The 137,967-nt window shown below is 44.7% G+C and overlaps 1 long non-coding RNA gene across 3 annotated transcripts; it reads right to left on the bottom strand.

Moving 5' to 3' along the window:
* Positions 1–58,536: 58,536 nt before the first annotated feature.
* Positions 58,537–121,397, bottom strand: LOC108405441 (uncharacterized). Of its 3 annotated transcripts, XR_012129287.1 has the most exons (9): positions 120,360–121,397; positions 119,100–119,164; positions 111,430–111,572; positions 106,858–106,952; positions 95,436–95,540; positions 72,194–72,366; positions 65,574–65,715; positions 60,155–60,249; positions 58,537–59,512 (listed from the first exon to the last, which is right to left on the bottom strand). It is a non-coding gene; the product is annotated as an uncharacterized lncRNA (long non-coding RNA). The 3 variants fall into 3 exon arrangements; XR_012129286.1 differs by lacking the exons at positions 58,537–59,512; positions 60,155–60,249; positions 119,100–119,164; positions 120,360–121,397 and adding exons at positions 63,050–63,433; positions 118,676–118,765; XR_001855178.3 differs by lacking the exons at positions 58,537–59,512; positions 60,155–60,249; positions 72,194–72,366; ... (3 more) ...; positions 119,100–119,164; positions 120,360–121,397 and adding exons at positions 63,061–63,433; positions 69,386–69,764.
* Positions 121,398–137,967: the final 16,570 nt, after the last annotated feature.

Raw genomic sequence — 137,967 nt, 5'->3', positions numbered from 1 at the left:
TAGTTAGTTTCCAAGGTCCCTCTGAATTAAACAATCTTTGAGGAAGGGTCAAGCTTTGCTGTAGGACACCCACTCCCAGACAGATCCAAGTCACATGGGGGCTAAAGCAAATAGAATTTTTAGAGCCTTTTATGAGAAAAAAGCATACAAAAGATTACAAGTAAAAAATTAGGTACAAACATTGATATTTGTTTAGGAAGCTGGTTAATACCATAAACATTCAAAATCCTAAAGACAGCTTCATATTTTTAGTAATTAACTGCTTTTTAATGTATACAATTATTTATATACTTATATTTACATATGTATTTATATATTTTTTAACCTAGATTTTTACTAACTACTCTTTAATTGCTTCTTAATATGGCAATAGTTTTATTATAACACATTCAATAGAGATAATGGAAAGATAATTCACTCTTTCCTCTAATATGGTTGACTAGAGTTTGTCTCAAAAATTTATTTTTATTGAAAGTTAAGATGCCTGAACTTATGATTTCTCACTAGATATTCTTTCTTTTCACAGCACTCCTACAGGTCTGCATCTTTAACCAGAGAATCGTGATGAATACTATTTCAGACAAGTCTCATTTTAAAAGAAATAAAAATATGGTGAACTTGTAATTACAAAAAACACCTTATTAAGTATAGTCTTGACAGGAAAGAACTTTGCTTTCACAAGGCATCATTGAAATGGCATCACCCATTTACAACTGTATACACATGATGATTAGACACATTTTTCCACAGGCTGGCCTTGATTTCCATACCTGACAGACCTTGCTTCTTCCCCACCCCGCAAGACCTAGTGTTTATTTTAACTCTTGATGGAACCTTTGATCTGCAGCGCTGTGTAATGACAGCTGGTGAGTTGGCACAGTGGAGGTAGCATTCCTGGAAGTCATCCTTATATCAGAAAGTCTAGAAGTAACTTCATTATACACATGAGGGATAGCAAATCACATAAATATATCCCGCAAAGCCCAAACTAGGGTAATCCCAACTCAAGGTCCTCTCAGCTAAAGTGCACAATTGCTCTGGGACCACTTTAATGCCACTTGACTCCCTGGGGGTTAAGATAGAAGAGAAGTTAGAGTAGAAATAGCAATTGTGGTTAAAATGTCTGATTTTTGCAAATTTTACAAAGACAAATAGCATGAGAATACCTTGGGAGGGCCTGTGCTGATTAGAAGCTAAAATTTCATTATCCTCCCTGTGAATTTACTCCTGCCCTTGAATCCAAGGACTGCCCCTTATGCCTCCTGTGTGAGAGGATCTAGCCAGGTTAGCCAGTGAGTTAAATCTAGGGTAAAGAAGCCTCCTGGATCCCACAGGAATATATTTTCCTCTCTATGGAATAATCTGAATAAACTCCAGACAAGAACTCAGGTAGAGAACAAAACCTTGATAAGTTCAAATACAAAAGATTATGCAGAGTCCTGCCTCAAATATTGTGGCCTTGTATTTCATTCTCAGTGTCCAAAGTACTCCACACATTATTTATAATCCTCCTGACATTCTTGTAAGGCAGCTGGGTGGCAAGAATCATTCTTTATAGTGTTGAAGCCATGGATCAAACAGGGCCAGAGTCTGGCAAATAAAATATAATCAGCAAATTTTAAGAGAAAAAAGAAACCAAACATTTAATTCCTTGCTTAGGCATGTTTTCTTCTTACCCTAAATACCATGCTTTGTATAGTTGGGGTACACAACTTAATAGCAATATTTTCACTAGATTGGTGACAACGACTTTTAGAAAAGGCAAATTTTTAAATCAATTAAATATCATCAGCTACCTTCTTAATATATCTCTTTTTATCTTTTCAAAGGGATTACAGAGTAAAATAGCTTGAAGATGAAAGAGTGTGATTTTCCATTTAAGGAGCAGTCTGCCTTTTCTGTTGACCAAGAGATGGTTGATACACATCTGAAGACAAATAGTTAATAAAGGTGTTTGGATTGTAACATCTGTTGCCATTCTTGGAAGCTGGGACTTAATTGCAGACTAGAGCATCAAATCTTCAGAGAGTTTGTAAGACAGAGATTGATTGGGGTCACCAGGTTAGCCAGAAGTAAAATCCCAATCCTTATCTTTAAAATGCAGTGTCCAATTGATTCTCTCTGGATCATTACACACAGCACATAGAGGCAAAGCCAGGAGAGGAGTGGTCAAACATTTCCCTTTTCAAGATAATTTCAAAATAAACCAGAGTGGAGTTTTGATTTTGGCAAGGAGTCCTGAAGTGAAGTGCCAGCCTAGGCTTAGAGATGGAAGCGGCAACATTATATTACTGGATACACCTCCTCTCTTACATCCAGGGGAGGCGATGGCCCTGAGAGGCCTTCTCCACTCTCCACCTCAGACCAGACCTCAGATGCCAGATCTGTCCAGCCGGGAGCGGCAGGGTGAAGCCTCAGCCTGTAACCCAGAGGGTCCCCACCCCCACCCCGCCATCAGCGATCGGTCAGATCAGAAGAGTGAGATGCTTCTATGATTAAGGTGTGATCAGCACTGATGGCCAGGGGCCATTCTTCAAATGAATCAGAAAAACCGAGTTCTGGTCAGGCTGTACCACTAAGGCACCACATGACCTTGAATAGGTCCCCTTCCTTCCCAGCTGCCCAGGCTCCATCTTTAAAATGATGGAGTGGACTTTCTTCTCAGAATTTGAAGTTGAGGGCCTGTTATCTTTATTGCAGTTGGTATCCATATTCTGGGTTTTAACTGAATACCTTTCCTGGGACTATGGCCCCTGAATTTGGGAAGCTGTCCTCCCAAAGACAGAAGAGATGGACAGAGGAAGCCTAAGCCCTGGTCAGATGTATTGTGGACCAGAGGGCCAAAAGACGTGATTCTCCAGCTCTGAGAATTACACCAATGGTCAGAAATTCTAAAGGAAACCAATAAACATATCTCTGAAGTCTCTTTCATAGATCTCAGAAAATTCTAGAGAGATGGTAGCATCAGCAAAAGATAAAATGCTGCTTCATCCACAAGAGCTTTAGGAAACAGACTTGCAGCTTCCTGGAGACTTTAATTTCACTAGGTGGTCCTTTTTGATGGTCACAACCAAAAAGTCAAATATGGAAGATAACTCCTAACACTCCCAGAGGGTCAGGGAAGGTCATCACATGAAACCATCTGATTCTACTAGTTGGAGGGCCAACAGTATCCAGGGCAGTGTCCTCTCTGAAAGCAACATGTGCAAAAATGCTTGCGTAAGTTCAGTGCCATGTTTTGCGTGCTCAGGAAAGCAGGGAATTCAAGGCGGCTACTGTTTGTGTTCCATTTATGGTGCATAAAAGGTCAGCTCTTACAAGCTGGGATCTCAAAGGCCAAAAAATACCAAAAAGGACTTCCCTGAAGAATCCTGTCAACCTCGAGGTACCATTAATTACCCTTTTTTTAATTAGAATTAAACTAATTTAAATTCATTTCTATTTCACAGTGGTCAAATAAGAAATTTATCTTGTTATAAGGATCACAAAATGCAGCACTTTATATAAAACAGAAAAAACATTTAAGCAGTTCCATACCAAAGTCTACTGACCATATCTGTGATGTAGTTGTACTATAGAGTGTTAGTCCCCTTTTTTTAATTCTTGCTTTATTTTTAATTTGGAAACTATGCACTTGGAATTGTTACATAAATTTTGTCATTTGTCCATGTTTATCTGAGCCTTAAAAAAAAAACTTTGGCAAGAGAAGAAATATGAAATCTATTCATTGTATAGCTATTTGCTCCTTCAAGCTCACTACCCCCCACCCCCACATCACTCCTTTTCAGATTCCTCCATAACTATTTAAATTTCTCTGGCCTTCTCTGATCACCTCGCAAGTCTGTTGCCTTAATTAGCTTCTGCACATTTTCAGAGGTTTAGGAGGGCTAGAGATTGGTGCGTTTCCATTTAAAGGCTAGGATGCTTTCTGCTGCCTGGCCATATAGTAACATATTCTGCTGAATTGCGCTGTAACCCAAGAAAGGGGAGATTCATACCGAGGAGACAGCTTGACTTTAGCTCCCTTTTCCTTTCTTCCCAACCAGGGTGCTTCAGGCTGGCCCAGAATGAAGTTCAGATATTGTGCCAGGCGGCCAGAGAATGGGCTCCTTAGTGCTTTGCACTAATCCTCCTCTTTACTAAATAAGCAAGTCAAGCTTTGGGGGTAGGAGTGGGAGGAAAATTATATAATTTGAGTTAATTGGTTTGGGGCTACCTAAAGCCCCAGCTGTCCTGAAGGGAATTGTTTGGTCTTCAAGACCCAATTAGACACATTCAGCTGATGTAAAATAGATTTTATTCTGTTTTTTTCAAGTCATTGTCAAGAAACTCAGACTATATCCTTTAATCACAGCCTCCCCAGATGCATCCTGAAAACGTGTCTGGAAATAGGTATATCTAAAGGCATGGGAGAATATAAAGACATGCTAATTAACTAGTTTATTCTACAAGTTCAAGAATGCAAACTCTTGTGATAAAACAGGAACTCCTTTCAGTCATCCTTCAGGTAGCATAAAGTGTGTTTTAGCTAATCAAATTGTTTGAACAAATGTCCCAACCACTATCTTTTCTCCTTAAATAGAAATTGGTTGGACAGGTTTGAGAAATTCATGTTTGGCCTCTCTAGATCTGAACCAAACCCCATGAGACTGCCGTCTCAATGATCGATATGTAAGCCATGGCCAGGGGGACAATAACATGCAAGTAGTAGCAGTTGAGTTTCCAGATATTCAGACAGAGCAAGAAGAGTTGCGTGCTTAAAGCGATCTGAGATGGCTTTTTACTTAGGCAGTTTAAGCAAATGCTGAAATCAGCTTTTGTTACTGACAACAAAAATCATTCCTTTTGTAAAGTCCATTCAACCAAGAAAGAAATGAGAAACAAGAATTAAGTGTACAGGTAGTGCCAATGTTTGCAAAATCGCTACTTTATCAAGCAGTTGTTTGGTTCAGTTACATCCTGAAAGAGTGCCATGTGCACAGTGCTGCAAAGGACAAAGAATTAAAACCATCCTCATTCTCAAAGAGCTTCCAGTCATACAGGGGTGGGAGGGGATGAGAGAATTTCTGAGACATTTGGAAAAGGTATGAAAAACAAGGAGGCGCACAGATGCACATGCTAGAGGATAGGAGGAGGAAAAGACCTCACCTCATTTAGAGATAGTATAAACAAAATGGTGTGAAGCTGGGGCTTGAAAGTTCTAGGTGATTCCAGCAGGCAGAGGAATCCCCTACAGCTTTCAAGAGTCCTCATGAACATCATTCTGTCGGGACAGTTGTCTCAAACAGAGGGAACAACATGAAAAAAGGGATGACGACAGAAAGGTTTGAGAGGAAGATCTGGAAACCATTGAGCAATGCAACTGAAATGCAACCAAGTGCCCCTTTGGGGACCGAATAGAGCTTGAGTTTGGAGGGCGAGGTCGGGGGCAGACCCAAGGCCTCGATGACCAATGGGGCAAATATGTGCTGGATTTCAACAGTCGTGGGGAGCCATCTAAGGATTTGAGCTGAGAAATGGTGGGATCAGAACAGTGTTTTTACCTGGGAGGCCTTGAGACCAGGGTCTAAGTGAGGATGAAATCCAAGCCTGAAGAGCAAACCCAGAGTGTGGAGAGCATGAGCCTTGTGTGGGTAAAAATCATCTATCCAGGAGGAAACCAAGGCACGCCGCCTTCTACAGCCAGCCACAGAACTGACTCTGAGACAAACAAGACACTTCCTTGAGAAGTAGCTTTTATCCATTTGAGAGACGGGACTGAGCACCCACTGTGTGCTGGGCACTGTCCTGGTGTTTGGGATACATTGATGAATGAAACACATACAGACCCCTGCCTCAGGAAGGTAATAATTACCTCTCCCATGGCCCTCAGAGCCCCCTTCCTAAACAGCAGAGAAGAGGGGCCAGTTTCCAAACAAGAACTTCCACAAGTACAGTCCTGTCATCTGGGAGTCTGTAGCTGCTAAACTGTTGCCTGAGACCATGACATGTCTCCATGAAAGTAGGGACGCTGCCATGTGCTTTACAGAGCTAAGGCAGCAGAGTCTGTACATGATGGACAACATCAGGTAGACAGGGGTGCCCCCAAAACCAGAAGATGACAGAGGCCAGAAGCAGGAAGAGCAACACTAGGAGCAGGTAAAATCAAGGGCCTGAACTTAGGCAAAGAAATAAGAGGTGAGTCATCAGAAAGCAGCAGAGAAAAGGAAGGACAGTGTTGGAATTTGGCATTGTTTGTACATCAGAAGAGCCCTGGCTATGTGCAGCTCTGCCCAGACCCTGGTGAGGGTGGAAGCGTCAGGCCATCCGTACTGCCGTCACACATAAGGCAATCACCTCACTGCCCTCTCTTGCTGTGAAACTCTGCTCATCAGGCAAGAAGCTGGCTCCAGCTGGCTTCCTTGGGGAGCTTCCCTACAAGGAAATGATGGGCTAGACGTGAGTTTGCAGTCCCCAGAAGAGGTCAGCTCAACCCATAAATGGATGAATTGGAGTTCTCATCCACACATCACTTGCCCACATGGCAGGCTCTGTGACCAGATCCTCTCAGTGGCTCAACAAGGACCGGACCTCAGAAAGGGTGACTTTCCCAAAGCACAGCCAACCCTTATAGGGTCAATATATTCCAGGCACTGTAGCAAGCACTTCATGTGCATTATTTCATCTTCTCCTTCCTTACAACCATCCCATGAGTTAGTTCTCATGATTCTGAGTTATGGCTGATATTAAGCAAACTACTCAAGGTCACACTGCTAGTTAGTAGATCTGGGATTCAAGCCCAGCTTCTCCTAATTTCTGACTGCACTGCACGGGTGCCCAGCAAGCCTCCTCAGGAGTCCTCTCTGCTGCCCCTTCACACTATGACCATGTGGCCCACATCTGGGTGAGCACACTCAAGGTATGCTTCAGCACCACTGTCACTTCACCTTAGCAGAAGCATGTCACTGTGTCCAAAGGTCTCTACATGCATGTATACCATGATCCTTGCTAGACTCCTGAACAGGACAGGGTAGGGCTCATCCTCTCCTTTTGACAGAGGACATGGAGATTCAGGGAGACGCAGCAGCCTGCTGAGGCAGTGTGGCTGGCATGAGAGAGACTTGCCTCCAGAAGTCATGGCTTCTAAATCCCACCTGGGACCTCTCTCCAATTGCTCTTTAGGAACAGGGCCTCTTTCTCCCATTGACACAGCTGGTGCCTAGCAGAACGCCTGGCATGTAATAGTGCTCAGAAAGACTTTGTGGGACCAAAATGAATGACATCAGGCCAGCCATCCCTCACACCTGTGGTCTGAGTCTGACCCTAACTTCAAGGGACAGTCCCTAGTAGTGGGACCGTGGAAGGGGGTGTGGACCATAATAATCATAAAATCTAAAGCTTGTTTAAGACTGCCTTGGCCCAGACTTCTCTCCAGGAGCATTATGTCTATTAGTGCACTTAGACCTTACAGCAACCCTGAGAGCAGTCTCTACCCTTGTTCCCATTTTACAGATATGGGACGGGGAGGACAGGACGCTCGGTCATTTGCCCAAGGCTTCACCACCAGCAGCAGCAGAGCTAGAAGCCGGTCCAGAGCCCTCTCCTCATCACACCATGTGACCACACCACACTGCTCCTCAAACAGTGGTTCCTGCCTGCCCGAAGAAACCAGTTTCTTCTGAGTGTCCCTTTAGAGTCCTTCTGTGGGCCCCAGTCTCCCCATCTGAGAAGTGAGGAGATTGCACTCTATGCTCAATAACAGCCTCTGATTCTCCAATAGATGCAGGCTGACTTTCTGTGGAATATGGCCCACTGAAAACCCCCCGGCCCCCGCTTATATTTTTATTTAGGCCTGTTTAGTATTAAGTTCAGAAACAGTTTCAATATGTAAAAACTAAGAAAACTGAGCAGGAAGCCCACCTGTAACTCCTCTTACTCCGACGAAAAGGTGGAGCATCTTGAAATACAGCTGCTAAGATTAATCCATCATTAGGCCCCTCCAGGAGCCGAGCGGCGCGGCCTCTGTGGGGTCCTAATCGGCCCTTGTGGGAACAGCGGCTTTGAATGCTCCTCATTACCGCCTCACAGGCGCGCTGGCCCCCGCAGTAATTGGGCTCCTGTCAGCCGGGCCTGCGGGGACCACAGCTGGAGCACTCAACCCAGGCTCCCCTTTTCTTTCTTTTCTTCCCCCCTTTTTATTTATCTATTTACTGGGTCAAACAATTGGGAAGACTAAATTCTAACAGCTTTTGTTGTTTCTGCTCCTTCATCCCCTCTAAGTCAAAGAAGTGGAATTGAAAGCGTTGTCCATCTTCCGGAAAGTTAAGCAAGGACAGCAGGTTATAGATGGCAGATAGCACTCATTTGTCAACACTCAATGGAATAAGGACACACTTGGGTGACACGCCAGCACTAAAGCTTCACACCCAGTGGTTTTACCTGGGGGTAAGCACTCAGCAAGGCGGGCCAGTCTCCTAGGGAGACAGCTTGGACTGTCAGGTAGGGCACTGCCTGCCCTCATGTGGGGGGAAGGGGGTTTATTAGCTCACACACCTCGTTTGGTTCTGGCTGAGGAGCAAAAACTGGGGGTGAAACAAAATCCTTGAGACAAAACAAAACTTGGAGCCAAGTCACACATTCATTCATTCAACATTTATTGTGCACTTACTCTGCCCAGTGCTGTTGAAAGTTCTGGAGTGAAAAAATAGAAATATGTGCCCTTATGAAACTTACTTATTACAAGATGGGTTTAACAATAAATAAGCATGTATTATTAGGTAATGATAGGTACTATGAAGGGAAGTAATACGAGGTAAAACAGAGATAGAGAAGAGAGGAAGAAGGGGTGTTTTTTAGATTGGGGGGTCAGGGTGGTGGCAGTTGAATGAAGTATGTGAGTTTTACAAGTATCCCAGATAGACTGCTCCAGGCAGATGCAACAGCAGGTGCAAAGGTCTGAGGCAGGATACGGTTTGGCATGCTTAAGGACTGGCAAGGAGTCTGCCATTGCTGGCTGGAAAGAGTGAGGGAGAATTTGGGAGATGCCCACCCCAAACCTTGCGGTCTGGAGCTGTCGTCAGGAGGAGGCTGGAGCAAAGCATCCAATGTTATCATCCTGAGAGGCTGTCACAGGGAGCTATTGTTGCTAAAATCTTCGAGCTCTTTGAATAAAGTGCATTCTGTTTTATAAAGAAACAAACTACTTTTCATTCAACTGTATATTTACTGACCTGCTCTTTATCAGCTCCCAGCAGATCTTCTGCCCCCAAGCCAAGTCAGTCCTGCTCTCCAGATATCATTCAGTTTGTGTGATATGAGAGAATTATCCTTTCTCCTTGTCAATTGGCAACAAGTAAATGTCTCAGCAGTAGTATGCTGGTAAAGATTTAACAACTGGAACTCTGGAGAAAAATCAGATAAATAAATGATGATCAATAGATGATAGTCATAAGTTTATTATAAATTTTACTGATATAAAGAATTATAGCACACAGTTTAAAAATAACAACACACATAGTACTACTCATTGTAAATTTCATACAGCCAATTGAATCTCAAAAATGCTTTCATTGATTGCTTCTAAAATCTTAAATATGTGGCCAATCTATGGAAGCAGCTGACAAGTGTGAAGTCTTTGACACTGTTGATATTTTCATTTAAATTAATAAGTAAGACAAAAGTAAAAAATAAAGATACATAGGGACTTTACTTTTTCATCAATGATGTGAGAAACTTCTTTGCTGAGTTGAATAATAGTTTTTGCATCCTGGAAGAATATTTCCTCAGCTTTTTGTGCTAGTCGCAATGTAATGGCTATAAACAGAACACTCCTTTAAGTTTAACCTGAGTTTTTAATATCTCTCTATCACTTTCTTCAGTTTCAATATCAACAAGGCAATAAATCACTCCCTACTTCTAGTGTTTGCCCATTTCCATGGAGTATTCCATAAATACTCATGCCACTAATGAGTATTTCAATGGTAATCACTGAATGCAGAATTGGGAAAAGAGGGTCAGTAGCACACCATTCTATAGGATCTTCATCTACCATGCAGATACAATAAATGTTAAGAACCTCAAGAACACGTGTTATGGTAAAATGTAGTAAAATAACTATGAAATGATGAGTTTTGAGTACGTGCTTCTTTTTAAAATGTAATTTGTTTAATCATAAATTCATATAATTTAATTTAAATAATGGGTCTATTTAACAAATGGCTAACAGAATTCCTAAAAGTCAACAATTGACTCTCTGAGCTGGTCAGGAGCTGGCCCCAGCACACCCCGTTCCCTAGTGCTGTCTGAGCTGGCTGGCCGTTTCAAGGTCTTTGCCTCTCTTTCATCCTTCCTACAGGAACTGGTGTGAAATAGACAATCATTTTCTAAAGGTCTTAATACTGGCAGGGGCCCATGGTGATTCATCTAGATACTAGAGCTTCACAGATTGTGCAGTGTGGTGTGGACACACGAATACTAAAGTTCTGACCTATCGCTGCTGGGAGTGTAGATGCAGACTGGAAAGGATTTGAAGGGTCATGGGAGTCCAGTCCCCCATCCAGTGCCTTCTTTCTGTACCCCATCATACAATCTGTCATTAAATCCATTACAAACAATAAAAATAAAATATCACCGTGGTATTTTGAAGAGAATTATAGTAATTAGGGAACTGTGTACTCACCATTCTATTTGACAAGGATCTCAATGCCAGGCCTTCTGTGCTATTGTCTGGGTATTTGTAGAATAATGCATTGAAAACTAAGAAAAAGTAGATCATGGAGTCTATTTCACCCTGAACTTGCAGAAGTATACTAGCTACACCTATAATGAGATCTACACACATTTGTTTATATAATGAGATCTACACACATTTGTTTAAACCTCTGTATTCATCTCCCTTCTCCCAAAACCCATCTGCCATGTCACACCTCTGTGATATTTTGCTGAGGGTCTTTCTTCCTCCTGGATTCCTTTCCCCTATTTGTACCTAAAAAATCAAGGCCCAGGTCTGTCTAGATCCTTTCTGCTCTTCTCAGGAGATACTAGCTGCTCTTTGCTACCATGGCCCTCTATGCCTCCAGCATTCTGTTGCAATAATGCTACTTTCTGCTGTTAATTATTATTTGTGAGCTCTTAGAAGACAGAGATCATACTGTCTTCATCTTTGGCACTCACTCTCAGGGTCCCCCACAGTGAGATAAATGACACAACCAGTCTCCCCAGACTCAGGGAAGGAGTCATAGTGATGTGCTGCTGGGATGCAGCTCTGACACAGAGGACGTGTGAGCCTTGCAGTTGGAGGGCAGCAAGCACCCCAGCTTACCCTGTGTGCCTTCTCGGCAGAGCCTCATTTTAAAAATCATTAAAAGAAAACTGAATCACCTGAAGTTTCTAGAATGTAAGTAATTCATGTTCAGTCCACAACTGTTCAGGGGACAGACTCTACTGCCTGACCCTGCATACCCCTGGCTTCAGGTGCACTCCCAGCACACTGCCTGCCTGCACACTGACATGGCAAGTGTCACTGGGATGTGCACAGGACGAGGAACTGAGGTTTCCTGTTGATGCAAATCAATACTGGCAATAATGATCATCCCAGAGCCTTGGCTAGGTCAGCATGGGGCAACAAGGCAAGTGAGTCCAGGATCCTAAATTTTGCAGGACAGCCTAGCTCTATCGTTTGCCAGCTGTGTGACTTTGGGCAAGTTCCTTAACCCTCCAGCCTCAGCTTCTTCATCATAAAGTGAGAATAGTAGCCACATCAATTTCAGAAGGTTATTGTGAGGATTAAGTGATATATGTAAAGTGCTTAGAACAATGCCTAGAATAAAGTAAATACTCAATAAGTGGTAGCTATTATTTATAGTAATAATAATAACAACTGTAATTAGAAAACAAACATTTCTATGACCTCTTCTGTTGTGGGGAGATGAGGAGGACAGGGGACTGTAGGATGCATAGCCAAGCCATCTAGAAGAGAGAGCACTAGTTGCAAGTGTGGAATATGGTTTCTCAGCCTGACTCTATCATGGTTTAGTTCTATAACTGGGACAATATCACTTCCCTTCTCTGGACTTCAATGTTTTCATCTATAAAATGAGATCATTGTATTATATCAGAGTTTCCTAAACTGGGCTAAGCATCCAAACCCTTTGGGAAGCTTTTATAAATCTAAGTTTCCAGGCTCCACTTCTGGTTTATTGAATCAGGCTCTGATATTGTGGAGCCCAGGAATATTTGTTTTTTAAGCTTTCAAGATGAGTCTGATGCACCAAGTTATTGTTTAGGAGCCACTGGATTCAACTAAAAGCCCTAACCCCAGGGCCTTTGCACCTGCTATTCTGCCTCTGCATGGAAAGCACTCCCCTAAATGTTATCTTGTCTAGTCCTCTCATTTGCATCACTGCATATATGTTACCTCTACCCACCCTGTGCAATACAGTTTCCTTTCAACCATTGCCTGACCTCTGAGTGTGATTTCTTTCACCCCCATAGCACTCTGTGATTGGCTGGTTGTTTCTCACCCCACTGGAACGTAAACTCCATGAGGGCAGGGACTGGGTCTTGCCTACTAGTACATCCTAGCACCTCTAGTAGTGGCTGGTGCATAATTGTAAATCAGGTTTGAATTAACAAATGAATGGCTTATGCATCAACTTGTCCTCTGCCTACAAGTCAGAATAGGGAACTAACAAAGAGAAGCGTGGAGGTGAAGGCAGTTAGCCTGCGTAGAAACCAGAAAATAGTAAAGGCCTAGCACTGAACTCACCCGTGACAGGCCCCCAGAGTTACCAGGACTGGGGGACATGCATCTTGCTACAAACAAGGCGTTTTTCCCAGGGAGAGGTTTTTAAGTCTAGCTGACGTCCTTAGTCTATGTTGTGGAGCTTCATTGCACTCACAGTTTCCAGGTATTTACTTTCGGGGAGGATGATGACAAACTTTTCAGCCATTGCTTTATGGAGGGGTGGGGGAGCAATCTCAGTTGCCATTATAGAACAAGGTACACCAACAGACATGATGTTATTTGGTTTTAAAAAGGTGTTTGAGCTGGGAAATGTTCCCAGAAGTATTTTAGGGGGGTTCATAAATGACTAATAAAAATTATATATGTGAGTTATTATCTAAAAAATACAGTAACATAGGAACTACTTTCGAAGGTAAGACTTTATGGGTTAGCATTACACTTCCAGGTTTCTATAGCTTTAAAAATATATATATGCTGATCTAAATCCATCAGCTTTAAAGGAAAAAGTATCTTTTTCTGCAACACAGTCTTGTTTGCATATTTAGGATGTGTAACCTAGACACATAGTTTGCTGGAGAGGTTTAAATTATTTAATTGCTGGCTCTACCAAAAACATTCAGCGTAAATATCATATTGGCAAACTTCATTTTGGCTGATGTGCCAGACCCAAAAGCTGTCTTTTCCCCTGTAAACAGTATATTCCCAAAGCTTTGGGGAAAATGGGTAAATGGTCAGAGAATCCATAAACCTAAAAAGTACATGTCTCCAATATTAATAAATATTTGCTGAAGAAGTTCCACTAATAAATTAAGTTTGGGTAACATTGACTTAATGAAAATTTTCAGTAATACTTGTCAGAGTCTTTAATATGTTAATGTGTATAAGCGACTCTCCAGGAAGAAACATCAGACACAACATTTCCACCAATGTATCTGATCATAGAGCCTTTAAACATAGATGACGTTTAAATTCTTACGGAACCGGCATTCCTCAGAACACAGTTGGTAGAATTAAAGGCTGGTTAGAATTTTTAGAAATTATGATATATTTGTTTGCTAAGGAAGTTGAAAGACAAGGATAAGAATCACCCAATGATTTTTCTCACTGAGATATGACTTTTGGCCTTTTCTAAGCACCAGAGAAATTAGGGAGATGGTATAGGTATATTCTTGATTTGGAGGATCTTGTGACAAATCCAAGTATGGGTGAAATTCGACTTTTACCCATGATGGAGTAAATTAGTATTGGACATGGCTTTCCACCATAAGTAATGATTAAACAGGACAAAATATATGCAGCAACTCTTCTCACACATTGAGTGACAGACAGAAGGGCTGGGATCCTTGAAAGAAGAGAAGCAAATGATGTGAGCCCTACATGCCACCTGGCTTTCTGCATGGGGACAGTTACCAGATCATAGTGCAAGGAGGGGAAGAATAGCCGAGTATAGCGAGCATGCTTAGCTGAGGAGGCAGAGATTGGACTTTGTGGGTGCTGAAGGAGCTGGAATTTGCAGGGTGGGGTACCAGCAAAGAGGTAGCTGTACAGAAAGGGTGCCAGCAGTTTGTACAGGGGAGTCTCTCTGGCTTTTTGGCTGAGAAAAAGACTGTAAATGCACAGGACAAAACCCCACCATACCTATGAAAGGACATATTTGATGGGGATAAAATCTGAACAGAGAGGCCAGTGGCTCTTAATGTAGAAAGACGTTGGAGTTTCAGCCAAGCAGAGTGAAGAGACATCTTGGTAAAAAGAAGTAAAACAACTTTCTTTACTTGTAGATGATATGCATATATATTTAGAAAATTCTAAGGGATCTACAAAGCCACTAGTAGAACTAATTAAGGAATTTAGCAACATAGCAAGCTACAAGGTCAAATATACAAATATTAATTCTATTTTTTATACACTAACAACAAACAATTAGAAAATAAACTTTTCAAAACACATTTTACAATGGCATCAAAATATATGAAACATTTAGAAACAAGTTTGACTAAAGACGTGCAAAACCCCCATTTTAAAAATTATGCAGTATTGCTGAAAAAAATAAAAGAAAACAAACAGGGAGCTATACACTGTGTTCATTAATTGAAAGGTTCAATACTGGTAAGATTTCAGTTCCCTTTCTCCACTAGTTGATCTACAGATTCAACACAAACCCAATCAAAATCTTTTTTGCAGAAATTGACAAGTTAATTCTAAAATTTATATCAAAATGCAAAGGACTAGAGTGGCCAAAACAATCTTTTAAAAAGCAAGACTAGAGAACCACAGTATCTGATTTTGAAATGTATTAAAAATCTATAATAATCAAGGCAGAATAGTATTGGCACATAAATAAGAAACAGTTACGTATAAACAGCCAACTAATCTATGACAAAGACATCAGAGACATTCGGAAGGGGAAGAGAAGTCTTCGTCAAATGGTGCTGGAACTACTGGATAAGCACTTGGAAAAAAACAAACCTCCACCCTAATCTCAAACCATACACAGAAAATTAATTTGAGATAAATTACAGAGTTAATCACAAAAGCTAAGAGTTAATCACAAAAGCTAAAACTGTACAACTGTTAGGAAAAAATATCATAGAAGAATGTCTTCATAAACTTGGGTTAGGCAAAGATTTCTTAGGTGGACAGGAAAAGCACTAATCATAAAAGAAAAAATTTAAAAACTGTACTTCCTTAAAATAATGAACTTTTGCTCATCTAAAAGATGCCATTAAGAAAATGAAAATGAAAGTCATAGACCAGGAGAAAATATGTTATACGTGTGTATCGGAAGAGACTTTTATCCAGAATGTAGAACGAATAACTACAAATTAGTAAGACAAACCAATAGATAATGGACAAATGGCTTAAACAGAAACTTTACAAAAGAAGACATGCAAATGAAAATAATCACCTAAAAAGGTGTTTGACCTCAAAGTCATCACAGAAATGCAAATAAAACCACCATATGATTTCCCCATCATACCCCTTAGGCTAATGTCAAAAACTGACAACACAAATGTTTGTAAGTAGGTGGAACTACTGAAACTCTCCTCCATTGCTTTTGGAAGCATACCACTTTAGAAAATTGTTTGGCAGTTTCCTGGTTCCTATAAAGTAAAAATACATCTAACCTGTGACTCAGCAACTCCACTCCTAGGTAATTACCTAAAAGAAATAAAATATATGCCCACAAAAAGTCTTATACAACAATGTTCATAGTAATTTTACTCATAGTAGACTCAAACTGGAAACTACCTAAATGTCCATTAACACAAGAATGATTATATATATATATTGAGGTGTAGTCACGCAATAGAATACTGATAAATAAAAGACAGTGAACTTGCACATTCAATCAAAATCATGGATTAATCTAAAAAATACTGTTTTGAGTGAAAGACATCAAACAAAAGGAATTCATACCATATGGTATCATTTATATAGAATTCCAGAACAGGCAAAACTTAACATATAGTAATAAAAATCAAAAGAGTGGTTGCCTGGGGAGGGGGCATGTGTACTGCTGATGGGAACAGAAGATTTTGATGTAAAAGAAACACTGTATCTTTTGATTGTTGCATGGATTAACAGAATGTGATACAGCTAACTGGACCCTTAAGATCTGTGCATTTCACTGCATGTACATTTTATATCAATAAAGTGTTGTAGGGATTGGAGTAAAGGAGAGGAGGGAATGAGATGTTAGAGAAAAACAAAACAAAATTAAATTATCCTATACTTGCAAGCATGGACACCCACACTCACACAATGTAAATATGTGTAAGTATGCTCATTGTGAGCAGGCCAGTGTTGCACAGAGCACCATACACTTTCGGTGCATTTCAATAGATATCTTCAAATCTCATTATGAGAAAGTTCGTTCCTCTATTCATTTTTTTTGCTGTCTTGGGCTCTATTACCAAAATACCCACATATGTTTGAAAAGAGAGGGAACAGAAACAGTAACTCTGAATTTCACACTTACCAAAATCTAAGACAAATTAATCATTGTTGACACTTTAAGATTTCATTTCCTGACACATTCTCATCTGGAAAGGAAACTAGAAAGGAAATGACACAACTCCTCTTTGGCCTCCCAAATCTGGCCACTTGATTTGAATCTAGTGTTTGATTGACAGCAGAAAACAAAAATACAGGAATAAAAAAAAATTGTTATTATTTGTATTCTAAGATATCTCCTGAACTGACCTGATATTACCTCCCCAATATGACCGACCAAGTCGTATTCTCAAAAAGCAGCATCTTGCTTCATTACTAAAGTATACTGGTCACATTAAAATGTAACCACACAGAAATGAATCTCCCTGTTTTCACATTTCTGTCCTTGGTTTCCATGGAAGAGGCCTAATTACCTTTTTAATAGCCCTAATTGATGGGCTTGCCGATCATATCTTTCAGTCCCCACTTGTGTGTGTGCTGCGGGTGGGGGTGGGGGGGCTCTCCTTTGCTCCGGACCTCTCAGCTCCGCTCTTCCTTGTGGAAGGAGAGTTGCGGGCTCAGGAAGGGCCCCTGCCTTGTGTTTCTCTGTTTGCAAGACTACCTGCAGCCCATTGCGGGCTGACCAGGAAGCCCGGCTTTGTCTTGGCCAATTGACACAGCTGCACACTCGGTAAATAGACTCAGATGTTGAGCTTTTGTTTGAAGGATCTTTTCAGATTAACGCAGAGAGAATTCGTTTTTAAAACTTAAGCCGGAGCCAGGATGAGTAGAATGGAGCTGTGAGCCATTGAATTCCCATCCACAAAATGAGACCAACTGTCTTACAAGGGTGTTTATACGTTTCTTTGGTGGGTAACACCGAGGGGAGAGGCTCCCACTCAGACCATTGTGAGGAGAAGATCTGACCCGTGAAACACTGGCTCCAGCTTCATTTTCCAAGGAGAGAGAGCTCCATCCTTGCCACGTAAATGCAATCACTGCGAAATATTTGTGTACAATTGATTTGGGTTTTCTTATTTCCAGATCCCAAGAGGTTCTGATAAATGGCATAAATGAAGATCCATGAGCTATGACATAGACCATTTGAACAGACTGGCAGCAGAGCAGCAGTCTGGACTCGGTGCTGATTAGCCTCTCAGACCCTTCAGTCTTCACCATTTGTACCACCCAGTCTAGCCCTCTCCTGACAGCACATCCGGAACCATTCCCTGTTGGTACACAAGTAGCAGGCCTAGCTCCCAGAGGACAACTGGCCTCTTGAAAGTGGAACCACACCTTAAAATACGCCATTGCACTTAGCACAGGTTGGAATTTGAGTCTCAATTTTGTGTTAGAAACTATAGTACTTTTTGCTTTTCTGAGACAGATAGATTCATGTTACTCAAGCTACAAATTGGAGGTGATTGCTCCTCTTTGCTAATAATTCTATATAGTTCATGATACTGGGGAAAAAAACTTGGGTCTGACTTATACAGAGCTGAATTCAGATCCTGCTTCTGCCTCTTATTAACTGTGAGATCTTAGGCAAGTCACTGCTCTGAGCACAGAACTCTCAGCATAACAATTAAGATATGATTACTTGTCTCATGGTGGTGTCAGGGATTAGAAGAGCTTTCTCATATATACGTGGAAATAAGAAGCACGTTATCTGGAGTACTGTAGATTCCCACACATGTTAGCTCTCCCTCTCCAGCTGTCTGCTTTCCAGTGATTTCTTTTTAAGAAATTAAAAGAGTTACCAAATGGAGAAAGCACCTAGTGTATTATAAAGCATATATGAAGCAACGTTTATTCACTATATTCAACATACAACAAAGACTAAAGAATGGCTATTGGTAGGCACTCACAACCCTAACTTTGTCAGACACCCCTTTCCCTCCACCAGCTCCAGTGTGGGAGTGATGGCCACCCCACCTGCCCATGTGCACACCCATGCTCCCACCACCCTCCTCCCCACATACACACTCACTAAGCAAAAACAGAACTGCCCGCAAAGCAGACGAGGCAAACCAGAGAGCATCTCAGACGGAATAAACATGAGCATTCCAAAAGGGGGGCGATTTCATAAACGAAGTGTAGACAGGGTGGTATGTCCCCTATTTCCCCAAGGGGAATGGCCCTGTCCTTGCTCCAGGCTTTGGGATTTAAAGAAAATCCTTGTTCCTCTTTTGCTTTACGGAGACACTAACTAATCTGGATTCCCTATCACATGTTCTCCACACAGCATTTTGTGCTTAAGAGTCAGATCACCAGGCCATCCCTGCCACCAGCTCGCCATGGGCTCGTGGCCCCTCAAAATTCAACAACTTAGACTCTATGACCTTAAGGGCCCTTCCAGGGCCCAGCATCCAGGACTCTGATTCTCCAGCAGCTTCCTGGAAGGAAGGATGTGAGAGCAGAAATGTGGGTGTTGAACTGGCTCCCACAATAGGAAAAACTCCAACAAGATGAGACTGCACTATGGAGACCTACAGCGACCCCAAGTTTGGTCAGATTTCAGGTTTTGACCAGCAAGCTCCTTCAACTCTAAGAACTTAACACTGGAAAGGAAGTCTGTGCTTATATTATAGTGTCAAGTCTTCTGCTCCCACCCTTCTCCTTCCAGATGTAGAAATTGAGGCCCAAAGTTGAAGAGGCAGAATCAGCACCCAGGCTTTCTGACTCTCTGCCCAACACTGTACCTTAGTGTCACTTTCTTTCTTGTGACTTAGAAGGAGAAAAAGAGAAAACTTCTCAGACTGATAAGTGACTCTACTGTGGGAAGATCACAGGGCAGAGCGGCTGGGCTGGGGATCAGGAGAAAGGCGGCCCATCTGTAGAGCTTTGGGCTAAACACCGAATCTCTCTGAGCCTCAGTTCCCTTCTCTGGAGGGTGGAGATGGCATTCCTCCCCAAGCACCCTTCATCCCATGAAAGGAAGGACAGACACTGCAGAAGACAGGGAGTGATTTGGCAACACCACGTTGCCTGCCTGCCCCCACCTCTTGCTACGGAGCAGAGGAATTATTCTGTCTATGCTCCTTGAATGACCGTATCCACCTACATGGGAACTGAACTGCTCACCGAGGACATGGGGGCACTTCCCAACACGCCCGCGCCGGGAGTCAGCACCAGGAACTCCGAATGCTCAGAAGGAAGGAAGGCGGCAGGGAGTATTGTTTGAAAACTCTTAAACAGAGTGAACTAAAGACAAGCACATGTCAGGGTACTGGAAAGGATAAAGAATTCTGAACATGTGCTGGGAGGTGCAGAGGGAGAGATGACAACGCACCTGTCATCTGCTTAAATAAGATGATTCAGGAACGCTGGGCTGGGTCAGGAGGCCCGGGTGCTGATTCTGCCTCTTCTACTTTCAGCCTCAGTTTCTTCACCTGAAGGAGAAGGGGCAAGAGCAGATGACTCCCAGGGTCCAACTACTGCTGACATGCTGAGAGTGCTGGGGAGCAGCTTAGTGCCCATTCCCCCATCCAGGGCTCTTGAGCCTAATTTCAGAAACTTCCTTTCACTCCTTCTACCTAGAGGTAGGCACAGGTTGCTTTGGCTGGAGCCCATGGATTAAGGACTAGACAAGGCAGCATGTGTGTTTCCCCTGCCCATGGAAAGGTCCCACAGAGGGGTTAGAATCTGAGCTGCGTCTGAAGGGACGTGTGGAAGGGGCACTAGTGGATGAGAATTCTAGACAAAGGCAACAACTCCCACAGTTCATAGTGTTGACATATCAAAGTGCAGCAAATTTTCTGCTGCAACAAGTAGTCCCCCAGTGTACACTGGTTTCAGCTCCACAGATATTTCTTTCATGCTTACATACAGGATGAGTAGGTGGCTACTGTTCATCCACCATTTAAATTTTTGAGCTGACTAAAGCTTTGCCATTTCTAACATTTGGCTTCAAAAGTTGCCCAGAGAGTCATCTCCACTCCAGGCAGCCAGAGAGGGCCGAGAGCATGGAAATGGCCCTTTATTTCCGCCCCCCCCGCCCCACCCCAACTTATGTCTAACTGTAAGGCAAGCTGGAAAATGTTGTTTAGATGTGTTCCCAGGAAACATATGACAATGAACTGTAGGGAATTGCCAAGTCTGGTCCATTCCTTAGGCCCTCCTCTTTCTGGATAGATCTAAAAGAAAAGTAGCCAGAGGCCCAGGCAAGGCAAGAGAGAGAAGAAGGAATTTTCTGGCACCTGGGAGCAACATTCTGGGGGCAGTCAGACACACTGGTCATCTCCAGCCAACTCATGTTCTTGGTAGGCTATTTCCCCTCCAGTGGGATAAAGAGGCCTCCACATCTCTCCCCATTATTTCTGGGAAGGAGAGAGAGTGTGACAAGGTTGACTTTTTGCAGACAAGCCATCAGGCCTCCCAGGGTGCAGCTTGGAAATCCCCTGGCTTTCCCTGGCATTGCTCCTTAGCCCTCGGGCCCTCCTCCTGCCCTGTTTGCAGGCCTGTTTTCTGGGCAGACTCCCGAGGCCAGGTTGTCGCATGGCCTGACACCTCGGCTCAGTGCCCAGCCTGTGGGCCACTTTGGGCTCAAGTTACTGGTGGGAGCTGATTCAGGAGTCTGGCCCAACCCTGTGGCTTTGATGGGATTTCATCATCCCGCCTGTGCTCCCTGGCTGGGTGCCTGGGAGAGCTGCACAGCGTTGCCCCGGGCTATCTGCTTTCACCCGGGAGAGGCCCTCCTCTCTGAAAAGAGCAGAACCTGGAGGTGAGGAAGTGAGGTTTGGGGCTACCCAGTCTCTCCAGCCTGGGAACTAATCCCATGCCAAAGCCATCTGCCTTCATCCAAATTTCCCAAGGGGCAGAGACAAGATAAAGGACAGAGAGAATTAACACTGAACAACTTGTTAATGATTTTATTGCAAGTTAAATAAAATGTCTCAAATAAAACTACGGGAGACCTTCTTTAACCTTACTGGGCTGTAAATATGTATTAACTCAATTACTATCAGCAATTAAGGCCTAGTTTGGGAACAGTAGCCTGAGACAAAAAAGACATTATCATCCTGGGAAATGCATCCAGAAGAAAAGGAATTTATTCCACCTTAGCTAATGAGCAGCTGTATAGGGATGGAAATGAAGGCCTTTGCCTCGGAATTGCTTTTGACAGTTCATACAGGGAGAGGAGAAAAGGTTCGCCTTTATGTAAAGCTCTTGGAAGCACATTAGGGACATTGTTACAATGCAAATGAGGAAGACCATCGTGTTTGGGTGGTTTATGGGTTTAGTAAAAGGAGTAACATTTCAATTAGTGGGGAAGGAATGAGAACCTGCCTCAAAGAGGCTTAATTGGCAACTTGGCTTTCCCAGGGGGCTTTGAAGTCGTATCCGAGATGGAAGGTTTTCAGGGATGGGTGGAGAACAGAGCAACTGCAGCGCCCTGGGCTGTGGGTGTAAGAGGGCAGATGGGGATGCTCAGAGGTAAAGCCCACAGTGCCCTGCAAATCCCAGCCCCGCCCGAGCGCAGCTCCAATCTCCCAGGCTTCTGAAGCATTCCCCCTCTGGGAGCGACAGGAACCTTCCCTTTGCCAAGCAGCCAGCCTCCGTGAAACCCCCCTTGCTTTTAAAGACCACGGCCCTAACCTCACCAGTGTGGAATTTCTTTTTCCTTCTCAAGAGTCCCTTTTGCTTGGTGGGTAAGCCCAGTGCAGCCCAGCAAACTGGGGGATGCAATTCCTGATTGTTGTGGTGCATACGGGAGGGTACAATACTGCCTAAAGTGGGTATGCTCTGTGTGTGTGTGTGTGCGTGTCCAAGGACTAAGGGCCTGAAGATTCGAGTATGACCTGACCATAGGCAAGGAATTGAGCAGGTGACTTTTCAAAGGCAGACCTTCTCAGAATCTGCAAGCTTCCCATGGCTTCCAGGCCTATGTTATGCTAGGGCGCTGTCTCTCTTTGCTATTGCACCCACATGAGGGCTCCATCAGAGTAGCTCACATGCAGGAGTCACTCAAATGTTCATGCCTCTTGACTGATTTGAGGTTTTAGTTCTCATTCTGATCATTCACAAGATGTGGTAAAAAAAAAAATTTTTTTTTTCCTAACATGGAAGAACCCCCTGTAAAGGAAACGCTACCAAAAAAATGCCAAGATGACTGTTTGAAATGAAGTTTGGAAGAAAATTCAACCAACTGTGTGTTTTAGTTAAAAGATAGCAATCTGACCAGGGGTTTTGGAGAGCCATCCAAACCAAGCCTCCTAAGTGGTGGATTGGTTTTTCTGTGTTTAGAAGAAAAAAGCACCATAATGAAGAACTTCCAACTGACCTTACTACTCCATCAGCAATCATGATGTTGACTTTGGGGAGGGCAAGCCAAAGTCCCAGCCATGTAAGCATCTGAGGTTTTGCGTGAGGTCTTACCAAGAAGCCCCGCACTGGGAGGTATACTAACCCTCCCTTTGGAGCCATCCGTCCCAAACCCGTGGGACCCTGAGCCAGGCTTTCTCCCTTCAGCCTCCCTGTTCCTGTGGTGGCCTCTCCTGGAATGCTGGTTCGTATCTCTGGAGCCTGTGGTTTGGGGATTGCTATTAGCCAACTACAACAGGGCCTGTAGTTCGGATCTAAAATGGGAACTGGACCCACCCGCTGAGTAATGCTCATCCCTTGGTAGGTCTTACCACGTGGCCTCCTACCTTACATATGAATCTCTTCCCACCACCTTCTGCCTGGTTGCCCATGTAGAGTAACCACTCCCCTCCCCAACCTCTTCCCTTGCTTCTTCAGAATTGGGAAGGAAAATATGGCATTTGTATGCACCTGGCACATTCCTGCATCCAAGGCAAGCTGGGACCCCAGGCAACTGCTGCGATGTGTCTAATCCCCATGCCACTGGGAAGAACAAGAGCCAGGGACTTAGCACAGCGACATCACCTCCTGATCACTGCCCTGACAGGAGGTCCTGCAACAATAAACTTGTCATTCAGCAACACGAGGCTCTTCAGTCACTAGAAAGCATTATTCACTACATGCTTTGGGACAGTACAGAATCCATTTTAAGTGTTAGAAAGGACTTTGATTATATCCTGGCCAATATATGCATGACAAACTGAGACCCAAGGAGGTGAAGAGATCCACCCAGGTACCTGCAGGGAGCAAAAGGGCAGAGCTGAGACCCAAACCTAGGTGGTAGGATGGAAAGCAGTGCCCCCCTTCTAATAAAATGTGGAATTTCAGCTTCCACTTTGCAGTGGGTTCCTGCTTTGGCTAGCATGGAAATCAGTTTGTAAAACCTTGCAAAGAGAGAGAGAAATATGCTGAGAGGCAATAGGAAGCCAGCAAGCATTTGCCACAACTCTTCCTGTAATGGGTAATCACGATGTTATTATATACTCTTGCTTTATTGAATGAGCATTTTGCATACTTTCTTCTTATTTCTTCAAATCCCTTTATTATAATCAAAGCTGCTTTGGTGGTGCTTTGGTTAATGCACACGAGACAATTCTCGCATGAGACCATTATTTCAAAATATGTTTTTCAGTGTCCAAAATATTTCCACCCCTAACACTACACAATCTGTAAGGTCAGAATGGCAAGATCTATTATCTCCATTGCTATAAAGGGGAAAAGGGAAGTGACTTGCCCAAAGCCACTCCTCACAAATGGCTCATACAAACCAAGAACCCCCGTCTTCCAACACTTGGCAGCATTCTAGCCTCCAGTAGGAAACCACCTGCTCAGACAGTGTCTCATTATTTACTCCTCCCCCGTGGGTGATAAAGAAATCAATGTTCCTTTATGCATTTGGACAGATGACCCCATGTACTTGTCCCACCTCCCCTTCTCTCTTTCACCTGGCATGCAGGTGTTGAAGAGCATTGAACTTTCAGCCTCCTGTTTTAAAGGAACAGGACGTGAAAAAGTACATCAATCAATCCAGGGTGATGGAGAGTAGAAAAAAATCTCTTCATGAATTTCGCTGCTTGGAAATTTCTTCTAGAACATGTGAGGAAAGAAGTGACTAGCTAAAGGTGGAAAAAATGAGCTAATATGGGGGATTTACTCCCCAGACTAGAGTCTTGCCAGTAACATAGATAACAGAAAATATTTCAGAGACGAGCAGCAAATAAACCGCCAGAAGAATAAAGAATTACCTCCTCACAGATGTCTCCCAAAAACAGAACCACAAAAGACATGAAATGCATGCTGCTTTTATCTGACATAGGAGGCACGCATAGCATGAACTAACACTTGAAATCTCCTGATATTAAAAAGATATTTTTAAAGATCCAAATGAGTTCCTCTTGAATAATTCTATCATTGTGTCTACCAAGCTCAAATTGACTTTTCTGTAGAAAAATACATAAACATCTTTGATTGGAAAATTGTGTATGTGTGTATGTGTGTGTGTGTGTGTGTCCATACTGTGCATAAAAACTGGCATCTTAGTTTGAAGTCTCACCAGCCTCTCATTTGGAAAATGGCAATGGCCTTGAAACCTCCCTGCCCTTTGTCTGGTGCCTATCTCCACACTGCCATCTAAAAGGCAGATCTGGGCATGTCCCCCCTTCGACAGCAATCCACTGAGGGGATCCCCATTGCCCAAAAGATAAAGCCTACCTCAGAGACATAAAGTCCTTACCTCCCACTTCAATCTCAGTGATCATTTCCTGCCTCATAGCTTATGCTCCAGCAACATGAGGCTCCTGTCCACACCATGTGGGTTCTGCACCATGACTTTGCTCACATTGAAGCTCTGCCAGGATGCAGCCTGACCCCTGGGAAGCCTACCCTAACACAAAACACACTATACCTTCTTCTGCTTCTCCAACAAAGCCCAGAGCATGTCTGCACCTAGCACTTACAATGGTCTGTTTTTGTGCCTATGTTTGCTACTATCCTTTTTTTTTTTTAACTTTCTGTTGGGAAATTATATACATCAAAAACTGCCCAGATCTTGAGGATCAACTTGCTGAATGTTTACCATTTTTAACCAGCATCCAGAACAAGAAGCGGCCATTATATTTTGGGGGGCAGAGGTTGAAGTTGGTTCATCCATAACCTCAGCCCCAAGTATAGGGACTAGCATGTAGCATGTACCTGACAAATGGTTGTTGAATGAATCAGTGAATGGTTATCTCCCTGCCTCTTTCTCTCCATTTGATCCACATAACTTTTCTACCAATTCCACCTTTACCTGAGTTGCCTAAAGGACAATTCAGGATTCCTTGTCTGGGCTTCAAGAGCCTGAAGTCTGAGGGACGAGGCTGTGAAGAAATGGTGGTGATCAGGAGTACAGAACCAGGAAGAAGCTAAGTCCAAACTTGCATATGCAAATGGGTAAGATCCAAGGCCTGGCCATAAGACACCATGGAAGTCTTTTCATGGACCTGAAGCTATCATCGCAGCTGCCAAAGCAGGTCACAGTACCTAACATCAGTTAAGAACAAAAGAAGAAGTCAGAGAATTGTATATTTCAGCCTTATTGCATTAGATCTAAAGGAGAAGGAACAAGTAGTGTTCATGTCTTCCACCCACAGCTCCTGGTACCAGGCCCCAGCACCACTGTCGGTCAGCAGCTGGCAGCATGACTGAGGAGGGAAGAGTTCATTCTCCCCACGTCCAGGAAAGCAATTGTAGGATGTGTCACCCAGAGCGGGTGCTTCCTGAGCATGAGCATCTCATCTACGTACTTCTCCATGAAGTGCACAACAGGAAATAACAAACCTACCATTTATTTAGTACTTACTATGTGCCAGGCACTGTGCTAAGGAACCACTTACACATATTATCACTTTATTCTTCAAAGTTACTCATCCCAGGTAGGTGATACCACCTCCATTTTACAGATGAGAAAACTGAGCAAATTTAAAGCTGGGGTTCACACCTATGTCTTTCATCCCAAGGCCTATAACGACAATCCCTCTGCTATAGTACCAGAGCTAGCTCTCCTTCTCTTACATCCCCACTGCTAACGAGATCAACAGTGCTGAAGTTGAGAAGCCCTGATCATGAGGACTTCCCCAAATGAACCCATAAACCCAGGAACTCCAGATGGGTGGATCCATCTGCAGTTGGGCCTCCTGAGCGGGGCCAAGAGCAAGTGCCTCTTGATGGCTCACCGCACAATCTCAGTCTCACTGCTGGGAGCCCAAGTTCAACATTACCCAGGACTGCAGCCTGAATTAGTACAGCAGGTTTTCTCCAGTGCAGTCAGGGCTCTTCACTGATGTCCACACAAGGCCTTATTTTAGAAGAAGTATTTTGGGGAGGTTCACAGCACTCAAGGATTGAAGCATGGACAACACCCCTTCCTTCCCAGGGCAAGGAGACAGGTCCTTCTGAAATGACTGAGAACTGTTCTCTAGAGGGGCATTCCTGAGATCAGCTGGGATCTCCTTAGCAAATGGCTCAGCATGAGGGGTGTGGCATCCTGGGACCCACCCGACACCCCGGAAAGCCCCAGGAAGGGACATTCTGGCCCTCTTCAGGCTAATGACCAAGCCAAGGAGCCTGGTGAATGCTCACCAACATCTGGGCCCTCTCCCTGGCTTGAGGACAGACACAAAGCCACCCTGTTCCCCAGCCCAGACCTCTGATGAGCCCCGCCTGCTCCCCCCACAACTCAGACATCCCTGTTTACATTCTACTCACTAGCCAGACCTAATCCCTGGGCTCCGGATCTGTACTTAATCCTGTTTCTGTATATCCTCTAGATCAATACATGTTAATAATAGTCATCACTGTGGCTAAGAACTGTGTTTGAGGAATTCTGAGCCCTTCAGGTTTGGTGCCAACAGGAGAAAATATGGAAAAGGAAACCCAAACATTTACAAACATTCCAGAATGTTTAGTTCACACTGCCCTATGTAAATAAGAGAGAGCCCAGGAGATACTCATTTTCCTGAGACTTACTTATTTTGTCCCAAATAAGGTTGGCTTAAAAAACAAAATCCAGGTCCCCAGTCCCTGCTTCTCTCTCCCTTCTCAGGGCCATAAGATCTTTTCCATGTAGTTTACTTCAACACTATTGTATTTCTTCTGTGCTTTGAAACTGAGCCCCTCTTTGATGGATATTAGCAAAACGTGCTTTCGTGTCTCTCTAATGAACTTTCACTTGGAAAATACCCCAACCAAGGAAGATACTAGAAGTGTAGTGATATTTTGTTTAAAGCAAAGAGAGACCTCTTTTCTGGTTTCCTCCTCTTTGGTCCACCCCAGAGAATAATCAGCCAAGAATCACAGATGGGATCATTTACAGTTTTACTTTCAAGCTCCCCGGCCCCTTCAGATTGTGTTCACTTGGTCAAAGACTGCAGACCAGCAGGGTGGGCCTCCTGACAGCCCATCTTGCTGGCTCTCAGATACTCTGATGGGGACTAAACCCATGCTGATCTGTCAGAAAATGATTGATAGAGAGGCTTCTTTGTGATGCTGGTGGTGAACTTGAGAGGATGGAAGAGTTGAGATGTGGAGGCAACATCTTTTAGGAGGCCCATCAGCCCTTGCCTGGAGGAGCCCAGAACAGCCATCCTGCAGTAATTACTTGCTAAACCAAAGGAAAATCCACCCAAAATGATAGACAGCTTTGTGCCAAAGTGAAAACCCTCTTTAGTGGGGTGTTATTTAATTCTTTTTTTTTAACAACTGTAAAGAGCTTGTGGGGAACAGTTTTCTAAAATCCAGTAGACATGCATTTTCTAAGTAAAACTAAGGAAAGAGGAAATAAGTGAGCAATGAAACTTTAAACCATAAATGTGCCGAGGTTGGGTATTTACTTAAGGAGAGATTAGCTATGATAATTTGTGTTTTAGTAAACAAAATTGTCTAAAGCTGGACAATTTACCAGAGATCAAACACATTCGTCATGAGCACCAACCACTCATTGTGGCCATGTAGAAAAAGGAATGGATTGGACCTCAGGAAACCTGTGTTTTTCTCCTTGTTTAGTCACTTGTTAGTTGTGAAGGTTTGGACAAGTCTTTGCCTTTTGACTTTCTGCTTCTTCATCTATAAAATGGGGACATCCAGGTTCTGTCCTTTATGAGGGTTTGTTCTTGGAATCAAACACGGTCATGGAGGTGACACTGATGTGTGACTGGTTACTACCACCTTTGGTATGTGGACTTTGGAAGCAAGATCCCCTCCTTGGTCAATGGCACTCATAGGTATAACTTCCCAGCTCAGGGGGCAGGATTTCTCACTGGCTGCTTTTGCTCATGATGTTGGCTCTCCCTGGAATGCCCAACTACCTTTTCCCTCTTCTGTTATCTCCCAAATGCACGTCTCTCTCAAGGATCATTAAATAGTTCCTCCATAAGCCTTCTTTGATTCTCCTGCCACGTCCCTACTCAGAGTTCCTACAGCGCTTCATCTCATAACTTTCAGCTGTCTTTGTCTTCATTCAGTCATTTCTGTCCACAGCGTGACCTTTCCTCCCCTTCTGCTCAAATGTGGGGGCCATGTCAGCTGTATTTCAGTACAGAGACAAGCATGATACCTGGCACTCAATGCATATCCTCACTAATTATTTAAGAAATGAGAACTGCTATAGTTGCATTTCTTTATCCATATTTTATTCAAAAGCAACTACATGTAGTTCTTACATGGCACAGTACCGTGTTCACTGAAACTGGCATATATCAGACCCGTGTTCTCACTTTGCAGTTACCACGGCTCTGGGAGCCAAGCCATACCAAATATCAAAGGTGGTAGTAACCAGTCACACTCCGTTCTCATGTGCACAGGTTTTAGTTAACTGGTACTGTGCAAAGAGGATTGCCTGTATACCTAAACAATAAATATGAAACATAAACGTAACCCATCTGATCATGTGGGGGAAAAACATACCAGCAAGTTGCATGCATTGAGGGTAGCCAGTCGCATATATTAAACACAGGACTCAAATAGCATCTCATAAATCAGAGCCCTGGCAGGAAACAGCAAGGTGTGTCCAGCCTCAGGGCACGAGGGGCTTTAGTGATTGCGTGACCATGTCGTTCCCATTTCAGAACAGTTAGAGTGGCTTAGGGAAGGCTATTTATGGAAATCATTTCTGGGGACAAGAGGCAATGTGAAATGCCCAGTTTAAATGCTGAAACATGGTCATTTCTGGAATATTTTAGTAGCTTCTGGGACAGTGAGACAAAATATAATCTGTATGGTCCCAGGAATGCCTTAAAACCCCCTAAAATTGAATAAACTTCGACCTCCTTGGTATCCTGCTGCTTCCCACAGTGAACACTGCTGATTCGCAGAGATACTCACAAAATGATATACTTTAAGCCACTAAAGTACCATGATACTGCGCAGCTGATCTATTTTAAAGCTAAACATGCTAAAGTGATGTACTCTGCAAGAGAAAGGGACACAAAACAGAAATGATGGAAGATGACAATAAACATGAGATTAGGCAACTTTAGAGGGAGTCAGGCTGTCTGATAACGCTGAGGCAGACCCAGAGGGCAGAGCTCGGACCAGGAGGCTGTGCTTCCAGTTCAGCTGCTGAGCTCCAGAGGCTTCCGAGAATGGCTTCGCTCGCCTTTATTCCCAGCACCCTCACCGAACACCAAGGTGAGGGCTACAGTCCAAGTCCACCAAAGACAAGACAGAATGGACTAAATGTCAACCTCTCTGAGACTCACATTGTGGTCAAGTGAGAAGTCACAGCAGGGGGTCAGGCGCTCCAAAGCCACTCCTACCGGGCTGGCAGCCTTGAACAAATGCGCCTGCTTGCCTCATTTCATTTCTTTCCCTGTAAAATGGAACTCATAACCCTTTGCTGTATAAGGCTGCTGTGTGAATTGAATGAAGATGTGTATGATAACACTTGCGTAGAGATACGAACACCACTGTCAGTGGGTACTTGGTATCCAATCCCACACTAGCTTCTGAGTAGAGACAAGCAGTTAGACCATCATGAAAGAAACACAAGACCCTGTAATGAGTTGGATTGTGTCCCCTGGAAAGATATGTCAAAGTCCTAATTGCCGGTACCTGTGAATGTGAATTTATTTGGAAACAGGATCTTTGCAGATGAAAGTAAACTAAGGCTCTCTTCTTATAAGGACATGAGTCATTGGATTAGGATCCCTCCCACCCCCCAATCTAGTACAACCTCGTCTTAACTTAGGGTGGACCCTGATCCAATATGACTGGTGTCCTTGTAGGAAGAGGAAAGCATCATGTGAACACAGAGACACACAGGGAGAATGCCATGTGATGACAGAGACAGAGGCTGGAGGGATGGAGGGGACAGCCAGGGAGGGCCAAGGATTGCCAGCCACCACCAGAAGCCGGCAAGAGACCAGGACAGAGTCTGCTCAGTCTGAAAGGGTGCATGGTCTGCTGATAACCTGATTTCAAACTTTTACCTTTAGAACTGTGGGAGAATAAAGTTTTGCTGTTTAAGCCACCCAATCTGTGGTACTTTGTATGGCAGCTACTGGAAACAAATACAGATATCTATTTTCCTCTACCCTGCTCCATTTATTCTTGTTACATTTACCTTATAAGACCTCTCTAAACTCCAGAATGAAATTCCACCTGTAATCCAGTATATACTTCAATGTTTTATTTCTAAAGAGCTGTGCCATTGTTTTAGCAACTTCTGTAAAGACCTCTTTAGGGAACTGCTTACAGTATGCCTTTGGGACAGGTGTTCCTGGAACTACCATAAGCAAGCCGTCTGGCTAGTCCTCCTGGGAAGCACATATTCTTGGGCCAGCTGGAGAGGAAGCAGCTTTCTGCAGAAGGGCTGGCTGAGACAGATGAAGAACACCATGATACTCTTTTGAAGGGCCTGTTGTGGACTTGTCACTGCCCCTCTCCTTTAGTCTGACAGAGAGTGGGTCCATAGAGCTTTCTTCCAGCTCAGTTCACCAACAGAATCTAAACCTGTCTTGTTTGGAGGCTGCACGGAGAGGTAAACACTTGAATCCGTGGAGTGATCGATCCCTGGACGGGAGTCAAGGACCTTGTGATCTGCTCCCGGTTTTGCCATCTACCAGGTCTCCCAAATATGCATCTATAAAATGGGTATACCACTTCCATCACCCAGCGTGGTGTTCCTGAGCCACATTGACAAGAACATGGACTGGCATGGAAACTTGTGAGGCGCTGTGCAAACGGAAAGTGGTGAAATCATTATCACCTTCGTCCTCCACCAGTTGTCAACACGTGGAGGTGGGGGATGCGGGCGGGGTTGGGGGATCCTCCAAGGAGACCAGGAAAACTGGATCAAAGTGACCAGCTGTTAAAAAGAGGAGTCAGCTGTAGCGCCTGATCCGCTGTATTGGCTGCCCAGGGGGAGAACAGTTGAGATGAGCTCTCCCGGTGGGTAATAAAATGAGTCCACGTAGGGAGGCAACAGGATGTATAAAGCCCAGGAGCCTGATCTGTTTCTGAGATCAAACAGAGCAGCATTGTGCCGGGGTGTGGAGCTGATGTCAGCGTCTAGAGTGCTGGTCGGAATCGCCCTGGTTACGCAGCTGGACCGGAATAAGGCAAGTCTGTATCTGAACTCATTAATTTTTACAACCAACTGAACTGTTCTGCCTTTTTGAGGAGGGAGGGGTTCAGAGAGGGTGCAGGGGGAGAACAAGGGAAAGAAGGGAATGGGAGGGGCTAGTATGTATGGAACAGGGAGCTTCCCACCAGCAGACACTGTCTCATTATTCCCCAGCAGCCCCCTGGACAGTTAGGCAGGGCCGCCGCGGCAGGTCCCGCCAGCAGGGGGGAGAGAAGCCTGCCAGTGAAATGTAAGGATAATCAGAGTGGCACAAGCCGCTCCTAGGAGTTCAAGTTATGTCAATGTTTCCATTATATGCCTCACTTTTCAGGGTTTATAACGGAGCTATAAAAACTCACGCCAGCTGAGAATTTGGCAGGCCAGGTCGAGCAAAGGAGGGACTGTTTTTTAATTCAATTCAGCTGCTGGTAACTCCAGTGGGGGAGCACATTGTACATTTGAATAACTCAAAAGGCCGGTTTAAGGTACTGAGCACTATTTTGCAGTCTGATGTCCTCTCCTCCTACGACTGTCATTCCTTTGTGCAATTGCAAGAGAAACAGCATTATATAAATACACCCCAAACCCTTTCTGAGCTGAGAAGCTACCAGTACTCTCCAAGGGCCAGCTAATTCAGCTTTTCTCCTTCCTTAGAAGTATATGGCTTAACCATCTTTCAGCAAACACCCAAATCATTTCATTCAAAACTCTACAACAAGAAAATGTCAAGCCTCTGCAAGCAAGCTGTTTGGTGCAAGAGCTATTCCAGACACATCCCAGTATTTGGGTAAGCCTTTTCACATTGTTGTAGCACAATTTGACTTGGTTGTTAAGTATTATCTCCATCAAATAAGTGGGTTTGTTGGTCTCTCAGGCACTGAGAGAAGAGAGATTCCTCCATATTTTACCCTGTAGTCTCTGATTCATCCAGAGAACCCAAATCCTTCTGGGTGCTTAGCAGTCCTGTGCATAGAGCTGTCCCACCATGAAGCCTTCTTTGACTCTCCTGTAGAAGTCCTCTCTCTTACCTTTGGTTTCCTATCTGCTCTTTTCCTATAGTAAAATTAAAAAATTAAATGTATAATTTAATTGCTGTGTTATCTTTCAGTCATTTGTGTGTATTTCATACATTTTATCTCTGTAGGATGAACCCCTTCTGACAGTCCTGAGCTTATTAATCTCTGTCTACTCCAAAGTGCCAAACTTAGTTAATATCTGCTCAGTAATGTGGATGGAATTATCACTCATATAATTAATAGACAATCCCCAAGCCAGGTGGCTGACAGCAGATGTACAAGTAAAACTCAGTACAAGTAAAGCTCGGAACAGATAGGTACTTATCAATTCCTTTCTCCTTAGTAGATACGAAGACAGCACATTAAATCGATTCCTTACCTTGTTATTGATAGTAACACTAAGAAAGTTATAAGATGGTCTCTAACCAGAAAATAGTAATAAAATGCAAGCAATAGCATGTAAGTACACATATATGTACATAATTTTGTTAACATATAATAAAAACAAAACCACATATGTCCATGTACACATAATTATATTAACCTGTATGAACAATGAGGTAAGTATATTTTATCAATATGCACTGCTTTTACTCTCTGTTGTAACCCAGATCTCAGCCCCTAATACTATGACAAGTGCTTTTATAAACTATGGATAAGTAACTGTATAAACGGATGGCATCGATATCACTGTAGCACATAGAACATTCAATAAAAATGAATCAACTAAAGGTAATTTCACTGAGATAAATAATACTTCTTCAAACACTTAAGGAAATATTGCTAGTGATAGAAGTTAATTTAGGTTCCATCATAAATACCCAACTCTGATCAAAGAGCTTGTAAGAAATGGTATTTCAGTCTTCCCTAGGGGTTCAGAGGGCTATCAGTGCATTGCCCTAATCAGGCAGTGGGAGATTAGACATATATGTTAGTGTCACTGGAGGACGAATCTCCCCAACATATTTGCACTAAGTGTGACAGCTTGAGGTAGCAGAGCTGGGAGGGCCCATATAGGATGAATGGGTGGGTGAGCTAAGAAGATATATCAGAGTAGGAGGCTGGGATTGGTTTACAAAGAAGTGTAGGTCCAGATGCATTTTCTGGAAGATTTCTAGTTTGCTCCATAATTTTGGTTTGATTAGAACTTCAAGGTCTTCAGAAGCTTAGGAGTATAACTGAAGTGCACGTCCGTAAGTTAGAACACAAAGCTAATTTAAACTGCTTATTTCTGTAAGGAACAAAATCTGAACAAATGCAAAATTGTCCATTACAGAAGACATATATCAAAGTCCAAAGGTTTTATTTATATGTATAACTGTAGGTGGCATTAATTACCTAAATAATTAATAAATGACGGCCAGAAGTCAGATAGCTGACCACAGAGGTACAAGTAAAGCTCGGAATAGATAGGACTTATCACTTCCTTCTTCCTTAATAGAAGGGAAAGCAGAATAACATATACAGGTAGGAAGGAATAATTAGAATGGCTAAGCTATATGTCAGTGGAAAATGCCGAGGACTTATAATCAAGAAACTTGAATTGGAATTTAAGTTCTACCAGTATATGTCATGTGTCACATTCATTTTTCTGAACCTCAGTGTCTTAATCTATAAAATGGGGTAAGTTCTAACTATGCCACGAACATCATAGACCTATAATAGGTTTCATCAGTTAGGAGTGTATTTGGCTGCAAGTAACACAAAAATGGATTACAGTGGTTTCGACAAATGAGAGTGTATCTTTCTCTCATAGAACAAGTTGAGGCAGGCAATGCAGGGCTTACAGCTCAGCAATGCCTTTGGGGACCCAGGTTCTTCCTGTATGTGTGTCTGAACATCCTTGCCATGTAGGTTCTCTGCCTTGTGTTTGTCATCTCTTGGTCACAAGATAGCTGCTGTAGCTTCAGCAACATATACACATTCAAGAAAAAAAAGCAAGGGGCAGAGCCATTCTTCTCATCCGTCTTTGTCAGCGAATTCACCCACACACATCGTTAGACACTACGGGGCACTTGCCCACCTGCAGGTCAGTCAGTGGACAAAAGACTGGAGATTACCATGACTGACATAGTCCCATCATCATTCCTCTTCTGGCACTGAGTTAGAGACAAAGCAAAGAATCTTCCTGTGCTGCCAGAACAACTCACGGCTCTGTCAGCAGGGAAGAGGGATGGCTGTTGGGTAAGCAACCAACAGGGTCTGCCCCATGGTAAAAATGATAAAGTCGAGGTCCTCGGAGTGTCGTCCCCACATCATCAGCATCAGCAGTATCTTGGGACTTGTTAGAAATGCAAAGTCTCAGGTCCCACCCCAGACCTACTGAATTAGAAAGTCTGGGGTGTGCTCAGCAAACTGTGTTTTAACAAGATCTAACAAGATGCTCAGTCAAGTTTGAGAACTGCTGGGATAAAGTTGAGAAAAGACTTATGTTACTGAAATGTGTTATTCATCAGAGCTCTCCTATGGGAAGGGGAGTAGAGAAGAGGAGAGGGAAGCAGAAGCAGCTCACCTTTACTAGTACTACTAAACATGGGCAAAATTCTTGGTGCCTTCTCCTGTCTCTAACTTAATCTGCACAAACCCCATTTTCACACATGAGAAAATGGAGTATCAGCAAGGTTAACTGACTCCAAAGTTATCCACCTGGTGAATAGTGCAGCTCAGAGTCAGAGTTTGGTCTGATTCCAAGCCAATGAACTTTCAACTGTTACACCTAAAACAGAGGAAACCTGGTCAACTTAGAATGACTCCATTTATAAAAATGTGCTTGAAAAGTTACACTTACTGTTCCTTTACTGGGCACTCAGAGCCCTCTGCAGCTCTGCTCTGGTCTGTCTTCCATCCTTACCTTTGCCACAGCTCCCACCCTCCCCCACTGCAGTACACACATCTGGGGTCAGAGCCGTACCTGACCTCTCCCCATTTCTTGGGCATGCCATGCCACTCAAGGCCTCAACTCAGTTCCTACTCCCTGGAATACCCTCCCCTCCCTTTTCTGCCTGTTGAACTTTATTCTTCTGTAAATAATTAAACAACTAAAATTGGCCCTCTCTGAGTGTTCATGGTATAGTGCATGAAACCAATTGAACATTTGATAATTATGTCATAATTGAATGTAAGAATGCCTCATTCAAATTCTTCCTCTACCAAGAAGTACCTACAAATTTTCCCTTCTAACCCAACAGCACTTTTTGTGTGCATTTCTAATTTCTCAGTCTGTCCTGTGATGAGACGATACATATGCCTCTGTCTCCCAGCAAATGTGTGAACACCCAAAGCCAAGGCAAGTCTCTCATCTCTGTACCCTTCATAGCACCCAGCAGAGGGTATCACACTTAGTGTAAGGATATGATTGAACTATATAACATAAGTGCACAACTGCACTTCAGAGAGCTGGATTTTTCAGTTAGCTGATGAATCCTACCATTTTTAATAAGCAAAAGCCTATTTTATACTAATGCTGTTGAGGCAGGAGCAAACCTTTCCTTTGGCTCAATCTAGTAGATTTTACCTTGCCCAGTGTTTAGCTAATCCAATTCTGAGAATACAGTGTCACTGCTGGACATTGAAATGGAGCCACTTTGGGAAGCTGAATGGCAAACTTCCCAGTAGGAGTTATTTATGCACCTGCTGGATGGCCTATAATAAATAATACTGGCCAACTCACTGTGTGATCCCCCTCATACACTTTGTACCCTGACCATTTCACTCCATGCCTGAATTTATTGGATGACTTCCAAGAGTGTTTGAAAATTAAATATATTTTGCAACCTTCAGAAAGTATCAAGGGGCTTTAAAAGTGACACTGAGCCATAGATAATTACATGTCTTTAAAAAAGTCTTTAAGAGAATACCTTTTTGCAATAAATTTTGGGTGTTGGAAGAATGGATAGTGAGGGTTAGAAGGAGGGATCAAAGAGAAAATGTGAAAATGGGTATACTAAAATCTGGCACTTTCTAGGCAGATAATATCACAGGTTCAAAAAAGGCTTAAAAACATAAGTATCAAAGAAGGCAGTGATAATATATGCAATCACTCTGCCATTCTTTGTCTCCTTAGGCATTGTTCAGCACTTTCAGACATTCGTTCTAAATAACTAACCAATAAGGGTTTACTGAATGCCTTCCGTACCATGAGCCCAGCCTTCTAGAGGCAAAAAGAAAGAACACGAAAAGAAATACTGCCATTTCTTACATTTTTTTTAGCTTTTAAGGACTTAAAAGATGCTCTCAAATATTTGATCTCATTCAAACCAAGGCATCACTCTCATGCACAAATGAGTAACCCCAAAACCGGAATCATATGGTTTATAAGTGATCTAGTTGTGGCTCAAGCTTAGGTCTTCCAAGTCCTGTGCTCTTCAACTCTACCCCTCTGTCTACAAAGACAAGGATTGTTTTTAATAAATTTATAGCATGCAATACATACTCTCACAATAAGAGAGACCTTTAAAAATGCCTTTTACAGACTCCTAGGTAAAAAGGCTTTGGAGTTCAGTGTTTAACTTCTGTAGCAGATGTCCTCTAAAATGACCCAGAAAAGCAAGAAAAGAAAAAAAAAGAATGAGCCCTCAGGGGAGGGAGGACAAGTACAGGAAAGTGTGCCTTCCACATGGTAGAAAGCTTGGTGCCTGCCTGTCCAACATGGAGCAGGTGGCACCAGATGAAGGAGAACACTAAAGATCATCTCCAAGTCCACCTCCTGTGAAACAGCTGTGGGCACAGGACGTGAGTGGAGGGACCGTGAGATCCCCACCAAGCACGACTGGCTCCCCCTTTCAATTGTGAAGTTTTGAGGGTCAGAGGCAGCAATGAAAAGGGTGCTGGCTCAGAGGAGGCAAAATTTTACAAGTTAAGGAAACTTAAAAAAGCAATAGCAAATTAAAATTTTCATTAAAAGCAAAAAAGAGTAGAAAGAGCACAGCAGAAAGTCAAAATCAGTAGTACAGAAGAGAAACTTTGAAAGCTGCCGTGGAATGAGGAGGAAAAAGACAAAGTGATTCAAAGAATGAGAGATGAATTGTTAGATTTAAAGAACATGTGATACAGGAAACATAGATAAGGGATATTTCTGGAAAAAGCAAAGGGGAGCAGAATAAATAAAAACAAACAAAATAACCAAAAATACAAAAGAAAAAACTTCCCTGAGCTGATATATCCATAAGGATCAGAGTCAGCTGCCTATGGCAGAAATGCAATACTAAACTTCAAGAAATATGGCAAAAAATAGTTTTTATTCCAAGCAGCTATGTGCCCATATGAAAATCAAGTATTATGTTACCAAGAAGGAAAAGGCAGATTTGGGGGAACCACTATCAGCCTCCACCATAACTGAAAGAAACGTATATGCAGATCAAAAGATTTCCTTGAGTACCTGGTAAACTGCCTTGAAGACTTTAACTACTAGATACATTCAAGTTCAAGAACAACAGAAGAATTTTACAACTATCCAGGCAGAAAAAAATCAGGTTAGCCTCAGATATCCATATAACATTAAAAATCAGGTGACAATAGATAAACATCTGTAGTTTTAAGTGCAAAAGGTTGCCAGTCAATAGGCAATATATTGGGGAAAAGTATATTGATATCTTCAATTTATTTAAAGTGCATTTTTTAAAAGATGGGTTGATGAATACTTGGATAGGAGAATAGATACATGATAATGTAGGCATGGTAAATGGCAATACTGGAAACTGGATGGTGGGTATACAAGCATTCACTATAAAATTCAACATTTCTATAGGTTTGAAAATTGTCATAAAACAAAATGGTTGGGAGAAAAAGTAATACATGAGTCTAAAATCCCAGATTAAATAAATAAAACAGGGAAAAAGGGAAGAAAGAGAAATAAAAGTGTTTTATTTCTTAACCTTAAAGAGGAGACAGTTTATAGGCAGCATTTTTTAAAAATCAATAACTAGGAAAATATAAGTTTCTCAAGGTAATTCAAATAGAATTTTAAAATAGGACCAATAAATTCCATATCACTAGCAGGAAACAAAATTTTTAATAAAGTACACCACAAAAAACAACTTTAAGTAAAGAGTGAGAAAGTATTTTAAAAAACAGAAGCACAAGCAACTTAACTGGAGTAAAAACTAACATAGCAATGATGATAATGAGTATAAAAAGCTTGAACTCCCATATTTGAAACTAAACCTAGAAAGATGCTATCTCAAGATACACAACTAAAATAAAGAAAATTACCAAAGTAAGGAAAGAAACTAATAAATCTATCTCACATACAAACACACAATCTTTAAAGAAATCAGGATCACAATATTTTTGTCCAAGTAGAATTTAAAGCAAAAGCTTAAGTGAAATTTAAATAACAAATATTGACAAAATGAACAGCTCATAAAGAAAACATAACTGTCATAAACCTTCAATGCCACACACTAAAGAATAAAAACAAAGCAAGAATTCTTGGAAATTCAGGGGAAAATTGATGGAAATGTAATAGTAATGGGAGACTTTAAGATAATGTCTTTGACAGCTTAGAAAGGGAATACACATACAATAATGTAATAGTAAGTTAAAAAGCACCCCCAAGTGTGTTTCAGTTGTACCAAGCTGATCAGGACACTCTCTGCACATTCTAGACACTGCATTTTTCTCAACAAAAGCATACTCTATGCAAGCTTCTTAGCATCACATCCCATGGAGTTACACTTGGCTTATGTTGTCTACAAACCTCATTTGCACATGTGATGCTAACAAACCATTCTCCACGTGTGAGATCTATCAAGACGTGCGAGCTATCAAATCTAGAGAGGTCTCCCCTGCTGATCTGTAGGAAGAAGAAATAGTGTGGGCTGTAAGAACTGGAAAAGATGTCTTGTGACTATTAAGCTCTGAGGTATTTCAGAGGAGTAAGTCCTGGTAAAAAAATCAGGTGAGAGAATGAGGTAGAGATCTTCCAAGCCAGTTTTCATCCCCTAAGACATGCTTCCTCAAACAGCAATGAAAGAGATGGGAAGAGCAGCAAGGTTAAGAGAAAGTTGGTGGGTGGACATGAGGACATTTTGAATTTGTAACAGTGACCAGATAGACCACTGTAGATGCTATGCAGGCTGCTGGAAATGTACTAGGTCCTGGGTCATCAATGTGGACTGGAGAGTAAGCATTGCAAAAGTGAGTCAAAGCCACAGGATTCAAGGTACTTGGGGAGCAAAGATAGGATGAGCACAGCCTGCAAAGCCAAATGGTGGAAGCGTTGAAAGCATGACAGAAAGTTCTGCACAGGACAGGGTCGGCAATGAAAAGCCAGCAGCGCTTTTGGATCAGGAAAGTCATTCCAATTAATAGGAAGTTCCAATTTTTTAGCCCAGTTTTGCCTCTATCTGTGTCTGTCAGCCGATGCTTCTTCTGCCCTGTGGGGTAACACAAAATGCATCTGCTCCTCCTCCTCCACATGCCAACAAAGAAAAAAGCAGCAACGTGCAGTTTGCAGGACTAGCAGGAAAAGCCTTTTGAGAAGATACAATGCACTCTCAGAAAACCACATTAATCATCAACCCAGGAAGCTGGAACACTCTACAAACCCATTGCTATAAATTCAATATTTACACGAAATCTGGAGGTTGAAGTTCTTGTTACTACAGGGAAGGAAAACATGAGAAGCTGCCAGAAAGAGAAGCCCACTTGCTACCCAACTCGCCAAATTCATACTTAAGCACAACAGTCTCATCTTTACAGGAAATGAAACTGAACTGCCAAATGACAACAGTGGCTTGACCAGTAGCGTGGCCAGGTACTTTACAAGCCCCACACGGCTGTGCCCACTGTGAGTGGAGGAAACTGTAGCCCCCAGAGCATCACGACCTGCCTGAAATCACACAGCAGGTGAGCATCCAAGCCAGGAGTCAGACCCAGTTTGCCCTGCTACTCAACCACACAAGCCAACCACAGCATGGGAGACAGAAAGAGAGAAAATCTGCTGTATTGTGTCAAAAGACACAAACCCATGTAAATCTTATTTGGTCTTTTCTCTGGAAGATGAAAACCCCTGGGGTTGGAAAACCTGCATACACTCAGCTGGGTTTTGGGTGAAGTTGCTGGGACCCTCAGTACAATTTCTACAAAAGATTTGGCATTTACAAGCCTCTTTGCAGGGGCCTTATTCCAAGCATGGTTTGTCTGGAGCCCCTCCCAGACTTCCTGGGTCAGAATATCCAGGGGGAGCCCTGGAACCTGAATTCCTAACAAGCCTCCCCAGTGGATCCCAAACAAACTCAAATAGGGGAGCCACTGGGGTTTACATTCTTGACAAACAACACTCAAAGAGTGGATCTGGAGCTCATTCCCAAGCCCGGGGTCAGACTGGACAGGAATCCTCCCCTGGCCCTCCGTCCCTAGGCCCCCAGCTGCCTTTCTAAGCCCTGCTGATCTCTCAGCTCAGCCCAGCCCAGAATGAGCCCTCCTGAAGAACATCCCTCTGCCATTTTAGTTTCCAAAACCTATCACAAAAGCAGCTCTTCTTTCCTAATGAGTTCATAGGTGCCATAGAAGGTGCCCCTAGTATGCGGTTCAATTAAGAAGATATATTAAGTGATTTACATTTCTCTTATTTAGCTGAAACTCTAGTTCCAGACTTGCTAAGTAATATAATGTGTTAATGAACTGGAGTATAGGGCTCATTTAATTCTATACTTTGGCTCTCTAACTGATGCATTCTTATTCCTTATCCCCACTGTCCAGTCTTCTCCCAATGCTGGAAACACACAAAAACAGATGGAAAGAGAGAGAGAGAGAGAGAGGAGAACAAGAACCACTCAAGTGTCAGATGGCGAAAGAGAGAACCTACATGAAGACTGATTCTCAGCCACATTGTGACCTCCCCTCACCTTACAGAGAGATAGGACTCCCTATGTTAAGAGAGCACCTTGCAGATTCATTCTGGGTTTAAGCTGAACCTAGAGGCCTGAAGGGCCCCATTTGGAAGGCCTGGTTGCAGTAGCCCCATCCTGTGAGTTCTGCTGCTGTCTCGGGAAGTCTAGGGGAGTTCTGACTTGGGACCATCTAGTGTTGTTACTAAAAGTGTAGTCCAGGTCCCAGCATAGCCGCATCACCTGGGAGCTCATTGGAAATGCAGAATCCCATGCCACCCCAAATTCAGTGAATCACATATGGATCCAACAAGACCTTCAAGTGATCCTGTGTACTCTGAAATTTGAGAAGCTAGCCTAGATCGTTCCAGAATAAATCAGAACTTCCCAGGCCTCCCTCACAGAGATCTACCCATTAGAAGCCAACCTATGCCCACCCTGGCGGCAACATCTCTTTTCTTAAATGTGAAACTGTTCTCATGGGAGAAAAAACTTTTTTGTTCTTCTAAAGAAAAAAAATCCCAAAGAAACAGAAAAAACAAACAAGAAAGAGTCTCTGAACTCTTTTCGAGAAGTTCAAAAGCCCATGTTTCATTTTACTCATAACCAGCCATCTCTCCAACATCACACCCAAGGGCTGCAGCTCTGCCTCTGCCAAGCCACAGCTACATGAAAAGCCAGAAGGAAAACACTCCTGACACTGCAGAGCCAAGAACACCAAGACAGAGACCAACCTTCTAACCTCACGGAATCACAGCGTGTGGGAGCAGGCAGAGGCCTTATAAGTCACTTCCACCCCTTCATCCTACAGAGCAAGAAACTGAGGCCTGCAGGGGGCAAGTGATTTTTCAAGCAAACTGTGCCCGTTTGTGGCAGAGCAGTCTGGGACTGGGCCCAGGCCCTGTCTACAGTTCTCTTTCCATCACACCAGGAGTTATTGGGAAATTTGTGCAAGGACTTCCTCCAGGAGGATGTGTGAAAGCCATTTCACAAATTTGCACAACGTGAAACTGTATTCTTCTAAAGCAAATGTAACATTTCACCATTGCAACCGCTGCTGTGGAGATTTAATCCCAGGAAAACAGTTTGGCTGCTGGTCCCCAGATTACAGATCAGCTGGGATATTAGACAAAGTGAGAACTAACCCAAGCCATTCTCAGAAACGTGAACTGAACTGGTCATCAAATTAGGAAATGGATCCAACCCTTTCTTTTTATTCTCTTTTATTCCCCCACTCGTTTTCTCCTGGCAACCACCAATCAATTCTGTTGCTGTGAGTTTGGTTTTTATAGATTCCACGTAGAAGTGTGATCACACAGTATTTGTCTCTCTCTGTCTGATTTAGCTCACTTTATTCTCTTTGCTTAACATGCTGCTCTGGTCCAACTTTTGCACTTGCACATTATCTGTGTGAGAAGACTGGTACCACCAGCTCAATGGAGTATCTCCACAACTGACTGATGGGCTGGTTGTCCACAGCCACTACCCCTTTGTCTTCACATACACACAGCCCAGCATGAAAACCAAGCAGAATAACATAAATGGCCCTGAAAACCAGAAACCTCAACCAGCAACTCCCAAACTTAGCAGACCCCAAGAAATTCAGAAGCAAAACGGCCATGGAACGGCAGTGGAAAACCCACAGGAGGAAACCTGTCATGAGGAGCATGCTTCATAAAAGCCCGCTGAAGAAACCTTAAGTCTCAGAACCCCCTTCTCTGCTGCCTGCAGAAGCCAGACCACCTCCCAGTCTCAGTGTGTGCCTCTGAAGTGAGCACCTCCTGTCCTTCTAATGCCTAAACTGGCAGACATCAGTCTCATGCTCAGGCTGTTCGTGGAAGTAAGGTCTCTGCATCCAGGGAGCCTGCAATCCATCAGCCTCCTCCTTCTTATTTTTATTTATTTCCTTTCGGTCTTTCTTTCCTTTCCTTTGGTCCTGATGAGCACCCTACCATTTTCCTAAAATGGAGAAACGGGGGGAAAAGAAGAGACACAGACGAACCGTTCCACAGTGATGTGAGTGACTGCTGTGTTTCCATGGCTCCTTTCCACTGTTGGCGGTGACCCCCGCAGACTCCCCTTATGAGTGAGTGTCCTGGAATGTCTCTTTATTAGGTGTCTGGAGAAGTAAAGCTGTCCTGATGCCAGCGCCCCCACACTGAGGACTTTATTAGTTTTTTAATTTTCTGTCTGGGTGCTCCTGCCGCATCAAACTTTCCACAGCTGTTAGGAGCTAGTAAAGTAAGCGGCTTCCTTGGGCCCTTTCCCCACCCCCACCCCCTTCTCAATAACATGAGAAATTTCTGGACATGCTACATGGAGCCTTTAAAATAGATACTTTGTCTCTTTGGTGAGAAAGTATTGGGGGTCTGGGTGGGGAGAGGATGTTCTGCCCTAAGAAAAGCACCTTGTCTTGTGGGTACCTTGGAGCAGGGCTGTTCAGACAAAGAGAGGACCCAGCTTGGGGCGGGGGACCTGCGGAAGGGAGAGCCCACTCTGTCGGCCATTCTGCCCAGCAAGTCAGGAACCAGGGGCTAACTCGGACGGCTTTTAGAGCTGACTTGGAATCAGGCCCAGAACTCGATGCCAGTTTGAAGCATTCGCTCCTGAGTGGGCATTCTGAGACCCACAGCAAAAAATAAAACACAAGGACTTGCCAGCATCCCCTTGTGGGCACACAGCTGTGGTTCCGCACAACAACCCAGTACTGTGGCTCATGTCGCCCCGAGAGGGAAATCCTGATCTCCGCCCGCCCCAGAGCCCCCTCTGCCAGAGTCCTCATGCCCTATACCTTGAGTCCTGTGTGTAAATTCAAAGAGGGGGGGCACGCACACACAGCACACACACAGACCGATGCGTTATTAGACCAGGTGAGCCCGTCCTTCACAGCGCCCGTGGGGCTGGAAGGTTACGACCGCCTGGAAGGCCAAGGAGGCCAGACTGTAGGCTTGAGAGCCCAGAGAATTCTTAGCATCCCTCCCGGCTCCAGCCTGCCCGGCAATTTGCTTTCCACTGGCTGCCTTTAAGCCTCCCTTTGAGAAGACCTTATTTGCAGGGTGAATGTGAAAGCCTAGAGAGAAGAAAACCCTTTGGTGATGCTGCCTCGGGAACAATTTTGCCTCTGAGAACAAGCTGGTATTTGGGGTTAATCCCTCTGTGGAAACACCGGGTTGAAAGCCCAGAAGAGGTCAGGGGTCTGATTACGGTTTCTGTTTACATATAAACTTCCTGGTCCTGGGAGACGATCACACAGGTGGGGGAGGGGAGCGGGGAAGGAAAGAAAGAATAGGAGAGGTTTTTTAATTAAATGGCCTTCTCTCTTAAAAATAAAGTCAACATAATAAGGTGGAACTTCTGGAGGCAAGGTTTGATTTTAATGTCTAGCTACAAATATTTCTTTTAAAATCTTCAGTCAGGATTTACATAATAGGGTTGAAGCATCTTTAGCAATACAATTTGAGTTACCGCCTGAGACCCAGAGGGACAGTATTGTTGTGTTTTTGAGAGTGGGCTCTAATCTGATTTTAGTTTGGGTTGGTTTAGCAGAGGAAATCATCATGAGACTACAACAGGCAGATGAGCTGAAAACTATGATAGTCAAGCCAATTAAAAACTGCTATAAACACACACGCGCAAGAAAAGCCTCGATGACAGTATTAAAGGCAAATAATCCCAATGCTTTCAAAAGAATAAGGAGGAAAAAAAATTCTCAAAGCAAAACTATGCACTGTTTGGAGGTGGAGGAGCAAAGAAAAAAAGTGCCAAAATGGATATCAAAAAAAGAGCAGTTAGTTTTTTTGATCTATAACTTGCCCAACTTTTAAATGATTAAAGACAAAATAGCTACTTTTTTTTGAGACAGAGGGTGCTAAAAGTCTGTCCTAGATGTTTTTAAGAATATTAAACAAAATATTCATGAAGAAACTACAGCAATCCTATTGCTTGGGACATTTACATCTAGATAAACTCAGGTATGGCAGATTTAAATTCAAAACATCCCGTAATAAAAAAGAGATTTCAAATACTTGTTCATTAGCTTCCTTTGCATTTCTAACTGCTAAGTTTTTTTTGTTTTTTTGTTTTTCTTTTGAGGCTATGCAGATATTAAAGATGTGTCTCAGTGTTTACTTTGTCAAATGAAAAGGAAAGCGTTTCTTCAATAAATCTTCATCTTTCCACTTTGCGTCTCCAGATAAAGACTTCTGGAAAGCCAAACTGCTAACATTTTGATAATGAATTTGTCCATGAAATACCTCCCCCACAAAAAAGTGAACCAAGTCAAAATCAAATCCTAGAAGCCACTAATTGCCCCTTCCAGAGAATCAAGAAAATTTCTAATTATTTCATTTTTCTCAATTAAGTTCTGTGATCTCCCCAATTCATCGGCTACATGGTTCCTGTCTTGCCCGCTTGGCCTTTTTCCTTCTATTTCTATCAACCCCGAGATGAGAATGGTTTCTTGGTATTTTCTAACACAAATTCCCGTGAGAGCACCTGACAGCAGGAAGGTGAACTGTTTCAGTGGCAGGAATAAAAAGGAGACAAGAGAAGGAGGAGAAAGAATGATACAAACAATTCAGCAACAAACCAGCAACAGAGTCCAAAAGTTCACGAGCTGAGGAAGTCAAGAAATGCCGCGACTTGCAGGCATGCATTGTCAAGGGACACCTAACACAAAAGGTCTGAATTTCTTTGGGGCACTGATTTTCTGTTGACCCCCTTGCAGAACCACTTTTGAGAAGGAGAGGCATTTTGCCAGGCTGAATATGGTGGCTGAATAAAGGGGAAAGAATTCGGGACCCACTGGCAAATATCAGAGGTTGTCAGAGAGCAAGTGGTGAGTCAAAGGGTGACATCAGTCTGTGTTATGAACAGAAGCAAGCTTAACAATGAGCTGCCCTTTGGGCTCCAAAATGCCAAGTGGCTGGGCTCTGGGGTCTGCAGGTGGGTTATGATAGGTATGACCACATAATTTATCTCCCAAATCAGGGCACCTTTAAAAGTAAAAGTGGGGTGTCTATCGGAATTATGACTGAGGCAACCTGCATGAACCAGGATTGCCCTAGGCAAATTGGGACGTTGCTGATTCTAATTACAAATCTCTCTAAAGTCTAGGAGATAAACTTGAGCTGCCCTCAGAATCTACTGCAGATAAACCTGGGCCCCCAGCTGAGCTCCTTTCCCCAGGGGAGAGCCTCTACAATGGCAAGGAGTGGGGCCTGAGTAAATGCTCCGGTCAATTAAATGTGGGAAATGAACTGTTCATACTGTGATGCTCTCTGGGAGACTCAAATACATCTGCAGTTGACCCTTGAACAACACAGGTTTGAACTGAGTGGGTCCATTTATACAGATATACTAGAAAAATGTTTGGAGATTTGTGACAATTTAAAAAAACATTTTCTTTTCTCTAGTTTACTTTATTGTAAGAATACAATATATATTACATATAACATACAAAATATGTGTAATCGACTTTTGATGTTATCAGTAAGGCTTCTAGATAACAGTAGGCTATTAGTAGTTAAGTTTTGGGGGGATCAAAAGTTATATGTGGATTTTCTACTGCACCAGGGGGCTGGCGCCCCTAATTCCCTCATTGTTAGAGGGTCAATTGTACTAGCAAATTAGAGATCTTGAGAAGGCCTGCAGTAAATTAAACAATTTAGCATTGTTCCAAAGGAGGGTTTTTTCCCAAAGGTTTTTTAACCACCGTAAGATCTTTCTCTAAATCTTTGGAGGCAAAGTGTGGAGGGCAGGGCTGGGATTACAGGCCTTCTGCTCTGGGAGATGGAGGCTGGCAGAGGATCCAGGAGCTTCCATTGCTCCTGAGGTTGACACTAGCCAGTGTTCTGCAGGTTGAGGTAACATAAGAATCTACCCTGGCACAGCCAAAAGGCCTGCAGAAACATGTCTGAAACCATCCCACGCTGCCAGCAGAAAGCCTTTGAGTTCATATTAATGCAGGCAGGCCTCCCCGGAACACATTTCCTCAAACAGGGTGTCAGCAAGGACTACATTTGATATTAAGGAAATGGTTAGCCTGATCCAAATTAGCTGAGACACACACAGACAGCCTTTGTTTCCCTGTATACACATTTCCTCCATGGAGTCCTGAAGCTACGCCTCATCCTCCTGCCATGTCTTTGGCCTGCACATCCCAGGAGGCAGGCCCAAAAGAGTGTGGGCGACGTGGCCCCAGGCAGGGCCACTCTAAATGAGATGAGGGGTTCTGGTAAGGAGGGGATGGGTGACCACAGAGGCTAGGTGTTGAGCCAGAGGTGGCCCGGGCACCTGGTGAAGCACTTGTCACTGGGGGCGGTGGGGCAGCACTGACATCAGCCCATGAGACAGAGGATGTCAGTTTCCTGGACACTCGACAGTTCCCACTTGGGTTATCATAAAACCTCTGGGGACATTTCTTTGCGTCTGGTCTCTTGCTATTTCTGTTTGTCCTTGACTTTACAGCCAGAAGCACACAACTCTGCAGGTTGAGAGCATCTCACAGTGAAGTAAGTTGGTGGGCAGGAAAGCCCCACAGGAAGTTCCTGGTGATGTGGGCTGGGGACAGACACCAGTGATCCCATTATCAATGTGCAAGCCACCTCACAGGTTCCACGGCCCTGCATGACAGCCCTCTAGGATGAGGCCCAAGCCCTCCTCCTACCCTCCTCTTCTAACCCCACCAACTACATCTCTTCTACCCAGCTGCTCTTTGATCCCTAAACATACCACTCTTTGCATAATCTCCTGCTTTTCCTAATATTGTTCCTTGCCCATAATATTCTTGTCTCCCTACCAAAGTGTTAGTCATGTACTTTAAGACCCACCTGAGGTTTCACCTTTTTAGCTGAACAGGCTTCCACGCTGACCCGGCACCATCCCTACTCAGGCAGCATTCAAGCCTTCCTGCTCAGGGTACCCTCATCTCTTTGTCTGGCCCTTACCATGCCATGGGGAAGTCTCCCTAACCAGACTCAGAGTGCCTGAGGCAGGGAAGCACTCACACCAATTCCTTGTCCTTTCATGCCTTCCCCAGAGCCTGTTGCAAAGTCAGTGCCCGGTTAGGGTGGGGTCACGGAGCAACAAACAGAACTCTGTAGAATTACATTCAAGATTCAGACAGTTCTCCTAAGGCTTTAGCATTTTAAATTTGAAAATAAAAGGCACGAGAAACACATTTTTAAGTTGAAGTCTAGAAAGAATGATCAAAATGATTAAAATGTAGAAATGGACTAGGACTTTACAACCATGGCTGAACAAAAGGATGTCTACTGGAGTTTACTGTCCTGTCAATTCATTCCCCAAGAGAAATGGGAGCCTGAATGACTAAATCCATTTCAAAGGGAACTATAGCCCACCCACCCTATATTCATGATTCTTTCCAGGAAGCATGTGTATACATTGAGGCAGACAGGTACCTTCAGCTCAAATAGTAGGGATTTCTAAGGAACTCAAGGAGAAGAACAATATCTGGGAGGTAAGAAGAGGACCAGAAGACTTCACAATAAAAACACTGAGCTGTGGTAGCACCAAAGCCCTGTCAGAGAGGCCCAGAGATCTAGAATACAGCAGTAGGAGGCAAGAAGAGCTCACCCTCGGGATATAAAGCTGAATAAGCAAGCCTGTATTTTTGCAGTGCTCTGATTAATTTCCAGCCATAAAAATATGCCCCAAGACTTGGTAAAAATATCCCTAAAACATTCCACATGCATCTCAAGGCAAAGGATAATTGTTATGAACAAATCCACGCTAATTCTTGTGCCAAGAGCAACAAACTGAGAATAAAAAAGGAATGGGGCAAATGAGAAAGGGGGCTAGTCAGAAACCAGAAAGACGAATGTGGGCCATCCTCCCCTCCCAACAAATCCAGAGGGAAGTGGAACCTCACAGCACCCTTACACGTTTATTGCTATGGAGAAAGATCTAGAAAACAGTCCTGAGGGCTGTTTCCATGATGGAGAAAACACTGAGAGTCCTGCTGAGTAAATGGCAAAATCAGTCTTCGAGATCACTGCCTCTAGTACTTGGAGGGAAATCATCTAGGTCAACCCCCACTCTGTCCCCTCCACATGGGCTCCTTCATGTGGGCAGCCAGTGTCTGGTATCTTGACTTATAAAATGTTCTTTCTTATAATGAGCCAAATTCTTCCCCTGGAGAGTCAGGAATGAGGAGGAAAAGTTGGAAACTCACAGTTAGCTAGTCTACTCCCATGATCGGGCCTCAGATATATGAAGATAAGTCAAGTGCTCCAAACTAAACATCCCTTTACTTTCTGCGCCATGACTTCCAGTCTGTTACTCTCCTGGCAGTGTCCTGGGGACATGCTCTGGTGGGAACTGAGTGCAGAACTCCTGGGGGCCTCACCTGTCTGCTACTGTGCAGCCATCAGTGGGCTGTTCTGGTGCAACAGCAGCTGTATCTAGATACGACCACAGAGGCGTGGCCAGATCCCACGGCCTTCAACACTGGTTCCCCAAGATTTTCCTTCCTCTTGGAGATCCCCACTGGCATCTCAGATCAGGAATCCAGGCAACTCTCTTAATAAAATCAAACACCAGCCCTCCAACACTGGCCATGGCCAGAGACTCTTCACAAAACAACTAGAAGGATCCTTCCTTTGCCATTTATGGACCATTATCAGATTCATCATCTGATTTGGTTCTCAGCGTAATCCAGTGATATGCGTAGGGCAGGAGTTATTTTAATTTTTCATTTGAGATAACTAAGGCCTAGAGGAGAGACAGTGATCATCCCAATTTATAGACCAAATCAGAGAAATACTTGATTCTAGAACCAAGGTCTCCAGGCTCTTTTTGATGGTCGTGTGCTGATATGTTAACAGCCTTAAAGTGTCCCCATCTCAATCACTTTATGCACACAATGAAAAGCCCAAAAAGTTGACACTTTGTGGAGATCTAATAGGGCTCAACACAAGAAACTCCAGTCCTGCAGGTCCAGCCCTCAACTCATGATGGTGCAGTGACATTCTCTGAGAAAAAAAGCCATCTGTGTGGGGCCCAAAGGAACACACAGCCACACCCTGGGGCAGGCAGACCCGCTGACTCAGGAGGAGCATTCCCACAGGTGACCACAGCCTGCCCCGAGGCTGTTGCCCTGGGAGACGAGAGAATCAGCAAGCAAAGAGATGCCTGCCCTGCCCAGCCTCTCAGGGGCATAGCTTAGCCCCAAAGCTGGCAAGTGCTCACAACTTGGGTGTGACTCGGCTGTATGCCCAGCCCTGCAAGCCCGTCCAGGTCTCAGTTCCTGGTAACACCCTCATGTTTCACCCTCTTGCACATGGGAGCAGAGTCATCAATCTGGCAGCAACCCAACTCAGCAGCTGATTGGAACAGGGAACAGTAGAAATCATCCGACCAACCGTTCTTCCATGAGGTTAGTCAAATATGAGTTTTAAAGCTACTACTTCAAAGATTTGAACATCAGGCTCATATAATGTGTCTCTTTTCTAAACAAATTCATTTTCTCATCCACAATGGGAATACATTTAGTGCTCTCAAACTAGCAACCTGGAAAGACATTCCTTTACATGTCAGTCAGTGGGCATTTGCCAGGCATGTAATCACACAAACACATAAAGGGGGATAGCCACGGGCAAGGTGCTGTGTAAAATGCGATGGAAGGATAACAGAAAATACTAACCCTCCTCAGTTCAAATCCCAGTTAACCTATTTAAGAGTTTTGCAACCTTGGGCATGTAACTCAACTTCTCTGTGCCTCAGTTTTCTTCTCTGAAAAATGGGGATGATAGCTCAGAGAGTTATGAGAATTAAATAAGGTGGTCATACTATCTTAAATACCTGACACTTAAAATGGTAAGCCCTTGAGAAATGTTACCCATTATTATAGGAATATTTTTACTTATTCTTTTCAGTCCCAGTAAGATGAGAACTATTAATATCATTCAAGATCCTAAATAGGTTTATCTGGATCCAAGCCCCATGCTTTTATTTGCTGCACTGAACAATGCAAATGCCTTCCAAGAATCCATGATCTCACGTGGTAGGAGGGAATTAGTATCTGTCCTGCGTAAGACACTTTGTTGGGATTTACACATATTAACCTAAGTAAACAAATAACTCCAGTTCAAATCAAAATGTGATTAGGGCCTCACCAAGGGTCACTGAAGGTCAGAGGAGGACAAGTGCCACACTGCCAGTATTTCCAGGCCCGCCAGCTTTGCTCTTCCTCTTGGGGTCCCTCTTCTCGCCTCTGCTACTGTCATGTCTTTGTGGATCAGAAAGTCAGTCAACCTCCTGGCCCCCCTGGAAGTGGGCTCGTGCAGGCAGCCATAGCATGTTTCCTTGGCACTATTCACCAAATAACAAACCTGTCAGAACAAGCTATCCACAAATAAGTTTTATTCTGGTTTGCCCATTCCATCCCCAACCACCCAGATTTCCAACAGTTTGAGGTTAGCTGGTCACATTGAAGCTGGGCTCCATCCTCAATAACCAGTCTAGACTTAAATTTTATTTTTTTATCCCTTTCAGTGGGGCAACTCAAGGGAGCAAATTAAATTGTAACTCTAGGCACTTAACAAATAATATCACTCCAGGTACTAAGTACTCAGAAGAGATAAGAGATTTCAAGGGAAAGGTGTCTTCACTAAAACCCAAAAACATGGACTTGAACAATCATGTTTAATTCAAAGACTAGAGAAATCCATTCAAATGCTTCTTTATAAAAATCAGGAAAGCATCAAAATGTGAAGAAGTTTGAAATGTTCTTCTTTGCATAACATAAACCTGCACATTCAGTCTTACTCAATTTTGTTTCATATACACATGCAAATGCATAGGTACATTCATACCAAAAGCAAGAAATACAACAAAATATTGATAATGGTTACCTCTGGAGCATGGGTTAATGTTAATTTTATTTCCTTCTTTATACATTTCTGTATTTTACTAGTTTTAATTAGTGAGTCTTACATTATTTTACGATCTAAAAAGATACCAAAATTATTTGTTTTAAATCAGTACAAGGGAAAACAAATTAGTTCATATTAGCAACCAATATTTCAAATCCATCAAAAAGTCAAAGAATTCAAATAGAATAGAAAAAGAACTAATTAAGAAAAATCAAGAAATGAGTTAATGAATATAAAGGGAGAGTAGTATATAATTCATATTTATATTCTAATTCAAATTTTGCAACAAATACTAATGATGCATCATCAACACACTGGCTGCTTGTATCCATTTTAAAAAGGTATAATGCATGCAAATTTATCTCGTTATAAACGGTGGGTTAAACCTTGAGGAGGGGAAGTCATAGATCCATTTGAGAATCAGAGGAGAGCAGCAAACAATAAGGCTCCCCCCCTCCACCCTCATGAGGATACACACACACACACACACACACACACACACCACAAGTTTACCTATAAATGTGGACACATCCTGGTCCCTGACATCCCGCCACTTCTCCCCCATGGAGTCCATGAAATATAGATCAAGAAACTCTGCTTCAACAATTTTCTTCTCTCAATCTTGCCCAAGTTTTTAATCATGAATAATTATAAACGTAGAGAAAAGTTGAAAGAATAGAACAATGAACACCCACAAACCTTTCACTTACATTTAGCAATTTTATGGTTTGAAGTTTATCTATCTACATCTTCACTGAAGCAGTTGACAATGGTAAACACTCTTAACACATCACCCATAAATACTTCAGCATGTATTCTGGAAAAATAAAGATGTTCTTTCTCATAACAACAAGCAGTTTATGCCCGAGAATATTAACAATAATTCCATATCTATTATCAAGAAACTTTAATGTAACAAACAATCAGGAAGAAGGTAAAGTCTTAGGAGAGTGTAAAGAGTTGGACGATGCCCTGAGACGGTTATAAACACGCTGTCCCAACAAGAGAAGTGAGCAAAAACCCAGTTCTGTCTGACCAGCACGCCTTAGGGCAGTAGCTGCCTTCCCACACCACACCAGGCCCAGAGAGAACACGTGGCCCAAGGCCTTGGGGCAAAGGAGACTCAGGGGGGCAGCTGCCCAGGCCTGTGGCATCAACGCACATGCTCTGACCTGGGGGGGCCGGCAGGTGCTCCTCTAGTCCATTCTTTACCACAGAGCATGGGATGACCCATGTCATGGTGCCCAGCTACTCACCCCTCCAGCAATATAGCCATCAAAGATCTCATCCAACTCATGGACTTTGGCTTTCTCTCACTTTTCAGCCAACTCCCCCAAACCTCGAGATAGCCAACAGGCCTAGTTGAACTCAGCCAGACCCAACAGATCTGGTTGGGCGAGTATTAATCCTCTCTCTTCAAATTGGACTTGTTGTCTCAATCTGATGGCTTTCTACAGTGATTTCTAGATGCCAGGAAACTGTAGAGTACAAAGGTTTAAAAACACCCCCCTCCCCATCCCTGCCCCACCAAAACCTCCGCACCAACTCCCAGGACAATCTTTTGAGAACCCTCAGCACATGGAACACGGCTCTGTCTGTGGTTACTCCCTTGACATTGTTATTTAACTATGTCTCCACCAAGAGATGGAGCTACCTGAGGACAATAACCCTATCCTCTTCAACATTTTACCCTCTGTATAGTGGTTCCCAAAAAGATATGTCAAAGTTTTAACCCCCACTATCTATGAATGTGACCTTATTGGGAAAAGGGGTCTTCAACAGTGGAATTCAGTAACAGATCTCCAGGTGAGATGGGCCTGGATTACTCAGGTGGGCCCTCAATCCAATGACAAGTATCCTTATAAGAGGCACAAGATGGAGAGACACTCCGGAAGGAGGAGCAGGCCAGATGAAGCCAGAGGCAGAGATGGGAGTAGTGCAACCACGAGCCAAGGAACTGGGAGCCACCAGAAGCAGGAAGAGACAAAAGACCATTCTCCTTCAGTCTTCAGAGGGAGCACAGCCCTGCCAACACATTGAGTCCAGATTTCTAGCATCCAGAACTGTGAGGGCATAAATTCCTGATGTTTTAAGCCACCAAGCTTATAGTAGTTTGCTAACAGCAGCCCAAGGAGACCAGTATACTCCAGTAGCTCCACCCACGGTAGATGTCTTGAGCAAAGCCTCATGGTTGGAGAATTTCAGGAGCTGAGGGTGTGGCTTTATACCTTTTTCATATCCACAGATAGAGAAGCATCTCTGCAGGGCACTGGACTCTGGCTAACAAATACACAAGCATCATTATTCTGGTGTCAACTGAACAATTTGTTCCTTTAATGAAGTGTTTTAATCTCACTTTATATTCATTGTTCTGCCCTTCTTGATTTTACTGTAAGTGACTGGATTGACTTTTGATGTATTGCCAGCACACCATAAATTATGAGCCTCTTTCTTTAAGGTTGGAAAGGGGAGGAACTCTACTTCCCTATTCAGTTATTTCAGGCAAGGGTGGAAGTAGGTTTTTGGTGCCAGCAGCATCCTGATTATAATTCAGGATGTGCGGCCAAAGGCAAACAGTTCCTCCTCAAATTCAATCAAATAGGAAGGAGCAAAGGCCCAAACAAGAAAAGCCGAGTTCCCTCTGTGTGCACAGCCAAGGGGTCCTGGGAAGCTTGTGAGGATGACACCTTATCTCAGCCTTAGCACGACCGAACTCAGGGAACTTCTGCACAGATTCTGGACAGGTTTCCAATACTGGCCTTATAGAGTCACATTCTGGACAATTCCAGATCAACCGCAGTGGAAGTTACTTGAAGGCTCTAAGGACAGAGGTTATCCAGAATCAAAACATGTACTTTTTCGCTCTTCTCCTTGGAAAAATTTCTCTATGCACTTCTATGCTATTGATTGGGCTTTAGTAGGGTCGAAATTATGACTTCTGTGGACATTGTTTTGTTGATACATGGCTGCTATTTTGTTGATAACTCAGAACAGTTATTTTTCACTCAGTAAGTCATGAGCCTTTAATGAATTGCAATTAAGTGAGAGATGCCAGCACTTTTGCTTAAGTAGAAAAGAATAGAAAATATCAGAATATATCTTACCTAGCAAGGTAAGTATTGTGTCATGAAATCTGGCTTCAGTTATACATGTACATATGTGTCACCAGCTTGTTACAGAAAAGGTACTTCTCACTGTAATCAGTCATAAGCCAAACAATATGACACCACTGTCTTAGAGAATCTCTTGCACCAAACCAGAAAGCACTCTCTCGCCTGTTGCATCCTAGGCCTTGAGAGCATTGTTTGCAGTAATGAGGGGAACTGAATGAATGGGAGCAGTTCATCACACAGCTCATGAGAGAGGCTGCCACATATGACCAAGGAGCATCCACTCCCGTCACGCCATTGTGTGCCTTCCTCCTGCCCAGGCCCCAGCCTGGCCCCCTTACCTGATCAGCATGCATCCATCTTACCAAGTTCACTTCCTTCCTCCTGGGCTCCAGTCTGTGGTCCTAGAAACTCCGCAGCCTTTCACAACTCCTCTGACAGAGATTCACACATGGGAGCTCCTGAAGTTTTTGAGGCGGGACAAGAACCACCTTGATTCCTTTCACTAACCATCCCCTTTGTCTTTGTATGACAAAGTGTCCAATTTCACCTTTTGCTGTTTTGCCAAGACAGTCAGTCTCTATTAAGGATTCTCTCTCATCCATGAATTCCTAGCCTCATGGTCCAATATTCTGGTCAATGTCCCAACCACTGTGCCCTGTCCCCTGCAGGGCTTGACTCAATGGATCTGCTCCTGGCTTTCTGATCAAATATAAAAATGGCAGCTAGAGTTTGCTGATCGCACATAATTAAGAGCTACAACTAACTAGGTTAGCTGAGTGGTATAGACTGGAACATGCACTTGGCATCGGCAGAACTAGGTCCAAGTTTTGGTTCTGCTGCTTCACTGGCTGTTGACCTTGAGCAAATTGCTTAATCTCTCTAAGCCTCATTTGCAAAATCAAGTTAATGCTAACACCCATCTCAAGGGAGTTGTTGAAGCTAGTTTGTTTTTTTAAAAAAGATTTATTGAAGTTTCTGAGATGAATCCTTCTGGTGCATCTTATGAATGGGCTTCAAAAAAGCCCTCATTCTCTCAGTGCTTCCAGCGATTTATATGACCTGGGGAAACATAAAACACAGAGACTTTCTGAAAATTATGCATCGTCTAATGAGTCAAGCCATTCCCAGCACCTTAGAATGACACAAGAGCAGAAAAAGAACTATGGAAGGAAGGAAAGAAGAGAAAGAAAATGCTATGCTATGTGCAGTCTGGCCTCCAGCAACCGCGCCACAGTCTCTTCTCACTCGTGCAGTAACACCAGCCCCGGGGCAGCCTTCTGCCAGCAGCCTTGTCTGCCTTGGCCGGTCTGCCAGTTGGCAAATCTGTTTTAGCACAAAAGCTGAAGGCAAGTCTGCTAAGGGAAAAACACTGATATTTTTTTGTGCATTCTTTATCCAAAGAGGAAATGATTCAAACTCAAAACAACCGAAGATGCATTTGAAGGAACTGCCCTTTATGTCTGGGATTGGTCTTCCTTCTAAGGTGGCCATGGATGATGTGGTGTGAAAAAAATGCAGTTGATTTTAAAATATTCTCTAAAACCTTCAGTAATGCATCTGTAGCACACCAGCAAGAAAAACAGGAACATATCCATTTTTTTTCTAGTGGTCAAAAATATATAGATAATTCAGAGAAAGAATAAAGTTGCCAATAAATACATAATGGTGAAGTTCACTAATGATGAAAGAAATATGTAAAAACAAAACTGAAAACTCATATACTATAATCAGATTTGTAAATATTGAGAAAGATAATTAATGTTAGGGTAGAAATGATAAATCGGGCATTCTTCCCTACTGATGGGATTAGAGAAGAAAAACCTTCTCACAGCAATTTGGTAATATAAATTTACCATTTTAGAAGTTCCATATTTTTTGGATAGTAATTTAAATTCCATAAATACATTGAAGGGAAATGATATGATATGTAGGCATGTAGATATACAGACATATGTATAAAATTCTCATTACAGTAATTTTTGTAATACTGAAAAAATTGACAGTAGCCCAAATGCCTATTAAGGAAATTGATAAATGATAGTTCACCAATGGAATATTATATAGCTATTTCAATTATATTCTCAAAATTGTTAATGGCAAGGGAAAATGTGTGGTATAAAACTTTGCACATATGATTAGGTATCCAATTAGGTAAATATCCTAGATAGACAAAAGATAGACAAAAGAATGTTAAAATGAAATATACCAAAATATCAATAGCAGTTGTCTCTGGATGGTAAGATTACAGTATTATAGGTAAATTTATACTTTATATTTTTCCAAGCTTTTATAACTTGACATGTATAACTTTTAAAGTTATGTATTCAACTCACTACCATGTTATAGCAGAGCTCTAGCAGGCTGTGGATTGACTAATGCATGGACAGTTAGCTGTAAACTCCGATGTGCTAGATGGGGGAAGGATGCATGTACTACAAATGGTTCCATTCACTAAGATGTACAACACATACAGAGAGGAACAACTGATAAACAAGATTTTGAGGCAATGTAGGATTATGATCAGCACAATGCCTTCCACATAGTAGGTGCTCAATAAATGATTTAATTAACTTTATTAACAGATGAACAGAACAAGCAGTAAATGCTACTGGAATCAGACAGATGTGAATCCTGTGGCCTGAGGAAGAGAAAAAAACAGTCAAGGAAGGGTCCATAGAGGGGCTGGTATCTGCACTGGAGCTTAAAGGAGGGGCTACCTGTGTGCAGGTGTGGAGGATGGGGAGGGAAGGAAATACAGGCATTTCTCGGGGGCATCCCAGACATAAGGCCCATGGCCTCACTGGCCTGGTGGTTTCTGCATGCTCTTTTCAAGCCATGTTGGAGCCTCCCTAAATGTTTATCTTTTTTCTGGAGCAGCAAGAAGCAAATGGAGACACAGGGCTGTCGGGTCATTAGCAAGTGGCAATTGATGTATAAGGCAAGGCGATGGGCTCTGCATGTCCATCCCTTGGTCATGCTTTAATCTGAGGGCTGATTACAGTGGATCCTGAAGACCAAGTCCTACCTGATCCCTTCATCAGCCCCACACTTTAGAGTGTAGCCAGCACTTCAACACAGAGCCTTGCACTTAATCTCCCACCATCCTGTGTAGCAGGCTCAGTGTACAGGTAGGGAAATGGAGGCCCACTGAAGCAAGAGGAGATGCTGCCAGTTGAGCAGTAGCTAGTGATAAAACCCAGGCTTCAAGTCGGCCTAGGGCTTTTCCTCTTATTCTCCAGGACGAAGCTGAGATACATTCCTGGGGAAATACTCTTCTCAGAAAGCACTATCTCTTCTGTCTGTATTAAAGCAAACAAACAAACCCATCCATCTCATGTCAGCCTCTCCTCTGTGTATTGAAGTCCTATGTCCATCAGCATTTGGGGGGCCAGAAAGTCATATAAAACATCAAATGTGGTAGTTGAAGATTTCCAGAAGGGAAGATCAAACCCCATTCTGTGCATTTGGTTTGTTGGCAGGTATGAATGCTTCCTGGGGGGGCTCCTCTTTGCTTCCATCAAATCCCACAGAAATCTGTGAATCAGAAAAGAGGAAAAATTACTGAAAGATAATCGCAACATACCAAGGTGGGCTTGTCTGGACACTTAGTTCAGTTCTGAGCTTCCTGGTCACATGATAATCAACACAGTAATGATAAGGCAAGGACTTTCTATTAGAAAATAACTCTCTCATCACCAAAAAACACGCACGCACATACACATTCCAACACAACTGGAAACCAAAATAGAATTGGCCTCCCATGCTGTCAACCTTGTAAAGTTACAGGGCAAGAAGTGGTCAGGAGACAAGCCATTTCCTTTTAGTAGACAAGCTTAATTGTTTGAGTGAAATTCAGGAATATACCAACACAAATTCATAGAAGCTGAAGAAATTCATAAAGCTGTCCAAGAAATCTAAAGTATTCATTTTAAGATGAAAAACTTGAAGCCAGGAGAAAAGAGACTTGCCCCAAATGTATTTGGAAAACTGTAGCTTAGAATCCATACCAACAAGCTTGTGGTGTTCACCAAATGTTGCCCCCAAAAGGTCCTACCTGATCCACTTTTATAAATAGAAAACCCATGAATGTCATATTAACATTCAAGTAATTCACTTTCTAGAAAGCTGAAGAAGAGTTTAATTTCCAAAAGGCTCTGCCTGCCCCACCTGGCTTACTCTGTTAATCTCTTTATCTTTCTTCAGAGAAAATGCAGTAGTGAGCGCCTGCCTCCTTCTCAGGTGTCTTTTTCCAAATCCAGAATTAACAGGTCCTGATAAATAAAGGGGTTTGTTAGTAAAATTGGATTTGGGGGCTTGGGGGGGCTTTTGTTTTTTAATCCAGCGGTTCTCTCTTCCTTCCTTTATTAACCCTGGAGAAAGAGAAGTTAAAAAATATTCCTAGGTAAGCTATATTCACAAAGTCAGTGGAAGAACAAAACCTTCCCCAAGCCTAAACCTCTCCTCTGAATTCATGGTCTGAATGTTTAGAGTCAAAGGGTTCTTTCCTCTGGGCACTGTGAAATAGCCATAATTAACACTGAGAGAGGTAGAGTTTATGATCCAGTGGTATCATAGGCAGAGGGGTCAGCAAGCTGTGTCCTGCGGGGGGATTCCTAGTAGCAGCAGAGACCATGTATTCTGCAAGCCAAACATACTTACCGACTGGCCCTTTGCAGAGGTTTGCCAGCCACTCCATGCCCCCTCACCTTCATTCTCAGAGCCACCCACCAAGAAACAGCACTATTATTCTGATAGTCACTGGGACTTCAGCAAAGACAAGAAATTGTTCATGGGATTCCTTCTGGAATACTACCTGCAAAGAATACAACTTACTGGGGTGAATGGGGAGGGGATGGGAAGGGAAGGGGACTGTGGGACGACAGATAGAAAAGTGACCAAAAAAGCAAATCAGGTCAATGGAGAGAAAACTCCAGTGTCTGCGCACTCCCCCTGAACAAGCCCCCAGATGCTGTGACTGCTCCTCCTGCCCTGCCCCCTCCCCACCAGGAGCCACCTTGCACCAGCTCAGGAGAGGCAGTTGTGTGCATCTTACCTCAGCTATGTTCAGTGATATCACCTTGGTAAATGGATATCAACCATGATAGGATTATTTATACCACAAAAACCAGCAGAAGTTACAAACCAGAGCTCCATCCCCTAACCCCAAGACCTGATTATTAAACATTTCCCAGCATGCCATGGCACCTACATCTACATAGTATATACATATAATTTCACATACATGGCACCATGCACGCTTTGTGGAGGACGCTAGGTGTGCTGCCCCAATCCACCCCAAGCCCCAGACTGCAGCTGAAGGTCTGTTGGCTGCTCACAGCTCCCATGAAGTCTCTCTTCCTCTCCAGAAATCAGAAATTGCCTGACGCTGAAGGAAACTGCCACACCCTAGTCTGCTCCCTTCGGTAGGAGCACCCTCTGTGCACCTACTGTTCAGGGCTGCCCTGGAAAAGGTCCAGTTCAGGAAAACACCAGCTCCGAAGTTCCCCCTTGGGTTCAGCTGAGGCCTTTGTTGCAAGTTCCTGAGAGAGATAGAGACAGAGACAGAGACAGAGGGACAGAGACAGGAGAGACAGAAACAGAGGAGAGAGAGGGGCACAGGGAGAAAGAGACAAAGACAGAGGCCCACCACCAACTTCTTTCTTCTTCTCCTATCTTAAGTTCATCTGTTTCAGTTCATTGTTTCATGTACTTAAGGTTCTTTACAGAGTGTTTTTCTCAGACGGATGTTTAGTAATACTTTTTATTTTTTATCCTGACCATCAAGAAGTATTCTGAGTGGCTCTAGTATTTTATAGACATCTCCAAGTTCCCATGATCATACATGTGAAATGTGACACCCACCTCTTTCCTTTCCTTTGTAATTCATGTTTTCCTCTTTGTACTGAAGGGGCAAGAGGTTCTCTTTACACCTGCGGGGCAAGAATTTTATCTGGATGGGCTTAAGTATGTGGCTTTCAGTCCGAGCTGACCCCACAAGTTCTTCTTTTTAAATCTCAGATCCAGGTCTTTTCTCACTCAGGGACAATTATCTTCTGTCATTTGTCTAATTAGTCCCTCCCCTTTCTCTGTTTATTTTTCTCCTCCTGGAACTCCTATTATTGACATTTGAGGTCTCCCGGGTCTGCATTCTTAGTCTCTTATTTTGGCCTCATGATTTCCATCTCTTTGTATTTTTGTTCTATGTTTGGGATATTCTTGCCCTTGATCCCCTAAGTCAAAATTCTGTTTTAATTCATCTAATGAGTATTTCAGTTAAAAATATGTTTCGGTTCCCTCTTTTTTGGTCACTGTGTGTTAATGCCCTAGTTACTTCTGCTTCAGCTGTCCATCCCAGCAGGGTTACTTATTCCCTTGAAGGGCTGTTCTTTGAGTTCCCCTTCTCCCTCTCTGTGCCTCTTGAGCCCCCTTAAGTGCACAGTTTCCTTTATCTGTTTTCTTTATCAAAAGCTCAGGGTCAGCTTCTGGGGGTTCCTTAGGTGACGGCAGTCCTTTAAATAGTTACATATAGGTAGTCAGTATGATCAAGGCACCAGGAGAAAGGAAGACTTTCGGCTCTGCGGTCCCCCCAGGTTCAGCTGCAACTCTGTGGGACAGGGAGACCTACTCAGGAATGCTGATGTAGCCCCAGGCCCACCACAGCTAGAGCCTCATCCCCAGCTCTCTGGCTAAAGGGGAGAGAGCCTTGCTCTAGCCCCCTTCCCCAGGTCTCTGACAGAGCCATGCTTGTGTTCCCCACTCCAGGCACTGCCTTGGTCATTCCCAGGGGTGGCCTCACCAGAAGTACTAGCTTGGAGCTGGGACCAAGGGCACCATCTTACAGAATTCTCCACTCCACCCCCAATCTCTTCATATAAATAAGAACAAACTTGATTTGCTGTCCCTGGCAAAAGCCTAATTTACTTCTGAGATGACTACACCCTTTGCTCTCTACTGGTTTCTTTGGGGATGTCTCTCAAAGTTGTATTTATTAATGAAATAAATATTTTTGAATAACTGGGTTTACTTTAAAATTGTGCTCATTGAGAAAATAACTGGGTAAAAAAGGCAGAGGACAAAATGCTTATGTGCGTGTATGTATGCGTGTATGTATCTCCCCTAGCCACAGAAATACGAAATACACTGAGGAAAAAAGTCTGCATGGACAACACCAGATTGTCATCTGTAGATGATGAATTTATAAATGATTTTTATTGTCTTTCTTTTTATCCAGATTGTCTACTATTTCTAGTTTATGAGAGGTAACAGAATTATTCTGTTCAATTGTTAATGCAGCAAAGTACATCATAAAATGTTGTTTGCTGCTCACAAGCATTTCCAGAGAGTGTGAGGAAGGAGATGGCAAATAGCCCCTGGCCTCTTTGTCTCAGTGTCTGCACATGAGAGCCGATCTTGAGAGCTCCAGGCTCTCCGTGGACTTGCCAGGCTATTAGCAACCTGTGGGGGCAAAGGAAAACAGAAGTTTCTTACTGAAGAATGGACCAAAGACGGACCCAGGCCTGAAATGGGGTTCAGAAGAGAAGCTCAGCTACCCTTGACTCCCCTTGTCTCCCTAGCTGTCTAGTCCTGGCCCCAGCGGACTAGACAGTCTCTCAGAGCAAAACCATTCCCGGGTTACTGCTGAATCTTCAGTGCTAGGCACAATATCTGACACTTAGCGGCCACTCGGTGAATGCTGGTTGAATGTGTGAGTGATTGCATGACCTCTCAGCTCACTTGTACAAGACATGTGAGATGGCATTTCTTGCTTTGGGGCTATCTTTGGACTAGCAATTCCACCTAAGTGAGGGACCACACTTTGAGATATATATGAAGATTTCAGCTCAACAAAAAGGATTCACACTTCGATTTGTTTAGGAAGATTTCAGCTCCTGTTGGTACATTCAGGAGGCTTCTTTCAGAGAGCTGAGTTCCGGTCAATAGACATGATCTAGAAGGGGCTGATATAGAAGGGTCCCATGCTGGCTGTGAAAAGAGACCAGATGTTCCCTACGTATCCTTCCAATTCAAATTTTATGGCAACTGCCAATTCCTGGTTGGGAAAACTTATGGGAACTTGTCTCTTTCTTTCAAAAATATTCTTTAACCCTGAAATCATTCCTATGCTTATTAAAACTCCCCTTTGAGACAGCCAAATATGATTCAAGGAATGGCAGGGTGTCTCCTTGCAGCAACCAGGGGAGAAACAGGCAATATTTAAGAAAGCCTCCTTTGGGCACCCTGGACTGGCCTGGGATCTGTGCAGGACAGTGTTAAGGAACTGAATTCCTGGTCCTTTCCACAGGCATCTGACAGCCCCAATCCCTGGGAAAACATGCTGTAAGACTGGTGACATTGTAAGTATTTCACAAGCAACACTGTATGAGCACCTGCCACTGAGAAACAATGTGATATGGAGCCATGGTGTAGAACAGGATCTGCAGGCTCTCTGCATTTGGCTGCTGGATCCTGGGGAGGCCCTGGAGAAGGGGTGGGCAGCCAGTGAAGCCAGGGGAGTACCTAGGAAGCTAAAAGCAGCAGCTCTTTCACAACTGGCACAGAAGGCTTTCAACAGTTTCAGAACCATCATGATCATCCTCGTGCATACCAGCTTGATACCAGCCACGCTCTAAAACCACTTCTGAGCAGGGTGACCCTCTGGCAGAGGCTGCAACCCCATTGCTACAAGCCACATTTTATGGAGTTCTTTTATTAGTCTCTCACGTAACCCATAGCCACATCATAAAATTAAATACCCCATTCTGTACATCAAGTCCACTGACTTCTTGAGCCCTGATTAGCCTGGGCTTTTCCCTCTGGGGGTTGTATTACAGTAACATTATAACTGACAAAATAGGAATCTTTCCTGGGGGCAGTCAAATCCCTCAGACTAACTCAGCTTAAGCTGTTGTCCCAGTGTGTCCTATCCCTGATGCCCCTTTGCCAGCTTTCTGTTGATCTCTCTCTGAGTCCTTCCTTCCCACCCTCTCCCATCTCTCCTTCCTCCTCCTTCCCAATCTCCTTCCATCATTTTTTAAAACATTGCAGAGCTGCAGGTGCTGAAATGCTTGCCTGGAATCTCTGGTCAGGGTAGCCCCAACTCACCCCTGAGAGTAAATTTAGCCTGTGGGTGATATCCCAGAAGGAGAGGTTATCTTTAGCCTGGCAGAAGTTGGGAGGCAGTCTGGGCCATGAAGGGAAACAGCAGAGGGAGGGGAGAAGGGAGAAAGGGAACTAATACTCAAGAGTCCACAATAGCTCAAGTGTACTAAGGTGGAAGAGAACAAAAAGTGGTGGTGTGCTTCCTGAAACATGAGGCTCTTCCGGGAAAACCCTGGAATAATGGGCTGTTTCATTCCATCCATGAACTAGGAATAATTTTAATAGCAGAAAAAACAGCTACATTATGGGCAGGCAGTATAAAACCACAAGCACACGTGTTCTCTGAAAAAAGCAACTCAGCATGATTGGTGGTTTTCAAGCTTTCCAGTTCATATCTGTTTACTACTTGTTCATTAGTTTTGTTGCCTGCAGGTGCAAAAGGTTTAAGACTTAAGAAAAATGTGTAGAAAAAATTTACATGGAAAAATTACATTACCTGAATTGGGGAACAGGCCACTACTATTCGATTTTAAAGGTGGAACATCTCAGTCCACCTCAGGAATATCAAGGGCTCAGCTTGGGGAGAACAAGGACTCCTATTCCTGAATGTTCGAGAAAGACCATTCATTGGCTTTTCCCTAGGAAGAAAAAGAACATTCCTTGTTATCGTCCTGATGCAAGAAATCCTTCCTTTGCGCTCATGAAAACGCTTTGTGCTACTGTTTATATTCACGGCCTCTTGTTTGGCCTTCCTTTATACAACAATTCATCAGAATCTTTCATCAAAACAGAGCACTTGCTAGTTATTATTAGGGGGAACTGAGGTCCTAGTGTGAACCTGAGCTGGAGTTCTAACATGTCTGAGCATGTCTGACAACTGCCTGAGATGCCGGGAGCCTCCTGGGAGGGAGCTCATTCTGTGGGAAAGGAGACCAAGAGACCTAGGTTGACCCAGAAGGACAGCCCTGTTCACTGGACAAGAGCAATTAATTCTGAGAATCCCTTGGCCAAACATGTATTGGACATCAAGAGCAGCAGGACCATATGGAAAAACCAAGACCACTATGTTGAAGTTTTGCAGGAAATCTGAGCAGACAGCAGAGCTTAGCACATGGGAGCATCACACAGGAAAGGTGAAGAGCAAAAAACCTTCCTCACTCCCCAGAGGTCTGGCTCCAGTGTCCCTGGAGGTGCCCAGCAGGAGCCAAGCAGCCAGCAGGAAGAGGTCCCAAAGACTTCTGGGACTACTTGGATAGGGCTGGAAATCCTTCCCTGTGGGCAACCTTAGGGTATGGGACCACAAAGAAGTCATCTGTCCTCAGGCAGTGAGACCTGGGGCACTCAGCTTACTTTGCCAAGCACTTGAATAATTAAGTCACCTTTTCTCCTTTCCATCTTTAGATTAGATGACACTACTTAGACAAGGAGTCTATTGAGGGTATCTTTTATTTTAATGTTATAGGAGTGCATTTTGGTCCTCGTTATTCAATGAAAAGTTACTTTATTTATCTCAGTGAGTCTTCCTCTTACCAATGTATAGCAGAGTAACCAACAAATGACAGGACATTTACAAATACTTTAATGAGAGTCCAATCCAGTAAATAATTTGCTGATCGCCATTAGCTATATTCCTTATGATACACCCTGAAAGCATACTGGTGTTTGCCAAAATGTCCTAATATTTGCTATCCATATTGAGTCTGCGGCCAACCATGTCTCCTTAGATCCTTTTTCCACTACCCTTGACCAGACCAATCTTTCACCAGGTAGTATTTGACATATCCAGATTTTATCACTACACAGTTTTTATTACTAAACATCATTCAGAATGTGCAAGTTCTCCAGCTCTCAAGTTCACTGAACCTTAACAATGTCACCATCACCCACAAATGTGTTGAGTATGTTCACAGCAACCTTATTAGGTCACCACAAGAGTTACAAAAATATTGTGCATGTGTACATATGGCATCTCTGGGAAAGAAACTCAATGATGGTTGCTCCTGGAGAGGGAAATGATGAGTTAGGGAGTTGATGATTGGAGGCACAACTTTCATTGTATACCCTTTTGAATCATTTTAATTTTTAAATCATGTGCATGTATTACTTTTCCAATTAAATTTTTAAAAGGCTAATTCTGAACAAATAAAAATACAGCAAAGAACAAGACACAGTTCTGACCTGATCAGTGGTGCTGACAGGTGCTCATAGTTGATACCATATGCTATGGAGTCAAATGTCCGTCCACACAGTGCCACTGGCCCAGTGGAATGCCTCACTGAAAGCGTGAAGGATCATGCAATGACCTGCCTGGCTCCTGGCGTTGTAGCCCTTTCCCCATAACTGGGGCAACAAGACTTCCTGCTATGCCCAAGGCCCCAGGACTAATCCTGCTCCCAGTCTGCAGGGACTTCAAGACACTCCAGGCTTGGGTGACACTGCCTTTGTGCTCTCTTGGCAGAGGGTGGTCCAGACGTCCAATGGTGGGGATACACATCATCTTCATTTTTACATTGCTTGCTTATGAAATCCATTGAGGGATAGCAGGTATCTCTGAGATCAGCAGCGTCCCTACTCTTCCCCTTACTCACCACATGCCGGTACTAAGAACCTCCTTTGTGTGGGAGCTTAAACCAGGCCTGGGGAAGAAGTAGGTAAAGTGGAAACGAACAGACCAGTGCCCTCTGGGAGCTCGTGATCTAGTAATAAAAACAGATGGAGCCCAAACCGAGGAGATTTACTGCATATAGGTAAGTGTGAGGGAGGAACAAAGAAGAAAGGATTGCTTTCAGTCATCAGCAGGGAGATAAGGAACAGCCCAGGAAAGCTTTTAGGAGGGGATGACATTGTGAAGACCTGGGAGCTCCTGGGATTTCAGTAGCTGAAGACAGAGCCTTCCAGATCAAGGCTGTGGCTGGGAAGGGGGGGCCTGCACGGGAAGGGGGGCCTGCACGGAAAGGCTCTGCACTTGCGCTCTCCCATTCCTGGGACAAGGAACACAAAATGGAAGGTGAAAGGTGCTGGTCCTGAGAACCCGAGGCCACATTAGTTCTTTCTGTGTAAAACTGCCTTTCTCTACCATCATGTCTGTCTTGTCAACACCTTCTCTTCAAGCCCCATCCCTAATAACAGCCCCTCCCCCAGAAACCCACTCCGACTTTCCCAAGCAGGATTAGTTAGTTGTCCTGGCTGCTGCCCTCCCACTGCTCACTGTTCTAGAGAGTCAGGAAAATTTAGAGGATATGCACAGGTTCTAGGGCCATTCTGCTTGGGTTCAAATCCTGGCTCAGCCTTTGACTTTCTGAGTCATCTCAGGCGAGTCACTTACCCTCTCTGGGCCTCAGTTTCACCATCTGTAAAATGACATAACAATGGCACATTCCTCCTAAGGTAGCTGTGAAGATGGGACAAGTTGGTGCAGCAGAGCAGGCCCCACCTCAGTGTGTGCTCTGGGCTGCTTACAGCCCTGGGCTGAAGGCCCTCCACTTGGCTGGCGGCCTCTGTGAACATCAGAACCTTGAGGACCAGGGCCCCCTCTTCACCTCTGAATCGCTCTCGCTCTTTCTGCGGTGCTTAGAGGTGTCCGGCAAAGTAGGGGTCCAATTACTGTCGTCTGAAGGGACCAACCAAACGCGGTCACGAAAAGAACAATGAGTCAAGTCCAAATGCAAAGACAAAGTAATGTAGGTGAAATTATGGGAAAGGAATGTTGAAAAGTAAATGCAGGGGATGAGAATTTGCCACAGTTACAGAGGAGGAAATTCCTATCACCTCTCCGCCATCTCTCCGCATGGGGACTACGCATTTTTATTTGAATGGTAACTGCCCTCTTCCTTGCCAGCTTCCCCGGGCTGGCCGTCCTCCCGGGGTCTCCCCTCCCCTAACCCCTGCCCCTCTGGGACTACCGCGACCCTGACCTCGACTCCCACGCAGGGCAGCAGCCGGCCAGCCGGCGGGCGGGGCAGGAAGGGGGAGACGCGGCTCCGGCCCCGAGATCCTTAACTGCAGCTTGCAAAGCCCAGGCTGATCCTAATCAGTGTGGGAAAGGAGCGCGGGTCCGCCCGCCTGCCGGAGACGCCGCCTCTTTTCATAAACTTTATCGCTGTGCACAGCGGCTGATAAACCACCATAAATAAACGACAGCGGAGTGTGCGGCTGGCCCCAGGCTGCCGGCGCGCACGCACGCCTGGGCCCTGCAGCTCCCGAGGGAATGAATCACCCGCCAAGTTGGAAAGAGTTCCATGCTCTCCGCCTCTCCAGACCAACGCCATAAATAATCATAAATTCTTCCCCTTCCCAGCACCCCCTCACCTTTTGTTTCATGGATTCAATAAAAAGCCCAGGAGTTTTCCTTCTGGCTGCCGGGCCACCCCTCCTGGCTGGGGCATAGAGTGTGCTCTCCCCGGTTACCCTCTTGCCTCAGGTCAAGCTCCTCAGGCCTACCTTGGGCCTGTGCCTGTGGCTTCCTTATCGCAAATCCCCTCTGGCTCCTGCTCAACCGGGAGGCCAGGCGCTAGAGCCGGGTGGGGAGGGGTGACTTAAAAGTCTCCAGTGGCAGGTGATGAGAACTGGTGCCCACAAAAGTAGCTCCAAACATGTGTGGATGGATAGCTTATTGCTGCCAAGTCACACCAGGAGCCCTGGGCCCTGGGCTTGGCTGCACCCGGCGTGTTTAGAGGCAGAGGGAACAGGCAATACTCTGCAAAGGGAGGGAGGGAGGGACCCCTCTCCACTTAAATAATAGTGTGAGCAGATGTACCTTAAATGTTATTTGGAAGATCACATGATCTGCATTCTTTGGTTCTTGAAATTTTGACTCAGGGGCCCCCAAATAAATTGATTTGGAGACTGAAGTTTGAGGACGCCAGGAGGATGAAGGAGTAGAGAAAGGCAGAGTTGTGTAGAACAGCCCAAAACACGAACCTCACAGAGGCTTCTCACCCAGCTCTGCTCCCACCTGACTCTGGGCCTCAGGCAACTACTGCCTCTCTCCTGCCCTCCGTTTCCTCATCTGTCTGTCTCATGGATGAATAATATCTAAAAGGATCCTCCAGCTTTCCTACTGTGTAGGAAATAGCATCCTTCTTTTAAATCACTGCATTTCTGAGGTGTCTTATTAGTGGCCCCTCTGAAGAAACAGTTACCATGCCCTTGAAAGAAACTGGGGCATGGCCAGTTTTTGTAACTTTCTCTTCATTAGTGAGATTAACACCAGACCCTACCCCTCACAGAGGTTACAGGGATCCAGGGTCCCTTCAGCCAGAATGAAGTCTGCCTTTGAGGTAAAAAGACATTTCAAAATCCAGCAAACTGAATAGTATTAGCTCAGTGCTTCTCAGGCCCCAAGTGTAAGGGGCCTACTATGACTATGATTCTGCTTCATATGGATGGGACCAGCTGGCTCAGAACACCTAATCCAGAAGAATAAATGTTTCCCTCAGTGGAAAGCGAGGCTGGAGAGGAAAGGAGCCTCTGACGGCAGCTCTAGAGATAGCAGATGGGAGTCAATTGCTCTTTGGTGTAGTGTTCCCGGGAAATGGGTGTTCGGAGCCGCCCCTCCAGCCACAGCCAAGAGGAGGAGCTCACTTATGTAACAGACTTGGACAAAGACCTGCTTCTTCTAGAACCCATTTCAGACACTATAACATGTCCCAAGGGAATGTGTGGCCCCAGACAGGCTTCATTTCCTGCTCTTTGGACAGAAAGCCACTCAGTCTTGCTTCCCTCATTTGCATAATGTCAAGAAAAATGAGTCATCCTGAATTGTCATTTGTTAAGAAAGGTTGGCAAGAGGTTTGCAGCTAAGACTGGCATTGATTTCTCAGAAAGGAACGAACGCTAACTCAATCACTGATTTATTGTGTGAATGTGTGATGGACATTCCAGGCCTCATTTTTCCCAATGGACTTTTAAGGTTTCTTTCTGCTCTGTCTTACTGGAACTGTTAACACATATGGACTGTCATGAGTAGAAGCAAGATTTTAAGTTGTCCAGAACAGAGTTAGGTAAGGGAAACATCTAAAAGTGACTCCTCCACATTGTTCTTACTTTCCGTTCTGTCTGCTATTGTGGGGGTCAACAACCAGAAAGCAGAGAATAGTCAAAACAGGTACAGCTGAGCGTCAAGATTGAGCTAATCTGCCAATTCAATTATTTTACAGGAAGAGAAGCTCTGGCTGGGGTATTGGGTCTGTACCATTTGCAATCACAGAATTTTGTAGAATTTGATGAGATTCACATGCCCCCCACCCAATTGAATGCACACGCAAATATATACTTGTCTTTGCAGATCATTTCAGGGGTTCACAGAGCCCTGAGGCCCCATAGGAAGACCCTGTTAGGAATCTTTGCTCCAGAGGCTAATAAAATACTGGTGCTCTGTTTCCTCATCTGTAAGAAGGAAATACTACACATCTCCAACCAGCTTCACGCAGGAGGAGGAGGAGGATAAATAGACCTGTGCTATTAACACACATTGGTTCTATGCCTGATAGCCATTTTGATGCATTTTGATGATAGTAATATTGATGCATCCTATTACCATTGGCTGCCATAGTCATCCCCTATCCTACTTTGTGAGATGTAAATTCCCTTACAAGACAGCAGCAGCCCTGTCTGTGAAACTCCCTAAGCAAATCCTTCTGGGACACCAGCACTGTAAGTCTTTATACTTGCCTGTTAGAAACATGAGTCCCCACAGAGACCAAAGCGAAGGCTGGAGGTGGCCTGCATTCAAAGGGTGATAACTGGTGGGGTAGGAATGTACCAAATGTCGCCCTTGTGACTTTAAGAATTAATGTGACCTTCAGAAGAGTCTTCCTTTCTCCTAGAGTAGGTTGTGATATTACAGAAATTAACTTATTGAAACAAAACCAAAGTTTAGGGGGAAAGCTTTTGATGAAGTTATCAGCTAATATATTACAGAGAGTCAGTCCATTTGGTGCAAGAAACCAAACCTCTATTTCTATATCACCTGTATGATGAAGGGACTGGTTTAGATTCCATAGTTGTTAATCTTCATGAGTTCTCAGATTCTTTGAGAATCAGACATAAGCTATAGTTCCTGGCCCCAGAAAATACACATGCACTGAACATGTACTCTCACACAACTCTACTTACAATTTAGAGAGTTTATAGAGCCCTGGCAGTCCATCTGTGGCCCACTAGATTCATGGAAGCAGCACTCTGCCTTCCCAAGGCCTCTTCTGCCTTCATTGTTGAAAACTTTTGGGATCCACAGGTGATTTCATCTGTGGCTGCAGGGCCAAGTCCTTGACCATTTCTCAGAACTTCTGCAAACAGAGGAAGGAGCAACGTGTTCTTCATATGGCTGTTGTGAAAATAGCCATGCTTTATGCACTCAATCTAGATTATGTCAAGGAAGCACAGTCCAGCAGCAGCTCTTCCAGACAATGGAATGAAACTGTAACTCAACTCTTTTGTCCTGGGAGATGGGGAATGAGGAGGGATAAAGAGCAAGCTGTAGTCAGGACATGAAGACAGCATAGTCCTTGGAGATGTGAGTGCTCAGAGTTTTGCAAAAGCCTGGATGACGAGCAGCCTTCCCTATGTGGAGGTTCTCAACAGACAGAGGGGCTCCTCCTGCAGCACCCTTAGCCTACCTGACTGTGGTTCATAAATATTCACTGAGAAAAAAATAACTTCCTCCTCCTCATTGACATCAAAGTTGGCCATGTCATTTGCCTGGCCAGTAAAATGAACAGAAGCAACACCTGTTACTTCCAGGCAGAAGATTTAAAAACCAGTTCAAGGTTTACCATGCACTCTTCTCCCTCTGCCACAGGACTGCTCATATTCCAAATCCACCACTCCACCAGCCTGGTCCCAGAGTGAAGGTGGCCTGGAGCAGTCCTGCTGTCAACCTGTCATAAACCTGAAGCAAGTGCAGGAAAAAGTTTGGTGTGTGAGCCAATGAGATTTTGGAGTCATTTGTAGCTACAGCAGAGTCAGGCTAGCTTACTGACACAGCATCCTGCTTTGGAAAGGAAGAGGGACAGGTGCTCAGAATGGCCCTCACTAACCTGCAGGGCTGCTGATGACACCACCAGCCGGTGTCAGCAGAGCCATGCGTGCACTTTGCACTCTTTCCATCCTTCTCCCCCGTCTCAGTTCACTGCGCCCCTGATCCATCACTCAAGTGCTCGAGAGCTCAGCAAAGAGCCAGCAGCCCATCAGCCATGCCACCTGAAGGGGATCCAGTGAAAGCCTCCCAAAAGATGTATCTACATCCTAACTTCAGATCTTTGCAGATGTAATTAAGTATGGACCTAGATGATCCTGGATTACCTGAGTGCACTCTAAATCCAATCTGTAAAGATGAAGGGAAGACAGAGGCAGAAACTGGAGTGATGCAGCCACTCACCAAAGACCACCTGGAGCCCCCAGAAGTTAGAAGAGGCAAGGGAATATTCTCACCTTGAGTTTTTAGGGGGACCCTGCAGTTCTCCAGACACCCTGATATCAGACTTCTAGCCTCCAAAACTATGAGAAAATAAATTCCTATTGTTTTAAGCCCTCCATCTTGTGGTAATTTGTTACAGCAAACATAGAAAACTAATACTCCACCTTAGCAAATAACCTTTTCTTCACAAGTTCCTCCCTTTTATATAATTCTTAAAGGCAAAAAGTATACACCAGTATACTAATGGATGCAGAAGAAAGCCTCTCTTTCTCACTACCCAGTCCCTAGGGCAAGGCCTCAATTATGTAAAGGGGGGAAACTGCCAGCTCACAAAACCTGACTGGTCTACTTCCTCTCTAGAGGAGACACCAGCAGTGAGAGAGGTTGAATCCTCTCACTGGCTTGCAGAGGGCTATGCAGAAACTGATGCTGAAAATAAGTAGCTCCTGGAATCAAAGCTCAAGGGACAGTACATAGAATTTTAGAGTCTTGAGGGTGGAGAGATCATGTAACCCAACATCTACAGACAGTTTTTAGAGGTATAAGAGAGCTTAAAGGATTTTTGCACATTGAGGGGGAATTTTGTTTTGTTCTCATAAAGACTCTGAAGCCCAAAGAGGGTTGCAATCTGCCCAAGGTCACAAACTAGAGGTTGATTCCTTCCCCACCACCCAGCACAGGAAGGAGCTTACTTTTCCACACAACTCCAGCTGTCCGGCCTGTGTGGCATAGCCCACATTAACACACCAGGAACAGGAGCTCACTACCTAGCTGGTCTGGCTGGCCTAGGTCCTTTGTGAACCCTCAACTCTCTTGATTTGGCATCCCTACTTCATGTCATTTTAAACATCTTAAAATGCATGTTCATCCCACATCAAATGTCATCTTTACTTTAAAAGTTTTCATGGTTCTTTTATAATTTTAGCTTTTATAAGTAATTGCCTACGAATAATTCATTTGATTTTAGATTTTCTACAGTGTCCCCAGCAATCCTCATACAGACCCAGAAACATCGGACCCTAGATTGTTTTCAAATGCAGTGAAATCTTTATGAATACTAAATTTCATAACTAATAAGAATTGATATCATGATTCCTTTGTACAGATTCAACTCAGCCAGTACAGATATTACAGGTATTGATCATCTCCATTTTAAGCCTTGGAGTAGAAGGGCTACTCTCCCAGCAATGCCCAACAAGGAATGAAAGAAGCCAAGAAGGATGCTACCCAGGTCTTCAGACTCTAGGAAAGAGCCCCCCTTTCCGCTGAGCCCAGCAGAGCTGACGCACGGAAGACGTCCCAGGATGACAGGGATCAGTCACAGAGGCACAGAAGTCAGCTTGAAGGCACCCCCCTCCCGTCACATTTGTGGCCATTTACTTATCAAAATAAACAATGATAGTAATAGTTTACTATAACTGAGTAAGATAAGAATCTGATACAGAAGTCTATACTAATACAAAAACATAAATAGGAGAGAAAGCTTTTCCTTACAGTAAAATACCAACTAATAAAGGGAGAAATGATGGAATTAGAAAAATTACCACTTAGCAACTAGCATAGTAATAATCAACTCATCCAAGAAACATCTGTAAATGTTAAAACTCATGGGTGAAAGATTGGTAAGAAATGGCAAATTTGCAAAGTTTCAGAGTACCTCTACATAAAATTCTTATTAACTACAAAGAGAAGCAATTTTACAATGAAAAAGCAGGAGGAAATATCTGATAAATACAAACTGAAGCACATTCTACAATATAATCAGAATGTGATACTCAAAAGTATCAAAGTTATAAAAGTCAAGGAAAGATTAAGGAATTATTCTGAATGAAGAAACTAAAGTGATATGACAAACTAAAGCAACAGGTGGCCCTGAATTGGATCCTTTGTTATAACAAAGATCATTTGATTGTCAGAACTTGAATGACATTTGAGAATTAGATGGTAGTAATGTATCAATGTTAATTTCCTTATTTTGATGATTGCATTATAATTATGTAGGAGAATTTCCTTATTTGTAGGAATAACACACTCAAGCAGTCAAGCTCCGGAAAAAAAGTTCATTATTTTTGCAACTTTTGGTCAAATATGAAATTATTCCAAAACAGAAAATTCAAAAAAGAAAGCCAGACACAAGCAAGTCAGAGTAGTGAATATTAAACATATTTTTATCACTTCTTCCAAGAAATCAGCTGCCTCCCTCTAGGACAGGCTGGTCACCTGTCAGTTAAGGCAGCCTGGTACATTGCTAGAAAGACTTGCATGCATTGAATGCCCAATAACCAGTCCTGTATCCTCACTAGGTTAAACTGATGATGCCTGATTGTATTTACAGTCAGCTTTCAGTTAGCAATGGCTCTTTCGCTTTACCTTTAAATCCAACCCATTCAATGAAAAAAAAGTTCTGAAAAACAGAACACTTAAGGGTATTGAAATGAACACTTTAATGTCTTTTTTTAAAAAGACCAAGATCTAGTTTTGTAATGTGAATGCTGGTTTTCTTCCAAGGGGGACACACCAGAAATGAGTGTGCTGTCATTACAGTGGAAGATGAACCAAAAGCAACAGCAACTTACTGCCACACAGAACAATGTACCTTCCTTGTGTTGGCTTTTCTTGTGCTTTCTACTGCCTTCCCACTAAATGATAAATTTCTAATAGAGTATACAGTGTATGTCTCTTCTTGCCTACCAATGGCTGGCTCGCCCTCCCTCCTTCCCTTCCTTCCTGCCTCATTGTCGAAATGCACTCAGCAGTGTCTGGGTCGATCAGAAAGTCTATTTTTCTTTCAGACTTTAGAAATCTACAACATCTAGTGAACCTATAATTAAGCTTAATATAACCTGGGGAAGGCAGAGAGAAGGAAAATGAAGGCTGTGAGAAAGAGGAGACATGCAGTTAGTACATATCCATTTCCTTTATGAAAAGGTGAATAAAGTGTGCAAACTTTGAGTGTCTTTATGTGTGCTGGGTTTAATATGAATCTCCAGCTATTTCAACTCATCTTTTTCAAAGAAATGACACACCTGGGGAATTCTTGGTGCCTTTCCACACCATTCCACAGAAAACTGCACTGACCCTCCATTCTCTCCAAGTAAAACAGACTGTCCCCTACTCACAATCTTGTTACTTCCCCAAAATTATTGTTTAAAGCTTGGAAACAATGTTACAATTTATAGCTTGATCTCCAGATTAACAAAAATCTCCCCATAATTAGTGTATGAAGTAACACACACACACACACACACACACACACACACATGCATGCACACACACACAACTTCATCATTAGAACTACTAAGGTAGCATGTTCAGGTAATGGCTGTGAGTTAAATATTCATAGTTCAGATACTATATGATGTAAGTGATACTCCTTTACTAGGAATTCAGACGTGAACACCAACATGGTGAGGGGTTCAAGTTAGGCTGCTCTCTCACTCACACCCACAAGTTCAGACCCCAAGAGCCTACACTGAATTATACTCCATGTACATCATTGTCTGACCATTTTTATCCCATCATCCACAGCTTCCATTTCCTCCCAATCTTGTGCTCTCTCACTCTCTGCCTGTCATAATCTATTTCACTGAGCCCAGAAAATACAACATGTTGGCAGAGAATGAGGCTTGAAAGGAAATTTAAGAAAGCAGGTACTAATTATCATTTTACCACTAAATATGTATTTCCTTAAGGATGGGTTTCTATTGATACTTGGTGGAATAAATATCTTTAGAATATTGTACCTATCATGATAATGAGAAAAAGGAAGTGGAAGAGGAGGAAGAAGACCTAAACAGCTATTGGTATCCACTCTTTGCTGTAACTGCACGTGACTATAAATTTATTAGATGTGACATGATTTAAGTTTTGAAAAATGATAAGACCATCGCCAGGGTGATCTCACTGAAAGTACAAATGGCACTGAAATTCTTATTCTGTGACCAAAAAAAGGGGACAAAGCTGTCCGGTATTCTCCCTATATGTTCTTCAAGACAAAGTTTCCAAAATAATCTCAGACATGGCGTAACATTTGCCAGGCAGCTGTTCTAGGGAACACCAAGAAGATAATCCTTGGGTCGATCATAGTCTTTGTATTTTTTTCTCTCTTCAGTGAATTCTGGGTCCAAGCATGTTCCAAAAGTTCAAATAAGTTTCTCTAAGGAGGCTTGATTTTACTTGAGCCTTTTAATGCCTATTCTACTGACCTAGCTGAGAAGGCAGTTTTTGGACTTCTTGGCAAAGGAATTGATCTTAACTCTGTTTCCAGAGGGCAAATGTCTATGAAGGTGAAGCTTCCACAGAAGTTCACCAGCCTCAAGATGTACCTGGTCTGAAGGCTCCTTCTCCATCCCTGAAGTAGCTCCCATCCAGAGTGGATGGAACCCTGGGACAGGGAGTTACAGATTCATTGATCTTAAGGGCTAGAAGAAAGCTGCAGGTCATTTGGCCCAGCCTCTCCCTTCCAGTTTGTTGGGTACCTCCACTATCTAGCAGATATTTTTCTAGATAACTAAATTCTTTCTACCAATAAACATATTCACATTCTCATGAATATTATAATACATCTGACCTGATCTCTCATTCAAATTAGTTCATTAAAAGAATTTTAGAGAGAGAAAAAAAGGATTTTGTGTGTTTACATAGACCTAGATATAAATAAAACCTTAAGGTCAGCCTTTCCCTCAAATCTTCAAAATGCCAGTTCTCTGATGCTACTGCTCCTTGAATCTCCGTCATCTGTCAAAGAACAAAGAGGACCATTAACGGAAGAGGAGACAGAGAAGCATGCAGTATGGACATGGGAACTGGAGAACAGAAGCCATCTCGGGCACAGGCAATGTGAGGGACATTCACACCTCCAAGGTCCTGACATATTGTTGCAGGAAGCCAGATTTCTGGCCTGGGGAAAATTGTTTTCTCTTGTCACTGAGCTTTCTGCATCTCTACCAAGAAATGGGTTAGTGTATTAGTTTTCTAGGGCTGCCATGACAAAATACCACATATTGGGTGGCTTAAGCAACAGATACTAATTTTCTCAACAGTCCTGGAGGCTGGACATTTCAGATCAGGTTTGGTTTCTCCTGAAGCTCCTCTCCTTAGCTTGCAGTTGTCTGCCTTCTCACTGTGTCCCCAGATGGCCTTTCCTCTGTGCATGAATATCTCTGGTGTCCCCTTTGGGGTCCAACTTTCCTATTTTTATAAGGACATTAGTAAGAATAGATTAAAATCCACCCCCCCCCACCCCCCGCCACCAACTGCATCTTAACTTAATCACCTCTTTAAAAGCCTGATCCCATATACATTTCCTGCAGACTAGCAGATGTATTACAGTGATGGAATGTGAGGAAATGTTCACTGAGACAAAAAAATGGAGAAGCAACAACTCAATGCTGAAAAGCAGGAAGTCAAATGACCTTCGAGGATCACCAGCTTTGGGAAATTATACGGGAAGTGGGTATCTCCAACTCCCCCAAGGGTTCTGAAGGTTTAATTCATGTCCAGAGTTCAAGCAAATGGCCTAAAACCTGTTTCCAGCTACAGCAGCACAGGCTCTCTCCTGTTACTTGTCCTGAGAGACGTCACCTGAGTGTGTTGTTAATAAGAAAGAATTCCATTGCTATCTACAAAGTTCAGACTTGCCCTAATAGCACATTCCTAATATTCCTAATTCTGCCACCTGCCATAGGCATATGTCTGTGAAGTCATTTGACCCCTACAATGTCTCTGCAAATAGAGTAAAAAGCTGAGGCTCACAGAGTTGGCACAGTTAGTGGGTTGTAGAGGATTTTAAAATGGGTCTTCTGACCCCAAATCTACATGAATAGTACATGGAGTCACTGATATGTAATGTACATTTGGCTAAATAAAACCAAATAAAAACTGGCTGAGTGAATGAACGAATAACAAACTGAATTTCTTGAAATTCCTCAGGAGACACCGTTCCCAAATTTAAGTATGAGATCACACATCCTCAGGAAAAGTTCTCAGGAAAGCATGGTTGACTAACTAACATTGTTTAGGAACAGCAGAAAGCATTTCCTATAGTCTAGATTTTTTAATGAAAGCATTACATAGAAGTAATTTGAGAACACCCATCTCTGTTTCTCCAGGTTTCTTGCAACAGTGTACAGACATCCCCACAGCAAGTGCTTAACATTGCTCAAAGCAGCCTTCCCTAGGACAATGTATTGTCCTCAGATGACTGTGGTCAGCTGCAGAGACACAGCCAGCCAGGGCAACAAGGTGCTGGCCAAGTCAGCCTCCACCAAGGCCTATGCATTCTTCACTTACCTGGAGGTAGAAATTTTTAGGAAAGAAGATGCTAGAAAGGGGGCCAAAGGAATTCAACAGAGGTAATTAGGTAAGAGCAACAAACCAGGTAAGAGAGAAAGCTATCTATTTACAGGCTCTTTTTGTCCTTCAAGTTCAAATCCACTTTCCCTATTTCTCAAAGAAAAAAATCACTCAATGGATCTCTGACACCTGATGTTCAAACTGGAAAAAATTCAGAGATAATAATGCCAATACTAACATTTGCACATCACAGGCATGATACAAACACTGTACCTGTTTTAATTCATTTAATCACCAGCAGGTACTTTGAGCATTGTCTGCCTCTTCAGTACCCCATCTTGTACAATCCAGGGTGTCATTGCTCACATTAACTTTGAGAGCACCAGTGGCACCCCCTGGAGTTGTGCAACCCTGCAACCTTGCTCACATTACAGTGGGGGAAGCACTTTTTTTTTTTTACCTCTGGAAAAATTGGTGTCTGGTAACTCACCACACAGCAAATTACTGATGGAACTGATTCTAGAAAGTTGACCCCCAACTTTGACTGAGCAATCTGACATAAGCCACATTCTGGAAGCTGTGAATGATTTCGGCATCAGTACCTTTAAAGAGCTCACAACTAATAGGGGAGGTCCTGGTAACAGAAGTACATGGGCCGACCCAGCTCCACGTTCAGGTTCTGATTAATGAATGGTTCCATTATCCCCTCGGTTTTACTTGATTTCTCCTTCCTCAAGTCCCTCCTCCAATAGGGTCACCACACTTCCATCTCAGCAGAGTTGAGTAGTTGAGGATGTGTTTTAAAGTCCCACCTCTGTATGACCTTGGGCAAGTTTCTGTGCCTCAGTCTCATCCTCTAGAATGTGGAGATAATAGCAGAACTTATTCCTGGAGTTGTTGGAATTAAATGAGTTTCTGTTTCTAAAGCAACTAAAATAGTTCATGGCACAAGTAAGCACAGTATGCACTTGTTTCATAAAAGGCTGGACTGTTAAGCAGCCTCCTAGCTTCAGTCTCTTCCTACCACATCCACATACTCTTCTGGAACCCACATCTGCTTCCCAAGGGATCTACAGCAGTAGTTCTCAAACTTCAGTTTGCACAAGGATCTCCTGGAGGTGCTTTCAAGAAATGTAAACTTCTGAGCCACTCCCTGGAGTCTGGTTTAGGAGGTCTAGGTGGAGCTCAGAAATCTAAATTTTTAACGCATACCTACAAAGGATTCTGATGTAGGCAGTTTGAAGGCACAATTTGAAAAAGGGGGGCCTTCCAGCTGAAGTCCACTTTTAGCGCAGCTCTCAGTGACCCCAGTCGTTGGGCCTTTGTCCACCACTCCAGTCTCACTGCTCAAAGCCCCACCCTGCTCCTGCCAGCCAGACCTGCGTCAGGAAAAATCCAAAGCCATGCTGAAGTCAAGCCCAGCTGCACTTCTCCTTCTGACTGTTGTGTTGCATGAGATGAGAAAAAGGCTGAGCTGACCTCGCACAGTCTCTGTGGCCACACCAGTGGGTTCTTGTGGGACTGCACCTCTGTGAGTTAGTCCCGAGCAAGCAGAAAAGCTGAGAGGGACAAAACACATCATTTTTCTGAGCTCCTATTCTATTTCTGGATCTCCCTTAGAGACTAGACCCCTTGTTTTCTTCTTTTAAAGTAACTCAGGGGGTTGTCAGTGCTACATTTGGGGAAAGGAAGGTGAGAAGGGGCAGATCAGACAGAAGTAGGTCTGACGCCAAGGGGACAGCACACTGGAATAAGGAAACATTAAGATCAAGGAACAGCCTTGCTCTGAACCATGAACTCATTCAGAGAAAATGAACACTTTTTCTCTCACAGCAGAGCAACTCAAACTGACAGCGTCAGGCTCCCTAAAAACTTCAGTCTTAACATACTAGTCCAAGAACTTTATACCTGTTTTCCCCAGTTATAAAATACAAGCACTATTTTAAAAGGTGTTTATTCAGAAAATAAAAGTCCCTGTTAACACCACTATTCCTAGCCACCGCAGCCCCCCAGCAGGAACCATCCTTCTCAATGAATTCCAGGTCAAACCCATTTGTTTTTCATATCTAAAGCAGACTTCATCAACCACCAGAGCAGCAAACTACATTCTATGTCTGTAATGGGTTGAATGCTGTCCCCCCAAAAGGCATGTCTATCTGAAATCTGTGAAATGCAATCTTATTTGAAAATAGGGTCTTTGCAGATATAAGTTAAATGCAAATTAACTTAATTAAAGTATAAGTTAAGATGAGGTCATACTGGTTTCTGCTCTAGACCTTTTTGGACCACCGTAATAAAAATATCATAGACTGTGTAGCTCATAAACAATAGAAATGTGTTTCTCCCAGTTCTGGATGCTGGAAGCATGATGGGGTGACAGCTCTCCTCTGGTTCCTGGCCAGTGTCCTCACGGGGGAGAAGGGGTAGGATGCTCTGTGGGGTCTCTTTTGTACAGCACTAATCTGTTCACGAGGACTCCACCCTCACGACCTCATCACCCCCCAAAGGCCCCACCTCTTGACAACATCCCACTGGGGGTTAGGATTTAACATATGAATTTGGAGGAGCCCAAACATTCAGACCATAGCAGGTAAGGTCATACTGGGTTAGCATGGGACCCAAATCCAATCACAGATGCCCTTACAGAAGAGGAGACACAGAGAGGAAAACACCCTGTGAAGACAGGGACAGGCAGGGAGAAGACCAGGTGACCACAGAGGCAGATCTGTGGGTTGGGGGAGCAGGCCCTGGAACTCCGGGAATGCCCACCATCCCCAGGAGCTAGGAAGAGGCCAGGGAGGATTCTCCTCTAGAGCCCTCAAGGGAAGCACTGCCAGCCAACACCTTGATTTCAGACTCTGGCCTCCAGAGCTTTAAGAGAGGAAATTTCTGTTGTTTTAAGCCAGTCAGTTTGCAGGGCTGTGTTGTGGTAGCCCTACCGGACTACCCAACAGGTCCCTTTCTTGATGATGGAAAATTATACTCTGCTGTTTTTCAGATTGATCATTAGACAGCCATCGGGTCAGTTAAACAGGAAAACATCTCTAGGATAAGCTCAGCTAAGGGAAAACAATAAAAAGTAGCTTTCTTTTTGAATCAGGACCTTTGCAAAGCCAGCATGGGGTGGAGTGAGAGCACCCTGCTGGAAGCAAGTCCTTTCCATGACAGCGTTCCCATTTCTTTGAGGGGTTGTCCTCTCCCCTCATTCTGTGAGGGTTTCTGGAGGCTGTCAAAATCCTTGACTTCCCCAACAAGCTGCCACATGACCCATGCTTTGTTGCTTCAACTCTCTTCTGGAATTTTTGTCCCAAGACAGTGATGCTGCTAAGCCCCAAAGGGACTGTGCAGCGGGACCTGCTGAATGGCTTTACTGCTATGTCCTCCAAAAGGCTTCCTCTTCTGCTGAGTCAGCCAGAAGCAGTTTTTACTGCCTGCAACCCAGACCTCTAATGGAGATGCCTGTCTGCATCCAACAACCCTAGCAAGAGGGAGGACAGAAGGGGACTCCTGCGAGTGCCTGATGACGTATCCCAACCGTCCCGCACCCGCACACACACACAGCTGCATCTGTTGCAAAAGTCCAGCTAAAAATAGTAGTCATCATGTTTTCCAAAGCGCCTTATATAGAGACCTTTGACAGAAAGTTTAGAGATCAATAGAGTGCTAGATAAAACTCCACTCTCATATTTCTTTCTACCAGACAAAACGTATCACATAGCTTGGTGTGTTTCCCTGCTATCCACATGAGTGTTTTGTTTCAGTTAAAGCTACTACCTGACCAAAATGATTACATTAGTTCACAACTTGAAGTACATTTTTCCCTCCCCTTTTACTTACTTTTGATCTTTGGGTTTCATTTCAAATGTTTGTTGTAAGATCCCTAAAATCTTTTGTGGAAATAGGTGAGATGTAAATTACAAATTAAGTAGAAAAATGATCAAATGATCTCCATAAATCTTATCAAGTGAGATCTGTAAGTGATCTAAATTTAGTTTCCAGAAGGGTTTAATATATTCCCCAGACATAGTTTAATTAGAACTGGGGAGGAAACAGGACCGCAAAATACAATACGCTCCACCCCACCTGCCTGGATGTTGCCAGCATTTTCATGTTATCCCCAAACTCCAATGCCATTACCTTCGAAGGCCCAGCTTAGCCCCCTGAAATACGTCCTGCCAAGCTTTCAGCAGCATTCACGAAATAAACCAGACAAATTCCTGCAGGATCCCAAAGGCAAAAGGCCATGCCACACCCTGGCCTCTCACCAGAAACTTATGAAATCTACAGGCCACACTGGTCTTGTTTTGTTCTGTTTTCATATTTTTTAACTGAGTCGGTGTGCTCACCTGAAAGAGCTGGCCCGTTGGGAAGAGATTTCACCAGGTGACCCTTTGGCCAGAGAAAAGCCATCTTTATTTTGCAACCCCTTCTCCTATCCCTGGGCCCTGAAAATAATACCAACACCAACTTCTCTCAAATCTGAGGAGCCATTGTGTAGATTTGAACAAGTCAGTTACTCTTTCTTTGCCTCGGGGAGCAGGAAAAAAAGCAAAACAAAACACAGATGGGACTCCTCACAGAAACCAGACCATAGAACTGAAAAGATTAATACTTTCCATGGTCAGATGAAAGATGGAATGGGAATGCAAAATGGGTCACTGTACATTATTAAATTTCTATTATACTTGAATTAGTTATAAAGTGACATTTTGACCATTTCCTGGTGTAATTCTCATAACTCCACCTGTCTGACATTTCCTTCCTCTCTGGGGCCCATGAAGGACAGGTTGCGCTTTGTGGGAGCGAGGCCACCCGGCAGAACTTCACGGACACGCTGTGGGGAAGCCCATTGCTGAGGCACACACAGGAACTTTCAGACACTCGCAGACATCAAGAGGTTAAGCACCCCCAGGACTTGATCATTCAAGAACTTCCCATGGACGACAGAGAAAGTTCTCTGCGCCAAAGCCTTTTACCTCCTCGTAGCCCTCTGGAACAAATGACTCTGAGAAACCAAATAGACACTTCCCTCCTGATGTGAGTGGGCACTCCGAGAAAAATTGTGAGGATTAGAGGTTTAGCATCCACTGTCCAAAAGACACAGAGATAGCAGTAAGTGAGCTGGGAGAGAGGAAAGAGGATGCCAAGTGCTGAGATTTATGAAAAAGGAAAGAGAGAAGAAAAAAGACAAAAGGGAACTACCTCAAACAAATAGTCTTTACTGTACTGAGGCAAAGGACAGGCAGAATGGTTATGAGCTGCCCAGGCCCCATCTGCACCCCCACGTTTCCCTTGGGGCACAGCCATTTCCATAGTATCACAGCTGAGATTCAGCAGGCCAGCCTCCACCGGCCTTATGATAACCAGCTCAAGCACAGAGTTCACTCTCATGCATGTGCTTCTCTTGGATAAATCCAAGGGGCATTACCTGACAAGAGCCCCTGAAGGATTTTGTCACAACATGGAGGAAACAAGAGGTTTTGTCCCCCAGCCTGGCTCTGTGGTATTATGGTGTCATGAAGGTGGTGATAGCACCCAGCCCAGAAGCACAGGCATTAGCGGCTCTGCTGTCTGAAGCCAGTGCTTCTCATTTCCCCCTAAGTGTCCCAGATTGGAAAGGAAAATGAAATCATCCCCCCAGGGCTTGCCAGAGAGGGCCTGGGTATGCCACACACTCATCTCAACTTCCATCCCACCTATACTCAAGCTCAAACTTTCCCTAAGGCCTGTGGTTAAGCTTAGAAATTTATGCTAAATTTGTATCCTACCACTCCATAATCTTTGTTTTACTGTAACAATATTTCAAATTACTTATCACTAAGTGAACTTATGTCCCATGAAGATACATCAAGTTTACCCTGTAGGTTAATGTATTTCTCTGGGTCACTAACCCAAAGGGAGACCTTGTACCCAGTTTGAGGGGCATGATCTTAAATAACTGCTTCTCCTAGAAGCAATCATTCAATTGCTTTTTGATTCAGCCATTCTGGAGACATACTTGGCAGCCACACTATATTGCTTTCTGTTGTCACCAAGAAATGTTTTTAAGAGGTGAGCAACATTCCTATAATTCAATGCAAAGGTGAAAGCTCTCCAGTGGTGGTGTGCCTGGCTCTCTTTCCTCATCATTGTCTCTGGGAAAGCTGGAGAAACATGATGTGCTCATGCTTAATCTCTCAAATCTTAAAACGGTCTGCAAAGCCCTGCATGGTCTGGCCCCTCCCCAACTCTTCAACGTCACCTCACAACCTCTCTCTCTGGATCATGGCCTCTAACTTTGGTCCTAATGACCTTCATTCAAACAGTAGTATCTGCCTTGTTGCAAATCTCCTACTTCAGTAAGAATCCAATGGTTCTACTCTTGGTCTGTGTGGGTCTGAGGCTTTTCTCTTAATAACTCGTCCAGACCCCAGCTCACCTAGGACTTGCTCTCTCAGGGATCATCCTGCACTGGCCTTACTCTCCTGGACATTATGGTTGGCTTCCCCAGCACCCATTCCACCCTTCCCCTACTTTACAACAGTCATTTAGTCTTGTACAACTGGTTCCAAACTAGCTCCAAGATCTAAGTCAGTCATGGTAATTCTCTTCATGTTTTCTACAGATCAGGAGGGGTATATGGCTTTTCAGATAATCCAGTCAGGTGAAAACCCAGGACTTTTGTTTGATGGTTGAAGGAGAAACAATCTGTGCTTTCTTTTTCTCTCTGCACATAGACAAGAAAGCTGGTATCCTGGCGGCTCCTGGCAGACACAGTAAACTAGAATAGGAATCCATTTTAGGATCAAGGCAGAGAAGAGACAGCAAAAGAAACTGGGTCCTTGGTTACATTCCTGAGCCACTGAATTAAAGCAGTGTTGAGATCTACCCTCTAGAACATTTATTTCTAAGAGGCAATACACAATTTCATTATTTAAGGTAGCTTGATTTGGGATATAACAGAAAAGTTTCCTGCCCCCAGAGAGCTTACAGTCTAGCCAAAGAAAAAGAAAAGTATGTAAATAATGATTGCTAACTTTGGAGGAGGTTGAGAGGACTGAGAGTCATAAAGGTGGGCCACCTAATCCAAACTTGGAATCCAAACTAGGAGAACCAACCAAAATTTGATGGATGGATAAGCATTAGGCAAGCAATATGAGGGGAAGAAGAAAGAGAAGAAGGAGGGTACTGTATTCATACAAGAATGATATACTGATATATGCAAAGACTTCACGTGAGAAAGAACATGGTGCTTTCATACAGCCAAACATGGTCCCAGGCTTTGGTCCTGTCTTAAAAAGCAGTCACTGAGAGAGTGGTTCTCCTGGAGCCTGCCCAGGATCCTGCCATCTTTTTTACATTGAACGTAGCCTGATGGTTAGAACCTGGTGTCATCATCGGCCCAAAGGCATTCTTGCATGAGCAATACAGGTAGAGGCTGCAAGTACTGGCCCCCCGGGGCCTTTGGGAAGCTCACGCACATTCTCTGCATGCCCATCCCCACCCACACTCTGGGACTAGCCCAAGAACTCCTTCCATTGAGTCAATCCCAATCCTCCTTCCCTGCCAGGTTTGTACATGGTGGTATCAGGTCAGAGGACTCTGGCGGGATCCTGGTATAAGCCCACCCTCATCATTTGCAGATTCTCCTATTAAATCCAGAGTCAATACTCATGGCGCTTTGGTGGTCACTCATGGACATTTGCAGAGGGACAAAAACTTTTGTTCCCTTGACACACACATTCCCAGCTGAGGTCCGTGCTGTGCCTTCTTGTTTCAGCTCTCATATTGTAAAGTGTCCTCTTCACAATCTATTTAGTGCTACTTTTTAAATCTTTTGTATAGTTTTGGTTTTTCTCAGTGATTTCCCTGTTTAAAATGATCCCTAAGGATACTGCTGACATGCTGTCCAGTGTGCCTTAGTGTAAGAAGCCCTTATGGAGAAAATATGTGTGTTACATAAATTTCATTCAGGTATGAGCTAAAATGCCATTGGCTGTAAGCTCATTGTTAATGAATCAATAATATATTTAAATAAGGTGTCTTTAACCAGAAGCGCACATAAAACAATATTATGTATTCATGGGTTGCCAAAAATATTGTGATCAGAGGCTCCCAGGAAGCTAACCCTGAATTTTTCCTAGGAGCAATGATCCAGTATTTACTAATTCAGTGATCACAGCAACTTTGTAGAACATAATTACCATGAAGAGGGTATATAGGCTTAGATTACAAGGACTAGAGGCTGTCTCTCTAGCTCAAATGTTTGTTCCTATATGAGTTAGTATCAGTGCACTGCTCTAGCAAACAGAACCCACAATTTCATGTTCACATAGCAGGTTTGACGTGATCAATGAGTCAATCCAGGGGCTCTGCAGTACTCCAAGCTGGATTACAGTGTGTCTTTTGAGGGTATCTGGGCATTATCTTCATTTGGCCCCCAGGGGAAAGTAACATGGAGAGGCACACTGAGATGTTTTGACCCACCAGACCTAGAAGAGGCGCTCATCACTCCTACTCACATTCTATTGGCTAGAACTCAGTCACATGGCCATGCTTAGCTGCAAGGGAGTCTGGGGAATGTAGTCTTACTGACAACCAGGAAGAAGAAACAAGATTTCTCTGACTGGCTAGCAATCGCTGCCACAGTTTGTTTTAAGGACTCACATGAAGTCAGGTTCATGCAAAGACTTATGACTGTCTTAGAAAGAGTAATAATTTGCTCCCTTTCAGTTCTTCTTTAAATATTTGTTCATTTTATTTTGAGGTAAAACTAAGATCTGTGTAGAGGGAGGGAAGGAGAGAGCTGTACTTCCCTACAGGAAATCCTGCCCAAATCTTTGCTCTGGTCCTTCTGCCAACTCCAGACCTGATGAAGATTCCCAGCACTGACTGAAAGTGCAACATTTTCCTAAACCTCCTGCAAATCAGAGCCCTGGGGCATAATGTAGTCCAAAGGCGAGGGAGGGTTTCCAGGCCCCTGTCAGGAGGTACCTCTGGGACCAGGAATCCCCTGGAGGAGATACACAGGCCCAGCAAGCCCACTCCCTCAGACAGAGGGAGGCCACAGAGGACACTCAGCTCCAAGCAGGAAATGCTGAGACCCTAGCAGGTCCCAGAGCAAGTGGTAGGTCACACCCAGGCAGGCAAGGCCTGAGCAAGATGTGACTTCAGCTGTCTGAGCCCCCTGCCACACTAAGGCCGACCATGAGGAACCCGAAGGGAGTGTTACAGTGTGCGAGGGACTTCTGGGTAAGAGTGGGGAATGAAGGGATGTCATCTCTAGGCCACGTCCTAGAAGGAGGAAGCCTCTCTGTGTGCTCTGGAAGTGCTTGTAAGAGATCATGTAGTCGCAGGCTGCCCATGGGATCTCATCCTGTTGTCCCCACATACTCTAGCCAAAGTCAAAAGTAAGATAGGTGATAGCCTACAAAAAGCACTATAGACTCTGTCCTCCCTCTATTGTATTTCTCCCGGGTGCCAAACAAAAGACTCCTGTTCTATAAACCAGCAGTTCCCTGGGGAACTGGAAAAAAATTCCAAAAAAGAACAAAGCAATAATAATTTTATACTGAAGGCCAGGCCCAGTGATAAACATTTGACATGTGTAGTATTAAATTCTCACAATGACCTGTGAAGTAGATACTCTAATCTCCATCTTACTGATGAAGAAACTAAGCCTCAGAGGAATTAAGTACTGTGCCCATGTTCATGCAGCTGGAAAGAGGCTGAGCCTGGACCTTCTGTCTGGCTTCTAAGCCTGTCTTCTTAACCTCTTAGCTCCATGGCTCTGACTCACTGGTCATTTGCTGTGTGGGGGCAGGGGAATCCCTACTTGCCAACCTTCTTATACCTGTGCCCTCCTTGTCCACAGCTGAGGCCTGTTTCCCCCAAGCCCCCGAGCCCCACCCCCATGCTGACCACCTAGCAGGGCAGCCCCATCACCTCCACACATTCACAGGCTCCACTCTTTCTGTCCGGCAGGCTTTTGGGCCTCTCCCTGCCATGAATCCTATCACCGTGCATCTGTCAGTTCCCAGGCCTCTGCTCACCAACCACCTGAACTCCGATACTGAAATAAGATGACAGGGATGAAAAGGAGCCTCACGTGGCAGAGCTAACCATAAGAATGCTCTGTCCTCCTTGGCCACTTCCCTTCAGGTGGCTCTGTATCTCAGGACTTAGGGCTTCCCTTAACCTTCCCACAGTAGCTCAAAAGGTAGCATGACCCATCAATCAGAGGTTCGTGACTAGCCCAGTATCAGGCCAGGTTCTGACCCATGCTTCTACCTGGCAGACGGCTCACACTGGTGCTTGAGCAACACAGAGATATGGCTTGACCTTCACCTGTGCAAACAGCCCACAGGAGAAGAGCTGAGCCCTGGACAGGCAGGAAGAAGCTGCCACTATTACCCTGTGTCTTGCCAATGGGTTTCAGCCCTGGGCAAGTTCACTATGGATTCAGTGTGACCAAAGAAAATGACAGCAAAACGTTCTTGGGGTGAAAGGGTTATACCCAACTTTATTTCCAGGTGGCAGGTCAGTCACTAAAATCCCGTTCATTCAGAACGAGTCTGCATGCAGCTAGCCGGTCTCTGCCTCTAGGCCCCTCTGTCTGCACAGCCATCCTCTGGGCCTCTCTGCCTGCACAGCCATCCCACACAGCCATCTTCTGGGCCTCTCTGCACAGTCGTCCTGCACAGCCATCCTCTCGACCTCTCTGCCTACACAGCCGTCCCACACAGCCATCCTCTGGGCCTCTGTCCTCAGTGCTGCACCATCTATCCTCTACTCTGCTCTCCTGCAGTCTTGCAGCTGTGCCACCATGTCAGCCCAGAGCACTGGGCAGAGCTCTTTATATAGAGTCAACAGCCATGTATTGCTCACAGGTGTGCAGTGAGCCAGTCAACCAGGACCAGGTGAGAATCCTGGCCACAGGAACTCTCATTTCATCCACAATTGGTGAGCTTGCTCTGGGCCTAACTCTGCTGAGAACCCCCTGGAGAACCCTCACCCTGCAGCCCAGGTCTCAGTCTCCTCATCTGGAAAACCAGCAGGGAGGGCCATCGAGATGACAGATACTTAACTGATCTAAGCCCCCTTCCACCTTTGGGATTCTCTGACTACTTTATAATTGACGGGTCCAAGATGTCCCCTATGCCTTTCCCATTTGCATGGGAAACCTCAATGCAATATCAGGCTCTCCTCTCCTTTCTCACTCTAGCCCCAGGCCAAGGAAATGAATTCAGATCCATCTGGTCCATTTATCTCAAAGGCAACCAACAGTGGCCTTGCAAAGCTGACCCAGTGTTTCCAGAGCCATGCTGGGCCTTCCAGGGGGTGATGTGTAGGGCTTCTCTCCCTCCTTGGGACCAGAAAGCTTTATCTGACCAACATTCAAGCCCCAAAACTTTGAATCTGCCTGGAGCAACCCCAGGAGTCTTCACCCCCTCAGCCTTCATCAGACACCTCAAAGGGAAGGGGGTGCGGCAGGGACCCATCACACCCATGCCCTGTGACATCCTCATCCCCCTACAGGGAGAGCTGGTCCCAGACCATGTCAAGGAGTCAAAACTAAGCTCCTTTTCCATGTGCATTTTATTCCTCAAGGGCTTAGACTGTAAAGTCATCACTAAAGGAAACATGGTCTAGTGCTGCAAGCTCCACACAGCCTGACCTCTGTCCTGGCCCCATGGTCTGGCCTAGACCAGAGGCCACTCCCCCAGGGTTGTTTCCTCATCTGCAAAGCAACTCAGGCTTCCCTAGGCCTATTGGCCTCTCACTGCAAAACGACCCCTCCCCACTCCTCCGGCAGCAGCCAGACTCAGGAACCAGCCCATCTTCAGGAGACGGACTCGTCGTGGGCGAGGGCATGGAGGAAGAGCACGGCCGTCAGAGGAGGGTTGGCTGCACATGGCAGGCAGGGGAATGAAGATTTCAGGGAGTGTCTCTTCCATCTTTCCCCTGTCCATTCTCCTGGCTCTGAAGAGGAGGGTGTCTGCGCTGGGTTCCCCTGCACTGGGGCCAGTTCCCTTTGTAGGCGAAAGCCTGATGTGCACATGAACAGAGCGGCCCATTGTGGATGGCCACTGGGTTTCTTTGGGGATCAGTAACACCTTCATCAGAGAGGTGCTTTATGTAAGCCTTCGCTTCCCTTCCCTGTGCCCACCCCTTAAATAAACAGGCCTCTCCCCTCGCGGCTAGACCATTTTGCCTTCCTCAGTCTGGAGCCTGACTTCTCAGCTCCTTTCAGACTTCAACTGCCCTTAGCACATCCTGTCTTCTGCTACTTAAGAGTTCTCTTTTTATACCTGCCTTTAAATAAGGCCCTGACCTGACCATGAAGAAAACCTATCTCTGGGTCTGTGCTGGACGTGGTAAGGTTTTTTGGAACCAAGAGATGAGGTGAGGCCTTGAGGTTGCTGAAGAATGGGCCCTTTCCATGACCCTCCACCAAGCTTCTGGTGAGGATTTTCATCTGATCCTTGATCCGCCTCCTGCCAAACACACCTAATGTGGCCTCCTACAGTGGGTTCAAAACATCCGGGGCTCTCCAGCTATCAGCCAGACATTTCATGGGCCCTTCACCACTGTCACCCAGTATGCGGATTCATCCTTAGGGCAGGAAAGATTAACAGGTGCCAGGGCAGAGAAGTCCAAGTATTTCAAGAGCAGACACCCTTGCCCCCAAAAGTCAACCACTGCACAGTTTCATGAGCTGCTGAGTAAGATCTCTGAGCGTGGTTCTCAACCCTGGCTACACATAGGAATCTAGGCCACCCCTCAGGCCAGTTAAATAGAAGCCTCTAGGGGTGGGGTCCAGGCATGGCTACTTTAAGAGCCACTGAGCTAAAACAATGCCCCATTTGGCAGCTTGGGACAGAGAAGTCAAGAGAGGGTCAGGGACTTGCCCAGAGTGACATGGCTGGGGTGACAGAGCCCTGAGCAGGACCGGGTCTCGTGGCTACCAGTCCCTGTGATTTTCATCATGGTTTCCATGCTGGTTGCTTCAGGAAAGAGGGACTTAGTTTCACATACATATTAACAATATCTAGGGGGAACTCTGATTTAATTGCTCTAGAGTAAAGTCTGGGCATACATATTTTTTGAAGTTCCTTGAGTAATTATAACACACAGTTTGATTGAGAAAAGCCCTGCTTTAAAGGTAAAACTCAGAAAAAGAGAAAGTAAAGGAGGAAGAGAGAGAGAGAGAAAGGAAAAGAAAAGAATGCTGAGGAAGTCAGGGTGGGGAAAAATGTTCATGTAGGAGGAATCTTGGGATCTGTCAAAATAAATGTTGGAGCTGGATCCTGGAGGAGAAACAGACTTAGATCCTTTGAAGTGGTAAAAAGGCTTTCCAAGAGAAGAAACCGTCTGTGCAGAGTCCCATGGGAGGAGATGTAGGACACGCAACAGTAGAGAATTGGATGAAGAGGCAAAGTGGAACCCAGGTGCAGGAGACGGTGGACAGCACACAAGGATGGGGACGACTCTCCCAGGCCACACCTCAGAATCACCTGGAGGGCTTGGTAAACAGGAGCTCCGATGCAGCGGGTCTAGGCTGGGGCTGGAACTTGCATTTCCAACAAGTTCCCAAGTGATGCCTATTCTGCTGGTCCTCAGGAGACACTCTAAGAACCACTGGTCCTAAACACAGAGGGTTTGGGCTCTTCAATCAGAGAAAGAGAGAGAGAGGCCCACTAAGACAGGAACGTTGATCTGGTAGAGAGAAAACAAGTACAGAGCAGCCTGGAAGCTAATGCAAGGGCTTCTAGTAGGAGTAGCAATCGAGGTTGGGAGGAGGGGTCCTGGGCAGAGGAACTAGGGAGGAAGGGTGGTTCAGAGAATGACCAGGGGATGACAGTTCAGAACATGGTGACCAGTTGGATTTGGAAGGAAGAGGAAGCAGAGTCCAGGGTGAGTGAGTTTTGGAAACTGAACAGTACAAACACTGAACCCTTGTCTCAAGCTCCTGGAAAGACCTCTGACTCAGGTCTAGTGCATGCCAAAATAAAGACTTGGCCCTGCTCCCCTAAAAGTCAGCTTCTCCCCTAAAGCCCCCACCATCTGGGAATAGGGGAGCAGGCTGAGCCACCGTAGCCCTCACCTACCACACAGAGCTTTGGGTCAGCTCCCATCCCATCGCTGGTGGAGGGGAAGGCAGTGGTGCATCTCTTCAAGTCAAACCAGGGAGCCAAAGTTACTGAGCATTGTTTTGTCACTCGTGCTACAACTCATCTGGCTCCAAACCCTCACTTTTCGCCTGCCTTCGCATTTACAGAGTGTGTTCCCTAAAGCAGTAATTCTCAATCTTGGCCACACATTACAATCATCTGGGAGCTTTAAAAATTCCTGTAGCTGCACTATATTTTTACCAATTAAAACAGAATCTCTGTAGTGGAAACAAGGCATCTATATATTTTAAAGCTCCTGAGTGATTCAGAAGTGCAACCAGGACCAAGAACTGTGCCCTGTAGGGTGTGTATAGGTAGCCTTCAAATAGCATATTTATGAAAATGACATTTCCTCCCCGAGGAAATGGTTTGAATGTGTCTAACATCACCCCCCACTCCCCACCTCCCTTTTCCCACACATGGGAACTGGGCAAGGGACAGGCCGGCCTTTTTGACCCACAGGTGTGCAGTGCAGGTTGGGGGCAGGGGCTGTTCACCATTGCTGTGGTTTACGGAGACAGAGGGCCTAGAAGGGAGAGGCCTGAGTGCCCAAAGTCCAGGCAGGCTTTCCTAAGGAGGCTGGCCCCAAATGGGGTGCGGTAGGGGAGATGTGTGGGGAGGGCTGTGGCACGGTTCAGAGAAGAGCCAGCAGGGAGTTTCAGGATGTGAGGAAGCCCGTGGGAGGAGCAGTGGGTGTGCGCAATAGGAGGCGTTCTGCATGGATTTTAACAGCTCCCACGGCCGAACTTCACGCACAGACGAGTGTGGGGAAGCCAGGAGAGGGCACAGTGCACCCAGAGGCAGAGAAGATGAGGGGGCTTCCCATGGAAAGATTAACTCTGGGGACCACTAAGATCAGGGTTCTGAAACTTCTGGGAGCCATCTTTTAGGAAAAGACCACAAAATGACAAGTCTGACATGAAGTGCGGGCCTTAGAAGGAGCCTGGGTAAATGAGGGACCCTGTCGAGGTGCTTTCTCACCTCCTGCTAAGTCCATTCTGATTAACATGCTAATGTCTTGTGATAGGACATCAGCTGAGTGTTTCATTCCCAAATCTTGTCATACCTTCCAGGGTTGTGCCTGTGTGGCCCTGCAGGAACTATGATCTTTGGACCACCTGTCAGACCAGGGAGGTAGGTCAGTTGCCCATTTTATTTCTCAGAGAGCTAGCTCCCCGTGGTCAGTCACCCAACGTATAGGTGACTGCGCCACCAGCCATACCCTCAGGGCCAGCCCTGCATGCCATTTCCTCTCTCCGCAGACTTGCCTTCAAACCTGCTATGCGTCAGGGCTGTGCTGGGCATGGGAAGCAGGACAGTGACCCAGACATGGCCTTGGTTCTCAGAAATGACAAGACCCTGCCACAAGGAGCTCTAACTGTGGTAAGGAGGCCAATTTAGGCAGCTAAGAAGAGCAGGAGGCACATGAGAGATGTGTCTGCAGGATACCCTGGGGACACAGACAGAAGGAGAAAGGAAGGGAGGTGCTCACCTCAAGGCAGTTAGGAGAGGCTTCCTAGAGGGAGCAGCAGGATAAGGGAGCCTGAGAGAATTCACCATCAAGGAAATTCACCAGCCAGGGAAAGTCGTTCTTGCACTGCAAACAGCCACAAGGATATTTATTAAGCACCTACTATGTACCAGGTCTCAGGCTAACCATTGCATATTAGCCAAGGAGTCTACACAAATTCTCACAAGATGGGTCCTCTCATTATTCCCATTTTCTAGATAAGGAAGCTGAGGCTTAGTTTACAGGAGCTTGTTCTCAGTTTCACAGCTATTTAAGTGGTGGTTCTGAGTTTTAAACCCAGGAAATCTGGCTCCAGAGCTAATGTGGACATTAAACCATAAGGGGCCACCTTGGAGCATTTGGAGAACTCCAAGAGATTCAGTGCCTCACGCACGGGAAGCAAGGAAGGAGGCTGGGGAGGCCAAAAGGGCAGGCTGGCTCCCAAAGGGCCCAGAAGAACAGGTGGAGGAGTTGGGGTGGGCCCTATGAGAGGCAGGACAGCTAGGCAAGGGTGTGGCATGAGATCCAGGCTTCGGAAGTGGCTGTGTGCAGAAGCGGTGGTTGTAGGAGGAGGGTGGAGCCCATCCACAGGAATGGACCTCTCGGAACACTGTTGCAGAGCCCTGGGAAGTGCTGCTGCAGCCTCGGCTGAGGCTCAGTGACCAGTGCCAAGGTCTTCCACTCCAAAGACCAGCCTGGGGACAGTGGGAGGGTTGGAGGAGAGCGGTTGGCAGCTTTACACCAGAGAAAGTGCTCTGGACTTGGAGCCAAGAGATCAGTGGCCACATTCCCAATGGCCACCTTCATGGAGTCAGTGAAAATCCTTTACCTCGCTGAGGCACAATTTCCTCACCTGGAAAATGGGCATAATGATTCTTACTCTGCCTGACTCGATTTTTGTGAAATTCAAACAACATAATGTATGTGAAAAAAATGACCCTGAAGTATTATGGACAGTATAGTGGAAGCTTTCAAACTGTTTGCCCAATTAGCTGACAGCCCAGACACCAAGGGCTTCACATTCTTGGCCTACACTGGTTTCCTTTGCAGACACCAGGCCTCACACATCATGCACACTCCTTCTTCCCACCTCCACACAACCCACCAAATCCTCCCTCTTCTTCAAAGCACGGCCTGAGGGCCACCTCCTCCCTGAAGCCTTCGAAACCCTCCTTCTGACTCCAGGTGGAAATAACCTCTTCTTCCCCAGAAGGACGCCTAATTTCCTGCTCTTCCAGAGTCTCACTTTTCTCCCTTTGACTTAGCTGCAGTTGGTTATGGGCTCCATCCCCACCCCATCCCCACCACACCCACACCCCGCCCCCTGTAAGCAGCTGCCTTTTGTGGAATGATGGAAATACAGAGGGAGGGAGCGAGCTGGCTGCGGCTCCACAGAGAAGTCTGGGAAGACAGTGGCCCTACCCAGTAAAGGGGCCAGAGAGCCTCCGTGATGGCATGAGAGGGTCAGAGGCACGCATGGGGGCTGCAATGGCCTTCCACATTCCACGCTCCTCCAAAGACAAACAGAAGCAACCATAATGACAAGTACTATATTTGTTAACAGTGATTGAGTACTTATTCTATGATGATTTGCTAAGTGTTTTACTGAAGTGTCTTATTTAATCCTCACAACACATCTGTTTTATCTAGCACCGCCTAGGACAGAAATGGTGCTCAGTTAGTATGGACAGAAGCGAGAGATAAGGAAATGGCACAGGAGGGTGAAATAACTTGCCTGAGGTCATGCAGCTAGAAGCCCTCTGAACTGAGAGTTAAATCCCTCTGGCTTTACTACCTCATACTACTTCACATAAAAGAAAAGGTTTTGGGCTGTGGGCGCTGTGAGGGAAGGGAAGGCTTCCTTCCTCTGCATTGGAAGAGAGGGACTCAGTGAGTCTGCAAACACGGGGCAGACCCCAGAACCAGCGGTCCTGCGGGGCCAGCCTTCCCAGCCTGAAGAGTCAAGTACGAGTCACAGGCCCCACCAGAGCAGGGATATGGTTTTGGAGTCCAAGACTAGCAGAGTCCAGCGCATGAGGGATAATGAAGCTTTATTTGCCAGCACAGTTTCTTTTCCAGACATTTCCTTACCAGCGTTTTTTCTGGAAGGACCTTGGCAATAACTACATTACAGGTGCCCAGCTTGACAGAAACCAGCTTTAATAAACCCGACAGTTTATTAAAAAGGGAGTTTACGACCTGTCCTCCTTTCCCTTGGATCTGCTGGATGAGAGAAGATGGGACGTGAGACAGAGAAGATGTGAAGCTGCTGGAGAAAACCCCCAGCCTATGCCGGGGAGAGCAGGAGAGGAGCAGATCCTGTCTGACTGACCCCAGCCCCTCCCCACGCCTTGCTGACATTGATAAATGCTTCCTGGGAAAATGTTTACCCAGGAGGAAACGATCATGTTCCCCTTCCTGCATGAGGCTGGTAAGCACTGCACAGGTCCCATAAATTCCGATGACTGTCACGCTCACCAGCTCACCTCCCTGGGTGCCCTGAAGGGGGTGAGACAAAGGTGCCAGACACAGGAAGCTGTGACAGGAGGCAGGCATGCAGCCATCAGGTCTTGGACATTCGCATCCCATTCGTGTCCATTTGTCACCTTTCCTCCTTTTCCCCCTCTATTTCTCTTAAATTAAGTTGTCATGTGTTCTTGTTTTATCCAGGAAGTTCTAAAGGAACCAGTGGGAGTTGGCCCCTTTTCATTTCATTTTCGCCTACTTGGGAGGTGATGCGATGGGTGGATCTTAAATCTTGGAAGCAGGAGCGTTCACAGGCCTGGAAAAACCATTTGCTTCCCCAACACTCAGGGTGTCTTGGTTCCAGTCTCTGCAGTGCTGCTGGCTTCTCTAGGGAGGCAGTTGAATATCTTGAAAAGAGTGTGATATCAGGAGCCAGAGCAGCCAGTTTGAGTCTGGTGTCATCACTTATTTACTTTGTGACTTTGAGCAGGTTCCATAACTTCTCTGAGCCTAGATTCCCTCTGCTGTGAAATAGAGACAATAATATTTCTTCAACAGTTTCCTATGAGGGTCAGGTAAGGGAATGCATATCCAAGTGCTTTGAAATAGTGAAATAATTCACAGCTATAGGTTTGTCTGTTTTCTTTTAATCCAAGGAACTTGGCTGAGTTCTCCATTTTAAAATGAACACAATAAACTCCCTATTTCACTTTCCTGTATGTCAGGACATAAGAGATATTTACAACAGTGTTCAAGATCCAGGGTCAGTTTTCCATTGCACCAATATCCAAACAACCAGAAAATGAAAAATACCCCAAAACTTATTCCAGTTCTAAACAATGACTGCCTCAGCCCACAACAGTACCTTGGGGCAAAACCCCAAAAACTAAATTATTTTGCATTCTCAGTCTCTGAAAGTTCTAGATACATATTTCTAGCTTAGCCTGAATATTTAATATCATGCCCCTATTCCCTTCCACGAAGTATAACTCAGAGAGCACATGTATCAGAAGCAACCCAGCCACTATTTAAAAACTCAGATTCTTGTGATGTACTAAGAAACTCTGGGGGATAGAGCCCAGAAACTGCATTTTAACGTGCACTTTAGGTGGCTCTTCTGCATGCTGAAGTTTGAGAGCCAAAAACTGGAAGCCCCATAATGTGCTGCAGAAGACTCATGAAAGCCTTCTCTATGTCCTTTAGCAGCAATTCCTGGAGCACCCCCAAAAAGAGACTCAAGTACACACAAGTCTGTTGGAGCCCAAATCATGTGACCCCAGCTTCCAAGGCTCCACATCCATAGGTCTGATTCTGAAAAAGGCAGATGGGAGGGGCTGGGCCCAGGGGCAAGTCTTGAGACCACAGCCACAGCAGAGGTCAGCACAAGGAAGCAGAGCTGCTGCATGGTACAAAGTAATGCATAGGGCCACTGCGCCCCTGAAGGGAGGGAAGTAGGCTGGGAGTGACATCAGGGTACAGGGTATAGAGAGCAGATCCAGATCACAGGTGCAACATCAGAGGGACGTGGAAGGAAGAAACAAGCAGATCATTACAGATTCATGGGCCATGAGTTCTGATGACTTGGTTATTTCATTTTAAACAATATACAATTTCTTCTGAGTTTCTGGGGACAAACCTTGAATCTTAGAGACCTCAGAGGGATTGATGCATTCTCAAATACCAGCTGAACCATGGCTGGCCCACCAGTTGACAGCATCCTTTGACTTTTTCTACATGGTGTTGGAGTTGTATGTGGAAATGCTGTATTTCTCCATGGGACTGACCACCCACTTATTCATCAAGATGACCTGGATTTACAGTATTCCATGATGACTGTTCACGGTAGCTTCCAGTCAACCTGGAGGAATGTGGTGTCTGCAAATGAATAAACCTCCCAGTTTTTATTATGTTGCTTAATGACAGCCACAGCCTCTGTGAGTAAGACAGGATGGGTTATCATCTCCATTTCTCAGGCAAGCAAACTGAGGATCAGAGAGGCTAGAATAATTTCCCATCACAGGTATAAAGTTCAGAAATGGGACTCCAGGGACTTCTGGATCCAATTTCCTTCCACTGCAACTTTCTTAGTAAGTCTCCGAACTTGACTTCTGAGATCACCTAGAAGCTTTCTTCTCAGCATCTTGAAAATCTATAGAGCTCTTCCTTCTTGTTTTCTGGTTAATAATAATATCTTTATTTAATACTTTGACATCTGAATTAGGTTGACCAATCATTTCAATTTCCCCAGGACTATTCTTGTTTTAGCACTAAAAGTCCCACATCCCAGGAAACCCCTCTACCCCTGGCAAGCGTTGAGAATTGGTCACCTTACTGTGAGCTCAGTGCATCTCATCCCCTCAGTGAGTCTCCAGCTGTGCAGGCACCAATGTTGCCTGTCTCTCCATTTAGTCTCTGTCTCACTCACCTACATCCTCTGCTCAAGAATCAGACTCTTCAGAACAAATACAACAATCTCCATCTAGCTACACAGTTTGGTGAACTTCTGATCACAACGGATATATCATCAATGCAGGAGAAAATTTACAGAAAGCAATCATATTAAATTCATGAGTATCAATTTCCAAATGACCATATGCAAGAATTTGCTTTACTGAATACTGGTGCTAGAAGTGAAAAAATTATTCAGGACCTAAACTCTATGCTGCTCTACAATTAATTTAGAGAAAGTGTTACGTGCATTCATTGTTATGGCCACTAGACCAGCCAAGCTGCTTAAATCTTAGCTCTGTCACTTTATAGGTATGTGGCCTTGCCTCTGTACCTTAACTTCCTCAACTATAAGATGTAAATAACAGAATTTCTTTTATAGAGTTATTATGGGAATTAATACATATAAATCATTAGAGGGTACCTGCAGTAAATAACATGCACTATTATTCATTGCCCACATAACCTACACACTGCATGGTCAATGTTAACATCTAAATATCACACAAACCAAGCAGAAGATAACAGGGAAATAGTTTGTTTCCCAGTAATCGGGGCAGCATAAAAGGGAGACTGGAAGACTGTTTTCCCAGAATGTATTCTTCTTTCTTCTTTGTTTTGAGAGTCATTTTACCCTCAGAGCATTATTACTGGCTTTAACCTCATGATCTAGGCTACCACAAATAATAAAGGAACAATCAACTGAATAATTAATTGCCTCTCACATTAGTACAATACTTTATATATGTCAACTCACCTTAAGACATGTCACCTCCCCAGACCTATATAAAACCCCTTCTCATTAAACTAATAAACCAAGGTTGTTCAGCCCATGTTGTCTGACTAGTATTTACTATTGAGCATTTACCATATATTTCTTGCTGAGCTGGGTTCTATGGGAGGTGAAACAAAGTATAAGAAATGGGAGGAGGTGACCCTTGATACAGTTACTATTTATCTGGAGGACAAACTATCTGGAGGACAGTGGTTAAAATAGAATGTACCAAGTGCCAAATGACGTGGGTATTCAATAAGGACAAGAGAAGGCAGAGGTCACTGTGAGATGAAGCATTCCAGAAAGGGAAGCAGAGAAATAAGCTAGCATTTGTTGGGTGCGTGCTGTATCCCAGCGTTTTACATACGTCTGATCCGACCCTCTCTAACAGATGCTGTCAGAGCCCTGCCTGTGACCCTCCAAACTCACCCTTTCAGCATGTTTCAGAGGACTTCCAACTACCAGTATCTGTGTCTCTGGGCCTGAGGGCTCTTTCCAGAACCAAAGCAGTCTAGATGAGCTAGGAAATCAGCTCATCTGAGAAATTCTCTCCGAGAAATTAACCCCCTCTGGAGAGCAGCCTTCAGCCAACAAAAGAAAGAAGTTGGTCTTTAAATACTCCAGCTCCTTTGCCCCTCAGGGAGGATGATTCTTGAGGCTTGCATCTTACACCTTTCCAAGAGAGTCTCTACAGGGACCAAGCTGCAGTGCCCACAGTGGTAACTGGCTTGATAACAATCCCTTTACTGATTGTCTTCCCTTCCCTACAGCACTGCCCACGCCTCTACCTGTGCTCCCTCCCCGTCCCAAATAGACATTTGCACTCACAGCCTTGTCTCAGGGTCAGCTTCTGGCCAAACCCAAATTGAGGCAACCTTGTATTTCCTGTGAAATTGGTTAAAACTATATCCTTCTGAATAATGAGAAAACTAAGACTTGAGATTAAATAAATTGTCTAAGGTCACATATCAAGAATGTGATAAAGCTTACATCTGAACCCACATCCTTCTGACTTCAAGTCCATGCCTGTTATATCAGCATACTGAAAGAAGTGCACGCATAAGCATGTCACTTGATCATGAGGACACAGCCCACCCTTACTCCCACACTCTCCCATTTAGGAAACGGCAACTTTCCCCAAAATCAAGGCTGAAAAATAGGCTTATGACTTGGTTTCACTCTGTTCTCGTCGGCTTCCTATTTGTTTTAAAAGGTCTCAGTTGAGTTCTCCCTGTGAAGAATGGACGGATATGATGGTAACGAGGGGAGAAAAACAGCCATGTGGAAATCCTATACTCCATATATAACAGTAGGTACAAGTCAAGCAATAGGAAGATAACCTTTCTGTATGTGGAGATGCTGAGAAAATATTGCCTCTACATTTGTTTATACAATCCATAGAAAGTGGCTTTTGCAGCCACACTTCCAATTTGCAGCAATTTTTAGCAAGTCATGTGGATTACAGTAGCATGCAGCCACTGTGTCGGAATAAGCAGAGTGTGTGGCTGGATGTGGAAGTTTACTGACAATCAAACCAGATTTTGGAAGCTTGAAAGCTTTGCTGCCACTCAGAGGGCTATCTGTGAACCCAGGTGAAGTTTTGGCTCAGTTAAGAGGTAATTTGATCCAAGTTTTAAGCAAAATGTAATTATTATGGTCAGGAGCAGATGGATGGGGTAAATCACAGGAAATCAGCAAAAATTTAACAAAAGACATTGGCCAAGTTTCTTCTATTGATGTCTAGTATTCTAGTTATCTATTGGTATATATTCAACCATCCCAAAATTTAGTGGCTTAAAATAACCCTTTTAATAGAAATTCAGGCTGGATGTGGCTGAGCAACTGTGTTCCACGTAGCACCAACTATGGTTACTCAGAGATATTCAGCTGGCAGATGGGCTGGTCTGAAGGGTCAAGAGGGGGCTTTACTCACACATCAGGCTCATGGGTAGACATGGTTGTAAGGCTTGGCTCGGCGGGGACTGTTGATCAGAGAACCAAGTCTCCACTGAACAAGGTAGAAGTTAAATGGCTTTTTATGACCTAGCTTTGGAGTCACAAAGGCTCACTTCTGCCGTATCCCCTGTCAAAGCAGTCACAAGCACACCCAGATTTGAGGGGAAGGCACTTAGACCTAAACCCTTAATGATAGGCTGTGTACAGGGGTAACACATCCAGCTTGGGTTAGAAGCAAAGAAGGGAAGTCAGAGCCTGCAGGCTTTCTTTGAATCTGAGATCATATCTGCAGCTCCTTTGCCACAGGAGTTGTGACCTCGAGCACAGGCAGGGAGCTAGTAAAAAAGGCATGGCTAAAATCTCTGCTCTCCTGACAGTGTTATCTGCTTCCAGTTTTGCTTAGCTGGTGGACATTCTGTACTCAGCTTCATGGTCATGACTAAAGACATGCATGAAGGGTTTTTCACCTACTCCAGGGCACTGGTCTGAGAAGAAGAGGGGAGGCCAATGTGGAAGTATTTGGCTGATTTGAGCAATGTGCAAATCAAGCAGGAATCAAGAGCCTGAGAAACAGTGCCTGGTGCTGCTCCCATATCGAAGATCTACAGCTGACTTCAGGCTCCATAGGGCACTGTTACCAAAGCATGCATATTGCTAGAGATAGCTCAATAAAGAGCTCAGATGTAAAGATGCTCCAAGCTAGAATAGACATTGTAGGTCATCCAGTCTATTGCACTCATTTTATAGTCAGGAAAATCTAGGCCAAGAGAAGAGAAGTAACAAACTAGGTCTCAAACCCAGGCCTCCTACCAGTGCTCTCTTCACTTACAACATATTGGTCACTTTCCTTCAAGTTATCATCCATTTTTGTATTGAGTCCTGGAATGGCTGCCTGCAGAGTAAATCCTTAGTTTCCCTATAACCATTACTGACAGAGCCATTCAAACCACAGTAATTACCTGACATGTTCATATTTCTGAAGGACTATTATGGAATATTCTATAAGAGCTGAATGCTGGAAGTACTTTGCACTTTGGCATTGGACAATGGAGGCTACTCCAATTAATGCCATTCAGATCCACCCACTCCTGAGAAGCCCAAAATTATTCTGACTTATTCAACCTACTATAATGTTCCAAAATAAGTTTTTTAAACATTTCTGTGAACGAGGACATTACATAGAGGTTAGTTAGTTCATTGGTCTGAACTTAGTACATATTCAATAAATGTAAGCTGAATGAATGGATACTCCATAGGCTAGAAGCCAGGACATCTGAGTGCCAGTCTAATTCTTCTACTAACTGGCCATGAGGTCTTGGGAAACATCACTTCTCCTCAGTAAGCCTTGGTCTGTTCATCTGTAAAATGAGGCATATGGACCAACTCATCTTCTCTGAAAATCCCTTGCAGCAATAAAATTATATGACTTCATGAAAATGCTAAATCCATTTATACTATTGGTATCAAAGGAAAATAAAGTAGAACTAAGTTTTATTAACAGTTCCTGTTTTATATATCATCGTACATGCTTTCAGATCTATTACATATTTTAGTTATGTATTTATCATGATTAAATTCAAAGGAAATATTATTATGCTCTCTGTTCCTACACTCAGGAAACTAAAGTTTTATTAACTTGAAAAGACTTCAACTTCTAGGGACCATAGAATTACAACTGCTTTAAGACATTGGAAAATAGGCAGTCCAAAACTGTGATCCCTGAGGAAAAGGATCAATGAAATGAACCTTAAAATAACGCTGGATTTATGCTGGGAGGCAATTACCATCTGGAAGTCACAAGCACAATCTGGCAGCTTCACTAAGTAGAGGAGACAAAGACCAGAGATTGGGGAAGCTTCGGTGGCTAGGAGTTGAGGATAACAATTACAAAAAGGAGGGGAGTTACACAAAAAAAGAGTGCCATTAAGTCACCTTTTGAGTCCGCGGAGTGTTAGGCCAATGTGTATAAACAAACTCCACAAGACTGGGCAAAAGAAATGACTAGAGAGTATTAAGCTAAACAGCTTAGAGTTCTCACAAGGTGGAGAAATGGTTGTGCACCAACCATCCAAAGTGGAAAGTCCTTGGTAATGCCCTGGGGCAGTCACCGAGGGCCCACTGAAGTAAAGCGGCCATTCCTAGAGTAGTTATTCTGGATCCTCCATAGCAAAGCTTAAAGACAGAACTGAAAGGGATCAAGCCATTTCATGAGTAAATTAACTGTCTGCCAAAACAAAATTTCACACTCTTTAAAAGAAGACAGCAAAAGCCAAATACTTAACAATATAGACGTACAATGTCAACCATCTATAAAAACTACTAGACATATAAAGAAGTAGGAAAATGTTGACCCCTAACCAAGAGAAAAATCAGTCAATAAACACATCAACAAATGACAAAACTGATGGGCAAATATTTAAGTAACTGGACAAGATCCAATGACAAGTCAGTAGAGGGTTCAAATTCAAACCCAGGTCTCTTGACGCTTTCACATAGTGCTCTTTCCATTACCTGAACTTCCTTGTCTCTGTGTGTCTGTGTCTGTGGCAGTTCATACGTTTTCCTAGGACAATCCCAAAGCAATTTCCCCATACTTTGGTCTGCACTTTAGTTAGAACCTCTCAGAAGCTTACAGAGGTAAACACAGACTCAAATCTGTGAAGGCCAGTCTCTGACAAAGACCACCACAGGCCAAAATTTCAATGCTGTCTTGTCAATGGGCTTCAGGCCCAGACAAGTTCACTATGGATTCAGTGACACTGAAAAATGACAATGGAACATTCCTGATGTAAAAGGGTTTATACCCAACTTCATTCCCACGGTGGCAGGTCAGTCAGTAGAATCCTGTCCACTCAGAGCAAGTCTGCATGCAGCAAGGCGGTCTCTGTCTCTGGGCCTCTCTGCCCCTGCAGCCGTCTCAGTCTCTGTCCTCCATGCTGCCACCACTCCAGTCTCTGCTCTCCTGCAGCTGTGCAACCATGCCACCTTCTCACCCAGAGCACTGGGCCAAGCTCTTTATATAGAGTCAGTAACAACATATTGCCCACACGTGTGCAGTGAGCTAGCCAACCAGGGCCAGGTGAGAATCCTGGCCACAGGGACCTTCACTTTATCCACAAATACTGCAACTGAACTCTGTCCCTCCTCTTCCCCTACTATGACATGGGAATTCCCATGGCTATTCCTAGTCATATCTCCAGCCAGAGGGGCTCTGCCCCAGGGGCTGTGGCTTAAGGGAACAGAAGAATCAGTGAGTGAAGAATGGGAGCACACACCAGGCCTCAGCTTCAGCCCTGAGTAGGCAAAAACTTAAGCAAGAGGTAAAGGGAAACACAGAAAGCATCACAAGATGCTGTCAGCCTGTGAAAAGGGGCAAGCTCCCTGCCCCACAGTGCTGGGGGCATATTCATATGAGTGCTGCCTACAAGTGTTTGTGACAAAATGGTTCAGGGGGCATAGACACAGGGTCACCTCCCAGGCTGGGGGTGCAGTTTTCATCCCTGCAGTTAACTATACAAGTTGTTACCAAAGCAAATATCAAAGCCCTGAAATTTGCTAATTACAGATGGGGTCTTGGACTTGTGGGCCCAATTACCACTTGTTCCTCATTTTCTGTGTGTCCCCCGCCAACTGCACCCACAATTACTCACTTGTCTTTTAACTGCCCTGAGAGCTGGCTAACTCATCTCCAATTCACTCCCACTATCACCTCCAGATGGCCTTTGGTATCTTTTTGCTTTCCAGGTTCCCCCAACTCACCTATTGTCTCTCTTTGCATCACAGGGCAATGTCTGCTCTCCCATCATTGGGGCTCCAAGCAGATTTCCTGGTGTTGCTTCTTCCCAGCTTGGAGCCTATAAGGGAAGAAGTAGCTCCATTGGTCTGGCCATGTTGCCTAACTCCCCCCAAGGAAGCTTAGGGGGCTATGACCACAGCTGGCCTCTGCCCCCAGACAAAGAAGGAGTAAAGAAAATTACAGCTTCTCCAGAACTGGCAGACTGCCAGAGCTCCTGCCATCTTCTCCTCGGTGCCTTGCTAGCTCCCTACCACCGCCAGGCCAGGTCTGGGTCCAGGGAGACTCTGCCAGTCCTAAAGAGGGAGGTCCCAGTAGCTGCCAGCAGTAGCTGTCCAGGGAGACCAAGCTGGAGAAGGAGAAAAACCCCTCATGACCTCCTGCTTCATTAGGCAGGCTCCCTGGCAAAGAAAAAATTTCCTGCAAAGTTTTTGATGATTTACTTCTTTCGTGGTCCCTATCTTCTTTTGTGAAACAGACACCTTTGAAAAACTGATGAAAATTTTGGACCCTCTCCAGCAAGAAATGTTCATATTCATTTATCCATTTATTCAATCATTCAGTGTGAAATAATGGTGGCAAATATTCATGGAGCATTTATGTGCCAGGCACTATTGCAGGGATGAAGGAAACATCAGTGGACAAAAATTTTTTTAAATTCCTACTCTCATGGAGCTGACATTCTAGCAGGAAGAGATGGGTAATAAATAAATACAATAAGTAAATACACAATTTGTTAGAAAATAAGTGCTATGGAAAAAGAAAAATTTGAGCAGCATAAGAGACAGATCGGTGGTGATGTGACTGAATTTTTAAATAGGGTATGCCATCCTGTCCTCATTAAGAAGAGAAACATTAAAGAGTTTAAGAAAGAGGTTTCAACTTGTGTGTATCTAAAGAGCATATTGGCCAGAGGGAAGAGCCTGAGGGCAAGGGCCACGCTGGTCTGGGAGAAGTGAGAACAGTGTGGCTGGAGACAGCAAGAGGGAGGCGGTCTCAATGGGAGATGGGGTCAGAGGGGCAGGGGATGGGGAGGGGTCCATATCACACAGGACCTTATAGGCCTCAAGGACTTTGACTTTGATTCTGAGTTAAATCAGGAGCCATTAGTGGGGTTTGAGCAAAGGGGTAACATGATCTAAGACTAAATTGTAGGTAGCTGTCATAGGCAGCAAATGGTCCAAGTGTGAGATAATGGTGGCTTGGACCCATGGTAGAAGAGGAGACTGAAAGAAGGTTAAGTCAAGAGGATTTCCTGAGTAGCTGTGGTATATGCAAGAAAGATGTGCATATATATTTCACATACAATTCAGCAGTTTCCCAATCTCTTAAATCCTACCCATGGATGCAAGTAAAAGGCCCCTTATGAAATGACCTCAAGGAAGGAGTGGAAAGTGGTGACCCCAGTGGAGAGGGAGAGCCTTAGCTGTATCTGAAAGTTTCATTTGTTTTTTAAAATATATAAGAAGATATTTAAGGCAAACATGGTAAAATATTAACATGTGGTAATTTGCAATGGTTGATACCCAGGTGTCTATTACAATATTTTCTGTATATTTAAAATAATTCGTAATTTTTAAAAGAGCTGCCCATCTCAGGGCTTTTCGAAGAGCCTCCCACTAGCTCTGCCCATGCCGCAAGGGAAATGAACACCATCAGTTCTGCCGATAATTCTGGCTGTGACATGTGCCTGGGTACACTTCCCTTCTCTAACCTACTTTCCTTCTCTTACAGCTCACATTCCAAAGCGAGGAAAGTCAATGACTAGCACAAAACCCCACCATGCTAAATAGAATCTAGAAAAGGAAGAGAGGAATGTTAACTGGGAAGACTGGAGAAGGCCTCCCAGCAGGACAGCCTTTCAGCAGCACCCAGGAGAGCCGGCAGCCTGGGACTTTCAGAGGAGGGAGTCTCCAGCATGAGGCTGCATCCTGAACCAAAGCACAGTGGGGGCAAACGCAGGGCCCAAGCACCTACTCTGCTGCGGTCCGCTTTAAGAAACACAGGCAGATTTCTTCCTCCCGATACCGAATTAGAGAAAAAGGCCAGATGGGATGTGATTTTGGAGTCCTGCAGTACCTCAGTGGGGCTAAGGGGAAAAATTTGGATCCAGGTCTGCAGCAAGCTGAAACCTGCAGATAAAGATGAGTTCAGGCCCCCAGGCAGTAAAGCTACTGAGCTGGGTGGAGTCTCCTTGCTGACCTGCAGGGAGACTTCCTCAGGAGCAAGAGACCAAGGAGACTCCCTGGCCAGCTCTGTGCTAGCCACCTCAGGCCTTGGCCCTCAGACAGCACATTCCTCACAGGTTGCAGCCCCATCCCAGGAGCCTGGGGAAAGGTCCCCTGCTGCCCACATTCTGCAGAAATTGCCATGTCACAAGCTCTGATTAGGTGCCAAGAGAACAATTTCCCAGGCCACAGCTTTAACAAGACCATGCTTCCTAATTACTAGTTTTTTCCTAATTAAATAAAAAGGAGGGAGAGAAACCAATGATTACTCTACCATATAATACCACCTTCCATTTATGTGCGTCTTTCTTCAGAGGAACTCAAAGTGCTTTGTATATTATTGTATATTTTTCCCTCATAATATCCTTGAGATTCCTAGGGTGGTTATTATTATACCATTTTACAGCTGGGAAAGGGGATGTGGCTGAGGTTAAGCCAAGTGTCCAAGTGCCTTCCCTGGCTATGGTCAGTATTTTGGAGCTCTTACAAGAAGCCTCTTCATATTTGAAAATAAAGTCCCCTGGGAGGTAAACTAAGCTAAAGCAACACATAAAGAATAGTCATTTACTGCAAGCTTTACAATAGTAATTAACACTATTTAATTCTCACAACATCCTATAAAACACAATTACACTAATCTTATATATGAGGACAATAAGACTCAGAGAGGTAAAGTAAGCTGCCTAGAATTATATAATAATAAGTTGTAGTAAAAGCAGAAGTTAATATTTATTAAACACTTAGCATGTGCCAGGTATGTTAGATTTATTGACAGATTTTAATTTTTGCAAAAACCTTCTGAACTGGTTATCAGTATTATCACTATTTTGCTGATAACAAAACTGAAGCACAGAAAAATGACTTGCTCAAGGTCATGCAGCAAGTCAGTGGCAAAGCCATCTAGGAACCCACAAAGCTACACATGTCCCACCACACTAATTTAGCCATCTGAAGGAAGACCACTCTGTAGGTTGGCCTGGGAACACCCAGATACAGTACAGATGCCTCAGGTATAGCCCCAGGATTGCTCTGTACCCTTATCCCTGCCCTGAGAACAGTGGGGGTGTACGTTCTGTACACTGCTGTGTGCCAGCCCACTCACTGTGTGGGTAGGCACCAGGAGAGGGGATTGCAGGGGAATGGCCTTCCTGCCCAACCGAACGCAAATGTGATGGATACTGTTGCTGGCAGAAATGGCACCATAGGGGCTATTAGCACAAAGGTAGAAATCCACAAGCATGAATTAGCCTAGAGAGATGGTTAGGCTAGCTGGAAATGAATTGGCTACAGTGTAGGGGAGGCATTGCATCTAGCTCTTCCACACTCCAGAGAAGTGAGTCTCCAAACCATCCTAAAACCTTGGCTTTTCTACTACCCTCTCCCCAAAAGCATCCTCTAATAACTCATTCCACTCCTCATAGCTACACACCAGGAAGGAGATGCCCAAATGGGGACCCCAATTCTGACTCCTTCTGTGGCAGTTGAGCCAAACTTGCCCACCAAGAAATTGGCCTGCCTGACTCAGGCTTCAGTAGGAGGCCTCCAAGGACCTGGCATACTTCCCGGTGCAGTGAAAGTGAGACCTGGTCCTTCCCCCGACTCTCAGGTAAGGCCCTGGCTGGGCTGACAGGTGGCATGTGGCTCCCAGACCTCTCCTCTTTTCAGACCAACACTTGGTAGCAGACTGACTACAATCTCCACCTCCTGTCACTGCCTTACCCTTTCCCTTTCCAATAGGTGAAATTGCCAGGCAATCCCACTGAGAATGACAAGATGAGCCTTAACAAACATGTCCAGTACAGACACACTTACACCGTTCCTGGTGAGAGCTGGATATGCCACCCCGATGGCTCCCAGCTCTTTCTGACCAAATCAGAACACGTGGGAAGGTCCTGACTTGCCATGACTGACTTATAAACTTTCCAGAGCTTGTTCCTCCACCTTTTTGAGGTCTGATGCACGAGCAGAGGAATTCTAGAAGACACCCTCTTCTTTTACCTGGTGAGCACAGCAGTTACAGCACTAGCTCTAGAGCAAGGCTGTGGAAATTTAAACCCCAGACCTCCCACTTACTAGCTGTGTGACCCTGAGCAAATTTCTGCACCTCTCTGTGGCTGTTTTGTTACCTGAAGAGTGGGGATAAAAATTTCTACTTTCTAGGATTCATAGAATTGTTGTTAAGAATTAAACGACTTATTGCATGAAAGTGCTTAGCACAGATTAAGGGCTGGCTGAATAAATGTAACTACTATTATGTGGCCTTGAAACGTGTTCCCCTGAAAGAATCCATTATTTTTTTGTCAACTTCACCTTAGCACTCCAGCACTGCAGGCAAGTAGAGGCAGCTCAGTATGGTGAGAACTTGTATTGGCTTGGACGAGGGAGAATGATAACAGAATGGATATTTCATCTGGAAAGGGTTTAAATATTCTCAGCCCTTGTTGAACACGTATCTGTGTAAAATGGGAAAAGAATAGAAAGAAAAATGAAAATTCAAGGCCCGGGACCCACCCCAGGGAGGAGAATGAGCCGCGTTCCTGCAGCCTCGCGCCAGCCCCCACCCGCTGCCATCAACTGGAGGTTGCACCGCAGATGTTCAGACCCTTCAGAAATATAAAACCAGGGAAAGGGAAGCTTGTGAGTTCCCAGGGCCTCTCAGGCACGCGGCATCTCTTCCCACCGGCAGCGCCTTAAATACCAGAGGACTTGCCAAAGACAGAGCTGTTTTGTCGGGAGCTCAGGTTTCTCCCGCCGCGAGGCTGAGCCGGTGGCGCAGCTGCTCAGAGGTCACGCCCGAGACACGTCCGCACAAGCCCGACGGGAGGGGTGGGAGGTTGCAAGGGCCGGCGGACGTGGGGGCGCATCACCCTCCCCGGGGACCTGCCGGGCCTTCGTTCCCAGCTTCATTTAACAATCATGCTTTCCCCTCCCAACAAAGATATTATTTTTGCAACACAAAAGGGATGCAAAGCAAAACAAAATAAAAAGATCCTAAGTGAAAAGAAATGCTTCTTTAAAAGTGCTTATTGTGAGCTTTTTCCCCCAGTTGTTTTGGAATTCTGTCTATATTGGATCTGGAGTTCTTTTTCAATAAATGGCCGAAAGAGAAAAACCTAAATTTGCCATAGGAAACCTGAAGCTGGTTAACCTTGAGAAATTAATCTTCATTTTCTATTACTTAAAATATTTGCACTTGTATGCTTAAAGCCCTCTACATATGGTAAAAATAGAGGGACTGAACAGTTTCACCACCTGTGTTTTCCTTGGATTGCGTATTTTCCACTGTAAACAAGAGAACACAGATTGGAAATCCATTCATTCCTTTCTAAAGAGTGCTTCAGGTGGGGTTTATTTATGTTTTCAATCACTGGCAACCAAAAACAACCTTTGCAAGATTAAGATATTTTCATGCGAAGAAACTCCAAAACATCTTTTAATCCCCTCTGCAGCTATTTCCTACATAAAGCCCCAAGTTTTGTAAAATTCAGTTAATAATTACAATCGCCACCTAAATTGCTGAGCAAATGCTATGGCACATACTACATGTTTGAATTGTGATCTCATTTTATGGTACTATTGGAAAGTAGTTATTCTTTTTATTCCTATTTTACAGACGAGAAGACAGACTCAGAGAGAACAAGCAGTAGCTAATAAATGAGCAGCCTTTATGTTGGTGACGCTCAGGTCTGAGAGCTGCAGAGCTGTGCTGCTTTTGCCACCGTGAACCACTTTCGTTGTTTCAGTATTTCTACATAAATGGATGGTTAGGAATATAGAGGCGTATCTGATCTTTTCTCTTACTTGTCAGTATAACTTCTAGTGGGAGAGGCATTGGTTTCTAGAGCTCGTGCTGCCTGTATTATCTTGCCATCCGACCTCAATGAGCCTTGAGCCTTGACATCCCCACAACATGAGACATTATCTCTAAAGTTCTACCAAGCGGACATCTGAAGATTTATCCTCAAAGCTCAGACTCTTCAGCTTGTTATCAGACATGGCATAATATTAATCACTACTTTCCTGATTCTCTAACTCCCTTTGTCTAACTCTTGGTTCTCAACACTGGCTGCACATTACACGCTTCTGGCTGGGGGAGCTTTGGAAAATACAGATGCTCAGGCCACACCCCCAGAGATCCTGATTTAATTTAATTGGTCTGATGTGTGGCCCAGGCATCAGGATTTTTCAAAAGTTTCCCAGATGAATGTACCCAGGACTGAATATTGATCTAACCTAGTGAACTACTCCAATTTCATCTACCCTAGTTGTGCTTTTATAAATGTAGTTACTGTAACTGGAATTCCTTTTTTACAAAATCCAATAATACTAGCCCTACCAGAGCTGATCTCAAAACAGATGTGAGTTTTTACTTTATTTGGTTAATTTGCTTAAATAAGTTAAGTGTCTTGCCAAAGCTTCAAAATGCTATAAGACTATGTGCGTGTTGTTGTTGAGATAACAGATTTTTTTTTCTTCAGGGGTAGAGACAGAAGAGTGTCACCCTAACCAGTAGGTTCTAGGTCACTCTGACCCAGTAATTGATTGGCCAGGTGAAAGAAGTAACGCAAAATATTTATTTAACCCAAGGGTAATACCCATTCTTTGGAAACAGCCTATTTGAGACCTGGCCTAAAAGACTGGCCTGAACTGGAGGGGGTAGGCAAATGGAAGTCTGGATAAGAGGTCAGCCTGCAGCCATCTGAATCTTGAAAGTCCCTAGGCTGTTTTCTGTGCTATTTGTCTCTCAATTTGGTATCTATTAGAGGGAGTTGAACTTTCCAAAGGTTCCATCTAAATGTGACCCAGGGACAGTAAGTACCCAGAGAAAGTCCAAACATTCTTATGAGTTCAAAACAGATTTGCTTTTTTCTTTACGGAAGGATCTGCTGATTTCTTTCTAGAAGAAATCTAGAGTTTGTTTCATTTAAAAATGTCTGCTACAGTTCCTTTGTTAAACTTAAGCTTCTCTCTTGCTGTTTTGCAAGACTCCCTGCGCCACATCACACACACAAGCAGAAATGCTGTTTTCTCATTCAGCCTCTGGTGACAAGTTAAGGTAGGTGAAATACTAGCAGGTGGTACTAGCTGATACTGTGGTAGAGTTGTTTCTCCAAACATCTTTGGTGGGACTGACATTCAAATAGGAACATCAGGCAATTCTGTGGACCTTTGGCCTTTACCTGTTGCTTGTAAACAATCTCTACCATACCAAAAGACACAAGATTCTATTTAAATGTAAAATGTGTGAAATCACCTTACATGTTAAACTGCTGTTTCCCCTTGGCAATAGAAAGATTAGCTCTGTAAAGGGTATGGTTTTGATCTTTTGCCTTCCAGCTACAGTATTTACATTCCAGTAAAGTTCATCTGGATCAGTTAATAGTCACATGAATGAATATGAAGCCCAAGATCATGTTCTTAAATAAGGTTATCAGCCAAAGAATGGGGAGAGGGGCTTACCCTAATAATCTAAAGATGAAAATCCCAGAAAGACACAGAAATTTTCTCTAATGTGAATTTCCATGATAAACTCTGGGTTGAAAAAAAAAAGTCTTTTCAGGACAGGAACAAGGCAGGAATGAACTAAATCTTTAAATGAGAAAACCAGAAGTGGGGGGAAATCTTGTCACCCCAGATACATTGTCTTGCACAGATCAAAGAAGATCAGTCTGTGCTTTAAAAATTAAAAAGAAAAAAGCAGTCTAGGCAAGAGACATGGACTTTCAAAATAGGGAAGTATTCACTTCTTTTGTGAACTACAGGAATCAGATCAGAAATGCTTGCCTTGAGGAAAAAAAGCTAATATAGGACAGTTTCCAATGGAAGAAATGATTTTTTAAAATCTCTATTGCATGTAATGATATGTAGTTTGAGTTTGGGGACAGAAGTAGCCTAATGAAATAAATGTGTTTTATTTCTGTCTAATCCAGAAAACATTTTGCACTTACTATGTACCAAGCACTAGGCTGAGCATAATGATATCAAGCTAAGTAAGACTCAGACAGACCCCTTCTACGAGACACCCACCATTAGGTGACACTGCTTACTGTGAAAATTCACACAGGTATTAGCACAACCGTAGTTTCACGGCAGATGAGCCTAGTTGCTCAAGGCTCAGAGGTCAAGAGGGTCAGTAGTAATTTGAACATGTCACCAGCTTTGATCATCCGTTCAATCCAACAGAAGTCCCCTCAGAGCCAGCCCTAGACAGGAACTCAGGAGGTGCTATGGGGGGTGTAGGGATGAGTAAGACAAGTTCCAGCTTTCCAAAGGGCTCCCAACCACATTTCCAGATGAAATAGAAAACTAAATGAGTAATTTTGAGGATAATTCATTGTAAGGGCAAGTAAATAGTGTTTGCTAATTGGTTCTCCTCAAGAGAAACTAGATAGAGAAACTTTTGAAATGCTTTGTGAGAATGATGCTTTAAAAGCACAATAGGTTAAAACAGCAGAAGGACAAATCAGCTCTTCAGTCATTTAGTGACTGGCCTTGGACTGCTTAAGAAGTAGATATTAACCGGCAGGCTTCTCTGTCTCTCACAGATATTTAACCCATTGCAGAGGTTTTAGGAGCCACCAATTTGTAATTGAACGGGCTTTTCAGGGAAAACAAAGATGCTGTTAAAGCCTTACTAATGACTTCTAGACAAGAGTTGGGGCAAAAAGTATAACTGAAGGAAATGTTACCTCAATCCAACTGTCCATGTTGAGTCCCTCGGCTGTTCCCTCAAGTCTTCCCCAACCATTCCAGCCTGGATGGCTGTTACTGTTCCTAAATTCTCCCAGGCCCCTGGGCTGTATCCCTGGATGTCACGCCCCAGCCAGTGAAGTTTGGAGCTGTTCTCTGGCTGGGTCACGGGCCTCCTGATTGCTCTGTGGGACCGACACTAGAGATCACATCTTCTCTCCCCTCTGCCTCCCCCACTGCTTCTGGTGCAGGGCTCTTTGTATAAGATGACTTGAACACGGCCTGACAGGGGAAGCCTTGTACTTGGACAGGAAGATCTGGAGACCATGCCTAGTGACCAGCTACTGACCTTTGAAAACTAACTTTCTATCTGGACATAGTGTCCTCATCTACAAAGTGAAGAGTATGGGTTATATATTTCTTTGAGGCCTGTTCCTAATACTCTATGATTATGTTTTCTAGCAAATTCCAAATATTTCCTCTCTCTCTCTCCACACACACACACACACACACACACACACACACACACACACACACACACACACACACCATCTCCCACCTTATTTCTCCTTTTTTAAAAGGAGACAAACACACAACCTCAAATACTGTTGCTAGGCCTCTCCAAATGAATGTTCCTAAAACTGACATTTTATCCTAACAATATCAACATATTGAACCCAATCCCACTGAATACAAAACTGAACACAATATGTGTCCAATTCTTTACAGATTACAGTTTCACATACAATCCCAAATAGAGTGGTGTAATTCTACAGTAGCCTGTTACTGCTGGGCCCATTTTACAGAAGAAGTTTAATAGCCACAGAGCTAGCCAGCAAGTTGTCTCCACTCCACAGAAGCCAAATACCCTCTCCCTGGGGTGCCACAGGCAGAGCTACAGATCCTTCTTCTGCAGTGGGAGGTAGGAAGGGAATGGTTGAAGTTCAAAAAGAGAGAAAAGCAAAGGGAAGAGATGGGGAAAGAGAAAGGCAGAGAGGAGGGCAAGCTACATTCCTGACCCTGGTGTCAGGTCCTCCACTCCAATGGGCCCTCAGCTCACAGCACCTCACACCTCTGGGACTTAGAACCTCTGGGTTATTCTTCTGACCCTCTGCCATCTCCCTGCCCTATCCTGCTCTCTCCCCTGCTTAGGCTGCCCTAAAAAGAATGCCCACTGCAATCTCTCTGCAGCTGTTTGATCTTTTTAAATGTCTCTCACTTGTCTGTGGCATATGCTCCAACCAAAAAATAGACCTTGGGCATTTAGGATGGGAAAGAGTATTAAATGGCAAAAGCCAGCCTCGTGCCAAGGGTGCGGGCAGCCCATAGATATCTAGGATCACCAGATGTCCTGGATTTGCTGGGATGGTCCTAATTTAAAACATTCTAGCCTCTTGTGCCCATAAGTATCTTCACACTTGTCAGACCATGTATCCCTGTTTGGGGTTTGAAAAATATAGTTACTACATGGATACCCTATATCCAAGTGCCAAACAGACATAGTGTCAGTCATGGCGATGGAAAGAGGACAAATACAGGGGCCAGATGGATCCTGGGTCAGCCAGTCTGCCACCTACTATCTGTGTAGCTTTAGACAGCCTTTGTTCTTTCTGAGCCTCAGTTTCTTCATCTAGAAAATGGTTAGCTTCCCTTTAAGTTAGACCCATGGATTCTGATTTATCAGAAAAACCACTGCTCACAGACAATATCTTCAAGATGTTTCTGTCTTTCTGTCTGTACTATTGTATTGTTTGAATTTGGGTCAAATCTGGTGTGTTACTATTTAAAGCGTTAGCTTAAATGTATGGTTCAGAGTGCCATCTTAAACAATTACTATAACAGCAACCAAAATATACCAACAGATATAAAATGTCCTGCTTTCTTCTTGCCCATCCAGTCCAAATCCTCCTCATTTCTCAAAACTCAGTTCAAATTCACTCTCCACTGCTCCCTAACAGTTTCATAGCCAGGTCAGGGGGTTCATCTAGACTGTTGCTGCTTTGGCCTCTCCTCTCTCCTCCCTCTGATCCACTTGTCAAAAGCCCACCATGTGGACCTGCCTGTGACCCCTCTCCCGGCCTGGTACTCAGGGGCCAAGGCAGACAATGGAAGGGGGTTTGGCTGTGGAGCCAGCCAAGCACCATATCTGACCCTGGCACCCCACTAGTTGCTGCCGACCTGCGTCTGATCACTTGACCTTTCTCAGCCCTCATGTGAAAACTGGGATAAGATTTCCTACATGTTGTGCCCACAAGAAGCATTTTCAGAGCCTTCTAGTTGCCATGTATTTAACAAGCATTTACTCCTCCCCTCCCAAACCTTCTTCAGTTCCTATTCTAGGTATATAAGGCACAAGCTCAACACCCCAAACTATCCAGAATCTGGTCATACCTCAGGCATCTCAAACTTACTTCCCACCCATCACAGCTTTCGGTACCAGCTAGGCCGGGCTCCTGCCTGCTCACTCCCCTGCCCCTGCACTTCCACCCAAGATACTCCTTTCCCCAGGCAGGCCCTCCACCCAGCTATCCAAGGACATCTTTAGTCCGAGTCACACCATTACCAACTGCTCGGGGCTGAATTGTGTCTCCCCCAAAAATTCATGTGTTAACATCCTAACTTCCCTAATGTGAACTGTATTTGGAGATAGGGCCTTTAAGGAAGTAGTGACAGTTAGAAGAGTTTATGAATAAGGGCCTAAGCCAATAGTATGAGTGTCTTTATAAGTAGAGATACCTAAGAGCTTGCTAGCTTGCACTTTCCCTCTCTCTCTCTGCCACCTGAGGACACACCAAGAAGGTAGCCATCTGCAAGCCAGGAAGAGAACTCTCAGCAAAAACCAAATAGGCCAGCCCCTTGTTCTTACCTTTCCAGCCTCCAGAACTGTGGGAGAATAAATTGCTGTTGTTGAAGCCAGCCAGTCTCTGATATTGTGTGATGGCAGCTTGAGCTAAGACACTCACCATCACTGCCCTCTCCTTTCTCAGAACCCTGTGTCACTCATCACCTGCCCCTCACATGATAGTCCTAAATGAATGACACTCTTATCTTGCCAACTCAGTAATTTTCCATGTGCCTGTCCATTTTGTTCCTCCATTAAGGAGAGCTCTCTGTAGGTAGAGGCATAAGAGTTTGCATTACCCACAGGCCCAGCACAAAGCATGGCACACAGCAGCTCAAGACATGTTTAGCTGGTTAAAAGTCATGTGCTGATGGAGGAGGACCAGTGGTCCTGAGAGCCCAGGAGTTTTCCAGTTGGCTGTGGGACATCTTCAAAGGCACACACTTACCTCACTGAGACACTTGCTTCTTGGTGTCCATTCTTGGCTCTGTCTCCACAGCCCCTGGCAGAACACTGGGAAAGGGCAAACACACAGATGATAATCCACACAGATGCGACAAGGAGTTTCTCTAGCCACTCAGCTAACAAAAAGGAGTACCATATTGAAATAGTATGTATGTATAATTGACTACCTGCTGCATGCCAGCCACTGCATAAATCAGACCCAATACCAAACGAATTTTTCTCCACTTTACAGGTAAGAAAACTGAGATATAAAGAGGTTAAGTAACTTGGCAAGGTCACAAACCTTATAAGTGAAATTGTGAGTCGTTGAGAAATTGAATTGAAAAGCTTTCATTTGCTAGTTTTTTCAGCCAACGAGCAGGGCAGATACCATAAGCAGAACCCCTAAATTATTGTTTGTGGGAGGATAGAGAAAGGAGACCAACATAGATTCTGTCCTTAAGAAATTGTGGAAAAGAGGACATGCATATGATGAGTTATAAGTGGTTACAAATGCCATAAGAAGAGACAGGGATCGAGTGTTTCAGGAGTTCGAGAGAGACCCCATTGCACCCTGACCTCGGCAGTGGACACTGAAGGACAAGCAGGAGCCCAGTGCAGAAATGGAAGGTGCTGGCAGAGCTTTCACTAACCAGAATGGAAGGCTTGTAAGGTGGTGCACCCCAGGAAGACAGGCCAAGATAAGAGGAGTATGACCTCTGGCAGCATGAAGCCACCTTTACACAAAGCTGCCAGAGCCCCATGATACTTGGTTTACCCTCATCCCCAAGTGTCCTATCCCCAACTTCTCTAGTTTAGGCAGTGAACTCAATTAGGGGCACTAAGCTGCTGAGAAGGAGCATTAGGCCTAGAAGGAGAGCATTGGTGTGTGGCACAGAAGGGGCACTGGACTTGGGATTCTAGCAGGGTGACCTTGGATAAGCCTCCAGCATAGCTATAGAAGGCCCTCATCTGCGGAATTTGAGCACCACGTGAGTCCCACTCACACCAGGTGCCAGGCTGGGCCACAGAGTGGAGGCCTGACTCTGCAGGATGGCACGGATCACCTGTGCAGCCTTCGAAGAAGCCGTTTCTGATTTGGGGGAAGTAGGAGCAGTAGGGCCTTCCACTCAGAGCTCTCAGTTGACTGAGCGTGACGTCGGGGTGCCTGGTGTGAGACCAGTTCGGTGCTCAGTGCAGAGGGCCTCCAGCCCTTCTCTGGGTGAGGTCCGACTTTTAAGACCACCCTATTAACAGCACTAACCTAATTAAACAGAAAGAGACTAGATCGTTCTGCCGGAATCTGAAGGGCAGGAGAGGCCCCATGGGCTGCCCCATTCCTCGCTGGTCCCAGGAGCAGACGGGGCGCCGGTGGGTGTGGGCCTCGCAGAGGCTCCAATGCCCCCGGGGCCTTGGCGGCAGGCGGCTCCCATTTCCCGGCTCAGCCCGGGCGGGCGCGGGGCAGCTGCTGGGAGGTGAGCAGAGCAGCGTTTTCCCACAGTCTGGGGCGGTGACACATGGCGCTAACACATTCCACAGCCGGGGGCCGCGCCAGGCCTGGCCCCGAGTCAAGGCAGCGCCGGAGCTGCCGACCAGCAGGTTCTGACTTTGGCACCCGCTGCAGCCTTCCCGCCTTCCCCACGCCGGGGTGGCCGGGGCGGGGACGCAGGGGCCCGCGCCGCCTGCTTAACCCTTGGACGTCTGGATACAGAGGCGCAGAGGGCTTTCTCAACTCCTTGGGGCTCACGAGGTGCTGAATAAGGTGGGATGAATAAATGAACGCGTGAACGAAGGCAGGCAAGAAGGCTGAAGGGAGTCCCTCCTGGCTTGCACCCGGTGCGCCTATACAGTTGTGAGCAGTTTCCACAGTACCGGGTGCTCACTCTATCCACACATTCTTGAGAAGACGCAGAGGAGTTAGGGGAGCGGGTATTGGTACTCCCAGCTTTTCACGCGGGAAACTGGACTCAGAAGAGGCTTGCTCAGGGCAGCGCTACTCTTGCCTCTAGATTCAGACAGGAACTGCCAAAGGGATGTGGGGTCGGGGTGGCGCTCTCCATCACGTTGGTTCTCCACCTCTGAGTCTGTATGGGGGGGACTGCCAATCTGTCCAGAACCCATTCCCTTAGTTGCCTATTTACGGATAGGCTATGGAAGACTTGATCACAGACCACTTTAGCAACCATTTGAGAGATGCAAAAGCAAACATTTAGAAAACTGCTCATTGATCAAAATTCAGATTCTGGGGGTAGCATCCACAATTTGAGCTCCCAATCACATTTGGGAAAGACCCATAAAGAGACAATTATATCATTGGGTGATCAGAGAGGTATGACCTAAGTGGAGGTATAGAGTTGAGAATGTTGCTGCTTGAAGCTTCAGAAAGAGCTGACCTTTATGTTAGGCCAAGAAGAATGGTAGGTCTCCAGACAGAGGCAACAGGGAAGGCCAGTCCAGGTAGAAGAAACACAACAGGATTACATAGGACACAGAAAATAGGAATCATAAATAAAACATGGACAAACTGTATGACATTGAAATTTCAGATGTGTGTTCACAAAATATTATGCCATCAAGAAAGAGGCAAACCACAGACTAGGAGAAAATGTTCACAGAAAAACATACCTGACAAAGGGCTTATATGCAGAATATATAAAGAACTCCTGCCACTCAATAATAAAAAGACAACCAACCCCATTTTTAAGAAATGGCCAAAGACTAAACACTTTATGAAAGATATGCAAATGACCACAATAAGCACATCTGAAAGCCCTCAAACAACATCAGTCACCAAAAAAACACAAATTAAAACTACCATGAAATACCACCCAATACTTACCAGAATGGCTATAATTAAAAACTGACAACGGCCAGGTATTGGAGAAGATGTAGAGCAATTGGAACTCTCATACAACACTGATGGAAATAATATATGTTACAGCCACATTGAAAAACTGATAGTTTCTTAAAAAGTTAAACATACATCGACCCAGTGATACACTGATAAATCCTTAACAACTGGCTCCCCAGAAGAAAAAAAGATATAAATACTTCCACCACAGCTGACTTCAAGCTGCCAACATGGTGTCACAGTTGGGAAGAGGTGAGCACAGTCGCCTCTTGCTGGCTGGTACCAGTCCACTCCAGCACAGCAACGCATCTACCCCACGACATAGCAATTCTCCTCATACGTAATTACCTAAGAGAAATTAAAATATATATGTGTCTATGAAGAGTCTCATACAAGAATGTTTGTAGCAGTATTATTCATGATAGGCCATAACTGGAAACAACCCAGTTGCCCATCACAAGAGGATAAATAAGTGGCACTGTATTCATACAGTAGAATACTATATACCTTCACTGTAATTCATAAACTAGAATGGGTAAAAATAAATGATCTACTGAAACATGCAACACGAATGAATCTCAAAGAATCATTTTATGTGAAAAAAGACAAACACGAGCAGAACACCCTGTATGATTGCATTTATACGAAATTCTAGAATAAATCAAAATTAGCCAGTGTGATAGAAATGGGATCATGATTGCTGAGGGGGACAGAGATTGACTGGGAAGGATCCTGAGCAAAGTTCTGGGATGAGGGATGAGAGAAACGTTCCAGGCCTTGATATGCATTGATCAAAAAAACAGAACACTTAAGACCTAAGCATTTTGCTGGTTATTAATTATAAGATAAGAAAAGGGCACTGCAGAGAAAAAGCCTGGATATTCTTCACTAGAAAACACACACTAGCACAGGAGCAGAGGCCCGCAGCCCGGCACGGGGGCAGCAAAGCAGCTGGTTCAGCACATGGGCCTTGGGTAGTAAACTGTGTTTTCTCTTACTTTCTTTTAGCAAAACCAACAAGGCATTATTTGCTTTGCCGCCTACTGTGGTTACTAGGTCCCCCAGCCGCAGAGCGTAGTGCGGGCTGGGCAGCTGAAGGGCACTAAGGTCATGTGGCCAAGTCATTTCCACAGTTCCCCTCATCTTTCCCCACCTCTCTGCCCCCTCCCCCACTTTTGAGGAATCCATTTAAGGAACATGCAGAGTTACTTTTCCTCCCAGTTCTCCCCACTCCCTCAAATACATTCCCTTCCTCCAGTCCCAACCTTCTATCCCTCTTTTACTTAAATACAGAGATACGTGTTGACTATTTAATAGCCCAGGGCAGTCAGGAATCCTTGTCTCTAAGAGTTCTACCAATGGCTGCACAAAGATCATTAAGTAACTTCTCAAAGATCACCCAGGGTGTTGATTTTGAAACATTGTTCTGCCATCACTTAACTAGCTGTGTGATCATGGGAATGTTACTCTCACTCTCTGAGAGCCTCAACTTTCTCATTTGCAAAATAGGGGAAATAATTCCTACCTCAGTGGGTGGGCTATCCGGGATAAAATGAGATAACCTGTGAACGATCAACATATTTGTGGGACTTAAAGTTTGGGTTTGTTTTTTTTTTCATCTTCCATTGTAATTCATGCATATTATAAACATTTTAATGATATCATTTTAAGAGGTTGCACAACTCCCCCAAGTCACACACCTACAGAGGAGCAAAGACAGGATTCCAGCCAGATCTCTGCTTGTCTTCCTGTCCTCAGTCCATGCGGTGCTTCCAGGCTGGAAATCCATCTGGCTCAGGGCACTGAGTGGACTCCACCCACTCGGCTTTCCATTTCTGCAATTCCAGAAATATAGCATAAGAGAGCCAGGTGCAGGAAGGTGGAAAGGCTCTTGTCTCACACAAAAATGGTAAAATTCCTTTCCAACCCTCCTGCCTCCCACTCCTTAATGAGTCTCTTACAAACATAAAATCTCCTTGACTTTTCAAAATTTTATAAAGAGTTACTTGTAGAACTCTTGAAAACTGAATGTGAGGCACTTGAAAACTTCAATACACAGGATTTCCTTTTGCTTTTCCATACTTTCTTCACACACTCTTTCCCATAACAAAATTGTCTAGCCACTCCCCACCCCTCCCACCTCCTTAACCTCATTCTCATTGGCACTGTCTCTACTGTAAAGATGGCTGGTTCCAAGGTCCTCCAAAACACTGCTAGCTACTCCTTTTAATTGCCTTGATCCCCAAAGATGGTGTTTCTTCAGTCTTCTTTCTTATTGGACCTTCTTTCTCAACTACTCAAAGTGTCCCAGAGGAGCACAGGATTTTCCTATCTCTGTGCCTTTGCTCATGCTGTCTACCCTACTCTTCTCTTCTTCATATGGTACCCATCCTTCAAAACTCAGCTGAAATGCCAGCCCCTCCATTAGAGCATTCTCTAATGTCTCCATCTAGAAGGGATCTCTCCCTCCATTTTAGCCCCATAACACTTTTCTAAACCTTCTTGTTATGGAGTTCATCCCTGTCCCCTGTGTAGGGATGGATGATGAGACAGACAGCTATGAGACATACTCATATTAACATGATGCAGACACCCAGATATACTTACTTTTTCACTATTTATTTAACAACTTCTATGTCTTGTCTATCTATCCATAATCTATTTCTGATCTTGGGAATAGGAATTGGAAATATTTAATTCAGGCTGGATTCCAAGTCCTGTTGTAGTCAATATTATATTTGACAAAGGGCCAGATATATTTTAATTTGTCCCTCACCTGAAGCCTGATGAGTTTTACTAGCATTCAGAAGTAGACGTCAATACATTCTCATTCCTGCTCTTTGGGTCTTAACAGAAATCAGAGGTCAACCAATCCAACTGCTCATTTTTCAGATGAGGAAAGTAAGATCTAGAGAGGGGCAGTGGCTTGCACAAGATCAGATGTAGAGACTAAAGATCTACCATGAGTCCCTACTACCAACTCCTCACTCTGTCCTTTATACCTTAAAACTTAAAGTACTGGTTTATCCATTCTAGGTAGGTTTCAAACCTTGATGAAAAGTAGGTTTGGGAAGAAAATCCCAGACTTCTCTGAAGAGAGGTAAGATTTCTCTTCGTATAGGTTCTATTTTTAGCACCATTAGATTTGGGGCCTTAACTTTCCAAGGTGTCATTTGTACAATGAAGAGAAAAATGCTATATTCCTGACTTCTTCCTAAGAGCTCTGGAAGATTCCAGAGTTGTGTTTGCACAGTAAGCTCGTCTCTGGCATGGAAAATGAAAGACTGGAGACGTGCATGCTGTAGGCTCTGATTTTTCTTCTTAATAGAAATTCTAACATCCACAAGGACTTGGTTACATTTTGACAGCTACATTTTGAAGAGCTCCTCTATTATCAGACCAGGAATTAACCACTTCTCTGCTCTTGTAATGTAATCACTGTCCATAGTTTTTATTACAGAACAAAAAGCTCAGGTAAGCCTCTGTGCACTACCAGTTTCTCTGTCTTCTCGAGGGAAGGCTCTGGCTTCTCTATGCCAAAGTACAATTCAACAACACTACCCAGGTATTTCTAAAACTCTGATCCAAGGTTTCCAGAAACACCTTTGGTTCTGTTTCTGTATTGTAATAGAATTTCTTGGTGACCATGATTCAAAGCCTCAGTTCCCCTCCTTTGCAAAAATACTCTATGTGAAGGAAAAGGGCACAACTTATCTATGTGTCATGAATACAGCCAGTGTCTATTCATGGGCATTAAAATAGTTGTCATTTTCTCCTGGAAAATCCAAAGATAATAGGAAGAAATTGGGAGAGAGTGGCCAGAGAATGGGGGCATCGGAATGGGGGCAGGGTCTCTCTGCAAGAAGTTCACCTTCTCCCCAAGTGCCCAGGGAGCAATTCTGACTGGTCAGCCAATCCAAAACACATCCTGCTTTTATGAATTTCTAATCAACACCCCAAATGCCAGAAGTTTCTTTTCAAATTAAAAAAAAAAGTAAGTGAGGAAGAAAGGAAGAAATCCCAAAGTGGACACAAACCAGGCGCCATGGCCCCCCACTCCAGCTTGTAAAGCAGTGACAATGGTGAGAAATCAATGCACAGAACCACAAGGCGGCTTTCAGACACCTCTTGACCTTGTCACTTCCTGGGTAATTAAGAGGCACTACAGTTCCGTGTCACTGTCAGGGGCTGAATGTATATCGATAGATAGATATATATGTTCTTAAAAGATTCTTTTTCTACAGCCTTGGTCAAGGTCCTGCCAAAGAAAAGGGAGAAAGAAAGGCATTTTGTTCAGAGTGCAGTGAAAGGAAACATGAAAGGGGAAACCTAAATTTTTCAGCACAGTCTGCTCCTGACATGGGAAAATGGTGCAGACAAGAATAGATGGCTTGTTCACTGTTGTTTTTTTCCTTCCTTCCCTTGACAGATTATCTTGTGAATGTGTTGTAGGCAGCAGGGCGCCCCCTCCCATGCCATGTCCTTCTTCAGATACCTCAAGAGCAACAGTGCAAACCCTGAGGTCTCCAAGACACACTGAGTCACTCACTGCTTTGCTTCATGGGACCCAAAGGGAGCCATTTTCCTTCTTTTGGCCTCAGTTTTCCCAGCTGAAAGAAATTGGACTAAACCCTCCTTGGAGACATTTCCTCCAAGGCTGACTTTCACAGAGGCCATGAGAAATGGCTGCTGACCCTGCCAAGGAAACAGGCACATTGAATTCTGGGAGAATAGGAATCCCTACCCAGGTCTGTCAAACACCAGCTACAGAGGCCACTCAGACCTACAGGGAGCCTCGTGGGAAGGTCGCTGGGAAAAGTTCACAGTAAGTCACGGGAGGGGAAAGTTCTAAGAGCACTCTGCCAGCTCTGAGGCTGATGGTTCTTGGGTGAGTGTGTGCTTTCCCAGTGGATCTGGTCTCAGAGGGCTGTTGAGAGTGTGCTTCGTAAACTGACACAAGAGCATGTCCATCATGGACTGCGGGCTCTCTGGCCCAAGGCCCTCACTGATTATCTCAGCATCCATCTCAGCTCCAGGCTTAGGGGCCCACATGCAGGAGGTGCTCTGTGAATGCTTATTCAGCCAACATCTGAATTTAAGAAGATGGTGGGAAAAAGAAGCTTGTTGGTGTGGGATGCCTCAGAATCACTCCCATGTAAAACAGGCTTTGTTTCAGCAAAACTAGGCACTTTTCTAAGTTCTAGGTAACAAGTGTTAAGCCTGGAGGACAAGAATCTGGTTCTATCACCTCTCTGTGCCCACTACTAACACAGTAATGGGGTATGTGCAAAGCAGTAAAGTTTGGGGGAAGGACTAGACTAGCTGAAGGGTGTTGCCTGCTGAGGTTTTCCTATTTGGTGTGCCAGCTCTGCACCTTGGCGTAGGGGCTTGTGTATAGTAGTGACTGTCCTGGAAGACCTGTCAGTGTGGCCCACCACACAGGAAGTGGGGCCTCACCAGGCACCAGACCTGGGGCACCTTCATATTGGACCACCCAGACTTCAGAATTGTGAGAAATCAATGTTAATTGTTTAAGCCACTGGGTCTATGGTATTTCGTTATAGCAGCCCAAGCAGACTAAGACAAGGTCTTTGGAAGAGGCAGTTTAGACACCAGATTTTTCACATGCACTCATTAAAACTAAAAAAAAACCAACCAACTGGAGAAGACATCTGACCAAGCTCTTCCATGGGGACGAGGGGCCAAGGAAGAGCCATTCCCTGCTCTGAAGAGGCCCCAGGGCAGTGGGAGAAATGACCAAGTACACAAGTAATTATGATCCCAGACATAAGGTCACTGGTTTCATTTGAGCTATGCAGATGGAGCCCTTGGAGGCTTCGAAGAAAGAACAGCTGATTACTACTAAAATCGGAGGATGGTAGAGAGAGAGGTGGCAGGAGGGGACAGCTTCCTGGAGACAGTGGCATCTGAGTCAGGTCTAGAGGGATAAGGTGGATGTGTGTGGATAAAATGAAAGTTCCTGCGGCCAGGATTCTCACCTGGTCCTGGTCAGCTAGCTCACTACACACATGTGGGCAATACGTTGTTATTGACTCTATATAAAGAGCCCTGCCCAGCGCTCTGGGCAACATGGTGGCAGGGCTGCAAGGCTGCAGGAGAGCAGAGCAGAGGCTGGAGTGGTGGCAGCACCGAGGACAGAGACTGGGATGGCTACGCAGGCAGAGGGGCCCAGAGGCAGAGACTGGCTTGCTGCACGCAGACTCGCTCTCAGTGAATGAGATTTTAGTGATTGACCTGCCACCGTAGGAATAAAGTTGGGTATAACCCTTTCACCCCAAGAACGTTTTACTGTCATTTCTTTGGTCACACTGAATCCACAGCGAACTTGCCTAGGGCTGAAACCCATTGGCAAGACAATGTGCTTGTGCAGAGGGGAGGCTGAGGTGGAAGCAAAGAACAGGGGATATAAGGCAGGAAGTGGGGGAAGGGAGGGGGACATCTGGAGACTGGTGACTAGTCTAGCCTTTTACACATCACTGCCATATAGACTGGAAAGCAGTTTGGTTCTGGTGAGGCATTGATGTTAAGGGGTTCCCACCCCCCACAGCTCTTTGGAGCTCAGGTTTAAAACCATAAGGAATTGGGATATTTTGTATTTCTAGCTCCTAGTCTCACCTCCGCTGAAGTGGATCCCCCAAGCTCAAGCCCCACCCCTTTCACAGGGAGTGAACATGGACAGCTGGACAACCAGTGTGGCCTCCCAAATGGCCGTGGGAAGGGGCTGGGTTGTCTGCTCCCCCTCCCCCTTCCACCCGCTGTGAAATCCACATCAGCTGGAGATGCCCAAGAGATCTGTTTCCATCTGTTCTGGGCATGGTTGGTAGGGAAGCCCCACTTGCAAGAGGGCAGCTTGGCCTATCAGCAAGACAGAGACAGCTTTGGATGGGGTTGGGGAGGGAGCCCCCTGCAAAGGCATGTTCAGCCAGCCTGGGAACAGCTGCCCAGCCCTGGGGCCAGGAGGCCTCCAGCTTCCCAGCCCTCTCAAATCATCCATTTTGTAGCCTGCTCGCTAATGATCCAATTAAGTTCATCAGAAAAACATCTGTTCTGAGTGATAGGAACAGTGGTATGCTCTGAGGGAAGCCTGCCAGAGTCAGGGGAATGTGGGTGACTAAGTAAGTAGAGCCCTGGACATCCCCATGAACCTGGAAACTGCCTATCCAGACTTCATCCATCTCTACACCAGCAATTGTCCTCAGCCAAGACCCCAGGACAGACTCGTCTACAGCTGCGCTGCGCTCTGCATACCCAACACCCCTCACCCTTACAAGCTCCTGAGAGCTCTGTGAGACTGGGCAGGGGACATACTTTTGAACAAACACTAGATGAGCAGCTGTTCTGTTCAAGCATATTCTTAACAGTTTCCTCCAAGAGCAGGGCTGGAAACAACAGTTCCCACAGAGGTGTTCATGGGGGTGATGACCCCCAGGCAGGAGTGAGGTCTAGTTGAGAGGGAGTCAGGAGGAAGGGGTGACCCAGTACAAGGATGCATTACTGTAGCAGCTTCTACCTGGGAAAGGAATGCTCAGTTTTTTGGAAACTCCTCAAAAGCATCTCCGAACTGCCCATCTGAGAGTGGAAAAGAAGAAATGTTTATCCATAGGTTCCCATCCACTGTGGGTCAAGGCTGGTCCTGTGCAGTTCAAGGATGCCCATTGGCACACATCTAGGCCATGAAGCAGAAAGTCCCAGGATGGAAATGAGAGGTACATGATGTGGCCCAAGGTGAGGTACAGCCCAAGAACATCTGTGAAGCTGCTCAAAGCCTCCGAGCACTTGGGTGCTGCACCATGGCCAGAGTAAGAGGAGTGTTCCAGAAAGCCTTGGAGAGTTGTGTCTGCTTCTGCCATGTCCAGCTCTGGAGTCCAAGGCCCAGGCTAACCCCACTTGATGCTTGCTCCTTGCTCAGATGCTGTATTAGTTTCCTAGGGCTACTATAACAAATCATCACAAACTTAGTGCCTTAAAACAACACAAATGTACTATCTGACAGCACTGGGGCTCAGAAGGCCAAAATGGGTTTCCCTAGGCTAAAATCAAGGAGTTGGCCAAGCTGTTTCCTTTCTGGAAGCTTTAGGAGAGGATCTGTTTTCTAGCTTTTGCCAACTTCTGGAAGGTACCTGTACTCCTTGGTCTGAGGCCCTTCCTTGATCTTCAAAGCCAGCAGTGACCAGGTGAGCCTTTTTCTTATTGCACCATTCTGACACTGGCTCTCCTGCCACCGTCTTCTCAGTTAAAAGGACCCCTGTGATTACCTTGGGCCCACCTGGATGAGCCTGGCCAATTTCCCCATTTCAAGGCCAACTGGTTAGCAACCTTAATTCCACCTACAACCTTAACTCCCCTTTGACATTAACAAACATATTCAGAGGTCCTAGAGATTAGGTCATGGCCATCTTTGAAGGACTATTTTTCTGCCTATCACAGGTATTATTCTCCCTCTCTCTGGCAAGGGGAGCTCAGGACATTAATGCAGTTAATTGGGGCTGAACTTCATGGTCCTTAGTGCCAGGCAGGGAGAGACTGTCCCCAAAGCTGTCTCTAGGGCCCCCCATCTTCCTGGTACAGCAGCCCACTTTGTTAAGAACAACTAAACACAATCAAGTCAAGAGACAGTAGACACAAGGACCCCCAGGCATCATGGAAAGGGCCTGAACTTCACAGACAGATGGACTGATCTCAAATCCCAACTCACTAATTAGCTAGGGGTAGGGACTAAAGCAGGCCACTCAACCTTCCCAAGCCTCCATATCCCCACCCGTAGAGGAGGGCTGATGCCCTAGCAGGCTGTCAGGATTTGATATTGCTTTTCCAACCTCTAAAAAATATCTGTTGAAGAATGACTATGTGGCCGCACTCTCACAGGCCCTGAGACCCCAGGAGGAGCAAGGCCAGGTACCATCACTGGGGCTGTCAAAGCTGCAAGTTCTCAAGGGAATAACCCTTTGGCTATTTACTGATTTATAACATACAAGATATAATCATGACCATTACCTCATTTGATCCTCAAAACAATAAGCCAGAGAGATAGGCCAGACAGCAGCCCACTCCATGGATCTTCCTGCGATCTTAGGGAGACCTGTGCCCAACACCATGCAGAGCAGGCTGCCTTCTGGCCCATTTCCATACTTTCATTAGGCGAAGGGATGGGGATTGAGAAACTAAAACCTAAAGAATTTAGAATGGCTCTTGTCTAGAGCTACAGAGGCAGTAAAATATTTTAAAGCTATTCTCTCACCTGCTATAGATGTTTTAATCATATTTGGGGGTGGGGGTTGGGGATGGATATATTTGCACCTTTCTCTTTGCATTCAGCCCTTGTGCAAGCATGCACATTTTCTTGTCTCTGTCTCCCACAGACTTGTGAACTCATCACCTAGGAACAGCAAGGCTTCATAAGGGGCTTTGCTATCCTTTTTAGCAGCCTGCAGGAAGCACTTGCTAAATATGTCTCCTCTCCCATCCTGAAGTCTCCTGGTGGGTGAGAATCTAGAGATTCCTTATTAGAAGCCTCAAGTAGCTACCCAATGCATGGCAATTTCTCTCAAGTCTCTAATTTTGCACCCAGGTTGGCAGATAGGAGCTTCAGCCAGCTGGCCAAAGCATTCAAGTGCCGGCCGTCCATCTGCGAGTGAGCTGGAGGAAGTCAGTGAGCCTGCATTTGGCTTTCCCCTGCAACTCTGCCTCCAGTTGCTGGGAGGGGAGCTCCTACCTAACAGAGCCTGAGGGGGCCAGGGAGGAATGGCCTGGTGCACAGGATCCAGGGCGGTGTCCTTTGGCACCCCTTATCCGGCGCGTGCCTCTGCCTACCCTGCCCACCCTCTCCCCAACTCTGCTTGCTCCACTGCTAGGGCTTCCTCCATCACTTGTCAGATCTCCCAGGCCCTGCAGGCAGGATGCTATAATTCTCAAGAATAAAGAAAACATCTTAGGGTTTGACAAGCCCAGCATTTGCATGTCTGTTTTCAGAGAAATAACCATCTAGGGGGATTAAGCCTCTTTTTTTCCTCCCACCCCATCCAACCCAAAGTATGAAAACATTCTTGACATAGTTCCCTGCAGAAGGATTTCTAAAGAGAAAAATACCTCCTAGGACCTGTGATTTCAGTGACTTGGTGTGAAAAGCACCCAAAAGAAAGAAGACGGGGTGGAGAAGAGAAAAGAAAAAAAAATCTCTTTAGTTAAATTTTGTAGCTATTTAGTAAATTTGTTAGCTATTTTGTAGGCAATGTATTTGCTTTCCTCTAGACTCAGGAAATACAAATGTTGGTATGTATTTTTCAGTTTTGAGCATTACCTTTTCACTAACGAGCAAGGCCTGCACTCCTATAGGCCCAGGGGCTTAGGGGTGGGGGTGGGGGTGGGGGTGGGGTGGGGGAGCAGGACTGGGGGCGGGGTGAAAACCCAAGGCCCAGAGCCACTAGGCAGAGGTGGAGGGACAGGGAGCATTTCTTCAGGCATTTTACACTGGGACTTAGGCTATCCAGGTGTTAAAAGGCTCTAAATTACAGAGAGAAAAAAATAGATTTCCTCCTGGGAAGCCCTGCTTCTCACAAAATGTGCCTCCCTCTTGGGGAGGTCCTCTCTGGTCTACTCTGAGCACATAAAGTGAATTCAGAGGGGAATTCCTAGAAAAAGACCGAGTAAAATGACTCATCCTAAATTATGAAAAATTTTAGCTGAAGATCATCTCCTGTGACAAGATGAACTTGGCTGCCATTGTTCCAAGAAAGGCAGAGTTATGCCCAAAAAAGTGAGTGAGGACTGAGCAGATGATCCAGGTAGATGTAGCAAAAGGCAATTTTAACGTTTTGAAGGCAAAGGAACTGTGGCATTTCCCAGGATAAGAATCATCGACTCATCCTTCCCTCAACAATGGAACGTGTACAATTGAGCAGAACCCCGTGTGAAAGGATGATTCCCTTCAAGCTCAAGAGGGCATGCTGACCCACAAAGCCCTGGAAAGGAGATGTGGTGGGAAGAATGGGAAAAGTAGAGAACCCCCAGAGAGCCGGTTGACTGTGGGAGGGCCAAGACAAGTTTCAGCACAAACCCCACCCAAGACAGGGCCCAGCACATGTTGCTGGAGACAGGTGGCCTGACACACAGAGGATGCTCAGAGAGTTCCTGTGAACCAAGCCCAAAATGGCACAGCACTTCTTGTATGTCAGTCAGGAGAGCCGTTTCAAAAGGAAGTCCAGGAGGAGAAGCCTGCAGGAAAGGGCCCCTATTTCCAAGGAGCCAGGGGGCTGAAAGGGACCACTGAACCGGCCCTGAGATGAAAGGAGGGAGACTCATCACAGCCCCCAGACCCAGACCCAAGGAGCACATGTCAGGACATGGGGACAGGGCCAGGGGAGACTAAAGCATGAGCACCCACATGGGACCTGCCCTCGGGCCACTGCAAAGGGCAATTGCCTAATGGCCGCTGGAAAGTAGAGGGCTGGGCCAGGGCTGGCCAGAAACGGGAAACTTGAGGAAAGAAAGGCAGTGGGGTGCATTGGTTATGAAGCCAGACACCTTGCTTTACAGCCCTCCAGGCTCCTTAATCCTAGAACCTGCAGTAAACTGCCTGCGATACATGAGGAAACAAGCCAGGCCAGGAGTCCTTCATCTGGGGTTCTCATCCCAGAAGCAAGTGAAAAGAGCACTTCCTACCACCTTTATGCCACCTCCCAATAACAGGTAAATTCCAAAATTCTTTCTTAGATACACAGAAGGGTATATCATACAAAATGATGCAGTCAGCCCTCCCGCCTTGGATTTCACTGCTGGATTTCTCTGTAAACATTTAGCTTTCCCTCCGCAGGACCAAAGCTGAGGCTGGAGGGGAAGTTAGCAGTGGGCTGACTGCAGTGATGTTCCAGGTAGACAGGCTCTAGAAGACGGTAGAGATGGGTGTGCAGGTAGGACATCTGACCCCAGTTCTGCGCCACTAAAAGGAGAGCATTGAGACCCACAGGCTTTCAGGCAGAGAGCAGGAGAGGCTGCAGCCCTCTCACCCTGGGCATCATCTGCCTTGGTGCTACCCTCAGCTCCGACTCGACCACCCAGCTCTGCTCCGTGCTGAACTGATTAGTCATTCATAGCACTTCAGTCATTAATCCAGGAAGGAAGCCACGCTCACTTGCTGCCTCCTTTTCTCTCTGGGAGTTTGCTGCCATTGCAAAACAGATGAGTCATCAGAGGTTCCCGGAGCCCTCGTTAAGCCCATTGCCAAGAAAGGTGTCTTGCAGCTCATTTGCTGGTGGGGAAGCCACGCTACAGGCCCTGAATCATGCTGGATCCAGGGGATTGCAAGGCCAAACTTGCCTGACTGAGTTCACTATTGCATCACTGAGATCAGCACCAGGAGAGGCTGCCCAGGTCACCAAGCCCTGTCGGCCCCACCCAACAGCTGCAGCCAGGGCTGATTGTGGGACACGGATGTTTCTGGGTCTTGGAGACACTCAAGGATTCAGAGACAGACAGGATGGCAAAAACGCTAGATACTAGCTAGAACCCAGTGTCTCCACTTGGCAGATGGTAAAACTGAGACCCAGGGATGCCGTGGCATTTGCCCAATGTCAAATAGCTAATTAATACAGATGGGAGAGAACTCATATTTCAAGTCTCTGTCCCTAGCAATTCCCACTGCACCCTGTTACTCCAAAATAATGTTAAGGCTTGGATGATAAGGAAACACATGAAAGGCAAAATAAAAAACAACCCAAATGTCCATCAGTAGGCAGGTAGTTTAAAAATTAAATGCAGGTTAAACAAAATGCAATGCTAATAGGCCATTTAGAGAGATTGGCACAGCTCTCTATGCTCTGATATGGCACTGTCTCCCTCATATAGTTTTAGAAGAAGTAAATCAAGATAAACTGTACATGCTACCATTTGGAAGAAAGGTAACACACCACACATACACATGCATGTGTATGTACTTGCACATGTGTGGACTAGCTTGAGGCATGCACAAGACACTGGCAACAGTGGTTGTATCTGGAAAAGGCTCTGAGGGACAGAGTATAAAGAATAAGGGGAGTGGACCTTACTTTTTACTCTTACAACCTGGATTGTTTAACATGGTCCTGTACAACCTAATTAAAATCTAAAAGTCTTACCTAGCTCAAGACTGGGAGTCAGGAATCCTGATGAGCTATATGGCATGTAGTAGTTATGCAGGAAGCATCAGCTGAATAAACAATGGATTAATGATTGAAAGATGAGTGAATGAACAAAAATGTGTCCTTTTTTTTTCCTCAGCTCCAAGATGATAATTAAATATATGGCAGCACATTTTGGGAAAGACCAGAAACACAGATCACAGTACTTAAGAGTCAGACAGAAGCATTAGGGTTATTGTGGACAGCCTCTTGTTGGGCAGAGTAGGAGGAGCCCGAGAACCTGGGTTCAAGTCCTTGGTCAACCAAAGTCTCAGGAATCTCAGTCTCCTCATCTGCAAAATGGGAATAGTAATACTCCTTCCTGGAATCTTTGTGTGACTCAAAACAGATAATGGATGGGACAGCAACTGCATATTATCTAGTGTTTGCAACAGGTTGAGGGACTGTGGTTATTAGTAGCAATACTAGTTATGTTCAGTGTCCTTTCCAAAAGTAACTCTTATTCACTGCCATTGAACCCTGCAAGCTCTGTTTCCTCTACAACCCTCTTCTCCACAAACAGGTCAGAATGCTTTGCCCAGCCTCTTCCTCCTCAGCACACAGTGCCTTATACTCTTACTCTTTTCTACCTGCTCAGACAAAACTCTGGGGGGTGGGGAGCCACTGTAGTGCCCCTCCTACCCTTTCCCCTCAGCCAACAAAGGCCCAGATACAGCTTGCCTGACATATCACAAAGGGACAGCCCCAAGAGAATGACTTCATTCCTTCGTGTCTTAAAAGCTTTCATTTTAAGTCATCTTATCACATGTAGAGGCCTTGAAAGGAATCATACCTTGAGCTAAATCAGCCACCACCTCATTATTTACCCACCAGCCTCTCAATGGGGATTGACTGACATCCAGGGGACAGCAAAGCTCTCAGGAATAGCACCTTCCCAGGTGGCTGCATAGGACGAATCACCCTCCAGCTCTCACTCTAGGATGTGGGAGGAGGGATCTTCTGGGTCAGATCCCAGGGTGACCGTGGGGAGTTGCCAACAGTACCCCTGCTAGGAGAAGCCAGAAGGAAAGAAGCATTGCTCAGAGAATGTCCTCCACAGTGATCCCAGAAAGTGATTCTGGAGAGCACAGTCCCATCTTCCCACCTCCTAAAGAGCTGCCATCCACACCCTCAGTGGGGCCTCAGGAAGGCCCAGCTATGCTTCCCATCTTGTGGCTGAGGCAACTGAGGCTCAGAGAGAAGAATGGAATTATAGATCTAGGTTAAGAACCAAAATCTCCTGTCTCCATTCCAGTTGTTTCCATCTATGTCCATGGAAAATGGTTCCTGAAGCTTAGTAGGCATTCGGTCAATGGTAGTTGACTAAATGGAAGAAAAATCCACTATGGTGCTTGGAAAGGGTGGAATGCTCATCATTTAGGATACAAATATTTGTTGCCTGAATGGGAGAAGAAAACAGGGCAGTGCTGTGGAGATACAGGGACTTTGTAAGGAAACACAGTCACTAGTTTAGAGCCATCGATCACATACTACTTATGCGCTACTAGTTATGCATAAGGCCGTGGTGGCCACCCTCTTACATACACTCCTAATTGTCACAGCTCCTCTCCCTTCTCCCTCTCATGCCGGCTGTGTCATTGCTGCTGCTGTATTTTCCCTGTCCACCCTACACTGGTCGCCATCCCAGACCTCTTCCCCAGGCACAGCCTGGGCTTGCCTTCATGTTGACAAGGCGTGTCTGTGCATGGCCAGGGCTCTCCTTTTTGAGGTCCTCTCATCTTGCACTAATGTGCTCACTCATTGATTAATTCACCAAAGATGTACCAAATGCTGATGTGCCAGATATTCCAACTACTATCTTTTCATACAACTAAGCAATTGAAAATTACATAGAATTTGGTATATCTTTCATAGAGAGCCAGAGAGAAGAGCTGTTCCAAAAAATCCTGAAATGAATTAATCTAGAAGCACAGAGACAGCAGTAAAAAGCTTGAGTTTTTATTAATGCATTATCATTTATTAATTATATTCTTGTCTTAAATGTTCCCTCAGTCACCAGAATGGAATCAATAAATGGCAACATTTTCCCATCTGATGTTTTTAAACCAGATTACAAAGCCATGGAGTTTTAATTTCACATGCACTCGTTTCTGGGTCTTGGATCTTTTTTTTTTTTTTCCTCAAAGCAGATAAATGAGGTTCTAAACTTAGGATAATAAGGCTTAACAGTGAGGCGCTTTTTAAAAAGTGAATCATTTCTCAGTTCTCCTTTGCTAATCTCTCTTGGTAACATTAATTATGAGTTTGTGCAGCATGCCCCAAGGCGAGCTCGGCTTTCCCAGGACAATTAAAGTTACTTAATTATTAAAAACTGTGTGTGCTGCTGCCCAGAGAGAAAGAGGCGGCCAGGCCCAGCTCCCACAGCCCCCCACAGGAGTGACCGGACACTCTGTGGGAACTCGGCTCCTTTCCCTCACCATTGTAATTCTTTCAATATAATCTATGAAAATCCCCTCGCCGACCCCTCCCACCCGAGCAGGAATGATTTAGACGCCTCTTTTGCTGCTGATTGCAGCCTGCTGGCCCCTCACAGCCTCAGGGCAGGACTCCAGCTTCTCCAGGCCAACAGCCTGGAGCTGGAGGCCAGGGGATATGACAGGGCCTCCGCTGGGTATTCAGGCTGAAGCCAGGCCCTTCCAACTGACGGGCACTGGGAACGCTGAGCCGTGGTGCCAAGTGGGCTCTCTTGCCACTGTCTTCCTCAGGCCTTCAGCCTCGTGGGAGCCTATCACCTCACACCCAGAAAATGGGTTAAGGAGATGATGAAGGCGCCATCGCCAAGCTGCATTTGCAGACATTAATCACCAAGAGCAGATACTTACTTGAAG

Source organism: Manis javanica, chromosome 3, assembly GCF_040802235.1.
Source record: "Manis javanica isolate MJ-LG chromosome 3, MJ_LKY, whole genome shotgun sequence".
NCBI classification, from domain to species: domain Eukaryota; kingdom Metazoa; phylum Chordata; class Mammalia; order Pholidota; family Manidae; genus Manis; species Manis javanica.
Note: the sequence above shows the minus strand (reverse complement) of the source record. Positions and strands in the feature narration are given on the sequence as shown.